Source organism: Sarcophilus harrisii, chromosome 3, assembly GCF_902635505.1.
Source record: "Sarcophilus harrisii chromosome 3, mSarHar1.11, whole genome shotgun sequence".
Classification (NCBI taxonomy): domain Eukaryota; kingdom Metazoa; phylum Chordata; class Mammalia; order Dasyuromorphia; family Dasyuridae; genus Sarcophilus; species Sarcophilus harrisii.
The window spans coordinates 524030357-524174535 of NC_045428.1; the positions used below are offsets into that span (position 1 = coordinate 524030357).

Sequence of the window (144179 nt, forward strand, 5' to 3'; positions counted from 1 at the left end):
AAGTAGCATTGTATTAAGTATTTATTTTTATTCACAGGTTCTGTCCTCTGTATTGGAAGAGTTACAAATCCCCTAGAATAATAGGTTTCTTCACTTTCCTCTGTGCATTCAGCTTTCTTCTCCTCAACGAAATTGTGACTACTTTTATTACATCTGAATTCTTCTGGGATAAAGGTGTGTGACTTGAATGAACTTGAAAACTCTTAAAAACTACTTAACATGTTATCATGCACTGATTTTTCTTTTACCCATCAACTTCTTATTTTCTTTTGGCTTATTAAATACATGTGGAGACCATTAGCAGTAAACCAGTTTTAGTGGCCACCAAATTTCATAAAGTATGTAGAAGAAGCAGTAAGACTGAGCCCAGATCAGTGCAAACAAAGTCATGCTAAGGCCTCAGGAATAGGATATATATTCAACCTCCAGTTAGCCTTGGCTAATTCACTAACTGGTGACTTCTACTTAACTAGTAGTCTCTAACTTTATGCAAGGTACTGAACTCAGCAGTGATTACGAGCCAAAACTACAATCCAGAAAAACAAGTTCCCTTCTTTACTTTATCAATAAGATCTTGAAACATGGAAGAATAATCTGAAAATATCTTGATTCCTCTCAAATTCAAGCTTAATATTTAATAGGCTACTAGAAGACTAGATCCTTTTCTTGATTACAGCAATCTTTGAAGCTCTTGCCTTAAACAACTGGAACCTTCAGTATTTAATTCAAAAGACTGACTAGATATCTGAACCAACATATTGTGTGAGATGTATCACAAATATCTGCCTTCCAGCCTTTCATAGTTAACAGCTATTTCTAAACAGAAGAAAAGGAGAGAAGAGGAAGTATAAGAGCTACTAATTAAAGCTCCAAGTTTTTATTCCTTGAATTCCTTCAGGCATTCTTTCCTGTGCCACATCTCTCTGGTCCTCATTATATGTTTGCCTGTGTGCCATAGGTATAGTTTTTCCCTGTAATCTGGAGATGGAGTAATAATGGAAATATGTTTAGGTCAATATTCTAATGAAACAATCAAATTATGTAAGTATGTTGCAAGGATCTTGATAAGACTATGTTGAACTCTAACAAACACAAACTTCAAAGAGTATAATATTTCTAATACTAAAAAGATGATGCCTTAAAAATTATGCTGATCAAGAATTTTCCTTAAAAGGATTATTTTAAATTTGACTACTTCCTAAAACACACAAGATTAAAATAGAGCATTTATTGATGGAATAACAAAAGTGCTTTTCTTAAATATTCTTCAAAATACATTTGTACAACTTACAATAATATATCCAAAATAACTGTATATACAAAACATTACCTTGTTTTTATGTATGTGCTTTTTCCCCAAAAAATTACAAAGTAACTTTTTTCTTTTTTTGTCTTTTTTTCTTTTCTTTTTTTCTTTTTTTTCCTTTTTTGGCAAAATTCAACCTTAACAGAGGTGACAATTTTGAAGGTTGGATTAAGAAAATAGAACCTGAGGGAAATTGACACGCAAGAGTCAATGACAAGCAAGAATTTCTATGGGATTTTTTTGTTTTAGTTTGTTAAATAAAAATGTTCTTGAGTGATACTTTTCACATTACAAAAATAAACCAAAATGAAGAAAGGTCACTGTAAAATGACGAAAACAGGATCTGTAGACTTGCTGCTTTTAGTATTTCAAATAGCCAACAGTGCTTGTCAAAAACGAATGCAAAGATCACAGCAGTGTACTCCTTCAGTCATAGTTTTACTTTGTGTTTGGGGGGGAGGGAGGGAAAAGAGGCGGCCACATTCTAGTTTCTTCTTAATTGCTATTAATATGATTTATCTGATTTGATCTGCGATGAATTTCTTCCAAGAAGCCCTCCAATTGCTCTATTAGCATTCGCTTTTTAAACCTGTGTGAGGAAAAACAAAACAAAACACCACTTAATTAAAAGAGGATAAAGAGTACGACACTACAAGTAGAAAAATATTTTTCAAAATGGCTTATCTTAGGGACTTCAGAGACATGAGTATAAAAACAAATGTGACAAACTACTATAAAGATATCATGCTTTGCAATGACCAAATAATCATTTAAACCTGGAGGCCAATTTTAATAAAAACCAAATAAATTTATATAAATATTATTTCTAAGAATATCACATAAAATAGGGGCCCAAAATAATGACTGAAACAACAATCTTCTTGGCATACGTCAATGATGCGAACATACACAAAGCATGGACATAAGGGTAAGAAAAAATGAAATGAGCATTAGTACAATTAAATACAGGGGGGGGAAAAAAACCGTTCTAAAACTGGCAAGGTTAACATAATTAGATCAAATTGCAATAAATTCAAATCTTCCAAACCATAAGGGACTCATTATCATCTTCATCTTAAATGATCTACAAGTCTGGGATCACAGCTGCTGTAAGGAATCATCTCATCTCATCTGTAGATGAGGAAAAATAAGGCCGAGTGAGATTCTATTAACTGCCAGATGCCTCAAAGGGAGTGCGGAGTATTAAGAATCAAAAAAGCAAATGGAAATACTTCAGCTCCAAGTCCAGCACAGATTCCAGGACCAGCTTCCTCATTTTCAGATGAAGAAAAAGTGAAGAAACTTGGCCAAGATCACAAAGAGAGAGCTGGGACCAGAGTCCAAGTCTCTTGGACTTCTGCTTCCAGTACTATGGCCCTCACTCTATAAATAAGCTATCTTCCAACAAAAAGATGCTCTTTTTTCACTTACATCATTATCTGAGTAGTACAGAGGTTGCCAAGATTCCTTTCAGATTGAAAATGCAACCATTTCAAAAATTAAAAGTCAACTTAATTCATATAACTATATCAATCGCAATAATCTGATCTAGATTCATCATAGTTTTTACACTTGTGGTACAGCTAAAATTCTGGCTGACCTACATTAGTCCACTTAATTGTGACAGGGAGTTCTCACCTATAAATACATCCCATTCAATGTCTTATTTCATCAGCAGCATTTATGCTTATTTAATTACAATAAATAAGAAAAATCAAAAGTTGAAGAAACAAAAGATAACAAAACACAGACTGGAAGAGATGAAATAGTCGAAATTCTTCAAAGTCTGCTTATATATAAAAGCATTTATTCCACGGTTTCTGGGGACTTTAAATATTTTCTTTTAACTGGTAAAATTTTATTAAACAAAAAAGATGCCCATATATGGGAGTATATGTAGAATGCATATGCAAATGTCAAAGACAATCCTCTATAGAATTATATAAGCTAGACCAGTCATTTTGTTTGACAGTTTTGTTGTTCCCAGATCACATACCTTGATGCTTCTTTAATAACATTCTGTAAAAATATTAGTCTTGTTTGCAAACTGCCTTGAACATGTTTCAGTAATGTGAAGATTCTTTCATATTCTTAAAAAAAAGAAAAAAGAAAAGCAGCATTTCACTAAGTGGGTTTCATGTAGGTAACCATTTGCTAAATTATCTTTTGTAGGTGCTTGTTTTACAAAGAAATGACATACTAAAATATGAAGATAAAAATGTTAACACTTTGATTTATAATTCATAATGCACACTATACATGTATTGCTAAGGAAAATAAATGTGCACAAGAAGAAAGTAATTTATATAATATTAATATTTTGAGATGGCTCCTACAGTAATGGGTCTAAAACCATCAATTTTGTAGACATCTGTATATGTCCAACTATAACAAGATACAAATAATTTCTTTACTCAAGTATTTCTCAACTGTTAAGAAAAAAAATTTTTAAGTAAACTTGAGTGTTTGTGAGAGAGGGTAGAGAATGGATTTTGAAGCTTTATGTGTAAAGATTTAAGGTATTTCAAATGATGGACTAGATTATAAGTTTCTTGAGGGCAAGAAATTGCATACATTTTTTGTTACCTCCCAACCTTTTACAAATAGCAGATATTCAATAAATGTTTATAGAATGAGTGAATAAGTTAACTATGGTGAATTTAAAGTTACAATAATTTCTATTAAATATCTACGTACTTTGATGTAGTGGATAAAGAACTGGGCATTGATTCAAAAAGACGCAAGTTCAAAACTGACATCTCAAATATCTACTGGACTGCGTGAACCTGAGTAAGGTCATTTAACCTCTTTGCCTCAATATCCTCAACTGTAAGTTAGGGACCATAATTTCAACTACCTCTCAGAGTTGTCAAGAGGATTAAATAAGATAATAATTGCAAAGCGCATAGCACAGTGCCTGGCATAAAGAAGGCATGCAATAAATACCACTTCCTCTCCCCACACAACTGTTTTTAAGCTAAAACACTGTTCACATCCCTATGGTTATGCTTAATCATGGTATTCAACTTCAAAAGACATTTATTAAATGTCTACAATATGTATATAGCACTATGAGATGGGAGAAAAAGATTTAAGTAATACAGGACCTTGGCCTTAATACAGCCAACAAGCACATAAAGCATTATCTTAGGTACAGGTAACCTTCAAATAAATGCTTGCTGCTCACTGACTGAAATAAAAAAATATACAATGCAAAAATCACAATTTTGCTATTATTACACCTGTAATTTGGGAGAAGAATTTCAATTCCTGGAGAGGTGACTCTGCATTCAAAATGAAACTGAAAATGCAATCAAAGTCATTTAAGCTCTAAAGTTGTTCAGTACTGAGATAGATTTAGATCTGTGTCACAATTAGATTATAGCCCTCTATGGTCATATAAAACTCCATCACATCTGAGGTATATCTGTACTAGCACATACTTCTTCCTGGCTTTCGAATTTCCTTCATTATTTGTGCTTTTAATTCAATGTTGACCTCCTCGTGGCTTCTGCAATGCATCAACTTTTTCCCCTTGTTAAGTGAAGATGCTGGTATGTTATCCTCAGCACATTGTTCTTTATCTCTTGGTTCCTCATGATTTTCTAAAAATCCACCCACAGTAAGGTCATTAGTTCCTAAATGATCATGGCCAAGAGCCTCTGTATGATTGGTTGGTCGCTCCAATAAACTGACTGGAGAAGAGGGTGGTGAAAACTCAGAATCCATTGCATTTGACGCAATGTCTGATGACAGTTGGTCTGCAACATGATTCTCAACCACATCATCCACTGCCATCTCATTAGTGGTTTCTGAAGCTAAAAACAAAGATGAGAAGAGAGGTCATGAGAGGTCATAAAGACAAGGCCAAATGAGAAGTATTTAGTCAGAGACTATAAGATCATCGCCTAAGCATGGCAAACTATCCTTACACAATGACAAAGCAGCCAACAGGTTGTGTGCCTACACACATGAGCAGGCACTGTACCTTTTAGATATGGTTGGTCAGTCACTTCATATGAAAGAGAAACAACCACATAATTTGTTTTTATACTTAGTTCTGTGCTCAGTGGAATGAATATATATTTACTGACGGCATCCCCCTTACGCAGGGGGCTATGCCATACCCTGTCTCTCTCATTCTGTCCCCGGGATCTACCTGGGGCATGCTAAGAAAGAACAATTAGACTTAACCAGATATTACAATTTGAAAACAAGAGGTGATATTAGAAGGCTTGGAAAGAAAGAAGGCGTAGCATCCCCAAATGGGAACCTGAGCTCTGCTCTTCTGCCTGACTCTGAGGCAAATTCCTTGAGTTGTCTCAACTTCAGATTCTTCCTCTATAAAACAAAGGGTTCGGAAGAAATGGACTCTGAGGTCACTGTCACCTCATAATTTGTAACTTGAATTCTGATTTAACAGACTCTATGCCACCACATACACCATCTGATTCCAGATAATATTGCTCTGTGAACTAATAAATAAAATGCTGGACCTGGAGTCAAGCAGATTTGATTTTAACTCTTGCCTCATGAACATATTAGTGACGATCTAGGTCTGTTAAATATGTCATTTCTTTGTTCAGATGTTCTCATCTCTAAAGCTCTTACCTCAAAGGTAAAGAAAGCTACAATGAGATAGTAAGTGCAAAATGCATTGCAAACCTTTAAGTGATACATTAATGTTAGATATCATTATTATTATTTTAAATCTATGATGATAATTTAGCAAATTGAAACTATACCACACTATCTTTTCCTACAAGAATCACTTTTTCTTCTGTATAAGCTTTAGAAATTGTCACATTTTTAATTTGATAAATTTACAAGTCACAAATGACATTTTGAAATTGTCAAAGTCCCAAAAACAATGGCATGAATATCCAAGTGCTTAGTAAATTTTACTCTGAGGAAATGAAAAAAGTGCACATTGAAACAAATAAAAATCATCTTTAGAAGTATCTGGCGCCTAATCAAAATGACTGTATCTGATTATATAATAAAAATAACTGAAGAAGAATCAAAAAGGGAAAAAAAAGTATAACAAACTTTTGTGAAGAGGAAGAGGCTTAATAAGATCTGGCTGTGCTTGTGCAGTAGGTACAGGAGGCCCTTTTCCTCCAATATGATTGTTTGCAATTGGAGGATTCTGCTGCCTTCCTCTTAGAAGTGGAGACATACAACGACGTCTTTTGGGGATCCCTTGCATATTTGGTTCTCCAGGTCGTTTGTGTTTATTCTGAGGTCCAGATACAAATTCATCTGCTTCATCTATCATCATACCCTGTGAGTAAAACCAATAACATATTCTTATTAAACAAGAATATTGCACAATTTTTAAAAGATCACACTTAGAAAAATCAAGGTTCCAATTAAAAACATACATTATGCACCTAAAAGACCACATACTACTGCATATTCAATAACCCAATGAGAAAAAAAAAAAAACTCTTATTTTAGTCCCCAGGTGAACAAACTGAGATATGTACAAGATGGAAAGCTGAATTCCTTTAAATTCACTTTTAGTTTAAGACAATGGATGCAAATAATTCTCAATATATTACTTAGAAATACTCAAATCTTCATAAGCTTTAGAGAACATTACTCCAGTATGGACAAAATGCTATAAAAGGAAATGAGAAATGCAAAAAAGTATTATATATATATATATATTTAAATTTATGTGGAAGTACTAAGAAGCAATCAAAGAAAACTGAAGAATACAAAACAAATAATGTCCTAAATGACTATTTAAAACAAATATCAGAGAAAATGTACCATAATGGTATTGAAGTTGATTTATTCCTGGAAAAACATAAAGAATTCCTATTTACTGAAAGAATTCATACAAAAAAAAAACATGGAATACACATGGCTTCTTAGTTTTTAAAGAAAAACTATTGGGGGATAGGAGGCAGAAGTGGGGTTTTCACTTCATGATGAAATGTAGTGATTAGTAGTGAGTACACTATATAGTGGTCTGTATGAGGTTTTTCTTCTTTTAAACAAAAAGATCTTCATTATCAGATTTTGCCTATGCTAAACCCTGGTTCCTTTTATTGAAAAGGAAGTGAATAAGGATAATCAAATCAAATTTTTATTCTGCCCGACTTTTAAGATATGCATTACTATCAAGTTTCATTACTATTGGCATTTTAATTTCTATAATAAAAAGTTAACATTTTGGTTCATGTTCCAGAAATTAGTTTTTTGAAATTATACTTAAATTTGCTTTTTAAAATGGCTCCCAATTATATTAAAAAAGAAAGACTTTTAAAAGTTACCTTTTTGTCTAGCTTAAAGGGGTTCCCAAATGTATGTAGCCTACGAGGCTGGTCAGGATCAAGTTCTCTAAGAGGAGAAGGTATCTGCTTGAGGTACTCTTGGTAATTCCCCATTTGTGCTATAGGAACACTGTGCACTTGATCTAAACAAAATAGAACCAAAAGAAAATTCTGCTAAATCAATTTCATCAGACTGCATATATAATCAGTTACCAAACTATCATCAGAATAAATTCCATGTGAAATTATTAGTGTGGAAATAGTCTTCAAAATGTAAAATATGTTGTGATAATGTCTATTATAGCAATATTACTCAGGGTTTTCAGAATACCTGAATATTCTGGTAAATATTCACTGGTACAGACCTAAGTCCAATTAGAAATCCTACTATGAAAATCCATGTTCACTACCTTACATTCACACAACTTTTTAGAAACAAGAAACAAACACACAACATTTTAGAAACAAATGTCATTTAGTAAAAAGTAGAGAATGCCCTGGGATCTATGGTTAGAACTTCCTATAAAAGGTTTTTATTATAACATCACATAAGCTTTATAGTAATGATATCATGTTTGTATGAACCACAAAGGAAAAACAAATAATTAATCAGCCATCTAACCTTCATCTTGACCTTTAAGATATTTTCGGGTTGTCTTCAAAAGATTAGATCTCATCCTTGTTAAGTGATCCAAAAGATTTCGCCTGGGTATATCATAAGCATTTCTAAAGGTCTGTGGCTTCAAATCCTAAGATTAAAATTGTAAGAGAGAAAATTTAAATCAATACTTCCATAAAGTTAATAGGAAATACAGTAAACTCTCTTATCTGGGAAATGGTTAGAGAACAGAACATTCTACTTAACCAGTTTAGCCTGAAAAAAAGGGGAACAGTGTTCTGATAAGAGCTACACAATAATGCAATGGGTTGTCTAAAGTAGTAAATTTCTACCACTGGAACCACTTAAGCTGATCCTGGGTGACTACTGATCAGAGGCCTTATTAATAGTATGTTTAAGGTCTTTTCAATTTCTACATTTTATGAAATAGTTAATGGAGCTCTATGGTATTTATGAATTAGCAATTTTCAAAGAATCAGAATAAATTATTTCAAAGACAAATGATATTAATCTTTGATAACTGAAAATATTTCAAAACTGTACAGTGCCTCAGGTCTGAATATGTATGAATATTGTATGAATAACAATAATTACTGTACTGTAAACATGTGGAAGTGCTGGTAACAAAGTTCTGATAGGCAGAACATCAGATAACAGAGTTTATTGTATTCAATAACAAAGGAGCATATTTGAGGTGGTACTGTTATGTACAACAATTACCTTATTCAGCAAAGCAACTTGGAACCCAGTGTATTCCTTCATGTTGAGGTCTAGAAGTCTGTGAGGAACTTCCTCATTAATTCCCTGTAGCAGATGTTGAAAATCTTTCCTATATGCCATTGACAGATTGTGTGATCGGCTTCGGACCTTAATTCCAGTTTCCTGCACTACTTTTTTGCCTACAGATCCGATGACTCTATCAGATTCTATTTTGGCCTTAATTCAAAATAAATAGAAATTGACATGATATATTCTACACATTTTAATCAGATTATAAAAATAAAAAAAATAAATTTTAAAGCTTAGTAAAAGACTCAATAAAAATGTGATATACTATGAAAACTCATATATAAGAAACAAAAATCTCATTCACATGGTTATGTATTAACACAATTCTAAGTCATCTGAGCAAGGTAAAATTTCACATAGAAGAGCTGAATTCACTACACAATTGTTTTATTTCTTAAGACTTCCATGAAAAACAGCTACTATACTATAGGATTTATAAAATGTCACTGAACTATACATAATACTTATGAGTGATGAGGAGGGACAAAAATTTCACCAACATTTACCCAACATGACTTCTTGTCCTACACAATGAAATTTTTAATCATTTGCCAAACATCAGAGTCATATAGTTATTATAAAGATTATTAGAGGGAGGGAAAAAAAGCATTAAACAAGGAACTTTGATTTTTCCTAGTAGTCCATCAGCATTTTATAGTCAAAAGCCAATTTCCAAAGGGAAATGTCTAGTTTCCAGCTGCATAAATCCTAAAGATGTACTATATTTCATAGCACACAATAATAATTTGGCAAAAATAAAACATTTGTTGACTTAACTGACACAGTATCTTCATTTACTTTGAATTATGGCCATTGTGATAGAATTTATTTTATTGTTACTTCAAAAAATGAAAAAGAAAATCAATACATTTTAATATATGCAAAAGAAAATGAGAACATTACTTCAAATAAAAAGAAACAAAAAATTCCAACAAAAACCTCAAATTAAACATGCAATGTTCACATCAAAGAAACTAGCATGAAATTGTTAGCTCAGAAATAATTATAAAACTTTAAAATAAGACTATAAATTCAGTGCAAATAGACCACATGTACATCATCTTATCTAATACTTATGAATGACAACTTCTCATTTTCTTATAGATTTTTAAATTACTTAAATATGAAAAATTTTTAATACAAATTGGGGATACTTAGATACTGGGGGGGTACTTGAGGATACTGAGTCACTCTAATGATAACTGAATTTATATGAAGCCGAGCTATCTGAAACCAGTAAGACTGGCTCTACTCTTATTCAGTTTTAATTCCTAGTCCAAAATAGTTTCCTATCTAATGATTCTTCTATTTAGTAACATTACCTGTTGACTCAATTTTTTGAGGTATGAAATGACACTATAACTAAGTCCATATTCCACACTGTCTGCTATAAGGTTAGGTGCTCCCATCATTCTAACAGCTTTCTTCAAGGGCTAAGAAGGAAAAAAAGAAAGAAAGAAATCGGTATTCAATATTCAAACCTAACTTGATTTATTAAAATATTAAAAAAAAAAAAAACTTTTGAGGAAAAAAATCATGTCTGAAAACATAAAGCAGTCACTTTTAATCTCTCACATATTACAATAATCAAGAAAATAAAACTATGGTAGCATTAATAAAAGGAGATAAAATAATCAGGTTTAACTATGTAAAAGGCTTAACTACTGAAGACAAAAGATACCATCACATTAAAGGCCACCCTTTCAAATTATTCTATATTTAGGGGAATAGAAACTCCTATCTTTATTCACTTATGAATAAATCCTACAGGAATCCTACAACAATCCTACAACAATATGCAGCCCAATCCCAGTTGTTGCTATAGAGATATGGTGGAAATGGAAGTGTCTGCCGGGTCTATGGCATTATCAGGATAGACTAAAATCTCCCACAGCTTCTTTCCAAGGTCAAAATTATGTTGGTTCAGGACACAGAGAACTTGGTTTCAAATACCAATTCTGTCACGTAATCCTACATTTGTGACTTTGATCAAGCCACAACTTCTCTACAACTCTAAACAATGGCCCAGATGCACTCTAAGGGCCCTGCCACTGCTGGACATTCTAAGTTACAAATTCTCATTTCATGAGCAGGACCAGGAGATCATTATATACTTCAACAACAATACTATATGATGACCAGTTCTGATGGACCAGGCCATCCTCAGCAACGAGATCAACTAAATCATTTCCAATGGAGCAGTAATGAACTGAACCAGCTACACCCAGAGAAAGAACTCTGAGAGATGACTAAAAACCATTACATTGAATTCCCAATCCCTATATTTATGCACACCTGCATTTTTGATTTCCTTCACAAGCTAATTGTACAATATTTCAAAGTCTGATTCTTTTTGTACAGCAAAATAACAGTTTGGTCACGTATACTTATTGCGTATCTAATTTATATTTTAATACATTTAACATCTATTGGTCATCCTGCCATCTGGGGGAGGGGGTGGGAGGTAAGAGGTGAAAAATTGGAACAAGAGGTTTGGCAATTGTTAATGCTGTAAAGTTATCCATGCATATAACTTGTAAATAAAAGGCTATTAAATTAAAAAAAAAAAAATTCTCATTTCACTAGGAAGTATTACCAGAAGAAAAGGCAAAGTGGCATCAGAATAGGTGAACTTCATAAAATCTTGGCATTACATAGCAGAATTCTGGTTATCGTTTTAAAATGATATTTAGCAATGTTTTTAATGTTAACAATTTTTGAGTTTGCTACATCAACTAAAGTTTTAGAGTGGAATTACCTTCATTTATGTTTCAAATAACCCAAATAAAACTTATTTGAACCACTCACTTGAAAAGTTACTCAAGGTTTTGTGAAATATATGTTCAATATAAATAAACGACTATATGCTATTCCAAAGAAGGATCAGTGGAATGCCCATATTTACTTTGAATATGACATGCTTAAATTTTCTAATTTTTATAGGCCACTGAGCAGCTCCAACACTCATTTTCAAAGCCCTGATAAAATTTTTAATATTTTATATTGGTGTTCATTTAAGTATAACTTCAACATATCTAAAATTATCAATAACAGAATTACAGCTAGGAAGAATTCAAGTTTATTCTACTCAGGTAACCAAATTCAACTTTTTGGCTTCCATTCTCATCTCACCAATCCTCGCATGAAATTTTCTAGGTAACCAAGGCAATTTTATGCAAATATAGTCTACTTTATGAAGACACACACATTCACCTCAGAAATGGTGGATTAGCCAACTAGCTTTTCTCACTAGAGAAAGTGGGCCAAATTCTGAGGCTCAGAGTTCAGCAACATATCCATGCATGGGAGCGTAGTTAATAAGCATAAGCTGAAATTGAACCCAGGCACCTTGACCCCAAATCTACTATATCAATTCACTATAAATTTCTAAATACTTTCCTTTGAAATTACTATACAATGGTCATCTAATCTTAAAATGCTAATCTTAAACATAAAACTTTTATTATAAAACAAATCATTTATTATGTAATTGGCTCTCCATTAAAATCTTAAAAAAAAACTTTATTATCTTACCCCAAGATAGTAGGGAGGCATGGTCTTCAAATAACTTTCAAATGACTGTCTCCATTTTATTGTTGGCTTTGCTTTATGCACCTTGAACAAGTCATCTAAAAATGTATAACAAAGAGATACCACTACCATTAAGTATTTAGAAATAAAAAATTCATTTCCAAATTTATTATTTTAAAAATATGTACCTTTAGATTTCTAAGAAGCTAAGCCAGACATAAGTCTGAACCCGTTATCAGTCAATAAAATTCTTGATTTCTAGTCTTTTATCTTAGAAAGACATTTTAAATGCAGATTGAAATATGGGAAAAAATTCTAAGCAACTATAAAGCTAAGTTTTATTAAATGAAATATTGCAAAAAGACAGGGTTACAAAAATGCAGTGAAAACCCATTAAAATACATCACCCAAATATTGAAGATCTAGATATAATGGATCCCAAAAGTTACCAATAAAAGGGAAAGGGTTCGCCACAGAATATATAGATAATAATGCTATAACCACCATTATTTCGTCTGAGATGACTAAGAAGGGGATCAGCTCTAATGGTTGTGCTGTTTAGCATCAATATTAGAGATAAGCCAACAATTCTAGATAAGCCAACAATTCTAAATATTTACTATCATTATTTGGGGTCAAATAAAACTTTGATTTTTAATATCTGTCAGAGAAAAATAAGGCAGTTAAAATCATGTAAAAGAAAACATTTTCAAATTAAAGCACACCTATACACACACACATATATATAAACCATTTCATTTTATAGAGATACAATCAATTGTTTTGAATTTCCTCTGATTAACTCATTTTCAGTGACTGTATACATTTCCAAAAGAATGATCAGATTGTTAATGTCAGAAGAAAAATCAATAAAAACTCTCAAAATTCGTTTTTCAAAAAGTACTTTTTCATATACTGAAGTACAGGAAGTTTTACAAATATTACTTACCTAAAAGAGGAAGGAGGACTGGATAATTATAAGGCATCACAAACAAATTGACACAATTCAATGCTGTACTAGCTTTCAAGTAACCAAAAGGATGACCAAGTTCACTATATTTTGCACTATTGCTCACATATACCTGTTAAAAAGAGTCATAAAAACTTGATAAAATTGATCAACATTGATTGAATTTATTGCTATTAATAATTCATCAGTTAATTTTTAAAATTTATTATGTATTTAATGTTTAGCTTACCTGCCAACAGGTTTGAGGAGATTTCCTTTCCAGGATAAACTGAGTCAGTGGTGAGGGTTCTAATTCATATTTGTCAAAAGGCAGTTTATCAATAACCATTGGTTCACAGTCAGTACAAGAAAACTTCACCACAGGGTGTGATGTCCGAGGTGGCTAAACAGAAAAATGTAATTATCATCATCAAAATACTTTAAACAACTCAAGCATTCTCAAGGAAATGTATCAAGAACAAAAATGCTATATTTTATAAATATATATTTATATATAAATTAATATATTATATTATATATAGCTATAAAATAATGGAGTTGAAACAAATAACCATTAAAGGTTCTTTCTAGCTCTAAATCTATAACCAATCTTATAATTTACTTATGACATTTAATAATGCAGCTAAATTGCATACCCAGAGGAATAAAGATAATATTCCTTTCTAGTATCAAACATTTTCTCCTTTCACTATTATCAATCTCTGTTCCTTAAAAATCCCAAAATAAGAAAAAACTTGCATTTCATAGAAAAATCTTTTTAAAAAGTTACATGGGGACAGAAAAGTTACATGGGGACAGAGGAGGAAGTAAACAATGAAGGACGCGTCCTTAAGGATACTTAAGACAGTTTTATTAAAGAAATCAAGATAATTTGTCTAGAATTAGTTATAAAGATGACTATAATAACTATGTTATTACATAAAACATATACTTCTTAATGACAGACTAAAATATAATTTGACAACAATGTGGTAAATAAAAATCAGCTGCTATTTTATAAGGAATAAATATCCTCCTGTTAATAATGAAAATCACAATCAAAATTCCTACTATTTATTATAATGGCAACACCAGTATCTAAGTGTCAGCTCTTCCAAAATTATTAGTTTATTAAATATTTGTTCCTAGTAAAAATCCAAAACATTGCCTTATGTAGAAAACAGGAGCTGTTTATAATCTTATTTTTTTTTTAAAGATTGTCTTCAAACCCATGAAATCTCTTTCAATTAAAAAACATGAAATGATCAAGAAAGCATTAACTTTACTATTTTTGAGGATCGATGGAAATTAAGATGGGGACTATTATTCTCAAAGGCAGTAAATACATCTAACTCCACAATTACTTTCACCAGCAGTCCTATTGCAACTTCTTTGATTCACTTCGTTTCCCCTTCAGTATAGCCACATGCACATTGACTGACTGACAGACAGACAGACACACACACACACATTTTCATTGCTTTAGTTTTCCTTAACAGCCTAAATTTTACCCTTCCTTTCACTTCATTTCTAGACTGTGATATTCAACCCAATCCAACTATCATTAATTAAGTTTCTACTATGTGCAGGGTCTGCTAGGTTCCAGGAATACAAAACCAAGACAAAAAGCTATCCTGAGATAACAGTTCCACACAACTAACTGCCTATGGACAACTCTAGCTGGATGCTGCATGTGAGAACACAGGAAGCATACACTCTAAAAGCAACCTGATTAGGCTCTCCCACTTCCATTAATGGAATCATCATTCTCCTAGTCCCTCAGCCTGGAACTCTTTATTCAAGATTTGATTCTTCCTAGATCGTTGGATTTAAGTATCAACTGCCATAAAACCTTTTGAAATACTGTTCTAACTTTCCATTCCTTCTTTCTGCCACACCTGCATTACTTTGTTTACAGACCACCATTAACAACTTGCCAACCTCCAGGCCCCTTCTCTTCCTCCCAATAATTAACATACAAAATCCTCCCAGCTAAAATAATAACAAAAATAGATATAGATATAGCTTCCCAATACCTACTGAATAAAGTCTAAACACGTTAGCCTTTCACATGCTGGGTCAATTCCTTTCACATGCTGGGTCAATATTAACTTTTCCATAAATCCACTATCTCCATCACACCAAAATGAACCTATGAACCCTACACCAAACTGGACTCATCATTTCTAGCAATTAACACTTCTCTTTCCATACCTGTGTGCCCACACTGTAATTCTTAAAGTTCTACCTGTGGAAATAGCAGTTCAAGACCCAGCTTAAAAATAACTTGATTTACAGTCAGCTCCAATGGAAGTCATCTGTGCTCCCCCTTCTAGTGTCCCATTATATACCATTTATGGTACTGACTCATAGATATCTGTGTTCATGTTTTATCTGCAAGAATATTGGTTCTAGGTCTGAGGTGTGCTACTAACTTTCTATGTGACCTTAGACACAGTGATTTATTTCTATGAATCAGTTTTCCTCATCTAAAAATGAGAGTATGATAGTTTTTAAGATTTCCTTCTCTCTTCCCTGTAATAGGCTGAGGCTTGAGTTGATGCACTGAGATCCCAAGCACGTGAGGCTAAATAGTAAGTGGACTATATTAATATACATGCATAATATATATTAACACATTTTATATATATACGTATAATTAATTTATACTTTATCTATTTTCTATTAATATACATATTAATATACAAGAATGGCCCCCACCCACTCTCTGTGCAAGTCCTGATGTGTTGTATAGGAAATGACGATTTTGGTGGGTAGAGGCAGGGAGAGAGGAAGAGAGCTACTAGGGGAGATTGGGGCTGGGTTCTGGTCTAGCTAGCTTCTTGACTCAGCTGCTGACATTGCTAATGCCGATTCCCTTCTACCTCCGACCTTTCATCTCTGCTAAAAATAAAGATTGACGATTTTCCCATAACCTGAACTCCTGACTCCGGCTGATTTTAAAATACGCGGCCATCACACCTCCCAACTTATGATTTTATTAAATTATTTGTTTCTTAAGCACAAAGACCTTGATTATCTACTCCCTAAACACAGATCTGCCTTTGATACCATTCAGGGAATCCTGTTGTTGTACTCTATATATGAACTCAACAAATATGCTAGTTATGAATAATTTTGTAAAACAGTGTAATGAACCAAAAATACAATAGTGCGTGTATTTCTGGTTATTATACCACAGGGGAAAAAATGCAATGGATTCATAAAAGTCCTAGAGGAAGCATAAAATTAGCATAAAATGATTAAGGGCAACTGAGGGACTTCCCTTTTAAAGACAAACTTGAAAGCTTAAATGTTAACAATGACGATGTAACACTCAAGAGAAAGAAGGAAACATTCTGAAGTCACCTGTTTTCTTATAATGATCAATGCAACCCACCCCAGGGAGACGACGAGCACAGAAGTGAGGACTAATCTCAAAATATTAGAAAGAATAAGTATTAAAGTCTGCTTCCCCCCCTCTTTTTTAAAGAGGGTGTTCAACTAAAGCTTTCTTCAGAGAGATATCCTCAATCTTATAGATACCGACTCCATAATCTTATGGCAACTCTTCTCACAATTTTTTTTTCCCTCAAGCTGCTTATTAATAACTATCACTAACATTTGCTAAATGACACTGTAATAATAAGTACAATGGATCAAGTAGATTTGGTTGGGTTAGATGAACTTTAACATCCTTTCCAACATTAAGAATGATTGTACAATGTTCCAAATGATGATTCTGTTCCTCCATATTCAAAGATTTAATTATTTAATTCACATATCAGAGTTATATGAAAAGAAAATGTTAAGATATAGGAGGGATGACCTAATCTTATGATTTTATAAATGAGAAAATTAAGCCCAGAAAAACCAGCAGAAAGGGAACTTGCTTAAAATTACAGAGTTAAGTGAGTAATGAAAAAACAGGGGAGAAACAGACTCCAATTCCCACTCCTGCAGTTATTTCACTATATCGATTCCACTAATACATTATTCCCTGATAAAGACACCTTGTTCTACTATGTTAAACAAACAATGGGTGGTAAAGAAAATGATGGCATCTTTCCACTAAGTATAACTTTTAAATCAGGGAATTTCTCACTTCCAATTATCTAATAGGTGACACCATGAAAAATAAGAGGAGCTTCTCATTCAAATATTCTTCGTTATTTACATACAATGATTAAAAAGGAGTCACTTTTGCTTAGCATGACATAATGGAATACAGTTAAGTGACTAGTCCGGGGTCACATAGCTACTAAGTGTCTGAGGCCAGATTTGGATTCAAGAAGATGAGTCTTCCTGACTCTAGGCCAGGCACTTATCCACTGTGCCATCTAGCTGCCCTGTATCTACATACATACATATGCATATAAATACAAGCAAGCAAAATTTTATTTATATAAACAACTATCTTATTGTCTAGAAACCTTCCTAAAAATGAGAGAACAAAAAATCACAATGTTCTCCCTCAGGAAGTCAAGGTCCCCCATTCCTGAATAAGTATTTTCTATGTGTTGCAGAGGGGAGGTTTGCATTAAGTACTTCTGAAATATATTCTAATGGAGATTTGGTGAAATTTTAGAAAATATTTATTTGCATTCATTGATATCATGAAGGAACTCAACTTACTTTTGAATGAAAATTTGCATTCAAAAGTAAGTTGAGTTCCTTCAGGTTATCAACACTATCTTCATTTTCATTACTTAATTGTGAACTCACACTCAGGTTTTGTATAAACTAAAGCTTGTAGTGGGGATAAAGGGAAATATAACCTGAAATACTGAAATCAAGTTTAAGATACAGATCTAAGGAGCATACATTTTTGCATTTGTGGTTATGTATTCAGATGTCAAAAATAAAAATTTTAAGCATAATTTTAGTTTATAAAGTAAAAAGATTATGCTTTTCTACCATTACTCCGTAATGAACAATTTGGTATACTAATTATCCTTAAAGAGCTTTGACCTCTAAAATACCCCTCTATTAGAATGCATTTCACCTCAAAAGAGAACACCTTTTTACTTGTCTTATTTACATGTATTTACCACCTATCCTTTAAAATGAATATGATGTAACAAGAAGAGAAGTATTTTCACATGCTCCTTCACTACATTATTTCTAACACTTACTAATGTTGGAGAATTTTGATCTGGCCAAAAGGATTCTGGAACAGGCCAGTGACCTATTGGAACCCCAGTTTTAGGGTTTGGTCTGACGTAAATAAGCTTATGACAGCTGTGCCAAGGTTGAGATCCAAAAGGTCTTGATAGTTCTGTCTGTCCATCTGTAGTTAAAAAGTATTAAAAAAAAAAAATGCATTTATGATTAAATTTTGACACATAAATTTACATAGGAAAATCAAACTATGAATCTCCAAACAATTTTTGTTACTGTGTAATAAAATACTCAAGACCAACTAAAACTAAACTGTGGAACACTACTTCTTATAGCTCAAATTCTATACTACAGCATTAAAATTCTGTGGTTATCAAACCTGCAAAACGTCTTATCACCTATTTTAAGAGATCACTTCTACTAACAACTTTCAGACTTGAGATAGATCCTTTAAAGCCTCAAAGAAAACAAAGGTAAAATTTTGCCTGTAGAGTTCTCTCTTCACCCACTCATGGCTTTTTTAAAAAGTCTAAAAAAATCTTTTTTGCTTATAATCTTAAGAGACTGAGTCCAGATGAAAGTTGCCAACAGGTAAAGAAATAGATCTAATAGTTCAAGGCTCATCTCTGACCTTTTGAATCCAAACAAATGAATGGATTTTTCCAGTCAATATAACAAGTAGGTTGTGGAGAAGTTGGTCCTTCTTATCTAGTTTATATAAACACTCTTTTGGTCATCATTAAAGTTTTAACATTTTCGCATTTTGCCATTCTAAAATAATTTCTCAGTTCTAATTTTACAATTGACAATGTCTACTTTAAAATTCTACAACGAAATTACAGTACCTTCTATGGGGGAAGGATCTGGTCCTGCTTTTTCAAAGTTTATCACAACCCCACTTTGCACCTTTTGCACCAAGGACTCCAGACACTGATTAAGCATTCGTGGAGAACATACAGAATATGAGCGGCCTAAAATACAAAAGCAAGGCAGAAATTAGTTAAGCACCCAAGTCCTTGCCTTTACCAGACAGATCAAGAGCTGTTAATTGAGAATTTTTCTAAATTACATCCTTCCCAGAGGCAAACATCCTACTCTGCACAGAGGGTATTTAATACTAACTGAATGAAATGACCACCCCTCTTCATATATTCCTAACAATCAATTTAAACTCATTTTACTTTATTCAAAAATTTAATAAATAATCATCATTATTCACACAATATGCATTTTAGAAATTTTTTCTAACTTAATTTTTGGACCAGGAACTGTGAATTCTCCCCACCACAATCCTATCATAAATTACATATTATTGGACATTACAAACATCATATATATTTCCTATAATGGCTACATGATAATTAGAATTATAAACAAACAAAAACTTGAAGTAAACCAAAGCTAAGAATATTCAATTCAATTTATCATTTATCATGTCAATCACACGTAAAGCACTGGGGAAAAATCAAAGCTATCAATTAAAAACAATTACATAACATCTTAAGGTACACAAAATGTATTCCTTACAAAAATCTGGAAAGATATAGGATGAAACCATTTATCTTCTTTTTCAAATAAGGAAACTATAACAGAAAAACTTCTGCCAATAAAAACTTGTCTACATAATGTTTTGGGATTTATAAAGTTCTCTCTATACATTATGTGTTAATTGATCCTCATAAGAACTCTGAGGAAAGTGCTACAAATATCAATCTCCAATTTAACAGATGAGGAAACCTAAGGATCAAAGAAGTTAGTTGACTCAGGAAGAGTCGCAGAATAAAGTCTGAGGCAGAATTTGAATCCTGGTCTGTCTCCAACTCCAGCACCAACAGGCTACCTGCCTCTCACAGCTACTGACTAGCTATAATATACTTAGTGTAAAAAAAAAAAATTAAAAAAAATCAGGATTTGAACCCAGGTATCTATATTTCAAGTCCACCATTTAGTTAAAGGGTCATAGATTTAGAGCAAGAAAGAACCCCAGAAATCATCTATCACATGCCTAGGAAACCCAAGGGAGCACATGACATGAATGGGATTCAAACCCAAGTGTTCTTTCCCTTATGCTGCTTCCTCTAAGTCCTTGCACATCCAGACCTCAGTCTTGTGGAGCACAAGGAACTACAATGATGAAACCATAATAGGAGCCAGATTGGGATGGGCAAAGGAAATAAACCTTTACAAAATATTTACAATGTACCAGGCACTGGCGAGTACTTCACCCCAACAAACCTGGGAAGTAGACTCATTTTACAGTTGAAGACACAGACAAGGTTAAGTGACTTGCCCAGAAGCATGCAGTAAGCGTACAAAGCATGGTGACTTCGTGACTCTAGGACCAGCACTCTGTCGACTATGCTCCCTGGCTAACTTTAAGCCTTTAACTTAAATGTAATGGAAGGAAAAATATTTAAGCCATTAAACAACTATTCCAAATCGCTCCCTCCAAAAATGCATTTTATCTTTATTGATGATTTTTCAGCCAAGACCAAATGACCACTTGTTAGAAATAAATTTCTTGTGCAGATATAAATTGGCATGGCACTTCAGAAGTCCTTTCCAGTTTTTAGACTGTATGTTAAATGGGCTTTTTAAAATTTAATTTTGTTTTTTTTAAGTTTATTTTCAAAACATATGCATAGATAATTTTCAACATTCACACTTGCAAAACTTTTGTGTTCCAAATTTTTTTCCCCTCTCCTAGATGGCAAGTAATCCAGTATATATTAAACCAGTACGATTTTTCTATACAGATTTCCACAATTATCATGCTGCACACATATATACACACATATACATACACACACATTTGGGGAACAGGGAGAGTGGACAGATTTTTGCCACAACTGAGATATTTAAACATAAGCCCCATCACAAACTCCTCTTTTTGCATTTTCAAGACGTTTTTGGATATAATTCCTAGTAGTTCAAGGAAAAACTTAAAATATCAGAGCAGATCATATAACAATCAAGAAATCCAATAAGGAACCATAATAACTTGATGTTATCCATTTCAAAACTGCATTGAAATGTGTTCTACAAGCACCCAGCAACAGAAGAGAGGGCTAACCCTCCAGAAAAGTCAGACCTCACTTAACCACCTTCCAGACTGGCCAGATACATGTAAGCCTGCAAATTTTTCCATCTACAGTCAGTGAGAACAGAGCATTTCCAAAAAAAAAAAAAAACTTCCAACAAGGTAGGAAGTTTGGGGAATCTCAGAAGGGACCAGTAGACAGAAACTATAAGAAGCCGAGGCCAGTCTGCTCATTGGAGGTACGAAGACTAAGACAGCCCAGACCCTTAGCACTCTGAAGCACATCTTACTGTGGGAGAGGGAAGGGTTAGCATAGGAACCTACTATAACAAGATTGAGGCTTACAATGAAAATAAAATAAAATAACATACCTTGTTAAAACTAAATATTAAAAAAACTCTGACTTTTAAAAGGAAGAGGTTTTCAAGTATTCTTGAGGAAAAGACCAGCATTTACAAAAAACTATGAGATAAATGGCAGCAGTAGTATAGCACTTTTAAACTTTGCAGCACTTTACAAATAGATCATTTCATCCCCACAACTCTTGAAAGTAGATATCATTATTATGATCCCTATTTTATAGATGAGGATACTGAAGCCAACAGCAGTTAAATGACTTGTCCACAGTCACACAGCTAATAAGTTTGAGGACAGATCAGAACTCATCCCCCTGATCCTAGGTCACTCCTCCACGAACTAGGCCATCTAGCTTCTTCACAAGATGGTGAAAGGCTAATATTCTAATATGGGGAGAAGAAAAGGTCCCTTCAGAAACTTAATGCTTTCAATGTCTAGAGAGTTAAATAAGCAAAGGGGGATATATAAAGGTGAACTGATTCAATTCTAAGGGTTTTAAAGGGGGAAGAGAAGGTGAAAAAAGGAAGCAAAAGAGTGTAATTTACAACCCATCACTGAGATTCATGAGAATTGTTCAGTCATCTCTCCTGTCCAATTCTTCATGACCCCATCTGGAGTTTTCTTGGCAAAGCTACTAGAATGTTTGCCATTTCCTTCTCCAGCTCATTTTACAGATGAGGAAACTGAGGCAAACAGGAAAAAGTGACTGGCCCAGGATCACACTGCTAGTAAGTGCCCAATTTGAACTTATCCTGCTGACTCCAGGCCCACCATACTGTGCCATCTAGCTATCCTCAATAATAAATATATAAATATGAAGAGATGGTGAAAAGGGGGAATTCAGATGAACCAGATATTTAAAATTAGGAACTCAATTAGGAATTAAAATAAATGTTTAAAAAAAATGAAATAGCTGAACAAATTATGGTAATTGAATAATGGAATATACTGTATTGTAAGAAATGATTTAAAAAAAAAAAAAAAGATAATTTCAATGACTCCTGAGAAGCAGGATGTGATATAAAATAAAATGAAGAAAGGAAAAATAACAATATTGTAAAGCAAAACAATTTTAAAAGACTGTAAGTACTCTGTGATCAAAGTAATGACTATCTACATCTCCAGAGGACTAGCATGCTACAACATGTTAGAGAAGTGATAAATTCCAAGTTTGTTCTTGGAGTAGGAAATAAAACATTTTTTCACTTGGCCATTATGTGATTTACTTTGACTGTGCTTATGATATTACAAAGTTTGTCTTTTTCTTCTCTACTGTGAAAGGGAAGAATTTAAAGGACAATAATAGTGATAAAAAAATTAAAAAAGAGGAAAAAAAGTTTAAAAAAAAAAAAAAAAAAAGAGCCACTAATAGACTTGTGATGGAAAGAGCCATCTGCATCCAGAGAGAGGACTATGGGAATTAAACATGGATCACCTTTTTGTTGTTTCCTTTTTTTTCTTTCTCATTTTTTTCCCTTCTGATCTGATTTTTCTTATACAGCATAATTGTGGAAATATGTATAAAAGAATTGTACATGTTAAACTTATTTATACTGGATTACTTGTTGTCTAGGAGAGTGGTGAGGGGTATAGGAAGGGAAAAAAGTTTGGAACACAAGGTTCTGCAAGGGTGAATGATGAAAACTATTCGCATGTTTTTTCATAAATAAAACAGTGTGTGTGTGTGTGTGTGTGTGTGTGTGTGTGAAGAACCATTGAAATTTTTTAGAAGTATCTGTTTAAGATAACAGGCAAGCAGGGCAGTTTTGGAAATAATGGATAAAATTTAATAAATTATTTTTAAAGTAATGTGAAATAAAAGAGTTTCCTATACAATCCTTTTTTTGTATTCCACTACATAGATGAAAAATCTCTTTATTTTGGAGTTTAGCTCAATATAAAAGTAAAATAATAAACACTAAAAGGAAGGTTTTAATATGCATTTCTTAAGTAGATATTTGCCGGGTAAAACTACTAGAACATAACCTGAAAAGCCTAAGAATCTGAAAATCTACCTAATAAGCAATAATTAAAAACCTTATCTTTTTGTTGTTATAAATTCAATAGAGCTTGGGTCCTTTTCACAAAGGCAGTCAATATTAGTTGAAAGACTTAATATTAAAGTTCTCAAAGTAGTCATAATCTATGCATTTAATATATATGACCTTTAGTAAAAAGTTATTTTGAAAAATAGCAACACTATAGTCAAAAATGAAACAGACACCTTTGCTTAGAGAACAAAATATAAATCAAGCACTAGTGTAGATTAGAAATGGTATCTGTACCTGTACCTTGTTCATTGAGTGTTCTGGTGAAAACAACCCAAATTAATAAAATTAATTTCATAAAACCAAACTTATTTGAAAATTGAGCTACAGTACTCAAAATGATGGAGTTGTTGTTACCTAACATAGGAGAATGTGAGTGGAGATATTGGCAACACTCACTTATGGTCAAGCTTACTATGGTGACATTAACAGTGTACTATGGTGACATTAAAAGATGTTGCCGAAATCTCAGAAGGCCTCTTTACTATTCCACTGTGACTTGTTTCATGATAGCTCTGTAGTATCCAAAGTAATGCCAGTCACAAGAGAAGGGCAGACACATAAATATAAATACATAGCGTAAAACAAGACCCACTAAGGTATATAAACTCTAGAGTAGTGTTGTAATTAAGACCAGGAAAGCAAAAGAACAAAAATTCTAGTTTTTAAAATGAGCTAACAATGAAGGGTTAAAAAATGAATTTATCTAACCTAGCTAAAGTTAGGGTTAGGCCTTCCTTCTCATACATAAAAAAGTGACAAAGAGCAGCATTCCTCTATTCCCATTACTGTCAGATTAACTAGAAAGATGTTAAATTTTACAAATAATTTTTAACATTCTATACTTCCTAAGAGACTAAAATACAAGACCAGAGAACGTTGTAGGTTCATCTGTTTGGGGGGAGTTAAAAAAGGGGGGGTGGGGGGGAAGGGTTTGCAAGCGATAGCTACTTAGCAAAAATTGTTTTAATACAGAATTGCCTGAAAAGGGGAAGGGAGTAGGGGTAGGAACAGGCATCTATTAAGAGTCTGTGTAATAATACTGTCCTAATAGCCATATAAATATTATCTCATTTGATGCTCACTATAAGATTGTGAGGTAGGTCTTATTATCATCTCCATTTCACAATTGAGAAAACTGAAGCAGAGATAAGTCATCTCCCCAAAACATAATAGTTACCAAGTGTTTGAGGCCCCATAGAATCTCATATATTTTCCTGACTTCAGGCCCAACACTCTACCCAGTATGCCAGCTAGCTGCCTAAGTGGAAGAGACATTTATTGAGTAGATACCCTTAATCTTCCTTCTGTCATTCTATAATTGTATCACTGAGATGTACAATCCTGAATTTATTAGAAACTAAAAGTCATCACTCTAAATATTCCTACAATATTTCTAATTCTGAGAGAGAGATGAGGGGAAGAAGAGTAGGGGAATAGGAGAGGAATGGGAAGGGGGGGGGGGCAAAAAAAGGTGAGAGAGATACAGAAAATTTCAAACTATATACATGGCATATTACAATCTTTGGATCTTTCAATCTAATAAATTAAAAAAAAACTAAAAAGTTAGTTGTGTATATCTTAGGTAATATTAGAAACACAATGAGCAGTTATCTAATTATCTTTAAAAAGAAGAGATTGAACTATAAAATCTCTAAGGTTTCTTCAAGCTTTAAATTCTATGACCTGAGGTTTCAATAACTGTCAGGCCTGCAAAAGGCTCAGCATAATACAAGATTAAAATAAAAAAATAAAATGCAATTCTTGAAAATATATGCACATACAACAATTGGGCAGGGAGGAACTAAGATGGCAGAGTGAAGGCAGGGACTCAGCTGAATACTTCCCTAAATTCTTCCAAATACCTTTAAATAATGACTCCAAATAAATTTTAGAGTATCAGAACACACACAAAAAAACAGAATGGCACAATTTTTCAGCCAAAGGGGACATTGGGGTGGGTCCAGAGTGCAAACAGGCACAGGAAACCAGGAACAGGCTGGGGGCCTTGATCTGGACTGCAGAAGCAACAGTCTCTAGACCTCCCAGCCCACAGAGGCCAAGGAAAGGTTTGGCATAGTAGAGGAGGGAAGCCCCAGTCCACCATTGAGGGGGAGTCACTGAATCCACAGCAGCAGTAGCTATGGGAACACCAGATACTGGGGTAGCTTCCAGAGATCACAGCACACAGGGGGGGGGGGGGGGGGGGGGGGGGGGGGGGGGGGGGGGGGGGGGGGGGGGGGGGGGGGGGGGGGGGGGGGGGGGGGGGGGGGGGGTGGCAAGAGGCGTGAAACAGCTGGTCAGAGGAGACCGAAAGGCCTCTTTGCTGGCAATGTGGCAGGACTCAAATCTAGCAGCAATGCTGGCTCACAGTACAGGTCCCTAGAAGGATCTCTGAGAACAGCTGCACAAGACCCCTGAAGCTGAGATCTTCTACCTTGGAAAAATCTCTACTTTAACCAAGAGTTAAAAGCCAAGTAATACTCAACAAGGCAGAAAGATTCTGACCACAGAAAGCTACTATGGTGACAAGGAAGATCAAAATACACACTCAAAAGATGATAAAGTCAAAGCTCCTACATCCAAAACTCCAAGATAAATATTGACTAAGAACTGATCTTTGGCCATGGAAGAACTCAAAAGGAAAAACTGAGGAGAAATGAGAGTTATGCAAAAGAAAATACAAAAAGGCTAAGGAAAGGTAATAATAATAGCTATAGCTACATAAATCCCATCAGCCCCATCCCACTTCCCTCCACCTTCTTCCCCAAACACTATTTCCGGAAACTTGTCACCAAAGTTCTTGGGATCATCAAATGTTCACCAACAGAAACTGAAATGGTTTTATGAAATATTAAAGATAATATAATACTATATGCTAAGGGTTACTGGGCCTTAAGGTCTAATTTATAAAGGAAGATTCCTGTGTTTTATCTTCTCTCATGGCAAAATGAGAACAGAGTAAAGTAAATTCTTCATAAATATTTTTTCATTCATTCAACATCCTCCCTCTTCCCCTACCACAAAGTTTAAGACTCCCATGGTTAGAAAAACAATGTAGGTGATACCAGTATACCTGACTTTACATCTGAATGTCTCAAAATGATTTTTGAAACCGTTTGCAAACATCTCCTGATTATTGTGACCTGAAATTAGTTATTAATATCCACTTAGCTTAGTAATTAGGTAGTCTCATTTTTAAGACTGAAAAAAATTTTTACCCACCTTTTTTATCTACACAGTTATGTCCTTGGATTTACTATTCTTAAAATATTTTCACAGAAGTATTCTGCAATCCTCCTTAATAATGGGTCCAATAAACAATCTTTACAAGAAGTTCTTCCTTACAACTCAATTTAACTTTAATGCTTTCAACTTTTGTGGAAAGAATGCCTCCCTTTACATAGAACTTCATTTTAGGGCTTCTAGGATTAGATCTGGAGAGAAACACTCAGAGGCATCTAATTCAAGCCCTTCATCTTATAAATGAAAACACTGAAACCAGAAAAACTACATGACTTGTCATGGTGCTCTGGACTTATCAAAGATAGTATGTGAATGCAGGGCCTCTCACCTCAATGCAAGGTTCTTTCCACCAGTCTAAAAACTTTACATTATAAATCTCATACTAGTTATTCTATACTTAACACACTTCAAACAGTTTAAAATACTTCCATGAAATTTTACTCTTTAAAATCAACTCTAGTAGGTATTCTAGCTTCAAAATGGGTGTCCATGAGAGACTGAGGCCCTCAGGAAATAGAGGCACTTTAAAATGCTCTGAGGTTAGCGCCAACTAAGGACTGTTTTTAAAATGTTTTAATCAAAAATCTTACCTCCTGTCACCTCACACATTGGTGTGATTGCAGAATCATCTAGAGGCACACCTGTCAACTGCTCTGATTCAACAGCCATGGTACCAGGCAACCGCAGCACTAATGCAAAGAGTCTCTGATCCCAACGGAAAGGTTCCTTGGTCAATTCACTTCCAGGCAAAGGTGAATTAAGAGGTAAATGAAGCTAAAAAGAAGAAAAAGAAAATTACAGTTTTACAGCTCAAACCATACATTAACTTAACATTAAGATTCTTATAATACAAAGAAAAATAGAAAATTAAATGTCAAGGGGCAAAATGCTTTGCAAGCCTAACTTTGAGGACCTCTACTGGGAACTCTGAATTATTACAAAGCTTTTGCCACCAAACAAATGTATCTCATACAATCAATCTCACACAATTATTTCTGCAAATTTTTTGTTTTTAAAGCCAATTGTGCAGTAAATACACTAAAGTAACTTATTAAAGGAAACACATGACAGATTTCAAAGGTCAAGAATTCTTTTGTTCTGTAGATATATATTCTAAAATTATCTGATTTAAATTTCTTTAAAGAAAAAAAAATTTTTTTAAATAATACGCATGTTTACTATCCCTTTGTAGAATAATCTTTGCTAAGCCAAATGTAAAGGATTTTTGAATTTACAAAATTGACCATTTACAGACAAAGTTATTTTACATTGCTATAAAATTCAAGTATCTGATAATTTATCAGTTCCTGGAGCCAAGGTTAAGCTGGAGAGAGAGAGAGAGACAAGAAGCCAGGCCCTCCCTTCCTAATAATATCAACACCTTTCAAAAACTCCTAATTTTAAGAAAATAGGTCTGGCTAAAAGTTATTTGTTGCTATCTTTCCCCAAATACCCATGATAGGGAGATAATGCCAACAAGACAGTAAGAGAGATGAAAAGGCTGGTACCTCATTATTGTCAGTTAGGGGCTATTGGATAGAATCAAACTTTTGCTTCTTACCATCTGGCTTAGTCAGATGGCAGTGGGGAACAACGTAGAGGAAGTATGATCCAGAGTATACAGGTTGGATCCCTGACTCCACAAGATCTTTGCTACTTCAAAAAGCAGTCAAAAATCAATATGCCACTTTGGTCACTGCCTTTTTCAGTTATCCATATATTGAAAATGCCAGTCTCCTTATCCCTCCTCTCCTAACCCCGCCCCCTCCCAAAACCATCACTTCTGTAGTTTGGAAGGAACTTGTGCTGCATTCATGGGTCCTTTTCCTTGTAGCAGCATAGTCTCCACAAATTGCACAGATAGGCAAGAATCACTGCATAAAGATAAGGCCTTTATTGATTAACATAGCTGCTCAGAGCACATGGTGTCTAGGATATGAAATAGTCCCCAAAGTTGATAGTGGGAGCATTCTTGGAAACTTCCATGTCAAAGGCAGGAAAAACACCAAAATGAGAAAGACCGCCAAAGTGATGCTGGCATATGGGTATGCAAAAGAAAAATGGAATCAAATCTACATAAGTATTATGAAATGAGGAAAAATCAAAGTATAAATAATCCATAATGCTGGTAATATAAATAAATAATTAGGTTGATATAATGCTAAGTTTCTACCAGTATTCACATAGACTATACATTCAAACAAATGAAAAGCCAAAAAAGGTCTAAAGAATACTACCAAATAATAAATACCCACATAGATAGTATATTTGAAAAGTTAAAAGATTTACTTATTCCAATAGTTGTCATTTCTTGGTTTTTCTGTCTTCTTCCTATTCACTAACCAGGATTCCCAGAAATATATAAGCAGACAATGGAAATAAGGTCAAGAAAAGAGTAAAATAAAGGTTATAACCACAAATCTCTGCTAATCAATCAGCAAGCATACACTAAGTATTTTTAACATGCCAAGGATTGTGTAGGGTGCTGAAGACAAAAAAAAAAAATCGCTTTTATCTTATGGAGCTTACATAATTTCGAAAGAGAAAACATAATACTTAATAACTAATACTTAAGTATATAAATCATAAATAGAAGGTATGGGAGGAAAGGAGAATCAGGAAAACCATTGTGCAGAGGATGGCATTGGGGGTGAATTCTGAAAGAAACTAGGGATCTAAAGATATGAGACTAAACAGTAAAAGGATAGGGGACAGTTCATATAAAGTAAAGGAACAAAGATGAGAAAGATGCATGAGGAACATCAAGAGGCCTAGTTTGGCAGGACTGCAGCAAAAAAACAAAGATGAGGACTATTGAATAAAATTGGAAAAGTACACTCAGGCTAGATCTTAAGAGGCTTTAAACACCCATCCAACACCCTATAGGCAAATAGATTTGGCCTTTAGGAAAACAAGTTTGACAGTCTTGTGGAAGATGGACTGAAGAGAGAAATTTGAAATAGGGAGATGAGTTAGAAAAGAGGCAACTAGGGTTTTGACTAGGATAATGGCTATGTGATTAGAGAGAGGGATGGACAAAAGAAATTTTGTGGCAGGAGAAACATCCAAGAAGTACTTAGGTGGTGGTTCACAGTACAGGGCTGGGCCTGGAGTCAGGATGCAATGCTCAGTTGTTTCAGTTGTGTCTAGCTTCCCATGACCCCAAATTGGGGTTTTCTTCGCCAAAGTGATTTACCATTCTTTCTCTGGCTCATTTTATACATGAAAAAACTGAGATTAAAAGATCATGTGACACAAGCAGCAAGTGTCTGAGGCTGGACTTATCTTAGGTCCTCCTGACTCCAAATTTAGCCTCAGACACTTCCTCGCTGGGTGACTCTAGGAAATTCATAGCCTCTTTCTGTCAGTTTTCTCATCTATAAAATAAGCTGAGGAAGGAAATGGCAAACTGCTCTAAGACCTTTGGGGGGAAAATTCCCAAATAAGGGCTCTGGAGAGTCAGACACAGCTGACAAGAAAAAGAAATGTGAAGACATCATAACTATGTTACAGGGCAAGAGGCAGGGAGGAGTTGTGGATGCATGGAGTCTGCCCACGTGGGTGACTGTCCTCAAGAGAAATAGAAAAAGGTAAAAACAAGGGTGCATCAAGGCACAAGAGATGAGCTATCTTTTGGACATCAAGTTCGAGATGCCTACAAAATATCAAGTTCAAGATGTTCAATAGACAGTTGGGAATGTGTAATTTAAGCTAAACAGCAGTATTATAGGGCTAGGTCAATATCTATGGGAGTCATATTTGTTAGGTCTGAACAAATTTATAGCAATGTTTTAGAAAACTTAAATTCCTGAAATCTTCATTTTAAGAACAAATATTCCTTGAGTCTTAAAAATCAAAAGAATCTATATGTCAACAATTAAGCATGTATAAAATACTGGACAGGCAATTAATTATTCAAACCAAATTTTGATGCCATTTAATCCCAAATCCAAGTAGTCTCTATCCCAGTATGGGACCATTTTTGAAAGCTATATGAAAACACAAAATTCAATAAAACCACTAAAAGTATGATACTTTTTTTTTAACAGTTGAGAGAATGTCTTCTTGGCTTACAGTTTTGCTCATAACTAACTGCTTTCTAACCAAGAGATCTAAAGATGATGGCTATTTTATAAACCAGAATACTTCAGAAAACTCACAACCACAACATTTTTAAGATTTAACATTTGGTGTAATTAAATGATTTCAATGTGAACTTGAGTCAGAGAATCATACCCAAAAAAACTCTCCAACTTACAAAGATCCCAGGAGTCATCTAGTCCAACCTGTATATAAAACAGGAATCCCCTTCACCCAAGCAGACAACCAGACTCCAAAATCTTCACCAAGGAGGCACTCATTGTCTCTAGATAGCAAGGGTCTTTTAGATAGATTTAAGTGTTAACTAAGGTTTTCCCTAGTGGTAAGCATAAATTTACCTCTATGCAACTTCTATCCACTGCCTTCTAAGAGCAAGAACAAGTTTAATTAGTAACTCTTCTTCCAAAAGAGCCTTTCAAATCATTTAAGCCCATTAAATCATGTTGCTCCTCTCCTATTCCCCACCACTCCCACAAAGTTTTTCCTTTCCCCAAGTTGAGCGTTACAACTCTTTCTGATGACTCCTAGGAGTCCTTAACTTAGCCTCCTCCTGACACTCACCAGTGTATCAAATGGCTTTCCCTGCCTGAAGCTAAACACTACTCCAGATTGTAGTATGACTACAACAGAAGCTAGGCCTGTCTTAAACCACGCCCAATGCTGCTATGGCATTTTTGGACACTCTCACTCTAGACTCAGACAAGAGCTTGCTCTTCACTTAAATCCCCAAATCATTTTCAGATGAACTACTATTTGGCCATGCTTTCCCCACTCTTGAGACATTTTTTGAAGTGAAGTATAAGATGTTAATATTTATTATCACATATTATCTTGATCTGCCCCAATGTTAAGTAAGATCTTTTTCGAATCCTCATTTATTATCCTATATGTTAATGAGTCCTTCTAGCTTCATGTCATCTGAAAATTTGTAAAGCATACCATGCCTAAGGCTTTAGTACAATTACAATATATCCAGATCCCCAAGGACCTCCTGTGAAGACTCCTCTAAGCCAACATGAAATATTTATAATTCTTCTTTGGACCACACTGGTCATTTATACAGTTCAAAACTCATTTAACTATACTATTAACTGAGCCACATTTCATTCTCCAGAATTTCTACAAGGAATAGTAAAAAATTCATACATAATATAAAAAAATGTTTTATAAGACCTAAGGTAAAGAGAAGACAAGAGGACCGGAGGTGGGAGCTCAAGCTCTCGGAGCCAAGGAGAAAGATTCATTCCACCTTCAGCCTCGTGGTGATTATTAAACTGAAAAGAAGGCTGCTCAAAGACCTCCAGAAAACTAACAAAGAACACTACAATTATTATCCCCCTTCTAAAGCTGAGGAAAAAAGGCAGCAAGCAGAGGTTCGGAGCCTTGTCCAGGACCACCCACCAGATGGCCTGACTCCAGACTAACCTCAGCAACCTTCAGCCAATGCACATTGACAACTCCTCTGTACCTACAATCAATCTGAACAAAGTGAACAAGTGATTAGTACTTCCCTGAAACCAGTCCTCTCTCATCTGTCTTTAGGCAAATTGAGTCAGCACTCTACTTGTTGATCTTTAGGTTAATGTATAATATCCTTAAGAATAAAACACTTTCTTAAAAACACTACCAAATTCAGGTTTCCTAATTCAGGCTAACTTTAATTCTAAATCAGAGTGATATACACTATATAATATATATTATATGTACTATATATATATTATTATTATTATTATATATAACATGTTATAATTATTAATATTATTGTGTAATATATATTTATATTATTTCTAAACTCTTCTGGTCTTATTCTAGTACTCACTCAAAGAAGATTGAAAATTAACAATTCAGGGGTAGCTAAGTGACACAGTAGATAGAAAAGCAGCTTTGGAATCAGGAAGACAAGTTCAGACACTTACCAGCTGTGTGACTCTAGGCAAGTCACTTGTACATACGTGCACTGGATTGTAGGACTAATTTGCACTTCACTGTTACAAGTTTTTAAATAAACAAAGTAAAGCAAAACCCCAACTCCCCAGAATCTACAGGCACTGTGCTATTCTTGCAAGCCAAGTTTTCCACATAACCCAAAGTTTATTCCTTCATATAACCAAGGTTTATTCTTCATAATCTAACCTTTTCTTAATAGTCATAAAAAAAATTGCAGATAGAAATAGATACACATTAAAAAAGTATGTATTTCCCCAAAGCTGTCTCCCCACCAGTAAAAGAGGAAGTAGACAATGAGAATTCAACCATTCAAAAAATTAGAAAAAAGATTATACTTAGTTATTTACTATATAAAAAATGAAGGGTGAGATTATAGAGCAATTCCACAAAGATAAGTAGGTTATGAAAGGCATCTATCCAAAGTGGTATAAGAAAATCTGAGATCCCTTAAAGCTCAAGTCTTTTGATCAAATTCAAATTATTCTACAAATAAAAGATTCAGAGAAGCTTAGATACTTGTCATTAATTGGAGACTAGGATAAAGGATCCTAACAATGCTTTAATTTGTAAGATCTAGAAAACAGATAATTAAGTTTATTATACCTCTATAAAGTAAGAGTAAAAGGGCTCTGAGTAAGAGTAAAAGGGCTCTGAGTGAGGGTCTGAAGATCTAAAATCCTACCTCTAATACTTAACAAGCTGTGTAATAATGGACAAGACATTTAATCTCTGAGCCTCCATTTTCTATAAAATGGAGATACAACAATTTTAATAAATACCTCATAGATAATAAAATTATCAACTACTATTAATGCTATGAATAAAGAGTTTTCGTATATGATCTTTTGTAAATCTCCTCTGCCCCCTTAATTCCTTAGTTATTTCAAATGTTTGGACCCCAGACAAGTGAGTTATTATCATACACTTAACATAAAACAAAGAATTTATACATTATATGTAAGAGTAATGCTCCATATGAAAAATTTAAGACAAGAATGAGTTGAGACTGAACATGCTTATGTAAAACTATTTTCTAAGTGAGACACAATCATTTTTAAATAAAATGGGATCTTGGGCATCACCAAGTACAAACTCAACATATTCTACAGGAAACTCGGATCTCTTGAGTTATAACTGAGAAGCCAAGGCTAACCTGCCTCTCAATATATTGCTCATTCACACTATACTTTCTACACAGCCTTTTTTACAAGGAAAAGACACCTTCAAAACAACATATTATTTTCTTATCAGTATAGATTATATAAATTTCTCCTTTCCAAACTAGGACAGAATAAATTACAAAATATTTATGCAATATTTGCAGCACCTAGTATTGTGCTATGTGCTAAAATATTCCCTTCCCTCAAAATAAAAAAAAATTACATCTTTGCACAAGGAATTTATAATCATTGGAAGAGACAGGAATGTATATTAAATAGAGTGGTCGTAATAGATAATAATATTCAAAGGTTAAATTATGTGACATATTAGAAATGCACAGAAAGAAAAGAGAAAGAGCACTAGAGTACTAAAGGTTAAGTTTCAACAGAAGGGCTTAAGTTTGAGCTAAGGCATTGAAAAGATAGGCAAGATCAGATAAATAAAAAGGAATGTAAAGGGCCTTCTAGCTTAAGAAACTGTTATAACCAAAGTCATGGAAACAAGGATTAGCTAAGGGTAGTGGGAGAAGAAGCAGAGAAACAGACACATTAAGTAGATATTAAGGCATAGTTAGGAGATAAGACTGCATCAGCAAGGCAAAAGCAACCTATGGACGGATGAATTAGATGTGAATTAATGTTTTATATGGCAGAGAATTATATATATTTGAGCACAGCAAGAGCAAGAAGGAAAAGAACACAGAATGGATGAGAGATTAAGCTAACAGGGAGAAAGGATAAAAGAAACCTATGAAGACTAATCCAATCCAATTTGCAGTTATCAAGCAAGTAGATGATTCTGGAATATAAGTACCAGGACAAGGTGGTAGCTCATGGTACACTGGACCCAAAGTTTGAGTTCAAATCCAAACAGAAACATTAATTTGCTCTGTGACCCTAGGCAAGTACGCCACTTCTTGTTTGCCTCTGTTTCTTCATCTGTAAAATGAAGATAATAATAATAGCACTTGCCTCTAAGAGTTGAGAGGCTCCGATTAGATATTACTTGTAAAAAGTGCTTAGCATAGTACTTGGCACATGAAGAATACTACATAAATGTTTATTCTCTTCCTTCTTATTCTCTCAAAATACAATAAGAGAAACCAAGACAACTCTAAGAGATATTTAAAAGGAAGAACTAGCAGCAAAGCAGGGCATCCAATCAGAGTATCAGGGGCCTATAAATGGGAAAAGCTTACATGATATCAATGTCTTGAGAAACACTGTTAGTATGGGAATAAATATAATAATAGTTTTAGACAACCTGAAGTTACAAAAGCATTTTGATGAAAATATCTCTTGAGTATTTAAAATAAGAGATCAGAAGACAAATGTGACTAAAAGTTAAAAGAATTTCTAAGTCATGGACAAAAACAAATGTCAGCAACCAACTTATCTCAAAGCCAAGTAGTGAAACCCACCAGATTTAGCTCTTGCTGTGAGTTATTAAAAGGTACAAATGCTGGAAAAAAACTCACTAAATTGGCCAAACACCCACAAAGAGTTTACTTAATGTGTCTGATATATTTCCTAATTCCAAGGTATAAGAACCATAAAAACAAGCCAAGTTTTCCACATTACCCAAGTTTATTCCTTCATATAACCAATTTCAGATTTAGATGTCATTTTAATAGCCACCTAATCACCCAATAACTGGAAAAAAATAATTCCCTACATAACATTTGAAAAGCTTTCATCACAGGCTCTGCTTGAGGATCTGTAATAATGAAGAACTTACCAATTCTAATTTTTAGAAAGTTTTTTCTTACTTCAAAACTATATGTTTCTTTGCAATGACCCCCCAATGCTCCTGGTTTTGCCATTTGAAGCCAAACAGAAACTAAGTTCCTCTCTCTCCCAGGTTGACAGCCCCGAATGTCTTAATATCTTTTCCTTTTCTTCTCTCCAGTTAAATATTCCTATCTCTTTCTTTTACAAAAACAGTATTTGAAATATGTCATGACAGAGCACAGCAGAACTATTATTTCTTTAGGTTAGGAAATGTGCTAAATTCAAATGAAACTGGCAATTCATTAATTGATTAGAATGTCTTCTCCAAGCAATCTGGAATTATGCCCGAAAAGTTATCAAACTGTGATGCAGCACTGCTACTACTGGGCTTATACCCCAAAGAGATACTAAAGAAGGGAAAGGGACCTGTATGTGCCAAAATGTTTTTGGCAGCCTTGTTTGTAGTGGCTAGAAACTGGAAAATGAATGGATGCCCATCAATTGGAGAATGGCTGAGTAACTTGTGGTATATGAATGTTATGGAATACTATTGTTCTGTAAGAAATGACCAGCAGGATGAATACAGAGAGGCTTGGAGAGAATGAACTGATGCTAAGTGAAATGAGCAGAACCAGGAGATCATTATATACATCAACAACCATACTGTATGAGAATGTATTCTGACAGAAGTGGATTTCCTCGACATAGAGATCTAATTCAGTTTCAATTGATCAATGATGGACAAAAACAGTTACACCCAAAGAAAAGACACTGGGAAATGAATGTAGACTGTTTGCATTTTTGTTTTTCTTCCTGGGCTATTTTTATCTTCTGAATCCAATTCTTCCTGTGCAACAAGAGAACTGTTCGGTTCTAAACAATATTGTATTTAGAATATACTGTGACATATTCAACATGTATAGGACTGTTTGCCATCTGGAGGAGGGGGTAGAGAGAGGAAGGGATAAAGTCAGAACAGAACAGAAGTGAATGCAAGGGATAATGTTGTAAAGAAAATTTAAAAAAAAAAAAAGAAAAGAAAAGAATGTTCTGTCCAATTGAAACAAAGTTATTGCCCAATTTGTGGAACTTTCGACCAGGATGCCACAGGGCATCCAACAAAAATATTGGAGGCCTTTCTTACTTTCTCTTGACACTGTATGAGGAGACTAAAGCATATGGGTAAGGGCAAGGAAGAAGAGAGACAGTGAATGCTCCACGTGACATACCCATCTTTTCTGGTCATACATTTCCCTGAATTCATTGTTTACTCTTCCACTTCTTTGAAATCTCTAATGTCATATGCTGATGCTGCCTGTTGATAACCTCCATAAGTACCTCCACTATCCTCTGTTATACTTATGTTCAACTTTTTGAAGACTTTCATGTTCCATGTCTCACAGCTCTATATAATATCATAGAATACTGGTATTTTTAAAAATAGGCTTTTGTTGGGAGGTTTGGGTTTATTAAACTAATTTTGCAATTCCTATAAGTAATCGTACTTGTTTTCCTACTGTCCTTTTTAATTATCGGTCTAATCCATATCATACTGCCTAACCCAAGAATCTAATAATAGTCAAACTCTAAATTATTCATGCAATCCACATGTCATAGAACAAGGAACCTTGAAAACTGTGTTCATCTACTTGGTTTAACTCCATAAACAGGCAAAATGATAAAAAAAAATCCCTTCCATGACTATCATGATAGCATACACAAAAGCTGCATCTTCCTTCAGCTTGAACTTGGCACTGCCTGTCTCATTACAGTGCTAAACATCTTTGCCAAAGGTTTGATGTCTCATCCAATGGTAACAATAATCATGTGAATGTGAGACTGATTGAACAAACTTATTTCTGTTAGTTTTCTAAAAGTCTCAAATAATTGTGATATAGAAATTAGAGATATTCTTCTGAATACATCCTGTAAACCAACATTTGGATCTACCAAACCACATGCTTTTTCAAAATCTAAAATATGCAAAGTACTATTCTGTACTCTTTTCTATCTTGTAGGCAATTTTAAAATGATGAAACAGGATCCAGCATAGATTATCACTTTAAAAACTTACCAGTTCCACATCAATATTTTCATCACTGGGACCAAATGAATTAAAAATCATTTATCAAGTGCATATGTGCCAAGTATTGTACTAGGACTTTGTAAATATTGATGATTATTGATTGGCATGTTACACACACACACATCTAGATGACTATTATAAATATCTCATAGAGATGAGAAAGTTGAGAAAGGTGGACAACTGCTCATTTCTTCTAGCCTTTCAAATACCTGGTGAATTGAAAACTGGAATGCTCTCATGACTGGGTCAATCCAGGACAGATTATCTCTATATCTTTTTCACATTTTCATTCTTCTAGTTTTGTGTTAGCTTAATAAGTCTATTATACATTTATTAGATTCTTTGCCATCTAGGAGAGGATATGCAAGAAGAGGAAAAAAATTTGAAGCACAAGGTTTTGCAAGGGTGAATGTTGAAAACTATGCATATATTTTGAAAACAAAAGGCTTTATAAAATTTCACTTTCTGCAGTAAAAAAAAAAAAAGTGTGTTCTAATATGTGAGTTCTGACTGTACAACTGACTCACAAATGACCACCATATAAGTTCACATATCATTTGTCTGTCAAAATAAGTTTCTTTTTTTGTGACTGTATTTGGTCCTTGAAATGAGATGTTATACATTCTTTTCTCAAAGAAAATCTTAATGCTATAGAAGCATAAGATTTTTGCATAACCTAAGTCTCTCAATCTTTATCCAAACATATTCCAATTTACTATCTTTGTGGAGGGTTTTATTGAGATCTTCATAAACTCCCTACACCTCTTAAACTTGCACAACAGATGTTGGTGCAAAAGTATTTAAATGTATTTTAATGGTGGTCTTTTTACAAATATTTATCAAAAGCATTACAAAGTGATAAAATGTCCTATGAAATTACGTTTCTTGTAGCCTCCAAGTATAAAATAAAAATTCTTTCAATAACTTTTCTTGCCTCTCCCAAGGATTTGGCAGCAACTTACTGCTTTTATCTGTTTTTGTTTATAGCAAAAATGGCAGGATCAATACATATAATGGACCTATAGGCAATGATGTCAAATTCACATTTTACCATCAAAAAACTTGAAGCCCTGAGAAGTTAGGTGATTGTTCAAAGTGATTCAGAGACTATAGTCACATAGTTACTTGTTGATTACTGATTAAGGATCTCAAATTCATAGTACAAAAAGCTATTAGAAATTTAGAGGTAGTATGAGAAATGTGCTTCTTAGCACACATTGCTTCCTTTTGCCTTCACTTTCACTTAGTACACATTGCTTTCATTGCAGAAAGTAGAGGAGACTTAAAAGGCTGAGCATCATCCTATATTTTTGTTTGATGGCTGCTATGATCAAAGAATTCATCAATAATCTGCCAACTTATTGATGATGAACTTTTCCCTACATAGCCTGGCCTTCAAGGCAAAATATTCATTGCCAGGCAAAGAGGAAAAGAATGGAATAAACATTTATTAGGCTATTAATGCCAGTGCTAGGCACTGTGCCAAGTGCTTTACAAATATCATCTCATCTGATCATCACAACAATCCTGTAAAGGTACATACTATTATTATATGATCTTTATTTAATACATAAAGAAACTGAGGGAAAGTAAACTATCCCAGAGGCTGGACTTGAACTCAAGTTTTTCTAACTTCAGGCCCCATGCTCTATCCACCTTGTGAGCAGCTGCACATCTTTCACTGGCATAACTATCCAAAGCCCAGTTTCACCTCCATACCAAGATGAGGTTTCTGAGTATGACTTTCTAGAAGAAAAGTAAGCCTGGAAGCGCTGCCTTAATATAATCTAAGAATCAACTATCTCTTTTTGGCTATGAATCTGACACCTCAGGCTGACATTGCAAGCCATTAAAAATCCAAGATCATTTTCAGCAAATTTCAAACAAATGACAATTATGTTTCTCCCATCTTGTGACTCTACACTTGATTTTTTTTTTTAGCAAAGTCTTTTTTACATTTATCCCATTTAAATGTCATTTTTATTTGATTCAGTCTAATGTTTGCTTCTCAAAATCTTCATTAATCCTACCTTCAAGAACAAAGTTGCTAGCCATCCCTCCCAGCCTTGTGTTAAATGCAATGCACTGCACATAGTGGATGGGCACTTAATAAATGTCTATTAGATCAATGGCTGAGTTTCCAGAGTACAGGGCAAAGTTTAGAGCATTATGGGGTAAGTATAGGGTGGAGGAGAGAAAATAGCCCCTATACATATCCATTTTAAACTGGCAGCATGCCACATAACTTTCAAAGCTATTTCACATATAGCTTCAGCTAATATTCACAAGCCTATGCTTAGACAGGACATACATCATCCCCATTTTATAACTTGATACTGACAGAAGTTACTTAATGCAAGTGATACAAGGAAGGGACATCATTTGAGCTAGAATGTAGGGCTTAATTTCCAATGTTTTTTGCAGCATACAAATAACCACCAACTTTACAGAATACTAAATCGACAATACAGTATAGTACAGTATGAAATAGGGGAAGAAAATGCACAGATCATTGTAGATAGTAGATCTGTAGGAAGTTTTACACTTTCTAAGTAGAAAAGTCACTAGGAGCTAAAATGAAAAAAAAGAAAAATTTTGGCAAATGTTTAAAGGAAGGGAAGGATGAGTTCTGTGAATGAAAAAGGGACGTTGAGCAAAATTTTTACCCAACAGAGGGTGGAATGCACAAGATCTTCCACAGCAAATTGTGTGCAGATATAAAGATGTGAGATGTAAATGGAACAAAGACTAGCTAAGAATTCAGAAAACATCAATACTAAGAAGATATTTGAGAAAATATAACAAGTAGTATGGAGCAGAAAAAACACATACACATAAAATTTGGACTCAAAGACTAGGATTCCAAATTCCAAATTCGGCCATTTAATAGTTACAAAGTTAACTTCACTTCTCTGAGACTTATCTTACACCAAGAAGGAACTTGGACTGGACATCATGCAGGATTCCTACAGCTCGAAATGTATTCCCTTCATATGATTAGGAGATCGTGATGATATTCACACATCAGGATTTAGAACTGACCAAAAAAGGAAGCAAGGTAAGAAGTGGGCCATTTAGAATCAAGTTAATATAACTCATGAAGGACATACCAAAACCTGTAAATGATTTTCAAGGATAGAGAAAGACAGAGTATAAAAAGATAGGGAAAACCTTGCATAATATTCACAGGGGAAATCATAAGATAGAACAAAACTAGAAATAACTCCAGAATTCTAGCCCTATTAAGATAGAAATGACTACAAAACAAGGAAGTTAAAACAAAAAAGAATATACAGTGGATAAAGCACCTGGCCCAGAGTCAAGAAGACCCGAGTACAAATCTGGCTTCCAATATTACCTGTGTGATTCTTGTAAAGTCACTTAACCCTGTTTGCCTCAATTTCTTCATCTGTAAAATGAGCCAGAAGGAAATAGCAAACCACTCTAGTAACTTTGCCAAGAAAAACCCAAAAGGTGTCACAAAGTCAGGTAACAACTAAAACAGCTGAACAACATTAATAACAGATTTAAAAATAAGGTAATTTTTGTGAAATTGTTTATTGCGGAAATCCAATTATTAGTATAATGAATTTGGACATGAGGGAAATCAAATAAATTTTGGCAACATACAACCCAGAATTTAAAGAACAATTTCCTCTATGTAGAATTGAGGTCCGAAAACATTCTTCCAATTAAACTCAAAGGTAGCAATTAGTAAGGACAGGAAGAAATCATGTGGAAAAGTAGCATGGCTAGGACCACAATGGTAGTAAAGCAGTAGAGGTGGGATTGGGTTGCAAGTCATCTAACTCCAAATCAGGGGTCTCTTAGAAAATACCCTACACAGAATCACAATGTATTTTCACTTTTTGTTGTTGTTTCTTCTGATTTTTCTTGTGCAACATGATAATTGTGAAAATATGTATAGACTAATTGCTAATGTTTAACATATATTAGATTACTTGCCTTCTAGAAGACAGTGTGGGGATGGAGAAAAAATTTGGAACACAAGGTTTTTGCAAGGGTGAATTTGAAAACGATCTATGCATGTATTTTGAAAATAAAAAGCTTAAAAAAATTACCTCACAGCACAAGAAGGTACCCTTTTTTGGTGAAGTGCTACAACAAAGCCTTATAACAGTTTTTACATATAAACAGTGGCCAAAACTAATGTGGTTCCCTTCTTCCCACCTGGACAAAGACTGCACTGTTCTCACTACTACCTGTTCTCACCTTAAGGCAGAACCCTATCATGGAACACAGGGAACTGAATCTGAATCTCAAAGCTGTGCCCCCCTCTTTTCTCACAGTCCTTCATAGCTTATTGCACCAAAGCTATACAAACTCCTTCCTGTTTCTCATTTGACTCTTACTGTATTATGTCAGGAAAATCATCTCTCTCAATTTCTGGGTACTTTAAAATAAAGGCTAATAATCTCAAATAGAAAATGCAGATGCTACAGTGAATAGTGCCAGATCTTTAGTTAGAAAGACCCGAGTTCAAATACAGCTTCAGACATTTACAAGTTATATAACCTTGGACCAGTCCCGTAAGCCTGTTTTCCCCAGTCCCTCATCTGTCAAATGAGCTAGAAAAGGAAATGGCAAACCTCTCCAGTATCTTTGCCAAGAAAACCCCTAATGGGGTCACAAAGAATCAAACACAACTGAAACTATTGAACAATAAACAATCTTTAACAAAGTACTCTTACAGATATACTTTTATTATAAGGAAAAGGAAAAGTTCTGGAGTGAAATTAGATGTGGGAAATGATATGGGAAACCTGAGACACTAATGCACTGTTAGTGGAATTGTGAAATGATCCAACCATTCTGGTGGGTGATTTGGAATTATGCTCCAAAGGCATCAAACTGCATACCCTTTGATCCAGCAGTCTCATTACTGGGTCTGTATCCCAAAGGGACAGTAAAAAAGAGGAAAGAATCCACATGTGCAAAATTGTTTGCAGCAGCCCTTTTTGTGATAGCAAAAAATTGGAAAATGAGTAGATACCCATCAATTGGGGAATGGCTGAATAAATTATGGTATGAAACAGGCTGATTTCAGAAAAACCTGGAAAGATTTGCATAAAATGATGCTAAGTGGAGTGAGCAGAACCAAGAAAAAAAAATATACACAGTAAAAACAAAATTATGTGATAATCAATTGTGATGCACTTCGTTTTTTTCAACACTACAGTGATCCAAGACAATTCCAATAGACTTGAAATGGAAAATGCCATTCACATCAGACAAATAACTTCAGAGACTAAATGTAGATCAAAGCATTCTATTTTCACCTCCTCCCCTATGGTTCCCCCCCCCTTTTTTTTTTCTTTCACAGCATGATTGATATAAAAATATGTTTAAAATGACTACATGTATATATACTATGTCAGATTGCTTCACTTGCTGTCTTAGGGAGGGAAAAATTTTTGAAATTCAAAACCTTACAGTTGGTTTTAGGAAAAAAACCAACAAAATAGAAAAACCTTAAGTATATTTGATTAGAAAAAGAAGAAAAGAAAACCAAATTGTTAGCCTCAAAAATGAAAAGGGAGAACTATCCACCACTGAAGAGGAAATTAGAATAATTAGGAGTTACTTTGTCCAACTTTATGCCAATAAATTTGATAACCTAAGTGAAATGAAGGAATACCAACAAAAATATAGATTGCCCAGATTAACAGAGGAGGAAGTAAATTGCCCAAATAGTCCTATTTGAAAAAAGAAATAGAACAAGCTATTAATCTACTCAATAAAAAATCCTCAGGACCAGATGGGTTTACATATGAATTCTACCAAACATTTAAATGACAATTAACTCCAATACCATATAAACTATTTGAAAAAGTAGGGAATAAAGAACTCCTACTCAATTCCTTTTGTGACACAGGCATGGTACTTACTGATACCGAAACCAGGTAGCAGACAACAAAAAAGTAGGTAGAAAACTTACTAAAACCAGATAGAATGAAAACTATAGACCAATCTCCCTAATAAATATTGATGCAAAAATCTTAAATAAAATATTAGCAAAGAGATTACAGAAAATCATCCCCAGGATAAGACACCATGACCAAGTAGGATTTATACCAGGAATATAGGACTGGTTCAATATTAGGAAAACTATTAGCATAATTGACTATATCAATAATCAAATTAACAAAAACCATATGAATATCTCAACAGATGCAGAAAAAGCATTTGATAAAATCCAACACCAATTCCTATTTAAAAAACACTAGAATATAGGAATAAATGGACTTTTCCTTAAAACAGTAAGTAGAGTAAGCATCATATATAATGAGGATAAACTGGAACCATTCCCAATAAGATCAGGAGTAAAACAAGGTAACCCACTGTCGCCATTACTATTCAATATTGTATTAGAAATGCTAGCTTCAGCAATAAGACATGAAAAAGAAATGAAAGGAATTAAGTAGGTAATGAGGAAACAAAATTATCACTCTTTGCAGATGATATGATGGTATATTTAGAAAACCATAGAGTCAACTAAAAAACTATTAGAAGTAATCCACAACTTTAGCAAAGCTGCAGGATGCAAAATAAATCCATATAAATCATCAGCATTTTTATACATCACTAACAAAATCCAACAGTAAGAGATAGAAAAATTCCATTTAAAATAACTGCTGTTAGTATAAAATATTTGGGAATTATTTGGGAATTTATTTGCCAAAGGAAAGTCAGGAACTATATGAGCAAAACTACAAAACACTTTCCACATAAAGCCAGATCTCAGCAATTAGAAAAATATCAAGTGCTCTTGGATAGGCTGAGCGAATATAATAAAGATGATAATACTCCCTAAACTAGTCTATTTTGATCCCTCATCATTAAGTGATATCCTAAGTAGTCCCGAGTTCAATACTATTGCGGAATATTCATAAATAAAATTATTCAAAGTAATCTTATTTTTTTTTTTACTTTTTATTACAGATGTTCAGTATTTCAGATCCATCATGGAATAAGGAGACTTGTATGCTAGCCTGAAAACTTGTACACTACTCCTAATGTTATAACTGATGTTTAAATGCATCACAAATTCCAACTAATTTAAAAATAAAATTTCTCTAACACAATTATGAAGTGGTATGTGGGAACTGGGAAGTTCTGTTATTCACTCTGTAACTGTTCACTCTAATTGACTAGTTCTCATAGGCCAAACATTTCACTTCATTACTAAAGAAACAGTCTATAATTAGTTGTTTGTATGAAAGCAAAGAGTACAACTCAAACAATTAGTTTTTAATTCAACTAACATTAAATGTTTCCTGTGCAAAAAGCTCTCTATTAGAAGGCAGGCAACATAAAGATGAAAAACAGCAGGCCTTTTCTTCTGGGAACTTCTGGTCTAAAAGAGGACATTATGTGGTTGGTTACAGTTGTTGTCCTTTGTGTTTGAAAAGGACCAAAATGACATCGCTATGTTAAGAGTTAAGGTACAGTACATCTGACTGTGGCTGATCAGATCAATATGAGCTCAGAATGCTCTGCCACAGGCCGGACACAAATAGTCTACATGAACATTTGGGGTAATTTGTCTAATATTGCACATTTTGCATTTCCTTTGGACGAATTCAATTCTGCTTTGCTTACAGAGCATAGCTGCCTTCTCTGATGAGGGCACGCCATGCTGGGCAGTGCTGGGATAGTGTTTCCCATGTCATACAATCAATCAATTCTAAAGTTTTTAAAAGAGACCTTGAGAACATTCTTGTATGGCTTTTTCTGACTACCATGTGACAGCTAGTTATGTCAGAGTTTTCCAAAAACTAATCTTTTTGGCAAGTGTATATTTGGCATAATATATATAAAAATAATTGGTATAATATGGCCAGTCCATTTTGGCAAGTGTATATTTGGCATAATATATATAAAAATAATTGGTATAATATGGCCAGTCCAATGGAGTTATGCTCTCTATATACCTGTACACACAATATGATTCTATATTATATATTTACATATATGTATACTTGTTTATATACACACATGTAAACACTGTGCATATGTATTCTTCATACATAAAGAATACATGTGTCTATAAGCATCTATGAAATAGATATAAACTCATCTGGGTTGGGGAACTAGCTATGGCAATCAGGAAAAGCTGTGGTTGTGGTTGTGCTGAATCTTTTAGGAAACTAGAGATTTTTAAAGATCTTTGAAAACACTGTATTCTCATGATTCTACTCTTGGCTCTCTTACTCTGGCTTTGTGAATTCCAGATCATTCTCCTTTCCCCTTAAATGAAACAACATAAAATATCACAGATTCCAGTAAGAGCCAGGCAAACAAAAAGAAATCCGAGAAGGAAGATATCACTTTTATTTGGGGCAGATGGAGGTAAAAGCATCCAAGTTGAAATTCCAAGTGTGAGATTTCAATAGTAAAAGGAATGAAGAGAATAATTTCTAATGAACATTGGAAAAAATGCTACATATCAAAGTACAGATATGGAAGATGGAAGGATAAAACAAGACTAGAGGACAGCTAAATTTCACAGGGAAAACAGAATATATGACATAGAGTACTAAAGAAGATGAATCTTATGTATAAAGATTTATTGGAAATCAATAAAGCAAAGCCCAGAATATTTTATTACATTACAAGATAACTAACAGATATGATTGTTAAACTACTGTCCAAGAGAAGGAAATATTTATTAAACACCTACAATGTACCAGGCACTGTGCTAAAACTTGATTCTCACACTAACCCTTGAAAGTTAAGCACTATCATAACCTCAATCTCAGTGGTTAAGGAAACTAGAGCAGAGGTCAATAACTTGGTTCAGGGTCAGATAGATTTCAATTTGGCCTGGTACTCTATTCACTGTTACCTAATTACTTCCATTATTGTGACCTAACTTATGTATTATCAGTAAAAATTTTTGGAAAACTAAAAAGTAATTGTTGAGAAGGGCCAGATAAATAAAAATTAATATCAAAACAACCTCTCCCCCATCATTTCATTTAATTTTCTGCTTTGTGATGCTTTTGGTAAAATTTCCCAGATTTACAATTTTAATTGAGGTTAGACCAAAAACTTATCAGATTGTTACAATTACAATAGTTTCAATTCTTAAATATCAGGACAGGGGTATTTAAGGTTTATTCATTTCATGTGAACATATATGAGATCAATGAAGACTCAGGAGCAGGAAAACCAAGTTTTTAAATACTTATTTTTTGTTATTTTCAAAACTCTGAATGCCATCTCAATCATTAAATTTAAAGAAAGATGATAAAGTAAAAATCACAGCTATTGACGTGGATTTGTTATTGGTTATAATCTTTATTTAACCATCCATTCTTCCAATAATTCTGTGTCCAGTAACAGCAGTTCAAAAACAAATTTTTTTTTTCTTTCCAATGTGTCCTTTAGGAACATAAATAAAATCATCAAATACAGATGTATTATTTTAAAAAGTCAGTAGTTACAGACAAAAAGGCAACTAATCCTAACTTCCTTTAAGCCAAAAATCTATTCAACCTATTTTATTCAAGTAGTATTTTCAAGTAGAAATACTATTTCCTTGCTCAATTAGTTGGTTCCAATTGGGGATAACAACTTATTTCCTGGCCCACTTAATACCGATGGACCTGACAAGACTTCAATACTCAACTGTGAAACTATTGGATGGTTTCTAGACATCACTATATGAAAGATCATAATTCTCTCTCCACAAGTGTTCCCTTTCATTGCTACTTTTACAAGCTGTAAGAGTATACAGATATACTTCAGAAAATGAAGTGTGAAGAAAGCACTTTAAGGAACCACTGCTTAGACATCTTCAAAAATGAATAGGTCAAATGAAGAACTATGAGACTACATGCCACTACAAGCAACATATTACTCATAAGTACATATGAAAAAAGGATTTAAGCAGATATAGTCCAGTTTGGCAAATCTCTTCCTACTCCACAAATACTAAGTTTGGTCCAAAGTGAACAATCACCTTAAAAATAACATCATTACCCTCCCAAAAATCTTAAAAGCAAAGCTATCTGCCCTTCAAGGATAGTCAGTAAGGAATCAGTATTTGAAGATACTATGCCTACCTCTAGAGAAAGGTAGGAATTAAAAAACCATCATTCATTCATTTAAGACTCAACTCTATCATTCAAGTTCTCACACCTTATCAGGATCAGAAAGTTCATTGTACAGATTCTGGAAAAGTCCATCCTAGCAATTATGTAGGTTAGACTAGTTATTATGAAGTAGTTGGGGACTGACACTTATTCTTTGTTTCTATTCCCAAAAGTTCATAATTCAGACCATGGATTCTATGAAATCTTAAAAATGAAAGAAAAAAGTTGACCCTTCTCTTCATTCAGAGCAATGGTCAGAAATTTAAGAGCTTGCTTCATCATAGGAACTGCTAGTGTCTAAAGCTCATTATTCTAACAATATAGGCATAAAGAGACAATATTCTTCAGGAAACTATTCTTTAAAAAAGTTGGATCCCTCAATATCTGCATGATGCCATTAAAAACTGCAACTGGTTCAAAGGAGGCTGATGAAAGGCAATCCTATCAAAACCAAACAACACTGCATTACAAAAGCTCTCCAACTGTTGAAACTTTAAAGTCAACAGCCTGAACAGAATTAGTAAATATATATCAAATTCAAGAGATAGATACTACTAAAAGTGTTATAATTTCTTAAAAGGCCATAACAAATAACTGAGTTAAATTACGTAACCAAAGCACTGATCAATCCTTGTTGGTCTGGACACATCTAATTAACCCAGAAAAATATGGCCTATTGCCCTTAAAGCCCTAGATTTGAAATCCTGGAGGCAGACCAAGAGCCCTTCCTTTAAATGGGTCTTGAATTTTAGGGGTGGTTCTAATACCTGAAAGTTGGAAATGAAACATCAGATTTGATTTTCTAATTCAACCCTGGTTCTGCTGGGTCAAGTTTGTGCTTAACATATATTCACAGCCCCCAGAGAGAACTACACTCTACTCTGCTCACCTTTAGGGCTTTTTCTGAGGCCTTCTGAGATGACTAGCATCAGACTTTTGAGAAGAACTGAGGAAGACTAGCCATTAGACAAGGCATCTCTCCCCCACGGATCTGAGTGCTTGAAGTGACATCCAGGATCAGGTCGATCCTGTATCCAGGAATCATGACCCTCCCTGAGGCACCAGTCATCATGAGACAGTTAGTGCACTTTGGCACTTCTTGAAACCACTGGACTGCTCCTTCAGCTGAAAGGAAAGAAAACATCAAAACCACAACAAACAAAACAAAGGGGAAAATCAGTGACTCAAACTGAGAAGACAAGAGGTGGGGTGGGTGGGAGAGTGGGTGGGAAATAAACCAAAAGAGCCTCCTCTAGAAGCAAATGTAGCCTTGCTTTGATGCAATGACCAAAACTCCAACATCCTGCTGAAGCTGCTCAACAAGATATTTCTTACCCCCCCCCCCCCCCCCCCGCCAAAAAAAAGTAGTCTAAAAAGTAAAGCTGCTACTTCAAATAAGAATGGAGTGAGAAAAATAGGAAGAAAAATAGCAAAACAAATAGCAAGAACCTAGAAAGCTAAACCATTCATACTAAGTACAATACTAGAAAAAGATTTCTAATGTTAAAAAAAAAAAAGCCACACCATCAAATCACAATAGCAGGTCATAGTAGCATAGTGCTTATCCCAGGTCAAGAGATGTAAGGAAGACCCAAGGCAGTTAGTGCTACAAAGAATGCTTATGAGAATATGTTCTTCCTGTTAGTAGAAATGTAATGTAATTCCAGAATTTTTCACAGATAGATAAAAATTTATATAATCTTAAGAAAAATTACTACCCAACCACCAAATCTGCATTATGAAGTTACTAAGTTACTAAGACTGTCACATGCCATTTTTTTTTTAACACCCTGATAACTAGCTCTGTTGCATTCCTAAATACTGTATACTAACCAACCTCAGATGAAATAGGACAAAATCTATCTTTAAAACTGTACAACACATTTCCATTGATTTATACTAATATACGTATAAAATTCATGCCCTATTATTCTGAATTTTTTAAAAATTGTGACTAAAAATAATTTAAAACAATTTAATTTTTTCTATAAAAAGAAAAGCTCCAAGATCAAATAAAAAAAAAAAAAAAATTCAGGATTTAATCCAACCGCTTCTTTAAAAAAAATCTACTGTGGCCAAAAGTTTTCTATTATTTCAAAAAACTCTCATAGATATAAAATGTTCTAAGGTATTATGTTATCAAGATGAAATTAAATCTATTTGAGCTGCAAGCTTTAGTTAGCCCAAGATTCCTTATCAGATAGTCTTAATAAGAGAAAAGCAAATAGGAATCTATTATCCTAATAATTTCCAAATTATTATTTTCCTTTCCGATTTCTGGAAATTTTTAAATACAATACAATTTACTACACACTACCCAAGAAAACTAGTGTTGTTAAAGATAACCTAAGATTTCCTATTATGAATTATAAGTCTAAGAAACTGATTCTTTATAAACACCTTTAATAAGTCCCTATAAAACAAGTACTCACCACTACCAGTTCATTCATTACAAGTGCATTAAAATGTATTTAAGAAAGTATTACTTTCAAATATCATGTTTAGCCAAGAAGTTGTTGCAAGTGTGGAATTACTATCCAGTAAGGATGTCAGGACATCATCTAGTCTTTTAAGGCAGGAACACCTAAAACCATATAGGACAGATGAGAATTTATCCCATTTTAAAACACTTCCTGAAAGAAAATTCCTCAATCTTACTTGAAAATCCATTTTAGTATTTAACAATTTGCAAAGTCAGGATAGTTTTCATTTTATCTAAATTCTTACCAGACTTAGTGAAAAACATTTCTCTTATTATTCAAAGTCATTATCTTGGGAAATCAAATGTTCTTATATTTAATATTACTCATTTTCACATTATTTTTTTGGTGTTGTCTTTGATTTGTAATTATATTGCATACACTGTTTTCAGTCTGTGTGAAAGAAATTGTGGATGGAAAATTATGGAACATTTCTATATGAAATTTTCCTTACATGTGCAATTGCTCATATTTATTACTTATTGGTTCTGACAAGGGAATAAATGCAAGGTAAAGATGTTTTTATCTTCTGAAAAAGAAATCTTTATTTTCCTACAAAATCACAAAAATGCTTGATTAATTCAATGACTGCATTTCTAATTTCTTCTTTGAGAAGACTAGCCAGTTATTCTATTCTATAAATAACATTTTCAAATATTTTTTAAATATATCAGTATTCTACTTCAAAATCTTTTTTCCCAAATGACTCAATAAAAAAAGTAAAATAATGGAGTGGCATTATGGGAAAATAAAGATATCCTAACAGAGAAACACTTTCCAAATAATTATAAGTTGTTGAGGATTTAACCAAGAAATTATAAGGTGTCACCTAAAAACAAAGAAAACTCTTTTAAAATCATATATTTCAAAAATAAAAAATTATTTTCACAATATGCTGATAATAATGTGTCAACTTGTACTCCACCCCAAATGGGACAAATACAACTAGAAAGTAAGCTGAATAAAAATGGGTAGTCTGGGGCTGAAGTCAAATTTGAACTCAGACACTTAAAACACTTTTAGACCCTGAGCAAGTCCCTTAACCCCAATTGCCTGGGGCTGAGGAGTGGGGGGTTGGGGGGAGGGGGTAGTCTGAACAGGGGAAGAAATTATCTGAACACAATAGACATTAATTAGCTAACAAATACTGTTGAAGTGTGGGGCAGCTACATGGTAGAGTGGATAGAACACCATCCCTGAAGACAGGAGACACTTAAAATGTCCTGGCTGTGTGACCCTGGGCAAGTCACTTAATTCCAATTGCCTCAGGGGGAGAAGGAAAAAAAATAGAATGAATATATGCTACAGGAACAGACAGGGCTATTTCTCCCAGTTCCTGAAAATACAGAAAAGCAGACAGACATAGAGTGAGCCTTGTTTAATATATAGGATAGCCCATTCTAATACTTATCAGGTGAAATGATTTTTAGGTTACTTTCCATTTACCTCTTTAAAAATAGGCACACACAAATAAGGTGCCTTCAATAATTTCAGTTAAGATTCATGCAAAGATGTTTTATTGGAGATATTACATGATGACATGACAGAATATGGACACGCTCTGGGCCAATTTTGGATTAGTGGTTACCCAATGAAATAAAAACTATTCTCATAAAGTCAGAAAAAAAGAAATGAAGTGTTATGTCTAATTTTGGATTTTAAAAAAAACATGCAGAATAATTTACCGATCTATAATCCCATCAGTATGGACCCTAAGAGAACACCTCATGAAGTATTAAAACAGTTTCCTGGCAATGCTTATAACCAGTGTGCCAAATAATGAGAATATAAACAAAGTCCAAAACAAACTTTGCCCTAAAAAAGCTCAAATTCCAATGTGGAGATAATATGAAAAAAAAATCTACATATTAAGTAGCACAATGTATAGTATAGAGTTTTAAGTCAGGAAAACTCATCTTCAAATCTGGTCAGTCTGCCTTATCTATAAAATGGGCTGGGGAAGGAAATGACAACTTCTTGATATCTTTGTTAATTAAGAAAACCCCAAATGGAGTCATGAAGAGTTGTACAGAATTGAAATAGAGTAGATAGGAGATACAGGAAAGGCCTCCTGCAAACAGGGGCATTGGAGATGAGTCTTGAAGGAAGCCGGGGGAATGAGTTAAAGAGAAGAAATTTTCAGACACGGAGAATAGCAAGTGCAAAGAAAGAGAGATGGCAAGATGGAGTATCCAAGGTGGTGAGAACTAGAAAAAAAGCCAGTGCAGACTGCTGAACCTGTATAGGGGAGTGAAGAAACCATAAAAGGGATGAAGAGGTCAAAAGGTCAAATGTCAGACAAGTGGTTTTACACATGACTGTGGCCGTCATGGCAGTCTCAGTCCTCCGGGGACCTGGGAGGTATAGGGAGACCAGGAGGAGAGGTAATGAGGGCCTCAACTCAGCTGGTGCCTGGCCGAGTAGGAACGAAGTCAGGCAGGAGAGACGTAAGAACTGGCTCAGAGAAGTTAGGGGACTGCCTATGGCTATAAAATTAGGTAGGGGCAGAAATTAGTAACTTCAGAAAATGAGAATAAAGACTTCAGTAGCATCAGTAATGACATCTGATATTTGTAGCTACAGAAATCATAAAAATGTGAAGTATAATCACAAATTTTTAACAGTTCTGTTTTTCTGAATTAAAACAAACATCCCAATAACTTCAAAATGGCCTAGGGAAATCAATCTCAATAACATAAAATTCTAAAGGATCTTAATCTATATCCTTTCTTTCAACTAAAACTCTTAAGAGCAACCAACCTGTCCATAATTATAGGATATAAGACCAACCTGTCCATAATTATAAGATATAAGACATCAATTTAGATCAATAGACATTTTATATAAAGCTGTATCACAAGTCAACATCTTCTATATAAATTAAAGCACCAAGCTCTGTGAGAAAGTTAGAAATAGATTTTGATAAAGGAGCTTTGAGACCAAAAACACTGGCTTGCCTGATGGACCTGTGAATTATTTACTGGGAAAATGAATGAGAACCTATAGTCTTTACTTAATGTCAACAGCAAGTACGATACAAACTTCAACAGAAAATTTTGGTATCCAAAGTAATCCTAACATTAATGAATATATATAGAGAGAATTATGAACATCTCTGCATTCCAGAGATAAACCATTATAGCCATCAACAAGATAAGAAAAAAAAACATTTTTAATATCAACTGACATGCCCATCATAGAATGTTACCACTATGTGCTAATGAAAATAGTCTGAAAGAATTTGTGTACTGACTATTGAACAATATCATCAACTACACCCTCCCAGATGCATGCTATGGTTGAATATTTTAGCTATAAAGCAGTACTGCAGCAATCAATTAGACAAAAGGACTTTCTATCAGTAGAACAGGTAATGAAAAGTTTTGTTTGCCTGCAAGGGAGTTCATCAAAATCTTAGTTGACTACCATATTATAATTTGACTGGTAATATGAGAGTTTTGCGAGCTATATATAATTTGACTGGTAATATGAGAGTTTTGCGAGCTATACTAATACTCTGTGCCAGGACTGAAAATGCAAAATATAAGTTTTACAAGATTCTGTCTGAAAATGTGCAAAACCTAGAGTTACATGCTAGGAAATTATTCTAGCAGATTTTGTATGTCACCAAAAGATCTTAACTAATTATATATAAATTGCTATACTAATGTTCTAGAGAAATATACACAACACACCAGCATCAAATGAAAACAAATAAAAAACAGATTAAACAAAACAACCATATACATCCCAAATTCTTAATCTGGGATACAAAATAAACTCTTACTTAGCTATGTCACCTTCAATGATTTTATCGGTTAATGTCAAAAAATATGCCTTTTTACAAACAAATATGGGCCTCATGTGGTCCATTATTCAGGTCAAGTATGTTATTTACAAAGACAATAAAAAAAGGTATCTTTTTTCTTTTTTTATCAGAGGCTTACTGTTTTGTAGTGAATAATTTAAAACTAGTTCATTTAGATCTCTTGCATGTTTAGATTGGCAAACAATACTATATTACTAAACTTCAATTCAAAGTAAAAGATAAATTATGGAGAATTAACTAGCAGTTACAACAGTCAGCTATAATTTTGTTTTTGGGTAATAAGCATTCCTCTCAAATCACACAAATGAACTATTAAAGTCTTTCATAAAACAGTTTACTTGCTAGAAAGCATACATTTCTCTTTATGATACAAGTTGTCTGCATAACATCTACATAAAGAATCAATACTTTTCCTTAATTTCTGAAATAAAAGGATCAACTGGCATTTATAAAAACACTATATAGGGGCAGCTAATTGATGTAGTGGACAGAGCACCAATCCTGAAGTCAGGAGGACTTGAGTTCAAATGTGACTTCAGACACTTAACTCTTCCTAGCTGTGTGACTCTGGGCAAGTCACTTAATCCCAATTGCCTCAGGAAAAAACACACACACACACACACACACACACACACACACACACACACACAATACCTTCCTATGAACTTTTAATTTAAGGTCATTCTTCCTCCAGATGCCCTGTCTTGAAGATAAACAAGAGCAGTGCCTCAGATAAATGGAGACTGTCAATTTAAAGCTTAGGTATACAAAGTGTGCCTTAGAGGTGAGTGGCCACAACACTAATTTGTCTAGGATCAATCAATCTAGTACTGACTGAGCACTGTTATGAATCCAGCACTCTGCTAGGTACTATGAAAAACAAGTCATGTTTAACTAAAAACAGTGCGGTGCAGATTCTAAAGGTACGATGGCTGGTGGAGTCTATGGGAAGAACATTTGCTTTTTTTTTTTTTTTAAACCTGATTTTCTAACTAAGAAGACTGAATTGGAGTTCAGAAGTACCAAATTCCTATCTCAGTTCTACCACACAACAATGAGACTCTGGGTATGTAATGTAACCCTGATGAGGTTTCATTGTTAAAATGGGTATAATTAAATTTAACTATATGGATAATAGGATTATTTTAAGAATCAAATAAGGTAACATAAATAAAGCATATTTTAAAACTTAAAATGTCATATTATTTCTTTTCGTTATTATTGTTCATCTTCAGATGAAACTACCTAAATATGTGTAAAATTTATATAGGAGAAGTGATTACTCCAGACCTGGAGCATAGCATACACAAAAGTGTAAGGCGAAGATTCATATGACATACTTTGGACACAGTAAAGGTACTCTGAGAGCAGATGAGTTGGGAAGGAGGCAGCAATATAGTTAGGATATGGTAAGATTATGACAGTCCTTGAAGAAGATGGTTAGATCCAGGCTGGCACATAAACAAAGGAGAAATACCCTAAGTTCCTGAACAAAGCACTGGCATGTGATTCAGGAGAATGATTCTGAAGAAGTGTGCTGGTTCCTTGGAGACAAAGAGATGAACCAGCAAATCATTCATTGAAGAAAGTAGTAGTATCATGAACAGATAGAAAACAACAAATATGAAAAATGAGACGAAAGAAAAATCAACCCAATGTACTGTAGCCAGTTAGTAGTTCAGTTATAAGAGGTTTAAGTGAATTCTTGTCTTTCCAGAAAACACTCAATAACACTTATAATATACACCTCTTCTGATTTTCAAATAGCTTCCTTTTAAAAAGTGATCTGAAAAAACTCCAGTTTTTCCTCTTTCATTACTCATCTAGAAATAATCAAGAAATAAATAATAGTTTTTTAGTATAATTAACTAAACCACATAAAGTAAAAAAGTTCCAAGGTAACTTCACAGCTACCTTAAGAGTTCTCTGGTGAACAGAACTAAGCTCTTCCTCTAATCAAAATTCTTCACACTGAATCTATTTTATCAGCTCCACAGGTTCCATAGTTTATAACACACACACAATGACCACAATATCAACAAAGTTGTAAGATCTAGTGAAGCCTCCCCAAAATAGAATCTCAATATCGATAAAGGGGGGAAAAACAAAACCACACCCAAATATTTCTATCAAAGCATAGCATAATAATAGAAATCTGACATGATAACCAGGTAAATCCCATTAAAAGAAAATACCAATTTTCTGATCTTGAGTCTCCAAAATCCCTCAGTTCAATGTTAGTAATAATGGTATTATTCCTTTATCTTCATCATCAAATTTATGAACCATCATTAATGAAGTTTAAGTAAAGCAAAAACATCAAATTTCTCTTAGCAGTCATTAAATTACAGAAAAGGCAAGAATAACAAAGATGAACTATGAAACAAGTTTTTGTGTCATGGCATATCAACCTAAGTGTGACCTACCAAATCCATGTTAGTATTTTAACAAATAACTCTGTAAAGTTTTAATTTTCACATTTGTCACATCATTATACCAAGAAAATTATGGCTCCTTCTACTAGGATCCACTATACTGAAATATCTCAATGTTACAAAATTATCAGTGATCACTTCTTGATTCTTTTGTTATTTTGGTAAATATCTCCTAATCGAAAGGAAGAAAAAAATCCATGTTGCCCTGAATAACTCGGAAAAATTGTAATATTTTAATATAACCACAGAACATCCTTAAACTCAGTATATTAGATATTGCCTGGAAAAAAAGTTGATAAAAGGTAACAGGAGTCAATTATATCAAGCAACAAAAAACCGTAACAGCCTCTTACAGCCAGATTAACAGAATTAAGAACAAACTGTACTTATATAAAAGAGTTCAGAAACAGCAAATTTATTCTCCCACACAAGTATAACATGAAACACACAGCAGTATATAACTCATCATATAATGTTAACAAAAGGAATCTTCCCTGCCTTTCTCCCAGGGGAATGGCTCTCAAACTTGAAAGTCAACAATTGGGACTTCTCCCCAATATTTCTTCCAGGGATATAATAAAAGATATCCTCAGGTCAGTCACAAATCAAAATATTGTAAAATATATAAATATATGAGCAAAGGGCTAGAGAGGACCAAAAGACAAAACAACTCAAAATAGACAGTGATTTGTCAAATAAAACCTAATCATATACCCAAAAGTAATGTTTAATGAAAGGCAAAAAACACATATACCCATATACATATATGTAGAAACAAATACACATATACATACATGTATGTTCATATATGTGCATATCTACTTATATACACATGTATAATTATAGAGTGAAAGGACTCCCAATTAGAAGTTAAAAGTAGAAAAGAAAACAATTTTTCAATGTGAAGGTCAACCAAACAAGGTCAAAAAACAAAATCAGTAAAGAACTATTAATTTACTAAAACCAAGGAATAATATTTAAAGAGTACTCATCACACCAAACCTATCTTCTGGTTATTTCATGCTTCATCAAATTTCCCAAAGAAGGTCCAATATAGAGAAAAAGAAACAAAACTTAACTCAAAACAACTGGCTACTTATTAACAGATATCAGAAAAGATTAGATGGAAAGAAGTTTAAAATATATAAGTAAAATGTGTTATCTATGAATTAAATTGACATAAGTAATTAGCTTATGTGAATTCCTGCTTGGGGAGGTAAGTCAAAATTTTAGCTAAGGAGCATTTTTAAACTAATATGCTATAAGGAAAAAAGGACATCTTAATTCTGAATTATGATCTGAACAAAATTTTAACTTTGTTTTAAATAACTATGGTCTATCCTGTAAATAAAAGGCTATTAAATAAAAATAAATAAATAAATAAATAAATAAATAACTATGGTCTCAGGTTCCTGTACTTACTGTAGATTGGTAAATTTTTCTTCTGAATTTACCAAATGTTTCTAATAAATCAATATCATATTTCCATAGGCTATGGTAATTTCATTAGTTAATAACATGTGAATATGAAGCTAGACATCTAACATTATTATGAATATGAAACTAGATATCTAAGAGTTTTTAATATGCTTAAAATACCTGATATTTCTTTTCTTATTCAAACCTTCAGACAATAAATGATGTGAAGGTTCTCAAGTAAATGCAATATATATAATTAAAAAGCTTATAGCTTAAAAAAATTTTTTTAGCTAACTTATTTCACAAAAATGTATGCACAATTTATTTTTGGAAGTTAAAAGAAAATCCAAGTATAAATATTTTATGCCAAGAAGAGATTCAAAACGCTCACCCTACTACTAAACTACATACAGACAACTTTCAATTTTCCATGCTAATGGAGATAAGAAGACATGAGGCCACAAACTGTTTATACTACATTTGGTCTTACAAAGCGTGTGTATGTGTGTGTACAATTCACTAGAAGATAACCAAGAATTGACTGAATACAAAAATTCTTTTTTTTTTTTTTTTTTTTTTTTTAAAGAACTGTTTCTGTATTACGAATGCCAAAGTAAACAAACCTTACCTCCTCCTGGACTCCACTAGTAGTAGTCAACTTGCTCCCATCAGTAATTGTTATAATTATTGCTGGCTCCAGGAAAAAAGGGTTTCTTCCCTAAGGGAGTAAAAAAAAAAAAAAAAAAAAAAGAAAAGAAAATTATCCATTATTATGACTTTAAATTTCTGGCTTAAAATCAAATATTTAAAAATTTTTCCCCTCCCAAATACTATCAATTAATTTTTACTAGGAAGATATATAGAAAGGCTAACAAGACACTATATAGCTAAGCCATAAAAGTAACCAATTCCATATTCAAAAATGGGAAAGAGGAAAAAAAAATAGTTATAGTAGCTAGCACCTTGCAGTGTTTTTCAGGTTTGCAAAGTGCTTTACAAAGATCATTTTATTTTATCCCAACCATCCTGGGAAAAAAGTGTTAATGTCTTTATTTTACAGATGAGGAAATAGATACTAGCAATTTGACTAGTTGCCTTTATTTATTTTTTTCTTAATATTTTATTTCTCCTATACATGTAAAGAGCTTTCAACATTCATTTTTCTAAGATTTTGAGTTCCAAATTTGTGCTCCCTCCCTTATTTTGTTACCTCTCTCCCTCCCCAAGATGGCAAGCATTCTGATAGTTACTTTAAACATATTTTCATATTTGTCATGATATATAAGAAAAATCATAAAGGGAAAGAAAAAGCAAACAAGCAAGCAAAAAGTGACAACAGTATGCTTCAATACATATTCAGTCTCCACAGTTCTCTCTCTGGATACTGACAGCATTTTCTATCCCAACCCTTGTGATAGAAATCGGAATTGCCTTAAATCACTGCATTGTTGAGAAGAGACAAGTCTATCACATTATCTTCTTGTTGCCGTATACAATGTTCTCTCAGTTCTGCTTAGCTTACTTCGCTTAGCATCAGTTCATGTAAGTCTCTCCAGGCCGAGACTTACACGAACTGATGCTGAGTGAAATGAGCAGGACCAGGAGATCATTATATACTTCAACAACAATACTATATGATGACCAGTTCTGATGGACCTGGCCATCCTCAGCAAGGAGATCAACCAAATCATTTCCAATGGAGCAGTAATGAACTGAACCAGCTACGCCCAGAGAAAGAACTCTGGGTGATGACTAAAAACCATTACATTGAATTCCCAATTCCTATATTTTTGCCCACCTGCATTTTTGATTTCCTTCACAAGCTAATTGTACAATATTTCAGAGTCTGATTCTTTTTGTACAGCAAAATAACATTTTGGTCATGTATACTTATTGTGTATCTAATTTGTATTTTAATGTATTTAACATCTACTGGTCATCCTGTCATCTGGGGGAGGGGGTGGGGGGTAAGAGGTGAAAAATTGGAACAAGAGGTTTGGCAATTGTTAATGCTGTAAAGTTACCCATGCATATATCCTGTAAATAAAAGGCTATTTAAAAAAAAAAAAAAAAAAAAAAAAGTCTCTCCAGGCTTCTCTATCATCCTGCTGATCATTTCTTACAGAACAATATTCTATAACATTCTATACCATAATTTATTCAGCCATTCTCCAATTGATGGGCATCCACTTAAGTTTCTAGTTTCTTGCCACTACAAAAAGGACTGCCACAAACATTTTTGCACATGTGGGTCCCTTCTTTTTCCCTCTTTTATGATCTCTTTGTTAGAGAGTAGTGTCTCTACTAAAGCCATTAAGTGGCTTAAATTTTTTCAACTGAAAAATTTTTGTTCATTTCTTTTGACCATTTACCAATTGGGGAATGACTTGGATTCTTATACATTTAATTCAGTTCTCTATTTTAAAAATGAGATTTTTATCAAAAACCCTGCATATAAAAATTGCTTCCCAGCTTTGTTTCCCTTCTAATCTTACTGCTTCTATTTATTCAAAAATACAAGTCGTTCCCTCCCCCCCCCCAAAAAAATTAACAAATGAACATTAAATAGAAAAGAAGGCTTAGATGCACTTCAGCCTCTCATACAAGCCTCTTGCCATTAAGAAAAAAATACACTGTGGATGCTAAAGAGCAAAGTAAATGAAAGTAAGTCAATCGCAATTCTTTTGTCAATTTTGTTCACTACTTCTTATGTTAAAAAACATCATCTAACACACGCTCCCTATTCACATAAATTCAACCCATCCTTGGAGCAAGGTCTGTGTTCAAGTTCCTCCCCTATTATTACAGGGTAAACCTGGGACACTCTAGGAAACTGTGAAATTACATTGTACCAGTTACTGATCTGCATTGGTAGAGAAGAATTCTCATTCTCTCTCAGGTCACACAGAGGATCTTACTATGTACAAGGAGCTCTGCTGAAGCTATGGGAAATACATGAAGTAAAACAAGTTATTGGCTGGACTGAACTCGGCACTTCTTATCTGAGAGACCATCCTATCAGCATTTACTAAGCACCTAAAGTGCCAGTTACTAACTATGAAAGACCAAGTAGAAAGACAAAAATGACCAAATCACTGCCCTCAGAGATATTACATTCTTTCAGGAGAAGCATTACATAAGTGAATACTAAATAAATACAAGGAAATGGGAAGTAGTGAGGAGAAATACACTGGAAGTTACTGAGTAGGGAGAAGAGTTTCAAGAGCATAGATACGATTATAAATACAAGGTAAAGAGTGGAAATGCAACAAAAGTAGTGCAAAATGTTATATTTTAAAGAAAGCAAAAAAATATTTCTGGCTGCGGAAAATCAATAAATCCTTCAATGAAAAAAATTATATTTGAGCTGAGTTTGGAAGAGTAGAAAACAAGCAGAAAATGGACAATAAGCACTTGCTGGCCTAGGTACTCAAACAGGTGATTAAGAAGGTAGAAAAGAGAAAAAGATGATCTGACTCACTGAAAAAAGATTGGGGCTGATGAATAAAAGTATAATCAAAAACTCATAGTATAATACTGAAAACTAAGCTTAAGACAAATTGATAGTCACAAGAATACACTATTCTACATCAACACATACAGCAAAATCAAGAAATTATGGAAATACTACTAAGTAGATTAAGGAGAACTTTTGGCAGAATGATTCTATGTTTCATTTTAGAATTCTACAAAATAAAAATCAAGATACAATTATTATATATCATTAATGCCTTATATTATTCACATAAAATTATCAATGAAACCTAGGTTCTCCTTCTAAAGCATTCTTGTTTATAGCTGGCTTCTTCTCCTCCCCAGAATTTGGGTCTTCATAAACACATAAAATAAACCATCATGCTGAACATAGATTTGTTGGTCTCTCTGGACCTGTATTCAAATATAACAGTATCTATCAGTATAGAGACCTATACTGTTTTACCTTTGCTCTAGCTAATAGCCATATCCAAGATGCTTTCTGCTATTTAATCTCTTGGAATCCCTAAATTCCTTCAATATTCAATTCAAGCACCACATTCCGACAGACTTGTACTCAGCATCTTTCCCACAAAGATTTCTAGTATCCATTCTGTACTTTTGTATATACACACACATATCTAAATACAAGAGGCTTGTATTGTTTTCCCAGGTATAATGTAAGCTCCTTGAGGGAAGGGACAGTTTCAACTGTCTCCATAATACATGGCAGATACAAGACTGCTCTTCTGAGTCAAATCCATTTTCATCTCTGAAACTTGTAGTCTTAACACAGTCACATAGGGCACAGAGATGACAGTTATCATCCAAAGTTACATAACAAATGTGGGAAACTAGTTCTCCATCTACTACTATATTATATTGCCTCTCATTACATTCTTTACATTACTGTAAACGTTATAAAAATGATCAATTCCTTTAAGGAAAAATAGTTTCATTTTTTCAATTTCAAGATTTTTTCCATTCAACTTTATTGCTTTTTAAGAAAAACTTCAAAGTAGATAATTATACTATATGTATGAAGAGGTATAGGGTAAAGGAACGTGTGTTTGTGTATGTGTTTATGCGTGCACATGAATATATTTGTCCTATATGCACTTTTGAATCAGGACTATGAATAGTCCCATAAGGATATAGAAATAAAATCCAACACTCTACATGTTAGGTCAAATAATAATTTTATAAATAGAATTTAACAAATCTCTCATAAAATGTCTAAGTCATTATGAGTTGATTAAAAATAATCAAATTAAAAGGTGTTAATGCATAATTATAGACACCAAATCTATTTATTCTTAGAATAAGATAATTTAAACATTACTACCTCACTAATTTCCAAAGTCTTGTCTTTCTCATCTCTATTTGACACTGTTACACTCTTAACTTCCACCTATTTCTAAACCAAATTCATCCTGTTCCCAAAACTAAACTATTCTCAAATTCCCTAAAAATTTTAACTCCAATCCCTTATACATTCTGTACCTTTGATTTATTCTATTCCCTTACTTTAATCTTTATACATTTATAGTAACCAAATCCCTATGACAAGGCTCATTTTGCATGCCTGCTACCATAATTCAAGGTCAAGTCCACTAGGCTGGGGTCTCTTAAATGTGTGGAAGTCATGAAATTATGATTTGTTTTTAACGTTTGGTTTGTATACCTATTTTACATACCCACATAGACAGTATCATATCAAAATTTCTTGGGCAGAAAGGGGTCACAAGTAGAAAAAGTTTAAGAAATCTTGCTCCAGATTACTTCAACAGTGTCAACAACATTCCTGAATCCATATGGATACTCATATTTTCATATCATTATGATTTCAAAAACTTATAATTCCTATCTTTCTATAGCCAGTGTACATATTTCTGTCAAAATAATGAAACCATAATTCATTTAGCCAACAATTTCCTAGTATACTACAGCCTAATTTTAAAGGAAAGTGAAAAAACAGACCTGAATTTGGATTCAGCAAGATCTAGAGGAGCATAAGCCCTACACTTCAGGCACACTGACCACAACCTTTTTAACACCTCCTAGACCTAAAAGTAACTCTCAATTTACTGAAGGGTTGCAAACTGCCTTGGTGTAGGGATTTCTTAGCATATTTATTTTCTCTGACTTTTTATCCTAATTTAGATTGGTCAGTTTCAAAGGCAGGGCATTCTGATTTTTGCTTCTTTGACTTTGCTCAAGATCCTCCCCCTCAAGGGGGATGTTCTCTCCATTCCCCCAAACTGCATGCTATGCTTACAAATTCAGGTCAAATACTATATAGTCCATGAAATTTTCACCGAGTACTGTAGCCTTCACCAACAATCTTCTGAAATTCTTCAACATTTAGAGTATGCAATAGAATGCAGATTTTTATTTTATGCCTTCTATCATGTTATTCTTTCATGCATTCATTCCATTTGTCCCAAAAGACTCAACCCATAAAATATACAAATGTATATTCAACAAACAGTCAGTTTCTTCTTTACTATAGATTTTAGTCAGGAAAAAAAAAATCACTTCTAAAAGAAATTATTTCTGCTGCCTTTCAAAATGATCTCAACAAAGTCACCTAAGTCTCTTATATAATATATGCCTTAAAATGTTGAATTTTCTATTTTTAAAAATCAACCTGCACTTTATTTTCTCTCACCCCAATTGGAGAAAAGAGAAAAAAACAAAACCCATGTAATAAAACAGTCAAGGAAAACAAATTCCCATATTAACTATATCCAAAAATGTCCCATTTAGTCCACTATCTTTGGCACATTGTGCATGTTGAATTTAAATGAATTAAAATAAAGATTAAAAACTGCTTAGGTTATATTGAGAAAGTTGCTAGTTAAAAACTGTCATCTTACTATAATGAATCTTCAGGGACATATACAAAAAAGAACCACCTAAAAAATTCTTCTGGTATTAACAGAACCTTTTCAGAAAGCATTCAAAACTGACTACCCCATTTAATCTACAATTATATTATAGGATTCTAGCATATATGCTACTTAATAAAATTATACTAATACCATATTACTTAATGCGTGTATCATGTCAGTTCTTAAACCCCATCTGTACTTGTTTTTTAAAATTGCTTACTCCTGGGGTTAATATCAAGTTACCAAGCAAAAAACATTAGGACTACTCCATTCACTTAAGAACAAATCCTCTAAGATAAAGTAAAAGTGAATGAACATAAATTTATAACTTATGTATATATGGGAATATAAAAGAGGTGTGTGAGTGTGTGTGTGTGTGTGTGTGTGTGTATGTGTGATATATATATATATGTATATGTATATATAAAAATCATCACACACCTATTAAATCATTTTTAAGGGCATACTTTAATGCAAGATAATATAACAAAGTTTCATTAGTTTCATTTAATGTCTGAGGATATATATATATAAGGAAAACAGATGTAGATCAATACCTTTCCAAAGATGATTTTGAATATAGCTATTTAACTGAAACTGTTATGAATCCAATTAATAATCTTGACTATAAAATCAGAAACCCATCTTAATCAGAAACCCACCTTCCTCACAAAAATAAGACTCCTGTTTCATGAAACCTAAACAAATGACCATGATCCTTCCAGACAGTACAATGACAATGGCAAAGTAGAAAGAGCACTCACTAGTAGGGATCAATTACTAACACAAATACTTAACTAGTAGCATGTAAAAACATCTCTGTATTGTTTTCCTTATTTATAAAATGAAAGGGCTGATCTTTATGGATTTTAAGAAACCCTTTGGAGATTTAAATCTATGAAAAAAAATTCAATCAGATTAACAAATTCTCTGTAAAATTAATTCACTTTAAAATGAAAGGTTCACTTATAAAAAGCTTATGCTTATGGGATAATTCAAGAAAATTAACTTTTCTTGCAATTTCAGAAATCTTAAATTTATGAAAAGCAATTCTGACTCTCTCCTACTCCTAAGTAGCAACTATGACTTAGTAATCAATACTTTTTTGCAAATTATATCTTCAAATAAGTATGTACCACAGGATCAGATTTTATGAAAAATGACAACATTCAGAAAATCTGTAAGCTACAATTTTAATAAATTTAATAAACCCAATCAATTTTGGAAAACAATGGTGTTAATCTTCAAAATAATAGAATGTTTTCTGAGAAGGTCTCAAAACCTCTCTATTTGAAACTAACAATATTTGTATTTTTAAAATAAAGGCTTTCTAACTTCAATTCATGTGGGATAATGGCAATGATATTTTCTAGTTAAAACATTGGACAAATTGCAAATAGTCAGGACCCAAATGGAATATAAGCTCCTAAGGAGCTTATCATTTTGGTTTTGAATTATTAATGTCTAATTAGCACAGTGACTGACATACACCAAGAGATTAATAACAATAAAAGAATCTCCAAAAATTTAAGCCCTGCTATTAAAGAGTTTGCCAGTAGAGGGACTAAAAGTTAACTCAACTAAATCTTGTTATCATTCAATAGGACAAACTCACATTACAATATTAGAAAAGGATTTCTTGATTAAAAAAAAAAAAAGGGCAGTCAAAGAAATTTTTAGTTATTATGTAGTTTAAATTACATTAACTTACCATTCTAACTATAACTAGTCCCACGAGCTTATATATTACATAGCATTCCTTGATATAGATTAGAACTATCATTTCATCATAAAATGTGAATAAATGCATGAAACTGAAAAAAAAAAACATGCAAAAAAAAATAAAACTCTTCATTCAAAGAGCTGCTAAGGTATTTCTTAAGAGTATAAGTGTTATCACACTGTTAAGTAATTAAAACATTTAAATTCTAAGTATATGAAAATTTTCACTGCATTCAATTAGCTGACAAATGTTCTGTTTTTTCACATATACAGCTATAGTTTAATTATGGAATATTATAAAATTGAATTGTATTCCATCATAGAAACAGATTGCCTACATAAATGTTTTAATTTTTAAAACAGATAAAACAGTTATTAAAAAAATGAAAAATTAAAGATGAGAAAACAATCAGGTACCAATAGCATTATGACTACAAGATGAAATTTCTAATTGGTCACAAAAGAGAATAAAAAGTAATAAAGTTAACTTAAGTATCCTTGCTGATAGTACAAATAAAATTAAATTCAAAGAGAAACCTCATACCTCAATTGAACCATAAAGTTTTGCTTCCTATGGTACCAAGCCTTTTCAATAACTGCCAAAAGATGACAATTCACTGTTACAGTTGATAACATTTTTCTTTTCCAAATTGAGTATACAAAGAGTTCATTTAATTTTGAGTTATTCTAATATTTTTTTAAAATGTGGGCCCAGAGACATAAACAAGAATTCTAACTCCACTAAAACCAGTGTCCCATAGTAAGTAAAAAGTTAATAAATTGAACTCTTGGTAATCAATTATATTTTTTGTCATTTGGTTAGTAAGTTCTGTATAAAAAAAAAAATCTTTTCAAATGCCCAACTGCCTCCTCCTTTATGCCTCCATAAAACTGACCCCAGAGAATGATCACAGTATTTTTTTTTTTACAATAACTTATTAAAGTAAAGCTTTAAATAAGGGCATAATCATGAAAAATCCTAACTAGTCCCTTAACTCCAGGAGGTCTATTTCACATAATCTTTGCCATTATGTATATATGAGGAAAACTGACAATTAGAATTTACAATGGAAATGTAGCACTTATAATATCTCCAAGGAATCAATCATTTCCATTGCTGGAAAATGATGAAAATACTTGTTCTACCTACCTTAGATAAGCTGTAAGTAGTTCTTTGTAAAGAGTAAAGTACTATATATATAGCGTCATCTGTTATCTATTTGCATTTCCAATTGTCCAACATGCTTACTAGCTTTTTAATTTAATTTAATAATGTCCATAACACCTAAGTGGCTCTCCATGTTCCATGAAACTGGTAAATGTGGTTTAGGGTAGCAAACGTGCCAGCTGCTTGCCATTAGGGCTAGCAACACTTCGAGTGTGGCCAGAACCAGTTTTTAACAAAACAAATAAAATACATTAAAGATTACATTATATTTGAAAATTAAGTCATTCTATGGTCTGCAGAGATCCTTATGTTTGGATTAGTGCCCCTCCCACCAGAGGTTTAAGGCACCACCACTACTAGGACTATTTACTGCCACAAAGATTCATGTGCTGGGATAAGTTGTATAAAAGGGACAGGATCCCCATCTCACATTGCCTCCCACATCAGACAAGACACATAGCACACCTTTCCTCTCTCCTTCCTTCTGGTTATCTTGCTTGGTCTTAGCAAACACAGGAAGGATTCTACCTAAAAAATAGCTACTAAGACAATTTAAATGCCTTCTTCAGGCCAAAGGTACAAATCAGAAAAACAAAGTCTCCAAAAAGAACCCCTTTCCAGCTTTCTAAACCCCTCAACTTATGAGATGCTCCCTACTACCTTTCATCTTACGGAGAAACTAAATCGGATGAAGCCTCAGTTTCATGCTTTGGGTCTTGGACAAATTTCTTAAGTCCTCTGATGAATGATGGACTCCATCAAAGAATGATAAAATACTAGTGTGTTCAGATAACTTTTACCTGTAATATGAAATAATTCTTTTAAAATTATTTAAAATGTTGCCAGGTTAATTAATAATTACTTGCCAGGTATTTTTTAAAATATTTACACAGGTGCTAAGTGGGAGGAAGAAGGATTAAAAACCCAGATCCTGACTCAATTCTGGCTCATTCTACTATGCCATACAATCAATGTTTCCATGACATTCAAATCACCAAATATTGTTATATTCTTATTCTCATATATATATATATATATATATATATATATATATATATATATATATATATATATATAAAATATGTCACGAGAAAAAAAAAATTCCAACTAACTAGAAAAGGATGTCCAACATCGTTTATCTAGACCCACAGTCAATGTCTAATACTGAACCTTTTTTTTTTCATACCATAATGTTGCTTTCTTTCAACCATAAGAGTATTATCATAGAGCACCTGAGCTCTTCTGTTAATGGTCCAGAATTTTTCATTCCCTCTCTAATGAAGCTGTCTCGTCTAGCAGGGACTGAAAGGAGATTTCTAGAGTCCCTCAATTCTGACTCTGCTACATATTATGTCATTTTGGGAAAGTTACAAGCTCTTTAGGTTTCAGTTTCCTCTTATGTAAAATAAAGGAGTTTGATTTTCTAAGGAAGATCTCTATAACTGCTATGTTTGGGAGAGGGGAAGGGTCCTTAGCCAAAATATTTAACTTCCCTGGATTCAAGAAAGATCACCCACACATGTACAAGCTTAGGAGAAATCTCCCCAAATTAGGTGCTATTTATCAATTTGAGAGAATGCTCTCTTAACCCCAATATGAGAAGGTAGTTGAGGGTGGGTAAGTAATTGAATAGACAGGTTTCCAACTCCTCCCCAGTGAAATCTTCAGCTTGGCTTCATTCTTCACTAACTTGTTGTACACAAAATCCTAAGTAATAGTGCAATTACAAAATGTAATGTAATAAATAAACCATGTAAATACAAAATACATGTGACTTGTACTATCCATGTACTACTTGCATTACCCTTGGCCTAAAATGGGTGTCGAATAAGAGTATGCATAGTGCTTTATATAATTACTAAACCTTGAGGTTTTAATTCCTTATACAATTTGGCAGAGCTCAAAATCCAGAAGCAGATGAAAATTAGGGAATAGTGTTAGATGACCTCCAAGACCATATTTATATAGGTATATTATACATAGGTATACTGTATATATATAGATATAAATATATATGTGTATATATATGTATATATATGCATGAATGTATACATACATATATACATACATGTTAATATTCTTCACTTCTAAGTTTTTATTTAGAAATTCTACCTACTTATTTACAATATTCAGTTTATTATAAGCTAACAAAAAAGTTTTAACTGAAAAGAAGTAGAAAGACAGAACGTTTTTACTATGCCAATTTAAAACAAAAGCAAACCCATAAATATAAGCAATCTAACCAGCAATTTCTTTATAGGACAACAGCCTCAAGAAAACAAATTTAAACTAAAATTCGTTTACATCAAAGGAAACTTCAGTATGTTTTTGATAGCAATCATAACAGAACTTTTAATATCAAAACTTTTACATATATTTTTGCTAGCAAACAAAAAAATTTCAACTAGCTGTTAAGTTAAAAAGTGGCCTAAAACTACAGGGGAGACTAATTGATTGAATGGACAGCAAGAGAGGGGTTAGAAAATATATAAGAATGCTAATGATAAGAATATATTCTATCTAAAACAATAGTTAATAGGCAAATCTGTTGGTGAAGCAAAAACATAAAAGAGATGGTTCTTCCCTTTAAACAGAGCATCTAAACTGTATGACTCAAGTTACTGCTTATGAAGTGGACCTACAAGTCTATGTACTTTAAACTCAGCAAATCATCTAATCTACATCCATGCTTCTGGGAGTGGGGACCCTTGGGCATTTCTGTTAGTCCCCAGAAATCATTTATAGACGTAGTAGTATAACTTTTTTTTCTATACTCCTTAGCTATCCAAATACCAAACACAGTTGACAGTCATAGATTTAGGCACAAGAATTCCTACTTCATAACTGCATTTTGAGGCTACAAGAATCAAAAGGAAAAAAAAGAACTCAATATTTACCTAAAACATATTCTATGTCTAAGTGAATTCCTTTATACAAGAAAATAAGAGGTAATATCCCACACTTCCTTTAAAGAAGTTAGCATTACATGTTTGATAGGTTAAAAAGGTTTTTTTTCAATCACAAAACATCTCTTTAAGACAAATTTCCACCTCAACAACAGATGTGCTACACATCTACCAAACATGCTTATAAAGCTATGTAAACATAAATTTAAGATGAGAATTACATAGCATGAAAACGTTTTATCTCATTTTTCTAACTACATGAGCTTTCCACATAGAATTCTAAATATCTACAATTATACAAGCTCTGGTATTTCACTTAGGTATTAGGAATTATTTCTATAATCTTTTTTAAATCGAAATAATGCCAATTTATTAAAATCATTAGGTAAACTCTATTTGGTCAAAAAGAATCAAAAGATGAGGATTCAAATCCCAGTTGTACCATTTTTTAATCTGCGTGACTCAACAAATTACTTTACATTCTTCCATGTCTATTTTCCAATCTGCAAAAGGAAGGTGGATGACTATCCCTTAAGACAAGGATTACAAATTTTCTAAGGTCCTTTCTATCTCTGTAAGTCTATAGTTCTCTGATTTTTGTATAAGGGCAAGACAATTTTAAAATGCCTCCAATTTAAATAAAATTACAAATTAGCCTACAAAATGCCAAAAAAGAAAAACACAAAAAACACAAAACTATCAAAAGGTCCATTTCCTCACATTTCTAGGATTCTAAATATACCTCATAAAAATAATTTTTCTTTTATTCTTACTAAAAGTATGATTTTGATGACTGGATCATGAAATACAGAAAAATACTTTAACAACATATGTACCATTAATATCTTTTAAAAAATATAAATTCAATATTGATACAAAACTTGAAAATGAATATTTGATTACTCTTCTGTTAATAATGTCGATGAACAAGCAGAAAAAAATGATTTTACTTTTATGTATGGATATCCATGGGAACAACATTCTTTTATCTATGTATATCCATGGGAACAACATTAGTAAACTTTTCTACCTAGTGGATTTACAATATACTTAAATTCACAAGCTGTTTAGGGTAAAAAAAAAAAAAAAAAAAAAAAAAAAAAAAAAAACAACCAAAAAAAAAAAACCCGCCATATTTTATCACTTTGTATATATTGTGGTTCCAGTGCTTTAGACAAATTTATATTGAAAACATTCTCTAACAATACTGAAATTTACGTACAAAGAAATCAAGCTGAAAAAATTAAAAAAAAAAAACAATATACAAATCTGATCTGACAATTCATATTTTAAAAATATAACTTGATTTGGATATGCTAAAAGACAAAGTTGATGACTAAATCTTAACCCTAACCATGGATAAGAGAAAAAAGATAAGAGAAAAAAATTCAAGGGTATCTATCCATAAATTGTTCATAGAATTCAGAGAAGTTCTTAACCTGGAATTTATGATCTTGTTTAATATTTTATTTTTGTGTATTTCAGCATAATTTCCTTCATAAAAAAAGGTCTATAGGCTTCATTAGATTTCCAAAGGGATCTATATTACATGCACAAAGATTAGAATTCCAGCTTAAGAGTTCCTTTAGTAGAAGGATCCTCAGAGGTCAATCATATAGTTTAATCCCTTAATTTTATATTTATAGATGAGGAAACTGAGGCTCAGGGCAGTTAAATGATTTTCCCAAGGTCACTTGCAGTTATCAGATGTGACATTCAAACAGGAACCTCTAGTCCAAAACCTCTAATTCAATGCTCCTTCTACTGTACCATGCTTGTCTGACAACTTTTTATTTAAAAAAATTTGAAAATGCAAACATAATATTTAGCATTTCTTTTAGAAGTATTTTTTAAGCAAGAAAAAATGTTTTTAAATGAGCTTTAGCTTAGAAACTTACATTGCATCATCTATCCTATTCCTATACTCCCTTGCAAAAGAGATCAGATACCATTAAATTGCCAAGTGTGTTAAATATTAAATATTAAATTACTCAATAAAATGTTCATTTTTAATTTCAGGAAAAACTAAAGCAATTTCCAAATGTATTTATCCTTCTAAATATTGTCCCATGGAAGTGCAACATAGAAAATTTTTTCTTAGCATCAGAAAAATAAGCTACACAGATTCAAACATATTGCAGGTCGATGTCATAGAACATAACAATTTACAATACACAGTATTAAAACTCATAGACACAATCATTGTATATGTATTCATTCTATCTTTTAAGACTAACACTCTTATTTATACAGACTGTTTTCCAATATTCAATAGTAAATTTTAGGGTTTTAGGTTATTGCTTTTGCCAAAAACTATTTTAAGACCTAAAATAACATTTTCATAGCATTTCAGTAACATTCTTAAAGGTAGTATGGTAAAGAGGCAAAAACTAACTTGAAGTGACTTAGTTTCAAATTCTGCCTCTGAAACATACTGGCTTAAGGGGCCCTCTGCCCAAGTCATTATCTCTCACTACCTCCAGCAACTCTTAAAAGAATAGAGTAGAGGGCTTCTAACCCAAATCTCTGAACTCCTCTCAGTTCCAAATCTTATCATCCTCTGAAATTTTATAAAGATTAAGTTTTAAGTTATTTGTGTGACTGCATTTTTGATTTCCTTCACAAGCTAATTGTACAATATTTCAGAGTCTGATTCTTTTTCTACAGCAAAATAACGTTTTGGTCAGGTATACTTATTGTGTATCTAATTTATATTTTAATATATTTAACATCTACTGGTCATCCTGCCATCTAGGGGAGGGGGTGGGGGGGGGGGTAAGAGGTGAAAAATTGGAACAAGAGGTTTGGCAATTGTTAATGCTGTAAAGTTACCCATGTATATATCCTGTAAATAAAAGGCTATTAAATAAAAAAAAAAAAAAAAAAAAAAAAGTTATTTGTGTGAATAAATCAAGACTTTTAAATTTTTTGATTTTTCACTCAAAATGGAGAGGGTAGAGAGAAATTAAATGTTTAGAAATCCAAGTAGTTGGAAGATATTTTAAATTTTAAATTATATATATTTATTACTTCAAGTTAATATTAAGTGAATTACAACATCCAACTTATATCGCATGAATTTTTTTTTAAATTAGCATTTTAAACAAGAGTGGGCTAAGAGGGAAGGAGGGGTGGGGTGGAGCAAGAGAAAATGTAGGATTGGGAGGCAAGGAAGAAGAAAGCAACATATTTAAGATAATGTCCTCCCAGTGACATTCAAGACTTTGTTTAAATAATGGATCAAATATTTAGCAATTTAGTATAAGAAGGATTAAAGAACCATTCAAGATTCTGTGGAAAAAAAAAATTAGGGGTAGGACACCCAATAATTTATAGTGTTAGTATTAATGCATCAAAGGAAAGAAATGGAAATGACTAATAATTTGAAATATCTTAAAATATTCACTTTTAAACTGAATTCTGATAGGTTTGGATACAATTATCATAGAATGAAGATTGCTAGATATGGCAGTAAATGGAAAAAGTAGTGGAAAGCAAACAGGTCTGACAACCAATCTGGAGTCAGACAGATTGACACTGGAAAAATGATAAATAAAATGTTATTTATGAAGTAATTAATAATCATAAGCACAACACATTTTTAAAATATATCAAATGTAAATAAAATAAGTGGATAGACAATCCTAATTGAAAGGAATCCAAATTATAAAAGCAATACAAAAGTCACACAAAATAGGCTTAAGAAACCAAAAGTGTGAAAGGGGGTAAAAATGAGAAAAATGCAATGAGCATGGGAAGTTAAACAAGTATCAAGAGACCAGATTCAATCTCTGCAAATCTCAACTCATATTAAGATATATATCAGTTTTTTAAAAAAAGTCATATCTTAACTATTTACAATGTGGAAGGTCCATATTGACAGAAAACAAAATACAATTGAACTGCATGCACCTTTAAACTCAATTACTAGTATTAAGATGGCAAGCAAAACTGGCTCAAATAAGCATGAAAAAAAAATATTAAAAGAAACTTCCTACTAAATGTATTCACTAAAAATCATCAAGCAACTTATGTAACAACAAAGATAGCATTATGTTTGAGATGGAAATCCTACACAATTTTTTTTTTAGTGTGTTAAAGAGGATTATATATGATTCACAGGAGACAGGAGAAATACTACTACTAGTGAAAACCTAGCTGGCTTTGGGAGTTAAGAGAAACATGGAGTTCAATGTTCCCCTGACACTTAATGACTGTATGAACAAGAGCCAAATCAATAAAACAATTTGATCCTCAATTCTGATTCTATGAAAATGGGAGAATACTTGTACTATCTACATAAGATTGTTTTTAATATATATATATATATATGTAGAAATATGTATATCTATGTATGTGTGTGTGTGTATATATATATATATATATATATATATATGCATGCATGAATCTAAAGGCTAACACAGTAATCAGCTTTTATTATTGTTTTAAGGCAGGTAGGTGACATAGTAGACAGAAGGCAGGGCCTGAAGTTAGAAAGCCTCAAGTTCAAATCCAGCTTTATGAGCTTGTGTGACCCTGTTTGCCTTGGTTTCCTCATTGGTAAAAGGAGCCAGACAAGGAAATGACAAACCACTTGAGTATCTTTGCTAAGAAAAACCCAAAATGAGATCAGAGTAGAATGCAATTCAAACAACTGAATAACATTACTATGAAGCACAAAAACAAGAGGAAGGAAAAATTCTAACAGTGGAGTTTCATAGGGAGAAATTCAAAACTGACATAAAATTCATTTTTAAAAATTGATGGTAATGAAATTTCTATTATTTTTAATTTTGGAAGAAATACCGATATTAGTTTTCCCCCAATTCATAACACAAGTGCATGGAATTTGGCAAATTTTATCAAAATAGATTGATGGATTATTATTTCAAACTAGGTCATGTTTTGAAAAGCATTCAAATTCAATTAAAATAATACCAAAATCTCCCCATCCACAACTCCTACAAAAGCAACATACTCAACAACTTTATCTTTTGAGATGTGCCAGGAGCATAAGTCAAATTCTTAAAACAATGTAGGTAATATTTTTTGGAATGATGAAAATCTAGTTTAACTTATATAAATGCCCTGATACTATAGCAAACACTAGCTTTACCATAAAATAGTAAAATAATTTCCCTTTTCGAAAGTTGCCCTCAAAAATCAAAGTTCTTTCTATTATATCTTATCTAAGTTCTGAAATACCATTTATATCTATTTATGTGTGTATGCACACATATGTATATGCATACCCACATTTATATTCATGTGCAAGGTCCAATGAAACATACATAAAATGGTTCTAAAATTGACAAAGTATTCTGTAGACAGAAAACTACTTCAGAATCAAGTTTAGTTAAGAGGCTTTAATCAAGATTTATAAATACACTTCACATGCTTAAGACATTTTGCAAACTAAACAATCTAAAGAGCACTCTTGAGGAATCAAATTTCAATTATACCTATAAGCTATTTTAACTATAGGTGTTATCTACTATTTCTAAGGAATCTCCATCATCTAGGAAAACATAAGCAAACTACATTGTTTATTTTTGATTTTAAAAAACTCTCACAACTGTAGTTTTCAATCTTAGATATGGTTTTGATTCCTAAATTCAAGATTCTTTTCACACAAAAAAAAATGTATTTCTTTTCCTCTCCCTCATTGATTAGTCAGGTATTGCTAATCATTCATTAGTTACATGGCTTATCAGACATGATAGTTCCACTAGTTCCACTAGTTCCAGACACTATTTCCAAAATAGTTGTTTCTCACGTACACAGACTTCTTTTGATTTCCAAATTTCTTAAAAGGAAGATCAGAAAAACTTTTTACATCTCATATGGACTTCCCCACTAAATTTAAAGAACCTTTAAGTTCATCTTTGAAATACTCTTAACTCAAGAAGTCTGGTACAGATCCACTCAACAAAAGCATCTTTCGATAATTTAAAATAATCAATTTAAATAATGTTAAAGTTTTTGAAATACATATAAATCTAATACACCTCTAGGGTGGTAAATTTATAATAAAGCAAATACTTTGTTTTACAGAAGCAACAGGAAAAGCAACTACTATATTCCTGCTGCACTAGACTTCTTTAACGTACATAATGTACATAATCACATCTGGAATGTCTTCATATTTGCTATAGGATTAAAAGGATTTTTACAGCTATAAAAGTATAACAACAAATCTTTGATGAACTCAAATTTTGAGGGAAAGTTCTTTCTAGCAATCAATCTATAACTACATCTTGGAACGTGAGGCTTAGCAAACAATCAAAATGGATCCCAACAATGATGCCTCAAGATGGAAATCTCTTGGAAACTTCATTTGTAACATTTCAGTATGTCATGAATTTTAAACTTGCAAAGAAGTTTAGAGTCATACAATTAAACACCCTTGCCTAAATTGTATCTAAGATCTGAATATATATATATATATATATATATATATATATATATATATATATATATATAATTAATGTGGCAAAAGAGCTAGACTTTTCTGAGACTATGCAACTTCCTAAAGAGGCTCATTTTCACATTTATGCTATCTTCTGTAGTCCTACTACAAAATTCATTAATATCCATAAAATCACTTCCAATTTGGTTTTTCAATGATAAAATCTAACATACTATGAAGGAAGCTATCATCTGAGGCCAAAACACAAAAAACATTATGTTCTAATACCATCGTAATCTAGAGTTATCACTTCTTAATATAGTAGGGATAAAGAGGCAATGGTTTGGCTTTTTTTTTTTTTTTTTTTAATCAAATTAAACCTCCTTGATCATTCAAATCCAGTTGTTATATTTAACACTGGGAAATACTGGGAAAGTTGTTAAGCTTGTCAATTTCAGCTTCAAGTGAAATACAGGGAATGTTAACTCCCAAACTTTGAAAAAAAAAAAATTTATTACATTATGCCTTCAAATGTGAAAGCTCTCTAAAAACTTAAAACATAACTCGAGCATCTATACATCTTAAAAACCAAATAGTAATAATCACCTCAACTAGACCCTCACTGAAAAAATTTAACCAAAATTGGGGGGGAAGAGGGGGAAATTCTGCTGAATGTTACTTTATTTTTTAAAAAAACTTAATTGCTAGTTCTACTATAGTTACATTGATTATAATTTGATAAATCGGACCGGATAGTTAATTAAAACAAAAAGATGAGTTCTTTTCCAATGAAAATGTCTTATACTACAATAGAAAGTGATGACAAATATAATGGGGTCTCATTATAATTTACCTAAAATCAACAAGTCAAACTAAGAAATTCACTACCTCTGGGCTAATTATCTCTAGTTACAAAAGGCTGAATGATCTCAAATTATAATTCTCAAATTCTAAGAATTCATAATTACAATAGAGAATTTCACTGTTTTTCAGTGATGTATGAAACTTTTAAATTTTGGTATTGTAGCTTCAATATTATCAATGGGCAATAATGACATTAGATGGCCTGAGCATTTGTTTCTTGTCCTCCTTCCCCCCTCCCCAAAACCAGGTCAGTATTTCAAAATCAAGGTGATTCAGTATCTTGAAAATTTTGAACTACAGAGAATGAATTTTAAACTATAGAGATCAAAATTACAAGGCATAGTGTACAAAAACTTTGATTAGCTCAAAAGATAAAATTTATACCAAGTGATTTTATCTACTTTTCATCACATCTTTTTTCCTCCAAAAATTGATTCAGAATTTTCCTTTTACTTTCATTCAAATTTAATATTTGATCTTCAAGCTTTAATTTTAAACACTTAAGTGTGTCTAATACATAACCTCTCACCCCTTGGAACTGTTCACAGTAGGAAATAGTAATCAAGAAGGAAATGGTAAACCATTTCAGTATTTTTACAAAGAAAACCCTACGGACAATATTGGCATGCTATGGTCCATACTGTCACCAAGAACTGGAAAGGAGTGAACTACTAAAGAACAAAGGAAATAAGTCTAGTATTATAGCCACAGTGGTTGTGTTTGTTACAGGTGTACTTCATTTTAAACAATGTGTTGTTAAAAAGTGCTTAAGGAGACCCTCCTAAACTAAGAAATCCATTAACAATCTATAAAACACAGGGGTTTACCTCAACATATGTACCTTAAAAAAGAAAAAGATACCATTTCTCTCTCTCTCTCTCTCTTATATATATATATATATATATATATATATATTTCTTTTATTCCATGCTTTAAAGTGACAAAGTTTCTTGTTCATGCTGTTTTTCATCTATTTTTTTCCCTTTTTTAGTCACTATTATGGCTACACTGCACAGAAATTTGGTGAAAATTTGTGCTTTCACACAATTCATATTTCCATTACATAAACCAGAAAATGTCTACCGTTTCTCTTTGTAAATTTAAACAGAAAATCAGACAACCAGTAGACACAATCACTTGTAAAAATAACCAACGGTTTCTACTTTTGATTAGCGATGGAACTAAATTTGGTAGCAATAAAGTTTGTACTGCCTGGTGATCTCCAGAATTCCTCTATCCTTTATCTTAATGACCCAAGTTATGTCAAGAAAGGAAAGGGGGGGAGGGGAGGAGGAAAAGGAGGGAGAGGGGGAAGGAGGAAGGGAGAATGTGGGATGTAAAGGGAAGGAAAGAGAGGGAGAAGAGGAAAAAGCAATTAGGAGGGAGGGAGAAAAAGGGGGGGAAAAGGAGGGAGAGACTGAGGGAATAAAAGGGAGAGAAAGGGATAGAGGGAAGGGGAAAGAGGGAGGAAGGAAAGGGAGATGGGGAAAGATGGGAGGGAGGGGAAGGGAAGGAAAGGAAGGTAGGAGGGAGAGAGATTTAAGAATTGGGAAAAATTCCAGCTCAGCTACTTGCCAAAGTATCTCTCCTCACTTCTGCTGGAGCTTTAGTTCCTTTTTACATATTTTTGTGTGTATGTGTATATGTGAGAGTGAGTGTGTGAGAGAGAGAGAGAGATAAAGGGGTTGGACTAATCCACCTCTAAATTCAGGACCCTGCCTTACATCTACTACTTTATACTCTGAAATAAATCCCAATTCTTCCTCGATTCTCATAACAATCACATGAGGTAAGTAGAGCAGGCAGCATCATCTCCATTTTATAGTGGATGAAGTTGAGGAATAGAAGGGTTAATTAAGTATCTTGGCTAAAGTCACATAAATCAATGAAAGTTGGGGCAAAAATCCAACCTCCAAAGCCCATAGAGACAGTGCGTTCTCATTATACTGAACTACTAGTAGCAAGAAAATCCACATTCTAGATCCAAAAATCACTTCTGGAGAAAATTCATTTGACTATATGAAGGAAGAAAAAGGCTGCAGCATAAACGCAGGGTTTCAGTACTTTAAAAGTGGAAGTTACAATGACAAGAATGGATACTTCCTCAAAGTTCAATTTCATGTTTAGAGATAAAATTATACATCATATAAATGGATTTTTAAACCAAACAGGAGAATAAAATATTCAATGAAGTAATTCTACCTAAAGATTCTTCTATTTCAGTATTCTAAATTCTACCATTTCATCAACAAATAAGACTTTTTAGACATTGAATACATCAGGTACATATACACTTTTTTTTTCTTTCAAATGGCTAACTTAGAAGATCCTGAATAATCTAGTTTCTCCTTAATTTAAATATCTAACAATTACAAGAAATAGGCAAAATTATCAATTTATATAAAAACAGGTCTATCAAAGCTCATTAATTTTTTTTAAACAATCCTGTGATTTCTACAGTGACAACTCCCTCCACCAATGATACTTTAATTTTTATTATGTGTGTATGTGTATATACACATGACAGAGACAGAGGGGCAGAGAGAATGGGAGAAAGGGAGATACAGAGATAGAGGTAGAGAGATTTAAGAGTTTCTTAGATGGATTAAAAGGTTAAAAGATTTGCCCAGTTTGCATTAGAGGCAAAATCTGAATCTCTGAGTCTTCCAAATTTCAAAGCTGACCAGTCTCCTATCCACTACATTAGCTTAATGAATAAGACAAGCATTAATAGTGAATTGAGCAGGCAAATAAACAGACTATTTTTTCTATTTAAAGGAATGAAAAAAGAAAGCAAATCAGGGATAGAAATGTCAAGTTTCTAATGAGAATAAGCTTCAAAATAAAAAATGAAAAGCTAATACAGCTTAGAAATTTTTAAAAATGTTTCACTAACAAATGACACTAGGAAAATTAAGGATTAAAGTACATTTTAATTTAGACCTTTAAGTTTTAAACATGTCAGCTTTTCATATTTTAAGGCAGACTCAGATCTTTAAAGGGAGTATAGAAAGTATATCTTTTGAAAGCATTTCTAAAAAAATATTTTTAGTTTAAAATTCATCTCAAAAAGATACTTTAAGTGCATGTGCAGTGTCATTACTTTTTCTGTGAGACAATCAGGGTCAAGCAACTTGCCCAAGGTCACACAAGCTAGGAAGTATTGAGACAGGATTTGAACTCGGATCCTCCCGACTTCAGGGCTGGTACTCTATCCATTGAATCACCTAGGTGCCCTCATTACACTTTCAATTAAGATGCTGCTATATAAGTAGCTAACAAAAATGTGATCATTGTAGTTTCACATTTGGAAAATCTTACCTGAACTGAGCGAGTACTTTTTTTCTTATAAAGTATGTTCAACTGTGGATGGTAGTGGTGCTTAGTACATATTATTTGTAGAGGGTTAGCCAGAAGTATTTCAGGGATTATCAGTAAGAAATATTCCACATTCCCTTAACAGTTTCAATTCCACAATAGGTGCCTATAGATTCAGTCAATGATCAACACCACAAAAGGTGTTCTAAGTTTTATAACTAATCAACCCTTCCAATAAGACAAAATGGGTAATGGTGGAAAAAAATATTTGCAACAGTTATTTGATTCAAATCACAAAAATACAGCATATTTTTGCTTATATATATATATATATATATATATATATATATATATATATGTGCATATATACAAACACTAGTTGTTATCCAAAGACATAAGAATTCTGGTATTGTCACTGCCTAAGGTCACAGGCAGCTTATTTTGGGGTTGTTTTGTTCATCTGTAAAATAAGCTTGAAAAAAGATCCCAAAAATTATCTAGCTCAAAATCTTATTAATTTATATAACCAGTTTTGGAGAAAAGTAAAAAATGTTTCATAGTAGATTTCATCTACCATGTAAAAAATTCTGTTTAATTATATTTTCCCATATTTAGCTAGTTAAGACTAATTACACACCTGCCTAATTTAAGGTTTTGCTAGAGTTCCAGAAATCTTAATTTCCCCACGGTTGACAAAGGTCCCTCAGAATTTTCATGGGCCTACTTGACTTGAGGTATAACAAAGGTACCCAGGCAAAAACAAAATCTAAAAACTTTACTTATCTAGCTTAGAAATTAAAGGTGTCTGAGGAAAATCTTTTGAGGAGGCAACTTATTTACTTCATTAGTCCCTAAAATTGGTAATTATGGAAGTTTTCATTTAAAAGTTTTTTCAGCTACTTGCATATATTCCAGTATAAAAGCATTTATATAAAATTCTTGAATCTACTCAAAACTCTAGAATCCATTTCAACAGGGAGACAAGATACTCTCCATAAATCAGTTTTATCTTTTGAGTTCACCAACTTAAAGTTGGCTTCTGAAAATTAAAAATCAAGTCCATAACTTGGCCAGTACTTAAAAGCCTTCTAAACCTGATAAGACCTACTAAAGCCATTGAGGCCAAGCTGACCACCACATCGAGAAAGTATCTCGAGTATGTAACACTTCAGTACTCTTGAATTCATGCTTATTCTTCAAAATAGGACTACAACTGTAAAATTTGACTACATCAATGCCCTATATCCCTACAAAATTCAGACATGCTAAAATGCACTTCACCTCAAGCTATCCTAGCTATACCAAATACAGAAATACCATCATACTCCAAAAACTGTTATCAAGTGAGTTTAAATGCTAATGTGTTCTATCCGGAAATAGCAAGATAGAAATTAGTCTATTTCTTACATCTAAGAAATTAAATATTCAAAGTGTATTCACTTGAATTTATGAAATGTGATGAATAAGGGATCTGATAGTTTTTCAAAAGCCAACAACTTCAAACATGTAATACAAGATATATTCAACTAAATGAATTTTGAGTCCTTGCCGTTATGTGATGTACTACCATATTAAGAGGGCACAAAAAAAAAATCATTGCCCTCTCACACCACCAATCAATGCCAAACTTACAAGTAACTTAGCTAAAAATTAGTTAACTGGGGTAGGGAGCAGAGACTAGTCTAAAACAGGTGTTTTAAAAGAGGACAGCCCCAATGCATCTAAAGAGAGGATTCTGAAAAGGCAGATTATGTTGAAGGTTGAAGGTTATGTTTCCAAACTTCATTTTGAGATTCATCTTTTCAATTAGCATAGCAGCCTTATGAGAAATGCCTATTATTTTTCCCTATTGGGTTACCAAAAAAACATACTTCAACTGAATTCAGCTATGTTCCTCCTATAAATCTCGTTTGTAAACAAAATGGGAGAGAACAGGCCTAACCAGCAGTCATAGTTCATGGAACCCGAGTAGAGCAAGGGCAGATGTTAACTATAACAGATCTCTGTGGTAGGAGTGGAATGCACTTCCAGGTAACAATTGAACCTCTTGGGTCTTAGGCACATCTTTTATTTCTCAGGCCAGCAGTCTCATGGAATGTTTTAATAGAGCAACTTGATCACTCCATATTGAACCATCGCTGATTAGAGAATGGTGTTGCCAGGCTCCAAAAGAGGTCTTGTCTGATCCTCAAATTGATAAGCAGCAGCTGTAATACAGGGACTTGGGGGTTAAGGGCTCTTCATAACTTTCAGAGAAACCCAAAGGGGTGAATTAAAAAAAAAAAAAATAGAAGCAGCAGCTCAGTTTTGCCTTTGTCCTCTGGACCTAACATTAAAATCAATGGAAGCCAATTCTGGATCCTTCTAAAGTTTAGAAATCCTAACGTAGTCAAGAAGTTGTTTGAAATGTCTGCACTTGGGCGAGAGTACTTTTCTTACCCTTCAGACAAGTAACATACAGGGGATGGATAAGCACCGGTGTAGGAGAGATCGATGTCCCTTTTTTTTATTGACTAACAGAATGTAGAAAGGCCTAAGCACCTAATAATACGCCCGCGGCTCAAAGTCAGTCCAACAGTTGTGCACATGATCGCAGTGGGCCACTACAGTAAGCGGGGGACATGAGGAGTAACACAGATGTTTTTCCTTCTCTTAATCACAAATGAATTTCAGCATTCTTAAACTACACCAGGGAAGTAAAATGTCGGCTCGTTATTTAAAGAAGTGAAGTTCAGAGAACAAATGCTTTTTCAAGAATACCACGAGGGGACAGAGCAGAATTCTCAGGATGCCCCTAACATGGGCATGTTTCCCCACGTTAAATCTGTTTTGAGAGTAGGCACATTTTAACATTTTATATTATGAAAAGTTTCGAACTGAACCGTTTGTCCAGAAATTCGGAAAATGAACTCGTTTCCCCACTTTAATATTGAACCTACCTGCCCATAGTTGTCTATGCCAGTTACTAATCTATTTAAATTTAATAAATCAAAAGCTGTCCTTAGGGATTGGCCAAGAGTCGTAAGTCCTTCAGCTTGAAGGTTTTTCAGTTCATTCATAAACGTGGCGTGGTTTTCTTTCCATCCAGCCTGAAAAGGAAAAGGCACAAGTGTTTACTTCCCACGAAAAGGCCGGGCAGGTCCACGCGGGCGCCCCGTCGGGGCCGCCGCCGAGCCGGGGGCCGCCGCCGAGCCGGGGACGCCGCCGAGCCGGGGACGCCGCCGCCGGGGGCCGCCGCCGAGCCGGGGACGGCCGAGCCGGGGGCCGCGCCGCGCCGCCCCGCACGCCGCCGGGGACGGGTCCCTCCCAGCTCCGCGGGCCTCCGGGGGCGCTCCCCGCCGGAAAGGCCTGCCCGAGCCCCGGGGCAGTCCCTGCGGGGCGCAGCGGCTCCGACACCCGAGCGCCCGAGGCGCTCGCCGCCTCTCCCCCCAGGCTTCCGCAGAAAGCGGCCCGCGCTCCTCTCCCGGGCCCCGCAGCGGCCCGGCGGGGAGCGAGCGGACCCGCAGGTCCCGGGAGCAGCTCGAGCCCCATTTCCCTTTAATGCAAAACTTGAGCTCGAGTTGCTGCTGCCGCCGCCGCCGCCGCTGTCACTTCTCTAACTTGAATAAATATCCCCCACAGTGCCTTGCTGCCGCTGCTGCTCACACCACACTGGGGGAAATGTCGGCCATGTTGCTAGCAGTGCCGCCGCCGCGCCGCCGCGGGCAGCCCGATCCGGGCGCCGTGCAGAAGGCCGCGGCCCGGCCGCTCCTCGTCTCTCGGCCCCAGGAGGACCGCGGGCAGGGGGAGCGGGGGCGGGGGCCGAGAGACGGCGAGAAAAAACGACGGGGAAAAGGGCCCGAAGCCGCGGCGGATGGGGGAGGGGAGCATAATGAAGGGTGAATGGGGAGGGGGGAGGGGAGCAGGGCGAGAGAGGAAGGAATAAGGAAGGAAAAGCAAGCAAGGGAAGGCAGCGCAAGGCTCGGGCGGGCGGGCGGGCGCTCTTACCTTGATAGCATAGGGAGGCTCTTCGAAAGTGACCAGCATATACCTGTCTCCTCGGCTGGCTGGATCCCGGGCACGGAGCTGCGAGGAAAGAGGGGGTGGGGGGAGAGGGAGAGAACAGGGCGGGCAGAGGGAAGCACATAGCCTGGGTTACAAGGCATCATCGCGGGCAAACCGAGCACCCCCGTTCCCCACCGTACAACACACACGTAGGGTCCACCCAGTCCTCCCCCCCCCCCATCTGCACCCGGAGCCCCTCGCCCGACCCCAGATCCCCAGCGCCCGCCCGCTCGCCCGCGGGGGTGGCGGGAGGGGGGTCCCCACGCCTGGCTGTTCCCGCAGCCGGGTCTCCCCCACACCCTCGCCACCCCCCCACCCCTTCCTCGTCCGCTCCCCGGGTCCGCCCCGGCCGTGTTTGCCACCGGGCTCGGTCAGTCGGTACCTTCATGAAGGTCTCTACCGCGCCTTTGGCCGTGTCCAGGTAGGTGGTGCCCAGATGGCTGCGCTGGTTCATAGAGGCGGACGTGTCTATCAGGAACAGTAAGATGGGCATAGTGCTGGCCGGGGACACCGGGGCCCGAGGTGGTGGAGGAAGAGGAGATGGTGGTGGTGGTGGAGCTGGTGGAGGAGGTGGAGGCGGCGGCAGCGGCGGCCGCTGCTACGTGGGGCGGGGGAGCGCGGCCCCCGGGAGGAAAACACGGTCGGGGTCTCTCCGGCTGAGGGGAGTTTCTACCCTTGATAGTTGAGAGGAAACTCCCCTCGCCCCTGGCCGCCCCACAGGACCCCCACCTCCTCCTCCTGCCTGCCTGCCCGCTGGGCCGGGCGCCCAGCCGTCTGTCTGTCCGCCTGCCTGCCTGTCCGTCCGTCCGTCCACCCGCCTCGGGGTCCCGTCCCCGCTCCCGGCCCCTGTGTGTGTCCCAGCGGGAGACGGGCCTGGCTCCCCACCCCACCCCCGGCGCTGGGAGTGGGGACTCGGGAGCTGGCGAAGAGGGGGTTGGGCTGAGGGGGGGAAATTGGCCCTGGGGCTGTTGGGAGAAGTTTCAGGGACTCCCCCCGCTCCCCGGCGGTGTCACCACTTTCTCGGCCCCTCTCGCTACTGAAGCGCTTTTCTCTCTCACACTCCGGTTTTAACTCGGGCAGGGGCTGCTCGGGCTCCGCCCCCCTGACACGTCCCCGTGCCATGTGACATGCCGCCCCGCTCGTCTATAGGCTGTAGAGTGTTCTCTCATTAGAATATTCAAACAGCGGAGAGGCGGGGGAAGTGGGACGGTCTGCTCGGGGGACAGTTATTGAGCACGCGCGGAGGCCAGGCGCCCGGGTGCGCGCGAGAGCTAGCGAGAGAGCAAGCGGGCTGGTGGGCAGGCGCGGAGGCGGGCTTCGGGCAGGCTCCGGGAAGGGGCGGAGAGGGGCAGCGGGGTGGGGGAGGGGCGGCGCGCTGGGGCTGGCCGGGCCTGTGAGCCTGCGCGGCGGGGCCAGGCGGCCTCTCTCCTTGGCTGGTGGAGGTGATGGGGGTCGGGAGAAAATGGAGGCTGGGTTGAACCTCTCTCGCCCCTTCCCCCTTCTCCGAGGTGACTGAGAGCAGCCCGGGGCCTGGGAGGCGAGTGACTGGGGGGAGGGGGAAAAGGGTGTGTGTGAAGCTGAGCGGGCAGGCACTTAGGGAAGGGGGCAGGGCCGCCGCGGCGGCCGCTGTCGCGGGAGGAGTCAGGCTCCCCAGGGCCGGGCCCCAACCGCTGGCGGATCCCGGGCCTGGGGGAGGGGATCGCGGGGCTTGTTTGTGACTAGCCTCAAGTCTCCGCCCCGAGCCCTGCTCTTTCTCTTCAGGCAGCCCGTGCCCGTCGAGGGTACCCGACACCCGGATGGAGCCGCAGCTCCCGTGGGGCGTCGGGGAGCTCTCCCGGCGAGGTGGGGCCTGGGCCGCATCGGGAAGGCCCTCGGGGTTTGTAGTCTCCCCCTATTGTGTGGGGTAAACGTCCCTGGGGGATCGGTGCCAAGGCCGAGCCTCGCCAGCCCCGTGCCTCCTTCCCCAGAGGGAAGCGGATAGGTGAGGCCGCACGCAGTGGCCGGGCTGCACCAGTGCGCTGCCTTGTTTGTCTAGCGAGGCGGGCCCTGGGCCCATACCTTGCTGAGAGCGCTTACGGACCAACTTGCCCCAGATACATACTGTACGCGAGGGACCCGGCCAGAGGTGCCCGTCTCTCCTCCCCCGTAGTAACAGCCGCCCTAATCAAAGTCCCGTGTAAGGAAATCTACCCTCGCGTTTAGTGACGGTGGCATGTTTAAAACTTGAAGGGGAAATTTTGTACGTGCAAGTCAAAATTCTTGCTATTGAGAAACGAAGTAGGGTTCCAGCAATATCTGAGAGGTGGATTCAAATGCCAGTCTAACCTTTGGAGCCCCCTTTTTTATATTTAGATAGAAGCTTTACTCTAACCTTTTAACCTAAGATTTGCCCTCAACTAGTTTGTTCATCACCATGGAGCTCCTTAACCAATTGTCGAGCACCTTCGTATGTATTTTACATTCTGAATGAGAATTGCTCAAAAATGAAATCGTTTCCCTCAAGGACCTTAGACTCTAACAGGGAAGATGAGACTATGCCAATAATTAACACAAATGAAGGTGACTATTAGCACAAAGGACGGGTTGAGTCTAGGAGACCATTTCTCAAAAGATGTATATCCGGGAAAGCTTCTTGGCAGAAGTGGTTCCTGACTTGAGGCCTGAAAAATTTCAGGATGGACCCAAGAGATAGAATTAGTCTCAGAAGTGAGATAGGATGTGAGCAAAGGCACAGCTAGGAAAGTATGGAATGAGATTAGGGAATGGCAAGAAATTCAGTTTTGTTGGAATAATAGCTCATTTATATAGAGAGAGTTTGAGATTAACAAGGCCCTTTCTTCATAACCCAGTGCAGAATATAGGCAGTGTGGAGAGCATTCTGAGAAATGGCTAAAAAATGATATGTAGATAAGGGCTTTTTCATTGTGAATTTGCATTATAATATACTATACGATGAGCCTACAATCCAGAATCCAAATTCTAGAGTTTGGAATCAAAGAAGCCACATGTCTTAATGTTAACCCATCCTCAAAAGAAGCTGTCCCTCCTCCTTTAAAACCTTCAATGTTAAGAACTACAGAACTGGAGATGCAAAAAGAAAATGTCAGTGCATTGGTAAAGGAGGTCAGAGTGAACAAGATGAGAACTGGTTCAAAAAACACATAGTATAAAGAGGAACCTACACAGAGATTGTTTTCAGTACTCTATCCCATTTCAGTCACTTTTCTTCCTCTTATTTATTCAGTGTTCCAAGCCTATCTGACCCATCCTTTATCCCATTCTTAATCCCAGTCTTGTGTCAATGAACCCTTGTTGGTAATATCTTAAAGGGAGTAGTGGGGAAGAAGTGGGGTGGGGGTGGAGAGGAGCTTGTGAGAAGAGGACATTTTGAAAAATTCCAGTGATAGAAGATTGTAATAGTGAAATAAGAGTGGGATTGATATTTTGAGATATCTCCTTTCCAGTCACAGTGACTATGGTTCTAGAGAAAAGCTAAGTAGTAGAATCTTAAGAGCCCTAAAACTGATGAGGACTTACTATGGATGATATGAATGGCAACTTGACATAGTACATCTCTAAAAATGAATCCTTGATTTAAATGGTACTATCAATTAGGGAAATAGCTAGTTATGACCGGATGAATTAAACTTATCTGCAAAGCCAACAAGAACCTTTATAAATTACCTTAAGGTTTAAATAATGAATTGAGATAAACATGTGATAAGAGCTTCGTTCATGGCTTTTGGACTTGACATCAGAATCAAAGAACCTCAAAATTTGAAAGAGACCCTGGTCATTTAATTCAACGCATATCTGATTAAGAAACCCTATCAAATTTTCAACCAGTCTTCTAGCTTTTGCTTGAAAATCTGAGAACTCACTACTACCTCCCCAGATAATCTGTTCTACTTTCAGATAGCTCTAATTGCTAGGAAATTTTTAAATGGACCCAAAATCTGCTTTATAGAAATCTCATTGGAGCTGGTTCATCCCTCTGAGACAAAGAACAAATCTAATCCTTTTTAATTAAAAAAAAAAAATTTCTGACCTTAACAAAATCATTTCCATACACAGCAGAACACAAAAGGGGGAATTTATATGAAACCACGAATCTTAGTGCTGTGCTGTGTGTGTGTGTGTGTGTGTGTGTGTGTAATCTTTAAATTTTCAAAATTTTCCTTATCTCTGCTCTTCAACTTTTTCTTTACATTTAAAAAGTTACAAAAGCCTTCTGGGTAGCATCACTATTACTAAGCCTCTATCCCCATGAGCTTACCACCACTACCACATTAGCCAGAGTAAAAGAGGAAAGGAAGAAAATATCTTGTAACCAATAGAGTTAAACAAAAATCTTTGCAATGTCATTTTTTTTAAAGTTTGTACTCAAATCCATCACCATACTTCTTTGTAGGTGTTCTAGAGACAGTTCTTAAGTCTTTCAAAGTTTTATTCCATTACAGTGTTCCTCGTTTAAATTGTTCTCCTGGCTCTTCTCACTTCACTCTGCACTTTGGAATTCACTGAAATTATTCCTTGTGTCATTTCTTACAAAACAATAGTCCATTGAATTCATATGCCACAATTTGTTCAGCCACTCTCCAAATGAATAAAAAGAAATATAAGACAGAGGTGTCAAACTTGTTGTGACCTATGGACTACAAATAACTATTAAACTCCCTAGCCAACTGAACCAGATTAACATGTAATTGGGAAATATTGAACAAAATATGTAATGCAACATAATTTGTGGAGGTTCTTTTTTTTTTTGTTTGCTTTTTTTAGTGGCTTAGTGGGGACATCTTTTTATTTTAGTTTTACTCTGATATAAGGCACCCTGCATCCCCTTTTGGTCCCATCATGAATCAGGAGTCTCTTTTGCTTTTGACCATTCCTTTCCCAATTTTAACCTCTATCCTGTATCTTGTTTCTCTGTTAAGTTCAATTAGTTCTGGAAAAATCAAGCTTTTTGAGTATGCAATCTTTTCTCAGAGATTCTACTGATACCCACTGCCCTCACCTCTTTACTATTCTTAATCCAATTTCTACTCCTTCCTCCTTGCTATACTAATGTGGTCCTTTTACCTTCCTTTCCTATTTTCTCCTTTTAGAACCCTTATAACAGAATCAATCCGTTACCAGGATGAGTTTTGGTCTTTTAACTCTTAATATCCTTTGATATGTTCTAAAGGGACATTTATTTCCATTCCAGATGTTAGAATGTTAACTGTCATTTAGATCCAATTGCTTAATTAAATACACTTTCTAGATTTCTTTGGACTTAAGCTTGTATCTCAACATTCTATTTGAGACTGGACTTTTTCATCAGAAATGCTTAAAAAGGCCTCTTCCATTTAAATTGCTCTGGATTATACTGGATTATATTTACAAAGTAAATTCTTGGTTTAAACCTATCTCTTGTATTTTTGGAATTCCAGATTCCAAGATTTCTCATCTTATGATAGAAGCTGCTTGGATTCTGTGTAATCCGGCTGTGGTTCCTTGATATTTCTTTCTGGATGCCTGTGATAGTTTTCCCCAGACTTTTTGTCTCCAGTAATCTGAAATCATATCATACACATGTGCAGTGTAATAGCACCACAGGACTTGCCTTCAGAGAACTATCTCACCTGCAATAGGTAGAAGAATTTAGAGCTCACCTGCAAATAAATTAAAGCAAACATGCAGCTTGAGCTTGAGACCTCTAAAGTAGACCTCTAGAACTCAAGGATCATATTTAACAGAGGCTAGAAGAGGTATCTTCTTCCATCTTTGCTTTTATAGATAAGGGAACAGGCCTAGAGAGATGAAATGTTCAAAGTCAACCATGTGGTAAGAAAAGATAAAAAGTTTTAATTCAGGTCCTCTAACTCCAAAGCTATTATTCTTTTCTTTCATCTATTTGTAGCTTGAAAATTTTATGACTCCAAAATGAGCTTCATGTTTCCAAACTGACAAGAGATTTCCTTTTGTTGTAACCAAGGCCTCTACTATACCCTTCCAAGGTGGATTTTGTGGATCACTTATAATGGTTTATATTTACATAGCACTCTATAATTTTAAAAGAGCCTTCCTCCCAATTGAGGGAGACTCAGAAAAGCAAAATGACTTTTCTATAGGCAGGCTAATGATAGAATCAGAATTCGAATCCAGGTCTTTTGATTGCCTTGTACAATGCTTTTTCACTACACTACTTTGTCTTTTATGGTAGAGGTAGTTTGAGAAGGAACCAAAAAAGACAAATGAGAAACTGAGGAACATATTTCATATTTATAGATCAATATTTAATATTGAAATCATTAGTGTAGTTACTCCTATCAGTACAGATTACCACTCATCTCCATTTTCATTGGGTGATTATTGCCCCCATATTCTTAAATCCTCCAAGTTGGAGACAGTGGATCTTGTATCATTAATAGGTAGCTAGATGGTGCATCTGAAAAAGTGCAGGGCCTGGAGTCCCAGGATCCAAGTTCAAATGTGTACTTTAAAACATAGACTAACTGACCCTGGGCAAATCACTGCACCCTATCTGCCTCAGTTTCCTCATGTGTAAAAGGAAATGGCCTCTCTGCCAACAAAACTCTCTATGGGGGCATGAAGGTCCGGCACGACAATATGTTGTGACTATAATGCAATGCTCAAGCTGTTATCCTTCCCTATCCTTTTACAACCAGAACAGTTGGGGCATGCTGGGCCTAAGTCCCTTCTGTAAAATGGGGATAAGAGCACCTACTTGCCAGGGTGCTTGTAGAGATCCAATGACACTTGTAAATAACTTCCTACGTTAACCTGACACAGAGTTGGCACTATGCAAATACTATTTTCCCACCAGACATGCCCCTGATGTCTTTATCATTCCTTGTTAGCAAGTCACTGGGAGACAAAAGTTGTCTCCTACAACTTAGACTGCTTGGTATTTAAACTAAGGTGTCACTACAAACTGACCACCTGGACAGGAGTAGTTAGCTCACAAGATTGTAGCGGGGAACTTCATTTTGGACTTTATATGAGCTGAGCCTGGAATCCATGCCCTTCTCCTGGTATACATGACTCAAGACCCTTCCCCTTGCAGAAGTGATCTGCTCAAGTTCTAGGGAAATGTCAATCAATGAGCGGCAATTCTGGGATTCTGGGGAGAGCAGGGCTACTGCTGTCTCTTTTGCTAAGGTTCTGCAGAAGTGGTTCAGTAGCCAGAATGGGCGTGAGGGGGTGCAGAGGAAAGGGAGGGAAATGAACCCATGATTCACTTTTAAACTGGCATAAATAACATTTTCTACATCAGGTAAGTCTAGACAAAATGATTCAATTCCTGATTTGTAGCATTTGCTAATTTCTGAGGTGTAAATGCTCATGCTGAAAATTTAGCAATCGGCTCTCACAAGCTGGGATGAGATGACTCCAGCTTGTTACTATGTGCCCTGCTAATTCTTCCCATATCTGCCCACTCAGAACTCCGACTCCAGCAGTGGGCACTAAGCTCTCTTCCTTACAGCTAGGACTCCCCTACTACTTGGACAGATCTCTCTTTCCTACAGCTTTGGTTCCATTGGTGGGGGTGGAACAGAAGGCTTGAGGGTGTGAAATACTGCTGTCTGGCAGTTGCCCCTAGGTGTTCCAGTGTCATTCCTTCATACAGCATTTTCTCTTGAATAATGAACATTTTTCATCGTGTAAAAGAAATTAGGCTATAAAAATATTTTTGTGCTTTTCTTTGGGGAGATTTAAGTTGCTTCATGCATATAATCAACTGAAAATGTACTAAATGCAAGGAGAATCATGTCCTACATGTCAAAAAAATCTTAAAGCTGAATGAGAGGAAGCAACTCTTCTACAGCAATCATAGAGCCCAAGAACTTGTGGAGAAAATGGAAACAAAAAAGATAAAACAACAAAGGCCAGATAACCCGGACTGCCTTTTTTTTTTTTTTTTTTTTTTTAAATTTGGAAAGAGATTCAGGATATATAATTTGTGTATGTTCATCTCACCCTTTCAGCAAACAGAGATGGAAGGATGGATCCTCATTTGTTTTTCTTACTACTAATCTTCTAAATCAGTTTCTGGAACTTTCTCATGATAATGTCATTATTTCTGCCCTAGGATGATAAGAAACAGACAAGAGACAAAACACATTATGAGACTTAAGTTTACGCAGACTTTTAACTCATTTTGAGATCTTTGCAACAGTTTTTTTTTTTTTTTAACCTTGTGTTATTAAAAAGAGGAGTCATTGTCATAGAATTTAGAGCTGGAAGAAACTTATAATAGCAATAGCTAGCATTTATATAGTACCTACAAAATTCCAGGCTCTAAGTACAAATATTCTCACTTGATCCTTAAAATAACCCTTAGGAGATAGATGCTATTATAATTCCCATTTTACAGATAGGGCAACTGAGGCAGGCAATGGTTCAGTGACGTGTCTAAAAGTCTAGATAATAAAATACTAAATGTCTAAAATTTCATTTGAATTCAGGTTTCCTGATTCCAGACCTGGAGCCCCCGGCCACTTAGCTATATTTTATAAATGAAACTAAAGTCTACAGTGATTAGGTAACTTGCCTTAGAATTCAGATTTGAACCTGTGCCTTCTGATCCCAGATCCAATGTTCTTTCCACTTCACTGTGCTGCCTGTGTTATTTCTGAATGTCCTTTAGATGGGTCTCAGGTAAGGTTTTACAACCTGCATTGTTACACTTCATTAACCAGTATACCACTAACAAGTGGTACTAGAATTTATTTTGCTAGAATTTTAAAATGATGTATTGTTAGGGTTTGCCCCTTTTCAAATTCATGCAGATTTTAAGAGCCTAGGACTTTTCCATAAAACAAAGCAGAAATTTTGAGATATACTACCAAAAATGAAAATGCTCAGACTGTGACAGAAAAGTAGCTACTGAGCTGCCCTTATGTGTTCTAAGAGGCAAGAATAATTTCATTTATATAGTGCTTGAAAATTTGCAAAACACTTTACAGATATTTCAGATATATTCATTTAAAGACCTTATGTGCGTGGTGGGGGGGATGGGTGGGTACTGGCATGGATTTGACTACATATATTATAAAGGACATTCAAAGAAGATGCTAGAATTAATGGGAATGCCTATTTTACAGATGAGGAAACTGAAATTGAGAGGTTAAATGATTTTCCTAGGGTCACACCACTTGTAAGTAGGACTGGGTCTAAACTCACATTTTCCGGACTCTAGCTCCTCCCCTGAAACCACACTATAATTTTTGCAGACCAGAAGTAGTTCAGCATGGAGAGTCTCTGATCAGGAGCAGAGATGGTGAGATAAAAATGTCACAAGGAACACACCTACTATTTCTGTAAAGATGAGGACACTAATATACTGCTGGTCTAACATTCTGAAATGAAATGTGCAATTATGCTCATTAAAAAGTGACTGAAAAATGTCCTCACTTTTTGAATCACTCTGCTAAGCATATAGCCCAAGATGATTATATAAAAAGCATTACAACAGTTTTTATGGTAACTGGGCTGGAAATTATGTAGATCTCTATCAGCTGGGAAAAGGATCAAATTTTGGCAAATAAGTTGAACATAATATTGCTGTTCCAAAAGAAAACTGAAAAGCATGGAAAGGTATATGATGTGATGTAGAGTTGAATATTACCAGGAAAATTGTATATACTACAACAATGTAAGCAGAAAAGCAGCAACAAAAACTGATTACAATATTATAATGACCATTTTACACAAAGCTTTATGTTCGAAGGAAAGGTGGAAAAACTCACATCTTTCTCTTCTTTGTAGAAGCAAGAGACCATAGATGTGTGACATTGCATATACTTGCAGATATATTAGTTAGTATTGCTGACCATTTTCCCCTAGCTTTTTATGTTTTTAAAATATATAAAATATGGTTCATTGGGAAAGAAGGGGGATAAATATATTCATAAATTAAGGTAATAGAAAAGATATCAATTAAAACTAAAATGTTTAAGAAGAAATTTTAAAAGATCCAGAGTATAGAAGACCATCAATTAAGAAGCTTATTCACCTAGGAATCAGGCGCTTGCAGTGAAAAATGAAAGATTTGTTATCTTTCCCATGTTTTGTTTTGTTTTTTTTCTTTTTGGCCTATGATCTTATGACTGGGAATAAATGTCTTCTACCCTTCTTCATTCCCTCTTCATGACAATGGGAGATTGTGAATATATTGCTCCCTTTCACACACAGGTAAATGGAAGGAGGGTTACTACATTGTTGGAATAAATGAATTTTAAAAAGCTCTTAAGTGGTGGATATGTATATGTACTGGGCTAGAACATGGGATAAAAGTATAACAATGAATTTATTCTCTCAAGGTGTTTATGGTACAATGGAGACTAGGACGTAGGACATATAAGGGAGTGGTGATCAGGGGAAGGGATTTGGCTCTATATAATAGTTCCAGGGAATAGAAGTAGAGTCTTAAGGCTGTCAATTGTCTTGCCTTTTCTCATACTAATGGTGATATTTGATTTAATTATTATTTTAGAACAGATAGACCAAAATTAGAGCAATGTGCACGTGGCTGCATGGCAATTAACTATCTCCATAGAAACTTTGGTATAGTTCATTTTCACTTTATTCTTTGTACAATGACCCCACAGAATGAATACAACCTGCAAATAGGCTTGTGAATCTCTAAATGCATTGAAAAGTGACCTGTGAAAGTAAAATCCACTTCAGGGGGTTCTAGGTTAAAAATAGATGGTAAATTTCATATTTTAATACTTTCAGCAGTATTTCATTATTTCCCTAATGAATGTCTGATCAAGGCTGTTTTGGTACTACAATATAGACTTGGCAAAGGAGGTGTAGTAGGCCTTTGTAGACTGTGTCCATTGCTGACCAGTAGGGTTACTGTAGACATCTAAGAAAGGGCCATCCTGTGCATGAACCAGAGGAAGTAATTTACCAATCCTAAACTGGTAGTTCAGGTAGAGCATCATCTGGTATGCAATTCAAATAGTGTTCCCTTTTAATTGAACTCCCTTGCTGGATCATGTAATAAAGCAACACATTGTGTTTCTATAGATTTGATGAAAGTATATTGGTTATATTTGTATTTTTCTGAAATTTCTGAAGCTAAAGTGCTAAGATTTCAAGGAAAAAAACATAAGGAGAAAAACACAAAAATCTGAGCGATAAAAAGAAAAGGGTCTGATTATGTTGATCATGGTTCTTTAAAAGAAAAAAAATTTTTTTCCTGAAGTAAATGGGGTTAAGTGATTTGCCCAGAGTCACACAACTAGGAAGCATTAAGTGTCTGAGGTCAAATTTGAACTCAGTCCTCCTGACTTTAAGGTTGGTGCTCTATATACTGCATCATCTAACTGCCCCCAAAACAATCTGGTTTTAAAAGAAAAATATCTAATTAAGTTATAAAATCCACCTAATATATCCACAGGAAGATGTGGACACCAAAAATGTGCTTACCAGTGTCATGGAGAATGATGCACAGAAAATTTACTGATCAATTTAGATTTCAAAAATGCATTAACAGACAACAGGATCAAGGACAGTTAATTGAGCATAAAAAGAGAAAAGTGACACAATTCAAAGAAACATCAGAAGGATTAAAGCTCAGAATGACCCAAAGCTATGATAAATGTTAAGTATGTCAAACAGCTTTCTTAGCTATCCCAAGAGCTAGAAGATTAAAAAAAAAAAAAGTTAAGACCATCACTTGGATAGATGGGACAATGATAATGGAAAGAGCTACTCATATCTATTTAACTCTTATTTTACTTTTATATTTATGGTTTAACAAATTGTGGTACATGGATATAATGGTATATTATTTCATTGTAAGGAATAATATGACAAATTCAGAAAAACTTAGTAAGATTTGTGAATTCATTCAGAGTACAATGAACGTAACCAAGAGAACAAATTACACAATAACCACAATATTGTAAAGGAAATCAAGAATGATTTGTACATTTTCAGATATGACCAAAATGTTGAATTATTTTGCTTGACGGACTGTTTGTCAGGAAGGTGAATTAGAAAGTAGCATTAGAGATAAAAAGAAGGGGGAAATGTGTCAAAATATTTTTAAAATACAGAAAAAACAAAGAGTATCATCAAAGATAAAACAGTTTTGATTATATAAATTTTAAAAAGTTTTGTACAAGAAATTTAATATATTTAAAATTAGAAAGGAAATAGTTAATTGGGGAAAATCTTTGTAGCCATTTCTTTAATGAAGGTCTTATTTTTAAATATGTATAAATAAGAGCCATTTCCCAGTAGCTAAATGGTCGAAGAATATGAACAGATAACTCTCAAAGAAAGAAATTCAAGCTATATCACTAATAATTAGGGGGGGAAGCTAAACATTAATTGTAATTAGGGAAATTAAAATTAAATCAATTAGGTTCCATTTTACATCCATCAGATTAGCAAAAATGACTCCAAAAGAGAAAATGACAGTTTTTGGAAATGATAATTCTAGAAAAATAAGCATATTAATGCATTGTTGATGGTGCTATGAATTGGACCAACTATTCTAAGAAGCAAAATGGAGAATTGTAAGCTAGGTGATGACACTGTTAACTGAATTTAGTATTGGTTTATTGACCAGATTTAAATAATCTGGTCACTAGTGAGGTGATATTGATTTGGAAAAAAAAATTACTACTGAAGTGGCCCAGAAACCTATTTTTGACTTTGTGCTGTTCAACACTTTTGTAAGTGATTTAGAGGAAGACATTGGTGGCCCACTTATCAGATTTGCAGACTGAATGAAAGTGGAAAGGATAACTAACCCAAAATGCATAAATGAAATCTAAGGAGGTTTCAGTAGGCTGAAATGATAGGCCAAGTCTAATAAAATGAAATTTAATGAGGGTAAGTATAATGTTTTACAATTTATAAAGTACATTTTATATATGTTATCTCATTTGAGCCTCACAACAATTCTATGTTTTATATATATGATGAATATTTTATTCCATTTCATAGATGAGGAAACAGGCCAAAAAAAGGTTAACACTACTTGTCCACAGTCTTATAATTAGTAAAGATCAGAATATTCCATGTCTAGTACTCTATCTGCTGTGCCAAATAGTACTAGACCATAGAGTTTATATGAAAGAGATCTGAAGTTTTGGGTGGCTATAAACTCAATATAAGTCAACAGTGTCACATGACATCATAAAAGCTGGTAGTCATATTAGTTGAATGAACTAAGCTAAGAAACTAAAGCATAAACAAAAGATTTAAGAGCTGAATTATTTTTGTGCATAGGCAAATAATTTTCATTTGAACAGTAGTGGATGAAAGGTGGAAGGGAAAGAAATTTCTTTTGCGCTTTTAAATTGGCCTTGACACTGGAATAAGACTGCTGCTGGGGAGGCTGTCACATGGGAGAGGAGAAAGTTCATCTCTGCCCACCATCTGTTGTGTCTTATTTCAATGAATTTTCTTCCTAAATAGGCACAAGTAAGAGAAAAGTGTAATAGATGAAGGGCTGGCCAGGTAGATGGTAGGTGGCCAGGAAGACCTGAGTTTCGGATCTGACATCTTTTTGCTGTATAACAGTATGTAAATTATAACTCAGTGCTTCAGGCAAGGATACAAGTGTAAAAGATAAAACATTCTGATAAACATTAGCAAGGATTTCCATATTAAGAATTCCCCCCACACTGATGAAAGCACAGGTTTAAATACTGAAGAAAAAAATTACATACTGAGTTCTGTTGTTTTTATTGCTGACTAATTTTGTGTTGTCAGTACTCTAAATTTAGTGGAAAAGTAGAAAAGTTTTAATCACCCCACCCTAGCGGGGGATCTTTCTTCTTAGGAAGAACATAGAAATGGTTTTAAAGTAGTGAAATGGATGTTGAAGAGAGATTGAGTTCTTTGGACAAGTTGGACAAGTTGGAGGAGCAGATTTTGGCTCAATATAAAGAAGAATTTCCTATAAAATTAGAACTGTTCAAAAACAGAAAGACTACTTTGGGAAAGAGCAGATTTCTCTTTACTGGAAATCTTTAAGTGGATACTGGATGATCACTTGTCAGAGATGTTTTAAAGGGGGTTCTTGTTTAGGTATGATGGAAACATCTAAAGTCTTTTTACCACTCTGGCCTGCCATAATTCTGTGATTCTAAATTCAAATAGCAGAAGGATTATGTGAAGACAGAAATTCTACTAATGCTACTCTGGCAGATTACCTTTTACTGAGTGAAGAAGCAGTATAGGACTGAGTTCCAGGGTACAATATGTCTGTTTCAGTGGATAGGTGGTACAGTGGATAGAGAAATAAGCCTGGAATCAGGAAGACCTAGAATTCAGATCCAGTCTCAGATACTTACAAGCTGTATGATCCTGGGCAAATCACTTAACCTGTGTTCCTCAATTTCCTCATTTATAAAATGATAATAATATATTATCCACCTGCCAGGGTTGTTGTGAAGATCAAATGAGAACAACTGTAAAACATCTGACATGCAGTAAGCACTGTATAAACATTTGATAGGTAAATGGATATAAACTATAGATTTCTGTGGTCTTTCAAAGGATATAAACCTAAGCATCCATACAAAAAGACCCAAAAAATGAAATGCAATTGCATATTGTGGCTCAGAATGGAGAGTGGTCACCATTTAATAAAAAGCTGGAGAGATCTCTAGGAGCAAAGCAAAAGTTTATTGTACATTCTCAGGAGAAGCAGGCATCCCTCCTGTCCAGCAAGCAATGGAAAGGAGGAGCCACCTTTTGGGACAGGTTTTACACTTTAAAAGTCCCTAATGCAAATACCCCTCTTACCACTGACCATCATCCTCATTGACTGAGGGTCTTACATTCTAAACTCAGGAACTACCCAAGAAATTGAACTTGGCCAATAAGTACATAGTTGCCCATATTTGATAGAAGTAGGGAGACAATGATGTCATGAGAGGATAGCAGGAAGGGAATTTAGGTATGTCTGCCCTTGAGTCAATCAGTGCTCAAGGACCTTCAGGCCTACTCCAGCTCTGGGGAGTTGGAGTAAGTTTTTGCCTTATTAGATTTTCACAACTGTCTTGAGAGATCTCACCTCATCTCATTCACATAGGCAATTCATTGAGTTATTACATCAATATTATTCCATTTGGTTCAAACTACAGATTGCCCTTGAACTGTACCCAGAAAATAAAAACAGAGATTAAGGCAGGTCACATTTTAGAAAATTCCAAAAAAAAAATTTTTTTTCGGAGCTGATAAGTTTTCCCAGGCTCTTGGAGATGTCCCTAGAACCCTGAGGGGGAGATATAGCTGGCCATGGACTGGAAGACAGAATCTAAATTTTGCTATAAGCACCTCTCCATGTAGTTTGTAGCATGTTACTAAGAAGTATCAGACATTGTCTCTGTAATTAATATTTAGAATTGTTTTTCTTTTTCACAAGGGAGAATTCAAATCTGAAAGGGGTTGAGAAATAATAGTGTAAAGGGGGGAGGGGGAAAGACATTAATTTTAAATGTGAGAGATGTGGATGAGCATGTACATTTCTATATTTTTGTTAAACATTTTTAACGGTGACAAAAAAATGCACACCTACCATTCAAACAAATAAACCAAGAAAGTACTTAAAAAGTTGAAATTGAGGATGATGAATATTATATCATTAATTCTAGTAAACAATTTAAGTTGAAACCAGTGATCTGCTTATTCTGTTTCCAGAGGATTTTTGTGATTCCTACAAATTCTTAAATTTAGGATAAATTTGATGAAGAAATTAAAGCTATACATAACTTCATGAAAAAATTCTTTGTCACTATTGACTGGAGACATCCAATTAAAACAACTCTGAGATAATACCTCACATCTATCAATTTGGCTAAGACTGGGGTGGAGAACCTTTTTTTTCTGCCAAGGGCCATTTGGTTATTTTATCATTCATGGGCCTTGCAAAATTATCAACTTCCAAGCAGTGGGAAGTTGTAGCTAGCTTTCAGTTCATCATTGCCTTTAGTTGTTTTAGCAAAAGATTTCATGCCTGCAGGCCAGACGTTCCACCCCCTGGGCTAAGATGACAAGAAAAGATTGGTAAACATTGGAAGGGTTGTGGGAAAACAGGAATCCAAATACACTGTTGGTGCATTTGTAAACCATTCTGGAGAGCAATTTGAAACTATGCCAAAAAGGCTATAAACCTGTGTACACTCTTTGATCCAGCAGTACCACTCCTGGGTCTGTATACCACCAACGAGATCATAAAAAGGGGGAAAGGACCCACATGTACAAAAATGTTTGTAGCAACTCTTTTGGTGGTATCCAGGAATTGGAAATTGAGGGGACGCCCATCAATTAGGGAATGGCTGAATAAGTTGTGGCATATGAACATAATGGAATACTATTATTCTATAAGAAATGATGAGCAGATGGATTTCAGAAAAACCTAGTCTGATGCTGAGTGATCAGAACCAGAACACAGTAACACACAATACAGTAATAGCAACATTGTCTGATGATCAACTATGACAGACCTAGCACTTCTCAGCAATACAGTGATCCACGACAATTCCAAAAACATGTAATGGAAAATGCCATTCACGTCCAGAGAAAGAACTATGGAGACTGAATGCAGATAGCATACTACATTCATTTTTTTTGTTTTTTTCTTTCATGTGGTTTTTCCCTTTTGTTCTGATTTTTCTTTCACAACATGGCTGATATGGAAATATGATTGTACATGTCTAACCTGTATCAGATTGCTGTCTGGGGAAGGGGGGGAGGTAAAGGAAAGGAGGGAGAAAAACTTGGAACTCAAAAGCTTACAAAAATGAATGTTGAAAATTATCTTTACATGTAAATGGGAAAAAAATACTACTAAGTAGGAAAAACATTTAGAATGACTTACATATTTTAACTTTGAATCATGCATATGTGAGTTCATCTACTATAAATAAGCTTATGAGGTACACTACCATTTTTAAGGCTCATTTTCATTACTTTAGACTGATGGTATAATGTGGATTCTTAAAATTATTGAATTAGAAGGGACCTTAAACATCTTTTGTTTGATGGTTCTTAACCTGGAATTCATGAATCCACAGATTTAAGGAGATCTGTTATCTTGGTTGGGAAAAATTACATCTTTATTTTCATTAATCTCTTAACTGAAATTTACTATTTCTTTCAGTTATTTATATAAGTAATAAATTATTATTGTGAGTAGAGTCCACATCTCCCCTTTCCTGGAAAAATCTTTACAAAATACTTTCATTCCCTACTAACTCTTGTCCTAAATCTCTTCTGCCCTTTGTAGCTTAATTCCTTGAAAAGGTTGTCTGTACTAAGAATTTCCACTTTCCTCTCACCCTTTTTTTTAAAGCCCTTTATGATCTGGCTTCCAACCTAATTTTTCTAACTAAACTGCTTTCTCCAAAGTTACTAAAGATCTCTTAGTTGCCAAATTCAATAGTCTTTTCTCTATCTTCATTCTCCTTGACCTCTCTGTAGCCTTTGGCTCTACTGAACACCGCCTCCAGCTTGTGGGGTTTTCTGTATACCATTCTCTCCTGGTTCTCTTCTGGTTTTCTCCTGTTATTTTTCTGTTTCCTTTGCTGATCCTCTTTCAGCTCATATCCACTAACTATAGGAGTCCCTCAAGATCCTGTCCCAGGTGCCCTTCTCTTCTCCCTCTATATTACTGCATTTGGTGATCTCATCAGTTCCCATGGATTTAATTACTATCTCTAAGTTAATGATTCTCAAAATTACCTTTCCTGTCCCAACCTCTCTGCTGATCTCCAATTTCACATCTTTAACTGCCTTTCAGACATCTCAAATTAGATGTTCAGCAGACATCTTAAACTTCATATGACCAAAACAAAACTCATTATTTTCTCCCCACTCTTCCCATTCCTTATTAATGTAGTGGATAACACTATCCTTCCAATTTCCTTAGACTCAAAACCTAAGGGTCATCCTTGGCTCCCCACTATCTCTCCCCTACCATCATTCAATCTTGTAACAAAGCCTGATGATTTAATCTTTGCAGCATCTCTTAAATAAATATACCACCTTCTCTCCTCTAGTACCGGCCCTCATCACTTCATGTCTGGATTATTGCAATAGTGAGTCTGCCTACTTCAAGTCTTCCCCTGCTTACTAAAATTGTAAGTTATTTTCATTGACAGAGGAAGTTTCCTTACCAGGCACTTCCTATACTAAAAAAATCTGAGGTGAGGGTCCCTTAAAAAAAAAATAACATCAGAATAATCACCAGTACCAGCACAGTAACTTCTTCATGGCATATACTAAATATATATTGTTGATTGATTAATATTATGCCAATAAGTGAAGAATCTCAAAACATTTTAATATCAATACTAATTAGTTAATATTTGAGATAGCTATATAAAAATACAGTAGTTGATATATACTATTTCAAATTTTGAAAAGTGAAAATCAAATGGCTAGAGTTATACAACGAATTACAATAAAACAGTGAAATAGGATACATATTAAAATGTGATTTTAAACTATAGCAAAATTATGTTCATCATCTTTCAAACACACCCTTCCCCAAAATACTCCCTTATTCTGAATTTTTCTATTTATGTAGAGAACACTAGGTATTCAAAACCTAGATATTTTCTTCAATTAATCATATTCTCTTATTTCCCAGAACTAATCTTTTGCCAAAACCTGTTTTGGTTTTGCCAAAACTTTTGCAACATTTCCCCTTTCTTTCCTCTGACACTGCTACCACTGGTGCAGACCTTCATCACCTCACATCTGGACTATAACAATAGCCTGCAGGTGGGCCTGTGGGTTTCAAATATCTCTCCATTTCTATCAGCTAATGAAGTGATTTTCCTAAAGTCCATGTCACCCTCTCCTACTCAACAAACGCCAGTGGCTGTCTGTGGCCTACAGGATCTTTTACAAAATGTGCTAGGCATTTAAATCCCTTTAGTATCGCAAATCCCATCACCATCTCCTCTGACCTTTTCATTTTCTTACACCTTATACCACCCCACTCCCTATCAAGTACTCTGATCCAGTGATCTTGTTATTCCTCAAACAAAACTTTCCATCTCTGACATTTTTATTGGCTATCTCCTATGCCTGTAATGTTCTTCGTCCTTGTCTCTGACTCCTGCCTCCTTCAAGTCTCAGCTAAAATATTAACTTCTACAGGAAGCCTTTCCCAATCTCTTTTCATTCTGCTACCTTCACTCTGTTGATTAATTCCCATTTATAGTCTATCTATTTTTGTTTGTACAAAGTTGTTTGTCTCTCTGTTAAATTGTTAACTCTCAAAAAGCAGGGACCATCTTTTGCCTTTCTTTCTATCTCTGGTGCTTTGCACAATGTCTGACACATGGTAGGTGATTAATAAATACTTATTGACTTACTAGCCTTTACTGATTCACTGATAAACTTAAGTGAATTTTTCATGGAAATAATGGAATAATTATAATATTAAAGGTTATATTTTCTACTTAGCCATTTAGCATTTAAAAAGTAGTGTGACTACTTCAAAAATAACATCAGGTTTATCAAGTTATATTTTTTCAACAATAGCTTATCAAAGCATACCATATTATCACAAATTCTTAAGTGAAGGTAACATTTAGATATGATTATTTTTTTAAGTACAATTTTAAAAAATATAACTCATGTCTTTATAGAAGATATCTCTGACCCTCCCCTCAAAAAAAAAAAAGCCTCCTTTAGAACCATCTTTCTTTCCTACAGAGAGATCATAATCTTCTGTTTATAATTCCTAGTTGCCATTAGAAATTATCTTGTCACAACTAAAGCATGTTCAAGTTGGAGTAGTGCTGAGAAAGTTACATTTTAGGTGATAAATTATTGAAAAGGGGCATTCTTCAAAAAGGGCAAAAACATCTGTATTATCCATATCTGACCCCCAAAAGTTATGCTGTCAGAAAACTTTGCATTCCTAATCATAATCTCAAGGATTTTTCATGTTAGCACTCATTTCTGGGGCTTATTCTCCAAATCTATACTAAGCATATGGGACCCCCAGAGCTTGGCTGTTTCTCCCCTCAGAATTCTAGGGGTAAGGGTTGGAGGATTTTTTTTATACCATTAAGTCTCTATCTGCTACATCTCTTCCAATATCAATCAGCCATTTATAATCTCCTCAATATCATCTAACTTAAATATAAATGTACCTATTGATCTCAATATAAATTAACCAATTAATACCAATTAGATTTTATAAAGGGATATTTACTAGGAAGATAGTAGCAAGACCCAAAGTACAAAACTTCAAAACTTGAAGAACATTTTTTTTTACCACCTACAAGCCCCTGGATTCAAACTTTAAATGGTTGCTACAAACATTGCTCCTATCAAGTTTATTAAATATGAACAAGTCCCTCCTTTGCTTGTAGGACATAGCATCTTGGTGATCAGGGCACTTTACTGCTGGGTTGGTCCAAGCAGGTTACTCCTTAAGAATAGCTGCCTCCTTGGGCTAACTACATTTACACTTTAATTGTTGGGGGCTGTTCTGACATTTGTTGACAATCACAAAGCCTCTCCTATAGATATTCACTAAGAACAAAAAACAAACACTAAAGTCACAAATGAAACAATGGTACCCTGTGTTGGAGGCTGTATGACAACCTGAGTCCTATTGACTTGGGTTTCCTTCCCTTTCCCTGCCCATCACACTCACATACTGTTGGATAAGAAATATATAAAGAGCAAAATTTGTGTAAAACAACAAGGAGATGAAGAATTTAGAAATTAAACTAAAAGTATTCCTTCTCATCATATGTATATATAGACACACCACTTCTATACTGAAATATTCTTCCCATTTGAAAAAGAATACATACACATTTGTATAGTAAAATATAAAGAAGTAATATTTAGTTTCATTACATGCCCTATCCTAATTCCATGCATTTCTACTAGATGTCTTTTATAACTTGGAATCCAAAGTTACCAAACACCTAGAAGTGGTATCTAGATCTCATTTTGCAACATTTAAATACTGTTTACGAATCTCTAATATGTCAGATAATGTTCATTATAGGTCAGCTCCTATTACAAAGAACTATAAAGTATTGACCCATGCATGTATTTTACATTCATGTATTGAGATAGATAGATACACATCACAAGTTGGGATTTGGAAATTCTTTGCTACACATCATCTTTCTATCTTTGGTTGCTATTTCACAAGCATTTTTTTCTTGTATTTTTTTTTCTTTTGATCTGATTTTTCTTGCGCAGAATGACGAACATGGAAATATGTTTAGAAGAATTGCACATGTTTAACCTATATTGGATTGCTTGCTGTCTTAGTAGAGGGAAGGAAGGAGAGAAGAAGAAAAATTTGAAATATTTCAAAAGTATGTTACAATCTATGGTAAAAGCCTTCATAAAGCATTTTTGTGGCTATAAAGATTAGGATCTGTAAAAATTTTCATTGTTGTGAAATACATATTTTTGGTCTTGAGCTTTATTTTTTAAAATGTACCCTGAGTCATGGTAGGTAAAGCAGCAAGGAACTTAACGGTTATCACAGAGAGCTCAATGAATTTTCTTCTACCAGTCTGACCATTCCTTAGCTTTTTTTTATTAGATCTTCATCCAGGCTATTCCCACTGGCAATGTCCCCCAAGGTTCTGTTCTGGTCCCCCCTTTTTTTCCTCCCTCTATATTATTTCTATTGGTTTTCATGGATTAAGTTACCATTTCTATTCAGAGCATTCTTAAATGTTAACTTCACCCATGGCTCCAGTCTCTCCAACTGCCTATTGGACATCTCAAAACAGAGGTCTTCTAGACATCTTAAAAGCCAACATAAGCAAAACTGCACTCATCTTTCCCCTTAACTCTCATCTCTTTCTAACTTTCCTATTATTGTTGAGGTTACAACCATCTTCCAGGTCACACAGGCTTGTGACCCAGTTGTCCCCCTCTCCCCACTGCCCTGACCTCCAGTCTGTTGTCATGCCCTTCCCAGACTCTCTTGTGTGTTCCTGACTTTTCTCTGACACTGTCAGCACTCTGGTCCAGACCCTCATCATCTCTCCTGCTTTCTGACTGGTCTCCCCTGCTCCAGTCTCTCTCTACTCCAGTCCATCAACTGCTCTCCTCTTAAGGTAATCTTCCTAAGGCACAAGTTTTCCCAAATCACTCCTTTATTCATCAAACTCCACTAGCTACCCACCAACCACCTCCAGATTCAAGTATAATATCCTTACTTTGTCTTTTAAAGCTCTTCCTAACTTGGTCCTCTCCTAACATTCCAGATTCCTTACACCTTATTCCCCTTCGTGTTCTCTGTGATCCAATGGCACTGGCCTCTGTGGTGGTCTTCACTTAATACACTCATATCCTAACTCCATGCATTTCTATCGATTGTTCCCTAGAGCTGGGATTGTCTCCTTCCTCGTGTCTGCCTCCTGGCTTCTTTCAAGTCTTAGCTAAAAACCACCCAGGGGTCCTCAAACTTTTTAAATAGGGGGGGGCAGTTCAGTCCCTCAGATTGTTGGAGGGCCGGACTATAGTAAAAACAAAAACTTTGTTTTGTGGGCTTTTAAATAAAGAAACTTCATAGCCCTGGGTGAGGGGGATAAATGTCCTTAGCTGCCATATCTGGCCTGTGGACCGTAGTTTGAGGACCCCTGAAGCCTTTTCAGTAAATAATGATGAATGTTGGAGGGGATGTGGGAAAACTGGGACACTGATACATTGTTGGTGGAGTTGTGAACTGATCCAACCATTCTGGAGAGCGATTTGGAACTATGCTCAAAAAGTTATCAAACTGTGCATACCCTTTGACCCAGCAGTGTTACTACTGGGCTTATACCCCAAAGAGATCTTAAAGGAGGAAAAAGGATCTCTAAGTGCAAAAATGTTTGTAGTAGCCAGAAACTGGAAGCTGAGGGGATGCCCATTGGTTATAAGTTATGGGATATGAATGTTACAGAATATTATTGTTTTGTAAGAAACAACCAACAGGAAGCTGAGTTTTTTTGACTCAGGCCTAGCACTATGCCCTGTGTTACTTAGCCTTTGATACATAAGAAGTGCCTAATAAATGCTTGCTCTTTTGACTCAACCAAAGAATACCTTTTCCTTAATATAAAGCTCCATTTATTCAAATAAGAGTCAGTTCTAAAATTCTCTTTTCCTGTGTATAATGCCTTATATTTTAAAATTTTCATCTGTCATAGTTCCATAAGACTTAGTAAGCTTTTTTTTTTTGAGGCTTTTTTCCTATATACATGCTCTGTCCTTCATTTTATATCACTATTTATAGTGAGATATAATTTTGATCAACTAGCCTCATTTTCTCCCTTCCTTGAAATATTTTGAATTAGTGCATCTATTTGAATTTTCCCCACTCCACTCCTCTCCACACTCTCTGCACAGGCTCCAACCTGTTGTAATTGTGTCAACATTATCATTTCAATAGCAACATACTGTGGACCCATAAACAGAGGATTACAATTTCACTGCAGGAAGGCAGACTCAGTTGTGAAAGCGAATTTATTCAGGCATAAATATCTTCAACTATCATTGTGAAATAAGATATATGCAAAAAAAAAAAAAGATAAATATGTTTAATTCTTTTAACTATTTACCTTTTAAATCACCCTTCTAATAGTCATGACCTTTCTGATTGATCTCCGAATTTCCATATTTTAGTTTAGATTCTTCTTTTTTTTACTTCTTAAACATTTCTTTGTCAGCATGTATTTTGCAAATACTTAGGAAACTGCATCATCTTGTTTGCCTTCTGTTTCTTTCATTTTGATAGGAATTGTATTAAGTTTCTAAGATGCTTTCCCCCATATTACTAAACATACCTCTCTTTTCAATACAGTTAAATGTGTGTTCCCTTTGCAGTGCTATTCTCCACTGAGGTATCCCTTTTAATGGGATTTAAATAACCTGTAACAAACACCCAATTTAATTCAGATACACTCATGTAAATGCAGTTTTTATCTTCCAGTAAAATAATATATTTATCTTGTTTCATTTCCATTTTACCTTTATCACTGAGTAACTTAATGTTTCATTCTATTCCTATTCATCTTTAACAGATTTCCCTTTTACCTCCTAGATTATGCCAATTATTTTTGCTTAAGCAAAAGCTTTCCCTTTAACTTACCCAAATAAAAATACTTGAAAATTTCATACATGGTGAACTTGAAGGAATATTATTTCTGCCTTCATGAAAACTGCTGAAACCAAATCTTTACCTTGTTGATCCTAACATCTTAAGCAACCATTTCACATCAGGCCTTTCCAACAGGAGTTCTTAAAGTCTTTTTTTGTATGTGTCAGAGTCCCTTTTTGGTAATCTGATGAAACCTCTAGACCTTTTCTGAGAATAATCCTTTCAATAAATAAAATAAAATATATTTATTAAAAAGAATCCAATTATATCAAAATACAGTTATCAAAGTATTTTTTAAAAACAAATTTGTAGACCCAGGAGTAAGAGCTCATTTCTAGGCCTCCAAGACGTCATTACTCCTGCTTTATCTTAGAAAAATGCAGGAAGTGCAAGTTATCTCACAAGTCCCCAGAGAGAGTTCTAATTGTCCTCTAAGGTGGGTCAGCTTTGACTCCAAGAAACCAAGACTATCCTTGGCAGTATAAGCAAAAATATTTGCATAATTTAGAAAACTATTAGAATTTTTAAAAATAGTCATTATGTGACTGTGTTTTTTTTCCGAAAAAGGAAAAATTTTTAAATAGTCATTATGGCTACATTTCTTTCTGAAATAGGAAACATGCCCAAGTTTTCTCCCATATAAAAATAATTTTTTAAAGACCCATTTTCAAAAATCATGCCAGCAGACTATTAAATTTTTTTTTTTGTGGGCTGCTTTCATTACGTCTGTATTGTATGATGTGCTTGCCAACATCCCACCATGCTACCTAGTGTGGAGGTTGGTTTCTCAGATTGCAGTTATCAAAGAGAAATTCTTATTTTAAAGCTTGACATCATTAAATTGCTCTAAGAATAAAAGGCCTAATTTTTATGCCCCCCAAGGGACCCCAAAGTATCTCATCTACTCTGTTGTTCAAGCTCTGCTTCTTGTAAAACAGCTATCTATGTAGGTGGGTGGCGCAGGAGAAGAACAAAGACCAAGTATTGCTACACTCTGGTGGAAGATATATAAGAAGTAGCACAAAATTACAAACTATTTCTGCCTGGGACTCAAATGCTGCTATCTTATTTAGTTTTTCATTTAATTAAATGAAAACTATCTCGAATCAAAGGAAATTTCAATTATATTCAAACCAGGGATTCTTAACCTTAGACCCCTTTGGCAATCTAATGAAGCCTATGGACCCCTTTTAACAACCAAAATCAACAATCAGAATTTAATATGGAACTTTGCAAATATTAATGAATTTAATTCTCACAACAATCCTGTGAAGTTATTCTCATAATTCTTTTAAATGCATGAAATAAAATACATACAAATACAAAGAAAACCAATATAGTAAAATGCAACTATCACAATATATTTTTCTAAAAAACTTAAGAGGCAGCTAGATGGTGCAATGGATATACTTAAGCCTTATGAGTTGTGTGACCCTGGGCAAGTCACTTAATCCCAATAGCCACACATACACACACACAAAAACAAATAAATAGAATTATAATTCTAATTTGTGATTCTAAATCCAAAACTTTAAAAAAAAATAAATTAATAAACTCCATGTTAAGAATCCATAATAAATCATTTTATGATAGACCTGAGAATCAATACATTTTCCTTTTTTATGTGGATTTCAACATATACCCTTAACACAAAGGGTGATGAAGCTCTGAACAACTATTGAGTGTAATAGTTCTGTGAATTAAAGTTCAGATGATGCAGGAAAGAATGAATGGCCATCTCTCCTTGCAAATATATCCAGGCTTTGACCCTACCCTGACATGTTTTGAGTGCTGCTCTGGTTATAGAAGAGATGACTTCGGATTGGCAGAGAGAATACTGATGCTATGTTGCAGACCTGGGTGAAGGATGGAGAGCTGAGGAGAGACATTCATGGTTTAAGTCACTCTTTCAGAGAGGAACTTGTGTACACTTTTCAGGAGAGTCACTCATCCAAAGCCTATGGAACTTGTAGATATATAGTGAAAGATGGATCCTTAACATCTCTGGGATCACCAGTTTGTTCTGAAGTCAAGAGACTTTCCCCCTATCTAAGTCTGGGGCTTCTGTGGTTTTTGATGTATTTTAATATGTTTGAAGTTTTCCAATTTCTGCTTACTAGTTTACTTTGGTAAATAGACTTACTCATTTCTTAATCATGATGGTCTTCTGTCTCAATTGCTTTTGGGTGGGAAGTGAGTAAATCTGTGGATGTAAACTTGGGGTTATCCATCTTTTCCCTTAAAAGGGACTATAGAAATATATCTATTTATATATCTTTTGCTTAAATTCATAAGAATAATCATACCCCAAGGCCAGAAATATTTAGGGTGGACAGATAAACGTAATTTTAGTCTTTTACTCCTCTGCAAGCCTGGAGAAAATAACATCCAACCTCAAGGTACTCCTGGGCCCTGCCAGCCTTCTCTCTCACCCTGCCTTTACCCTTAGGTCGCCTCTCTCTTTTATGGGTAGTCCAGACCTGAGATCTATTCATGGATTCTCTCATATGGGCACACACATCTTATATAAGTTTGTTTAATTGAAGTTTGGAGGCATTTATAGACAGCTCAGAGGACCCTAACACAATTAGGCCTTTAATTTTCTCTTTAACGGAATCTAACTCTGCTACATCAGATCCAGAACTAAGTTGTCGTAAAATTTGCTGGTCCTACCACATGGTCCTAACACTGAGGATGTTCAAAACCAAAACAGACATCCCAAAGTTGTGAATTCTTTAGCATCCTTCTAATCCAAGTTCACATTCTCTGTGACATACCACATTAAATTTCTGGGGTACTCTTTGTGTGTCATCACTCCATCTGCTTCTCTTAGCAGTTATAACATCCTTACTCTGTTCTTTGGTATAGGTCAAAGGGAATTTTTTCTCTATAAGTGTACATCACTATAAGAAAAATCCAAATGGAACAGAAATAGAACAAAAGAATAAAGTTACCTTCCCTTTCTAAAGCCCCATTCACTTAATTATTACATAATAGAGCTATAAGAGGGACATCAATCAGAATTTCAAGTTTGCTACCCCCCAAAAAAAAGATCTCATTCAGTTATGATTAGTTGAAGATTTAAGAATAATTAGATACAAATTTACTTATGAGCTATTAGACTGGGTTTACTGCTATAAATATTGGAGAGAGTTTAATTTATTTAAATTCAAATGTCAAACTTTTAGGCACTTTAAATAATAGTTTGGTCAGGCGAGATGGTACAACCTTGTAGTCTCTGTGGGTGGCTGCTGGTCTTCATTCTCCAAGAGGAAGGAAAGAAAGAAAGAAAGAAAGAAAGAAAGAAAGAAAGAAAGAAAGAAAGAAAGAAAGAAAGAAAGAAAGAAAGAGAGAGAGAGAGAGAGAGAGGGAAGGAAGGGAGGGAAAGGAAAAAAGAACAAGAAAGAAGGAAGGAAGGGAGAGAGAGAAAGGAAAAAAGGACAAGAAAGAAGGAAGGAAGGAAGGAAAGGAGAGAGGGAAAGGAAAAAAGGACAGAAAAGAGGGAGGCAGAGAGGGAAAGGGAGGAAAGTAAGAAAGAAAGAAGAGAGGGTGAGAAAAAGGAGAGAGGAAAGAAAAGGAAGGAAAAGGAGGGAGAAAGGGAAAGGAGGGAGAGAGGAAGGGGAAGAAGGAAGTAAGGAGATATAGGAGAGGGGAAGGAAGAAAACAAAGAAAATGACTTATTAACAGCATTTTTGTTTATTCATGACTTAAAAAAACAAAACAAAAAAAAAGAAACTAATGTGATTTCTTTAGTATATAGGGAGCTCCTGAGTACGAAACTCCTTCTCTCAATGACATTTTCTTTCAATGTATCCATAATCTTACCCTCATATATGATTTCTCCAGTGGTATCACTTGCATTCCCTCCTGGGTACTCTTTCTTTCTGCATATTCTCTCCTCTTCTTCCTACTTCATTTTATCTCCTTCTTGTCTTTTTCCCCCTGCTCCCCAGTCTCTCTCTTGCTGTCTCTGTCTGTCACTCCCCCCAACTTTCTTGACCCATCTACTGCATTTGACACTACTGATCAATCTTTCCTTCTATGTATTTTTTCTTCTCTGTGTTTTTATTCTATTGTTCTGCAATTACTGTCTTAGATTATTGCAGGGGAGATATTGAGAAGTTAAGTGACTTGCCCAAGGTCACACAGCTTGTATGTGTCAGATGTGAGATTTGATTATAGGTTTTCTTGATTCTTAGTCAAATAAATGTCTATCCACTATTCTATCTTGTCTACACATTATTTTTACTTTCATATTAAAGGGATTTTCTCTAGATTATATGACTTGTTTAGTTTCAAAATAATTATATATGCTTAAAATACAAAAATTACATTTTCATTTTTTAAAGATTTTGTAATCTAGGTTTTTTTAATTGTCAGACTGACTTTTAAAAATTATAATAAATTAGTGAGTTTTCATTGAATACAAATGCACAATTAAAAACAATAATTGTAATGGCAATTTTTTCATATTAACTTTCAGTGTATCCATGATCTCACCAGATGTGATTCCTCCAGTAATATCAGTTGTATTCCCTCTATATTTTCTTGTTCTTTGCCATTCTCCTTTGTGTTTTCCAATAATTCTTCTATCGATACTTTACCTAATAGGCACAGATGCTTAATTTAATTCTTTTGACTTTTTTTGTGAACACTAAAGTAGAATTTAGGTTATTGCTCTATTACTCTTCACTTTTTCTCCAAGATAAACCCACAATCCCTTCTAGTCATAAATATCCTCGATGGTGGTGCCTTTTATATAGTTTCATTTCCTGCCAAGTCATGAAATATGGTAATATTTGATAACATCCTGAAGTCTACACTCCTTTATTTGTAATTTGAGAGGTAGGTGATGTGGGATGGAGAGCTGAGCCTCTCATCACGAGCATCTCAGTTCAAATCCAGCCTCAGATGGTTACAAGCTGTGTGACTTTGGGCTGGCCATTTAATCTCTGTCTGCCACAGTTTCCTCAATAGTAACATGGGGGTAATAATAGCTCCTAAGGATCAGTGAGATAATATATGAAAAGCACTTAGCACAGTGCCAGACACTTATTAGGAGCAACCCATTTTCTTTACTACCTATATATTTACTTCATGATATTCCTTTCACCACTTAATGAGCATCCATCTGACCTTAAGATTGAAATAAAATTATTCTCTTCAAAGTGGCCATATCTGATAGTCTTTTCTCAGTCCTAATCTTGACCCATCTGCTGCTTTTGAACTGGCTGCTCTTTCCTTCTGGATATTTTCTCCTCCTCCTCCATTTTTTCTTCCCCTCCTCTCCCTCCTGCTCCCACTCCCTCATCTCTCTCTTACTGTCTCTGTCTGTTTCTCCCCCAACCTTCTTGATCCATCTGCTGCATTTGACACTATTGATTATTCTTTCCTCCTATATACTTTTTCTTCTCTGGATTTTCATGGCACCCACCACTTTTTCCAACTTCACTTCCTACATTTCTAATTACTTCTCAGTCACTTTTACTGGTTTTATCAACCACTTCATGCCCCCAACTGTAGATATCCCCCAAGACTCTTCCCTGGGTCCTCCTACTTTCTCCCTCTATTCCAGGGAATCTAATAAGGTTACCAAGAGATAGAGTACAGCAGGAGAAGAAAAGGGGCCTTAGAGAGCATCCATAGTTAGTTTCCTGTGTTTAAATATCACCTCTATGCAGATTTACATAGTTAGTCCTATTTTCTTCTTCTTCTTCTTCTTCTTCTTCTTCTTCTTCTTCTTCTTCTTCTTCTTCTTCTTCTTCTTCTTCTTCTTCTTCTTCTTCTTCTTCTTCTTCTTCTTCTTTTAATTGGGGTTAAGTGACTTGCCCAGGGTCACAAAGCTAGGAACTATTAAGTGTTTGAGGCCAAATTTGAACTCAGATCCTCATGACTTCGGGCCAGTGCTATATCTTGCTTCTTTTAGCACTTTGTTCCACATGAAACTTTTCCAATGTCCCCTCCAGTACTAATGCCTCCCTCCCAAGATACCTTTGAATATATTTGTATATAGCACACATCAGTTTGTATATATTTGTATTTATTGACATTATATTTATGTTACATGTATATAATATCTATTTGTTGCTTCCTCTCTTAGAATATAAACTCATTAAGTATAGGAATTCTTTCATTCTTTTTTTCTCTAGTACCTCATATAGTGCCTTGTACATAGTAGGTAATTAATAAATGCTAATAGACTGATTGATTGAACATACATGTTAAAAAGCTAAAAGACTGATTGATTGGCCCACTGTCTTGGGCCCAATATGTATGTCTCTGTTCATTTTAGATCACCTGCACCTTTGAGTTTTCAGAGATTTTTGTCTTTCAAGGTTCACAACCATGTGTCATTACTGGGAGAATGTGGGTATTAAAAAGGTAGATTTTCCAAAACTGAATACTTTCTCCTGAGGAAGAAATGAACAAATTTACCTTCCTATCTTCTTTGTAGAGGTGAAGGATTATGGGTATGGAATATTGCATACACCTGCAAACTTTATTGATGGATTAGTTAGTTTTACCAAATTGCTTTATTTTTCTCTTTCTTCATTTTATTGTTTGTTATAAGGGTTTGGGGCTTATCATACAAGAGAGGGACAAGAGATATATTCAGAAATAAAGGTAATGTATAAACAATAAGAATCATAGAAACATACTTATCTGATATTTTAAAGTTGGAAAATAAGTGATTCTTTCAGATTAGTGCTTGCTCTAACTCATAGATCACAGAGTTTAACTTCATGAGAATAGGCCTAAGTATTTATAGAGCTTGTATATTAAACTTGATAGATTAAAATTCCACAGATAAACAGGAGGGATATAGAAAAGAAAAAGGGACTTAAGAGAGGATATAGAGTGGGGGAAAGGATAGTTTTAAACAACAAACATCACCTTCAGAGAATAGAGAGTAATAGTAAAAGAGGATTTAAAAGGTAAGAAAGTCTAAGAATAGGAAACATAATTTTTTAGATAAAAAACTTTTTTCGCATTATTATTTTATTTTTCCAAATACATGTAAAGATAGTTTTCAACATTCATTTTAGTAAAACTTTGAGTTCTAAATTTTTCCCCTCCCTCTCTTACCTTATTCCTTCCAAAAACAGCAAGCAATCTGATATAAATTAAATATGTGCAGTCCTTTTAAACAAATTTTCACATTTGTCATTGTTGTGCAAGAAAAATTAGACCAAAAGGGAAAAAACTTCTAGAAAGAAAAAGGAAATAAATAAATAAATGAAAATACTATGCTTAGATTCATGTCAATTTTCATAGTTCTCTCTCTGGATGCAGATGGCATTTTCTATCCCAAGTCTATTAAAAATAATTTTAATAAAATAATTCTAATATAAACAGATATGCATAAGAAATTAGCTTTCAAAAACAGAATTTTGTTCTTTTTACCATTTCTTACTAATTTTGTTTTTTTTTCCCCTTTCCTGTTAATATTTTCAAAGAAAAACAGAGTAATTCTTTTTACTACATTGTTTTACATGTTTAACTCAATATTAAAACCCTGAGGTTTATGTGTAGTTCAACTCTGATTATGTATTATAGTTTATGGCTATGACCCAAATCTCTTTAAAACATTTTGAAACTTTTTTTTTTGTCTTTTTAAAATTAGAAGGGAAATAGATAACTGGCCTTAACTACCCTCCCCCCATATTCCCCAAATAAGCAAAAAAATAAAATCCTCAGTACATGTATGCATAGTCTAGCAAAAGAGACTCCCACACAGGACACATATGAAAATATATCTCTTCTGCAAAGTTTATAAATTCTCTAGCAGGAGGTGCATGGCATGTTTCCTTCATTCTTTTGGGTTCCTTTTTTGTTCTTTCAAATTTATAAGCTCTTTAACGCTTTCATTCCATAAATTGTTCTTCTAGCTTTGTTTTCCTATGCATCAGTTCATAAAGATCTTTCCATTTTCTTTTAAATCTATCCATTTCGTCATTTCTTCTGGCACCATAATATTTCATTATAGTCATATATTACTTGTTTTGCATTTACATTTTTTTTTAATTAATGGAAATCAGTCTTTCTCTCATATACCAAAATTTGTTTAGCTATTCTTTTAGTTTCCATTTGGGGGCTACCATGAAAAGAGTTGCTAAGAATATCTTTCTATATGGATTAAAAAAATGTCTTTAGGGTAAGTTTAATAGTGTTATAACTCAGTCAAAGGCATGAACAGTTTAGTAAGTTTCTGGGCAAAGTTCCAAATTGCTTTCTAGAATTACTAAAATTCAAGCTCCATCCAATAGTGTATTAATGTACCCTGTTTCCTCACAATTCCTCCAACATTTGTCATTTTCATCTGGTGAGTATAAGGTACAACTTCAAAATCACTTTAATTTGAATTTCTCTAATTATTCATAATTTGAAGAACTTTTTCAAATAGCTGCTGATAAAATAAAATTTCTTCTTTTGAAAACTAGCTCTTTGTATCCTTTTAATCATATATCTATTGGGAAATTGCTTTTAGTCTTATAAATTTAATCAGTTCCTTGTATGCATTGGTAATGAGACCTTTATTAGAAAAATTTATTACAAAGATCTTTTTTTTCTCAATTACCTGTTTCTCTTCTAATTTTAAATTGTATTAGATTTGTTTGTACAATAACTTTTTAATTTGTATGATCAAAATTGTCTTTTATTCTCCTATCACTTGTCTAAAAATTATTTTAAAAAAATAAAGCACATACTGACTATGATCAATCCAGACCTGGTCTGTTCTTTGTTAGTCTCCTTTTTGCCTTGCCAGCTACCATATCTCCTCTAAGTGTTTACTGTAAGGAAAAAAAAAAAAGAGAAGAGAAAAAAGCTAATGAAATAACTAACACATTGGATTACAGAGTAAAGATTTTGAAAAAAAAAAAAAAAAAAGCAAGATAGAATGGGCCAAATCTAACAATATCAGATGTGGGAGGGATAAATGTAAAATTTTACACTCAGGTTCAAAAAATCGACCTCAAAAGATGAGGAAGAGATGCTTCCTTGAAGTGGGAGTAATGGAGAGAATATGGCCTTCAATATTCAAATCTTTAGGAAGTTGTCATTAGAACAGAAAAGAGAGGTCTCCTGCAGAGTTCCGGGGGGCCTAGCGCTATATTGCCATGAGCAGGAGGTCCTTTTGACTAGGAAGGAAACACTTGCTAACAATGGTTACTGTAGGAGCAGCTGGGGAGGAGGCGGGGTGGTCTGGAGTCAGAGGACCTGAGTTCAAATTTGACTTCAGATACTTGCTGTGTGACCCTGGATAAATCACTTAATCCTTTTTTTTTTTCAGAGTTTTTTTTTATTTTATTTTTTTTATTAAATAACATTTTATTGACAGAACCCATGCCAGGGTAATTTTTTACAACATTATCCCTTGCACTCACTTCTGTTCCGAGTTTTCCCCTCCCTCCCTCCGCCCTCTCCCCAAGATGGCAAGCAGTCCTATACCTGTTAAATAGATTACAGTAGATCTTGGATACAATATATGTGTGCAGAACCAAACAGTTTTCTTGTTGCTCAGGGAGAATTGGATTTAGAAGGTATAAATAACCTGGGAAGAAGAACAAAAATGCAAGCAGTTTACATTCATTTCCTAGTGGTCTTTCTTTGGGTGTAGCTGCTTCTGTCCATCCTTGATCAATTGAAACTAAGTTAGATCTTGTCTTTGTTGAAGAAATCCACTTCCATCAGAATATATCCTCATACAGTATCGTTGTTGAAGTATATAATGATCTCCTGGTCCTGCTCATTTCACTCAGCATCAGTTCATGTAAGTCTCTCCAGGCCTTTCTGAAATCATCCTGCTGGTCATTTCTTACAGAACAGTAATATTCCATAACATTCATATACCACAATTTACTCAACCATTCTCCAGTTGATGGACATCCATTCATTTTCCAGCTTTTGGCCACTACAAACAGGGCTGCCACAAACATTCGTGCACATACAGGTCCCTTTCCCTTCTTTATAATCTCTTTGGGATGTAATCCCAGTAGTAACACTGCTGGATCAAAGGGTATGCACAGTTTGATAACTTTTTGAGCACAGTTCCAAATCGCTCTCCAGAATGGTTGGATGTATTCACAATTCCACCAACAATGTAACCGTGTTCCTGTTTTCTCACATCCCCTCCAATATTCCGCATTATCTTTCCCTGTCATTCTAGCCAGTCTGACAGGTGTGTAGATTATCTCAGAGTTGTCTTAATTTGCATTTCTCTGATTAATAATGCTTTGGAACACTCTTTCATATGAGTAGTAATAGTTTTAATTTCATCATCTGAAAATTGTCTGTTCATATCCTTTGACCATTTATCAATTGGAGAATGGCTTGAATTCTTATAAATTAGAGTCAATTCTCTATATATTTTGGAAATGAGTCCTTTATCACAACCTTTGATAAGTCACTTAATCCTGATTGCCTTCTCCTCCCATCCCCCAAAATAATGATCATGGTTACTGCCTAAAAGTGGAAGGATCCACCTCAGAAAGTAATTGTTTCCCAGTCACTAGAGGATTTCAAATAGACTAAATGGCTGGAAAGTTGGTAGAAGCACTTTCAGTTTGCATGTGGGTTAGGCTAGGGAAGCTCTTCTAAATCTAGAATTCTGGGCAGCAGAGGAGCCAGGAGCAGGAGACCTGCCCCAGTAATAAATTTAGTGCCAGCCCCAGCATGTGGGGGAGGTTTTTAGCTCAGCTCGGGTGGAGGAGGCAGGAGAGAAAGTCCCTTGCTACCTTCCTTCCCATGGCCCTGAAAGGCAGTGATCTAGCTAGTCAGATACAGCCAAGGCCGGATTTCTGACATTGTGACTGTTCTGCAATTGCCCAATTGACCCTGGGAGCCCATGGAGAGCCCGGATGTAACAATATAATCTCAAAAGTGTCTCCAGAAGAATGTCCAAAACAAAACAATGAAACTGAAGGTTGTTGGCCCCTAAACAGAGCTCTGAGAATGTACCTTCCTCCCTGCTCTGCAGAGGTGGGAGGTTAGACAGGGATCCCTGCATTTGACTGGGTTCATGTGTTGGTTAGTTTTGCTACATTCTCAGTCCCCCAACTCTAATCCCCTTTTATCCTCTTTGTTTTATAAAAGATGGTTCTCAGAGAAGGGAAGGAGGAAAAAAAAAAATTGAAAATATAGGTGACATAAAAATAAAACATTACAAAATTTTAAAATTATACTTAAAAAAATCATCTTCCAGAACTAAAATTCAGTGACCCTAGACAGAATTGTAGAAAGCACTTTTGTACTATCCTATCCCATCTTTAGGCAAGACTAGTTTTACATAGGCCCTATGGGAGATGTCTATAATTTTCAGGGGGTGGGAAAAATGTTTAGAAAGGAAAATACTTTGGAGGACCTCAAAATGCATGGGATCTTAATCCAGCTAGAGCCCTGTGAATAAGTTTACAATAGCATAATGCTGAAAGGCATGTCACTTAAGCACAGTGTAATTATTTTGAATTTTGAGACAGTTTTTGACTTCCGTTTTCCTTTTATGGCTACTCCCAGACTTCATAGGGCCCTCATGCCCGTAGTCCCTGCTGCCAGAGAGACTAAAGTGTCCAAGCTCACCAATAGGGTGAGCCCCTAAGAGAGATCTGTGGAGGAGTGAACTAGTCCAGGTGGGGAAAATGGAGAAGGCTAGAGCTTCTTTGCCAATAAAATGCTTAACAAATGCTTTGTTGACTGACTAACAAGCATTATAATTCAGTCCCTAGGAAAGGAGTTCGAAAAGTTAGTGAATTCACTTTCCTAGGGGTATGATATCTAGAGGTCCTGGTTAGAAGACTAAAATTAAATTTTGTTAAATGTAGAAGATTCTTGACAAAAGGATTGTTTAGAGGTTTTTATTTGTTTTGGGGTTTTTGCTTTTGGTATTTGTACTGTCAGTTCTAATTACTGATTTGAAGAAAGTTAAATTCTGTGTATTTCTTTGATCTGTCAATATAATATATCTGTCAAAAAAAAAAAAAAGAAAAGAAATTAAGCTAATTTTTATACCTGTAGATTCTCTATTAAACCTATATTGGCTGCTAGTAACCAATTCTTTCCTTCCTAAGTGTTCACAACCCTATAATAATTCATTCTTTTAAAAAAAGTTTTTAAATTTATTTTAAACTTAAGTGCAAAATAAGAAACGGAAAAAACACATTGTCATGTACACAGCAGAACATAAAAAGATTCAACATAAAACAATAAATTTCTATTTCAAGAAAATCTATATAATAAATACGATATATTATTTTCAAAATTGCGCAGCTTTTCTTTGCTTCCTTGTAGGTCTTCTTTTGTTCTCTGCTGTGCACTTTATTTTATTCCCTCCTTCCCTACTCCATAAAGAAAGCTATAATTAATCATGAAATAGATAGAGACATATATAAATACATAGATATATACAAATATACACTCATATGCATATATGTAAGACTGCATTATGCTTATTTCCATTTGTTATCTGTTTCTCTGAAAGTGAATAGCATCTATCTTTGTAAGTCCAAATCTTTACATGTTTTTTTCTAAATCAACTACCTCATCATTTTCTATACCATAGCAATATTCTAACCCAATCACATTATATCTAAGAGATTGTCTATAAAAGTTTTTTTTTTTCCAAATTTTCTGAATTCCCTTTATACTTGCTGCACAGGTTTTACTTATACAAGAAAATATTAATTTAAAATAATCAAAATTATCCATTTTACACTTCAATAATGCTCTCACCTTAAAATATGGTTTAAGGTTTGATACTACTGAACCAGCTTCCTTTACATCTTTTTTTCCTTCTGGTTTCCTTGAAGTTCCTGAACTTTTAATCTTCTAAATAAACTTTGTTTTTATTTTTCTAATTTAGTAAGATGATTTTTTAGCAATTTAATTGAAATGGCATTACATAAATAGATTTCTTAGGTAAATTTGCCTTTTTTTTTTAAATTATATTGGTTTTACCTATCCATGAACAATAAAATATTTCTATTATTTAGATCTAATTTTATTTGTATAAAAAAGTATTTTGTGTTTATATTCATATAGGCAGGTATACTCTCAAGTATTTTATACAGTATGGTTATTTTAAGTGGTCTAAAACAATATTGAATAATATGGCTCACATATAGTAAATCTATTTTAGCTTTAACTTTGTCTGAAATAGTGAGTACTACTCCTGCTTTTTCATATAATAAATTCCGCTTCTTAACTTTATTTTATATTTGTGTATATCTCTCATTTTATAGCATTTTTTGAGAACAATCTGATATCAGTTTTCATTTTATGAGGAAATTCCTTCTATTCACATTCTAAGCTATTGTATATTTTCCTCCTTTCTATTTTTCTTCCCTATCCTTCTCATCCTATTTCTATTCCTCCTCACTCTACTTCTGCTCACTACCTTGTCTTCCTATTCCTTTACCTATCTACCTCTCCAAGAATCTTTCCCTTATCCTCTCCCCTCATCCTTTCTGGCCCTCTTATTTCTTAACTGAATTTAGAAGACTTTTATACCCTTCTAGATATATGTGTTGTTCTTTCTTTCCCAATGACAGTGAGTTTTCAACACTACTCACCTTCCCTTTTACAAACTTCTTCTATATCATTTTTTACTTTTTTTGTCTTATCTATATGAGATAGTTTCTAAATTTTGATCTCCCCTAATTTTTTAGGGAATCAAGTTAATGCTCCTCTAATTTTAATCTCCCTTAAATCACCCCATCACACTTAGCTCAGCCCAAGCCTTCACTTTCAAACTACTCAAATAAAAATGACACCCTTACTCAATAGTCAATGACTACAGTAAGTAAGCAAGTGTTTCATAAACCCAAAGACTCCAGCTTCTGGAATAAGAATTCACTATTTGACAAAAATAAATGGAAAAATTGGAAAATATTATGGCAGGAATTAGGCATTAACCAACATCTAACATATAATAAAATAATATTGAGATAGGTTCATGATTTAGACATAAAGGGTGATACTATAGGCAAATTAGGAGGGCAAGGGAGAGTCTACCTGTCAGATCTGTGGAGAAGGGAGGAATTCATGGTCAAAGAACAAGAGAACATTATGAAATGCAAAATGGATAATTTTGATTACATTAAATTAACAGGGTTTTGCATAAACAAAATCAATGCAGCCAAGATTAGAAGGGAAGCAGAAAGCTCTGGGAAACATTTTTTATAGCAAATATTTCTGATATCTAAAATATAGAGAAAACAGAATCAAATTGATAAGAATACAAGTCATTCCTCAATTAATGAATGATCAAAGGATATGAACAGATCATTTTCAGATGAAGAAATTAAAGCAATTTTACTCAGAAGAAAAATATTCTGAATCACTATTGATTAGAGTAATGCAAATTAATTCAGTTCTGAGGTACCATTACATACCTCTTGGATTAGCTAAAATGATAGGGAAAGATAATGATAAATGTTAGAGGGGATGTGGGAAAACTGGGACACTAATACATTGTTGGTGGAGCTGTGAACTGATTCAGCCATTCTGGAGAGCTGCTTGGAACTATGCCCAAAGGGCTATCAAACTGTGCATATCAAACTGTGATCCATCATTGTCTGTACTGGGCCTGTATCCCAAAGAGATCATAAAGGACGGAAAGGGATCTACATGTGCAAAAATGTTTGTGGCAGCCCCTTTAGTAGTGGCAAGAAAGTGGAAACTGAGTGGATGCCCATCAAGTTGGGAAATGGCTGAATAAGTTATGGTGTGTGAATGTTATGGAATATTATTGTTCTGTAAGAAATGACCAGCAGGATGATTTTTCAGAGAGACCTGGAGAGACTTACATGCCCTGATGCTGAGTGAAATAAGCAGAACCAAGAGATCATTTTACCTGGCAACAGCAAGACTATACGAAGATCAATTCTGATGGATGTGGCTCTCTGCAACAATGAGACCAGTTCCAATAGTCTTGTGAGGGAGAGAGCCATCTATGCCCAGAGAGAGGCCTGTGGGGACTGAGTGTGAATAATAATATAGTGTTTTCACATTTTTTGTTATTTGCTTGCATTTTGTTTTCTTTCTCATTTTCTTTCTTTCTGATCTGATTTTTCTTGTACAACAAGATAATTGTGAAAATACGTTTATATGTTTAATATATATTGGATTACTTATTATTTAAGGGAGGGGGATAGGGAAAGAGAGGGAGAAAAATTTGGAACACAAGATTTTGCAAGGGTGAATGTTGAAAATTATCTTTGCATGAATTTTGAAAATAAAAAAAAAAACTTATATTTTTAAAGAAAGAAAGAAAGAAACAGTTTAAAAATTGTCCATACCCTTTGATCCAGCAGTCTTACTACTGGGTCTGTATCCCAATGACATCATAAAAGAGGAGAAAGGACCTGTATATGCAAAAATGTTTATAGTAGCTCTTTTTGTAGTGGAAAGAAACTGGAAAGTGAGGGAATGTCCATTTATTTAGTTGAGGAATGACTGGATAAGTTATGATATATGAATGTAATAGAATATTATTATTCTATAAGAAATGATGAGCAGGCTGATTTCAGAAAAAAAAACCTGATAAGATTTACTTGAACTTCACCTGAGTTAAGTGAGCAGAACCAGGAGAGCATTGTACATAATAACAACATTATTTGTTGGTCAACTCTTCTCAGTAATACAGTGAACCAAGACAATTCCAATAGACTTGGGATGGAAAATGCTATCCACATCCAGAGAGAGAACTATAGGGACTGAATGTGAACTGAAACGGTATTTTCACCATTTTTGTTTGCTTGGTTTTTTCTATTGGTCTGATTTTTCTTATACAATATGACAAATATGGAAATATCTTTAATAGGATTTAAATATTTATTTATATTTATTTAATTTTAATGGACATTTGTTAATTTATTTTTATATTTATTTACATGTATTTAATAGGACTTACTAGATTAAATCCTATCTTTAATAGGATAAAACATTTAACCTACATCAGGTAGCAAGTGAGGCAAAGAATGTTCTCTTTTACGTTGTTAAAAACAACAACAACATACTACTGGGATTATATCCCAAAGAGATTATAAAGAAGGGAAAGGGACCTGTATGTGCATGAATGTTTGTGGCAGCCCTTTTTGTAGTGGCTAGAAACTGGAAACTGAATGGATGTCCATCAGTTGGAGAATGGCTAAATAAATTGTGGTATATGAAAATTATGGAATATTACTGTTCTGTAAGAAATGACCAACAGGATGATTTCAGAAAGGCCTGGAAAGACTTACACGAACTGATGCTGAGTGAAATGAGCAGGACCAGGAGATCATTATATACTTCAACAACAATACTATATGATGATCAGTTCTGATGGATCAGGCCATCCTCAGCAACGAGATCAACCAAATCATTTCTAATGGAGCAGTAATGAACTGAACTAGCTATACCCAGAAAAAGAACTCTGGGAGATGACTAAAAACCATTACATTGAATTCCCAATCCCTATATTTATGCACACATGCATTTTTGATTTCCTTCACAAGCTAATTGTACAATAATTCAGAGTCTGATTCTTTTTGTACAGCAAAATAACGTTTTGGTCATGTATACTTATTGTGTATCTAAGTTATATTTTAATATATTTAACATCTACTGGTCATCCTGCCATTTAGGGGTGGGGGTGGGGGGGGTAAGAGGTGAAAAATTGGAACAAGAGGTTTGGCAATTGTTAATGCTGTAAAGTTACCCATGTATATATCCTGTAAATAAAAGGCTATTAAAAAAACAAACAAACAAAAAAAAACAACAACAACAACAACAAAAAAAAAATCCCAATAAATACATCTTGGAGGGGAAGCCGCTCAGGGTTTCTGGTCAGAGCAGAATTGACCGCTATTTACATTCAGCCTGAGTCAGTCAGGACCCAAAAAATGACCAAATATAGGGCTTGGCCTGGGACCTGAGGGTGAAAGTTTCTAGGATTTGAGGCAGCCTCCCCACCCCAGCTGCCCCGGGGGCTGCTTGTTTGTTAATTCTGGAGTTCATCTGCAGGTGTTTGCACTTCTCTCAGGCTCCTGGAAGTCCTGAGTTTTCTGGGAGAACAATTGCTTTTCCCCAACTTTGTGTATTTCTACTGTTCTGCATTCCCTCTGAGGCAAAACTGAAAGTTTTCTGACCTAATCTGCCTCTTCCCAATAATTCATTTATATCTTCGAGGGTAGGAGCAAATGGCCTGAAGACCAACAGACAGTAGAAGGAGCCAGGAACCACAGGAGGAGCATTCACCAGCAGAGAGCTTCCATCTGCGTGGCCAGGGAGCAAACATAACTGGGGCAGCCCATATTTTCAATTCTTTCAGAGCAGCAAATGTCCTCTGACAATTTCATCATGCAGCCCCCTGCTGGTCACTTAATTTCCCTTCTCTATTGCATTTTTCCTGGTTTTCATGCCCCTTCATTCATGGTCTCTGGTCACTGAAATTCTTTTCGTCAGACATGTTTCCTACTTGCATGTCTTCCATGAATCTTCCTATGTGTTCTTTGTTTAAGTGTCCACACCCCCCGCACTAGAGTATGATAACCTGTGGAAATATATACCCACGTGTGTATAAGAGAAACTCTTGTCACCTGTAATATCCAGGTAAAGATATCTCCCCCATAAGAGATAATGTCCTCAGTTTGGCTTTTATTTAGCTATGTTAAGGATGTTAGAGTAGAACCTAGGAGGAGGAGGAGGAAGGGAAAGAAGAGAAAGGGGATGTCCCCTTTAGTCCCTTGTTGCCTTATCTTATCACTAATCTTTCCCTATTAAGACCCACTTTTGGATTACTCCCATCTCTACTGTTTTTGCTCTTATTCAAGAGCTAGGAGAATCCTAAAACTATACTGACAGCCTGCTACCAATTATTGTTATGTATTCTCAACTAAGTCTTTATTACAGCAAAGCAATCCTTTTATACCTCCCTAATGAATTCCTTATCCCACTTATCACAACAGTTTTTCCAAACTTTTTTAATCCCTCCAAGAACCTCCCATAGCTCTCTCTCCCACCACCATCTCAGCTGAGAACCTTTCCTCCTATTTTATTTTAAAAATTGAGGCCATTTGTCAAGCATTTTGAATTCTTCCTTTCTCATCTCACTCCATTCAAATGACTTTCCAGCATCTCATCCTCTTCTGCCCCACATTAAGAGGTGAGCCTTCTCTTTGCTGAGGAATATTTCTCTACATGCACAAATGATTCATTTCCATCCCAACTTCTCCAGCAGATCATTCCCTCTGTTGTCCTGCTTCCTCTGCCTGGCTGCTTCCCTGATGTCTTCCCCATCCATCCAGCCTTAGTAACCATATACTCCCTTGTATCTACCTTCTTTTCCCTTCTGCACCCTGGTATAGATGCTCATCATCTCATACTGGGACTGCTGCAGTAGCCTGCTTGCTGACTGGGTTCCCTTCCTGGAGTTTCTTCCATTCCAGTCCATCATTCATTCTGCTGTCAGTGAGCTTCCAAAAGTGACTATGTAACTCCCCAATTCAATAAACTCAAATGGTTCCCAAATAGAAAATCCTATGGCTGTCCTTTGTAGCCTTTCATAATCTGACTTCCCTATTACTTCCTTTATATATTTTATTCTCCTCTACAATCCAGGGACATTGATATCTTTGCTATAACTTGACAGAGATACTTCATTTCTTTAGACATTTTTAGTGGCTGTTCCCCATCTTCCTCCTTATCTCTACTTCTTTGGCTTCCTTCATATCTTAGCTACAATTTAATCTGCAAGAAGACTCCCTTAATCTTATTGACTTCCCTCTAAGAGTATCTTCAATTTTTCCTGATATATCTTGTTTGCAAATAGTTGTTTACATGTATGTAAGCTCCTTGAAGGAAAGGACTATTTTCATCTTTTGTGGTATATCCAGCACTTAGCACAGTGCCTGGCACTTAGAAGGTCTTTAATAAATGCTTTATGCATTTTTTTAAAAATGCAATACACCCTATCACTACTAATTCTTCTCAAACTGAATTCAAGAAGAAATAAAGTCCAGAGACTAGCAGCTAAACATATACACTGAAGAAAACCATCAGAAATAATAAAAATTGGAGGAGACCTTTGGCCCCCAATTCAACATTCACTCGAAGGATAAAAGTGGGATTTCCTCTCCCTTCAAAAAGAGTTTATCAATTTCACCCTCAAATTTTACATTCAAAAGACATGTATACAAATCAAAGTAACAAACTAGAGTTTAATTGAAGATTTAATAACCAAAGTAAGAGATATTCCTAAACATTTAAAAGACTAGAATTCCAATTTCAGGCTGTTTTGACATCTCAGCAAGGAAAATGAGATTTCCTCTTTTTTTTTTTTTTTCTTTCCCTATCATTCATCTTTCTCCCATTCTCAGAGGGAAAGAATAAAAATAAAGTAGTCAGATGGGCAGCAGGGAACAGGCAGGGGTCTATCTATATAGACTAAGAAATCAGTAAGGGACAGGAAAAGCAGAGTAGACTTATGATTAGCCCTGGATACTTCACCCCAATAGACCTATTGCTTGCTTCCAATGGTATTCAAGTCTCTGTCTTGTATTTGATCCCTCCTTGTACTACCAGATTTTGGTAAAAATTCTCAAGGAGGATGGAAAATACCAATCACAGGCCAAGAGAGACCTAACGAAACTGAATGAAAATCACAGCATAGTATTTTCATTTTATTTTTTTGGTTTTTTTTCTTTCTCATGGTTTTTTTTTCCCCCTTTTGGTCTGATTTTTTTTTTGCACAACATGACAAATATGGAAAAATGTTCAAAAGGATTGTACATGTATGTCTTGGGGTGGGAGGTGGTAAGAGAAAGCAAAAAAATTTAGAACACAAAGTCTTACAAAAATAAAAGTTGAAAACTATCTTTACATGTATTTGGAAAAATAAAATACCATTGGGGAGAAAAAAGATTCCTAAGGGCACTCCCCTAAATCAGGTTGCTATAATTGTAATTCCCTTGGAGAAAATGGAAATCACATACAACTTGTCTATGCTAGATTCTTTTTAGTCTCCTTTTTGGAGACTCATTTCTCTGTGGAAGTTTGTTATTCTCCTAAACAACGTAGAACTGAATCACCTTGAGACAAGGATACCTATGTTTTCTTGTTCTTTTAGAGTCCTTCATTTTGGTTTACCTGTTCCTAATTGATAGTTACAATTTGTATCTCAATATGAAGAGTATGTTATTTTAATATCTGATATTTAATTTGCTTGATTAAATATCAACCAGACCTCTAAATATCAACCAGACCCCTTAACATACTTGACACATTATAAATACTCTATAAATTCTTTTTGGTGATAGGTAGCTTTAAACTTGGGATACCATTGAGGGAGAAGGGAGAAATACTACTACACAGGTATTATCTACATTTCAAAAGTGAAAAAAACTAAAGTTCAGAATACATCTACATCTCAAAGGCCAAATACTTATGTAGAGTGGCAGAGCCAGGAATCAAATTTGTGTCTTTTTATTCCAAATTCAATATTCTTTCAAAATGCCATGTGGTTTTTCTGCAGAATCTATTTTTTTTGTGTGTGGTTAAGTGCCCCAGTTTCCATCTTTTATAATCTTTTAAAAGTTCATTAGAGAACTCCCTATGAAGCCATATTGGGATCTTTAAATGCTTATTGTATAATATACTCTACAGGATCAAGAGGATCACTTGTGACTAGGATCAGAATTTTGAATCTCACATCTTTTGTCCCTCTCAAACCATCTTTCCTTTTAGAGCTTCAGACCAAGGGATCATTCATACCTACCTTTTCTCTGAACTTTTTAAAATTTGTCTTCCCAAAAAGTTTAGAGGGAGAGGAAATGCCCAGAAGAAAGCATAGTGAACAAAAAGCTCCTCAAGCTATCCCTCAAAATAACCATAGAAATGCTAAAAGGAAATATGATTTAGGGGAATTTTCAAAGGAAAATGAAAATTCATAGAAAGAATGTCAACAATGAACAAATTAAAGATGAATCTCATTAATAAAACAAAATAAAAAATATTATAGAGCAAGAGAACTAAGTTTAAAAAGCACCAAAAAAAAAAAAAAAAAAAAAAACAACTACATAATGAAACTATTAGAAAGAGGATAGGAAACACTAAGAAATCTCAAGAGATGTTCCAATGTATAACAGATCTACTCAAAGAATTAATGGGAGAATTAAAATTAGAAAAAAAATAATGAGAATAATTAAAAGAGGAAGTGAACACAGATAAGAAATCCTTGGGGGAATTAAAAGAACTCAGTGCAGCTTTTAAAAAGTCTTGGATGAAGATAATAGCAAATTTCAACAAAATTAAAAATAATGAATAAAGATTTAAAAATATCAATGGATACAACCAAAAGCAATAGTAATACAATGAAAAACAAATTAGCAGATGATGCAGTTGAAGTATATACAAGTTCAGAAAGTAACTCATCTAGAAAGAGATTTGGAAACAATACAGATGAAAGTGTTGAATTTGGAGAACAGATGAAGGAGAGGAATCTTCAGTTACTTATATTCTTCAAAATATTGAAAAGAATAATCTTTAAATTTTTTTATTACTGAAATCTTTTTTTTTATACATCACCATCATTTTCAAACACATCACTATTGTCTCTCCTTCCAGAGCCACCCTTTGTACCACAGAATTAAAAAAAAGAGGGGGTTGGGGGAATAGTTCAGCAAAACTAGCAAACATATCAACTGAGTCTGAATACATCCAATGTTCCATACCTATAGTCTCCCCTCACCTTTTTAAAGAAGAAAAGGAAAATAAAGTTGAAGAAAAGAATTTCCTAATCACATTTCAGTAAATTGTTTTTTAAAATTTCCTAGAATTCCAAGTCTAGAGGTCATAAAAATCAATATACCTCTTTAAAAAAGGGAACTTAAAATTCAATTCACTAAAGCCTTATCACCATCAAACTTCATAATTACAATAACCTCACCCCCCCCCCCAAAAAAAAAAGTCCTTAAAGGCAGGAGAAAAAAAGTATCAATAGACATCAATTTAGAATCTTAACAGATTTTTAATCTGAAATTCAAATATGACAAAATTTTAAAACCTGGGCTACACTTCCATAACTAGTCTCCCATAGTACTGAGAGGCAGAGAATAGATATATAAAAACCAAAATGATTTGGAGAAAAATGGAGAAAAGCCTCCACTTCAAAAACAGGCTGGGTGGATCCCAACCTAGATGGATAGAGGGATTGATGGATTTGGAATCGTGGGGAACAGCCTGATCATTTGTGTTTTAGGACTTTTTCAGGTTTTATCCCAACCAAAGAGTGAAGCCAGCAGCAGCAGTTAGCCAAAAGTAAGCAGCTAGTCAGCAGCAGCTAGTCAATAGCAGTAGCAGCTAGTCAGCAGCAGCAGCAGCTTGTCAGCAGCAGCTAGTCAGTAGCAGTAGCAGCTAGTCAGCAGCAGCAGCAGCAGCTTGTCAGCAGTAGCAACTTCAGCAGCAACAGCTAGTCAACAATAGCAGCTAGTCATCAATAGCAGCTAGTCAGTAGCAGCAGCAGCTAGTCAGTAGCAAGCAGCTCAGCAGCAGATTCAGCAGCAGCAATTAGTCAATAGCAGCAGTAGCAGCTACTCAGTAGCAGCAGCTAGTCAGCAGCAGCTAGTCAGTAGCAAGCAGCTCAGCAGCAGCTTTAGCAGCACCAGTTAATCAGTAGCAAGCAGCTCAGCAGCAGCAGATGCAGCAGCTGCAGTTAGTAGCAGCAGTAGCTAGTCAGTAGCAGCAGCTAATCAGCAGCAGCAGCAATTAGTCAGTAGGAGCAGCAGTTAGTAGTAGTAGTAGCTAGTCAGTAGCAGCAGCAATTAGTAGCAGCAGCAATTTCAGCAGCAGCAGCTAGTCAGTAGCAAGCAGCTCAGCAGCAGCAGCTTTAGCAGCACCAGTTAATCAGTAGCAAGCAGCTCAGCAGCAGCAGCAGTTAGTAACAATAGTAGCTAGTCAATAGTAGCAGCTAGTCAGCAGCAGCAACAATTAGCCAGCAGGAGCAGCAGTTAGTAGTAGCAGTAGCTAGTCAGTAGCAGCAGCAATTAGTAGCAGCAGCAATTTCAGCAGCAGCAGCTAGTCAGTAGCAAGCAGCTCAGCAGCAATTAGTCAATAGCAGCAGTAGCAGCTACTCAGTAGCAGCAGCTAGTCAGCAGCAGCGGCAGCTTCAGCAGCAGCAGCTAGTCAGTAGCAAGCAGCTCAGCAGCAGCTTTAGCAGCAGCAGTTAATCAGTAGCAAGCAGCTCAGCAGCAGCAGATGCAGCAGTAGCAGCTAGTAGCAGCAGTAGCTAGTCAGTAGCAGCAGCTAATCATCAGCAGCAGCAGGATAGTAGTTCTCTGTCCCCTGCTCTGGCCTTCTGTTTTCCAAACATGGGGGTGGGCTTCTTGTGAGGCTGGAAGAGTAGCAATGATATCTGGTGTCTTCTTCATCTCCTGGACCAATCCCTCTCTTCCTCTTTCCTCCTCTCTCTTCCCCTTCCTTCCTGCCTTGCCTTGGAAAGGAGAAAGGGTCATAATGAAATTTTTTGGATGAAGTAGACAGTGGTCTGCAGGCTCAAGCTTTCCTTCTCTCTTGAAGTCAGCCTGGACCCTGGGCCCTCCATAAGAGAGGGAGCAGGCTGCCAAGGGAGTGGGGGGGAGAGAGGGAAGGGGATTTGCAGGCATGGTGGACTGAAATCCTATCTGAGGACCCTCTTGCATTTCCTATGATCCCACGACAAGTGATGATCATGACTGGGGCAATAGGGGCAGGTTGGGGAGAGGAAATTTGGGGACCAGAGAAAAACACAATCAATTTTAAAAAGTTATCTTTTGCTATTTCTTTAAAATAAAAATATAAATGAGGGGAAGAGGCTTTGTAATAAAACTAGAGAGGAATCCCTGAATGTTACATAAAAATATTTCTTAAACCGTTAGCTAGTTTTTATTTTAATGTAAGAGGCTTTTTCATAGGATTATTTTTTAAAAATCACAGATTACATTGACTAAGTCATTGATAGGTGCTTATATACTGGGATGTGGGGGAAAAAAAGACCAATCTTTTTTTTTTTTTTTAATACATAAAGAATTAGATAAAAAAAGAAAAGGTCAGAACAAAAGGCTGAAGAAGGGAAAAGTTGGTGGTATTTATATTTTACACTTATATTTTAAGGCACTTATATTTTACAAAGAGAGTAAAGGTTGAATTTTAGAGTAATTTACAAATTTAACTTTAAAATATATGTACAAATACTTCTGGAGTGACAAAAGTTATATCTTTCCCTCAGAGTTCTCAGAAGTGTCAGGTTAAGTCTTTCTCTACTTCCACTAGCTCAGACACCCATTCTAAAGTCTTCTTCTCACTTTTAACTGCCAATGAGTAATACTCTAGATCCATTTAACCAATTAATATCCATTATCTTTTATTTACCAAATGGCCTTTACTTTGCCAAAAGTACAAAGGTGGAATATATTATTCCCTATACTACATCAATCTTTGGGGAAATTGGGCTTAGATTTTACACAATTTCTACGTAACATTCACCATCAAGTTCATATCCACATTCAGCATAGCTACTGAAGGTCTATTTCTCAGTTACACTGCTGGGTCCTAAAGGTCATTCCCCCAGGACCAAAGTGCTAGACTGCCTCCTCATAAATCCTGGTATGGACTCTACTCTTAGAATTCTTAGTGGCTAATTCTCTTCAACTTTTAAAGTTTATAAAGTCAAATCCCTATCCCTAAAACAAGAGAGAATAAGCACAAATAAACAAAAAACAGAGGCTCATATTTATAGGCCCCTGCTGTAAACCCACCTCAGACTGGGGCAGGCCCATGGGTCCTCCCTTTATAACATCATCTCTCATCAAAATGAAGCTAGGCAAGGGGAAAAAAACAAAAAACTGATGGAGAACCAGGTCCTGGATGACTTTGGAAGTACACCAATCCAACTTTGTGGCCATGTGGTTAATGAACTACAACCAGGTACATGCTCAATTCCATGTGGAGCTTGCATCAGTAGGGAACAGCACATGTTCATAATGACTGGGCTCATTGTCCCTTCCCTGGTTACATATACCTCTCTCCCTTCTTTCCTTCCTTCCTCCCTTCTTTCCTTCCTCCCTCTTTCCCTCTCTCTCTCCCTCCCTCCCTTCCTTCTTCCCTTCATCCTTTTTCTTTCTTTTGTTCTTTCTCTTTCTTTCTTTTTCTTTCCTTACTTTCTTTCCTTTTTTCCTTTCTTGTCTCATCTTCTCTTTCTTTCTCTCCTCCTTTCTTTCTTCCCTTTCTTCCTTTCCTCTCTTCTCTCTCTTTTTCTTTATTCCTTCCTTCCTCCCTTCTTTTATGTATAGTTCTGTCAAGGTAATCAATCAGTCCTGGCTCTTTTAAAATATGTTAGGAAAAATACCGAAAGAATTAACTCAGATTTACAAGAATTCAAGCCATTCTTCAATTGATAAATGGTCAAAGGATATGAAATATTTTCAGATGGAGGAATTGAAATTATTTCTAGTCATATGAAAAGGTGCTCTAGATCACTATTGATTAGAGAATTGCAAATTAAGGCAACTCTGAGATATCACTATACACTTCTCAGATTAGCTAAAATGACAGGAAAAGATAATGATGAATGTTGGAGGGGATGTGGGAAAACTGGAACACTAATACATTGTTGGTGGGATTGTGAAGGGATTCAGCCATTCTAGAGAGCAATTTGGAACTATGCTCAAAAAGTTATCAAACTGTGCATACCCTTTGACCCATCAGTGTTTCTACTGGGCCTATATCCTAAAGAGAACTTAAAGGGGGAAAGGGACCCACGTGCAAAAATGTTTGTGGAAGAAACTGGAAATTGAATGGATGCTCATCAATTGGAGAATGGCTGAATAAATTGTGGTATATGAATATTATGGAATATTATTGTTCTGTAAGAAATGACCAGCAGGATGAATACAGAGAGGCTTGGAGAGACATAAATGAAATGATGCTGAGTGAAATGAGCAGAACCAGGAGATCATTGTACACAGCAACAAGACTATATAAGGATCAATTCTGATGGACTTGGCTCTTTTCAACAATGAGATGATCTAGGCCAGTTCCACTTGTTCAGTGATGAAGAGAGCCATCTACACCCAGAGAGAGGCTGTGGGAACTGAATATGGACCACAATATAGCATTTGCATTCTTTCTATTTTTGTTTGCTTGCATTTTATTTTCTTTCTTAGGTTTTTTTTCTTTCTAGATCCGATTTTTCTTGTGCAGCAAGATAACTATATAAACATGTATACATATATTGTATTTAACATATACTTTAACATATTTAACATGTATTGAACTACCTACCATCTAGGGAAGGGAGTGAGGGAAAATTTGGAACAGAAAGTTTTGCAATGGTCAATGTTGAAAAATTACCTATGCATATGTTTTATAAATAAAAAACTATAATTTTTTTTAAAAGTTAGAAAAACACTGTGCTCCCCTTAGCATAGACATAGCGATATGCTCTCATATTTTATTGAATTAAAACATTCACATTTAAAATTAAAATTTTTTCTGTTTTCTTTCAGTTTTGTTTTGATTTTTTAATCCCTTTAGTTATAATTAATGTTTTGCCATTATAATTAGTTTTATTTCCACTATTTTGATGCTAGTGTAGTTCCACAGGCTCTGATTTCTTCCCCCACATCCTGTTTGCCAGCCTAGTCCCAAATTCCTTGAATTTATTTAAATTGTTAATTTATCTTTTTAAAAAATTATTCATTGAATTCTCCCCTTCTTTTATTCTTCTTTCCCCCACTGTTAAGGAAATGTTTCAAATCTTCTTCCCTGACTGCCAGTCTTTTAAGTAGCTTTCTTTTGCTGTATTCTTTTCCAAAAAGGCTTCCTTTTTCTTTTCCTCATTTTTTTCTCTTCTTTTCTGGACTATTTTAAATTTGATTTTTTTTAATTCATAGGGTATTCTCTTCATTATTCCTTCTTCATTTTCTCTGTCTTCCTCATGAGGATAAAGCTTCTGAAATACTAGGTTTGACCTTCTTTTATCCAATTTTTATTTTATAGCCATTATGGCTCTTACCCTATCTTTTTTTCCCCTACTGTTGTGTCTCATCTCTACAAATGTAAATTCATGAAGGAAATAGTGTTGGATGGAAACAACATAATGTAGACAGCATAATTATTTGTCCTAGATCCTAAGACAAAAATCTACCATTTATCCTTATCCTGATGAGAGGATGAGGCTATATTATTTTGTTTCTGGTTCTAAGTCCTCCCCTGCCGCTCCATTTGCATTAGTTGTCCTTGCATACTTACACATCTCTTCTCCTCAGCAGGCATGCAGTTCTGGTAGGTAAAATCTTTCTCTGAGAAGGGTGTGCTACAATGCAAATTTCCATCCCCAAGATAAATCCTCTCCTTTAGTATAAACTTTTACAACTCCTCTTAGAATACTTCTTAGTGGTGTCCATTCTTTCTATATTCCAGTCCCCATTTCTTTTGTCTGATTTGTCCACATCTCCTCTTTCTTGTAGAGGGATATGTAAAGATAGTTTTTCAACATTCATTTTTGTAAGTTTTTGTTCCAAATTTTTCTCCCTTCCTCCCTTACCTTCCCTCCTCTATGTGCAATTCTTTTTTTTTTCAAAACATATGCACGAATAATTTTTCAACATTGACCCTTCCATAACCTCGTGTTCCAAATTTTCCCCTTCTTTCCCCCCATCTCCCCTAGATGGCAAGCAATCCAATATATGTTATACATGTTAAAATATATGTTAAATCCAATATATGTAAACATATTTATACAATTCTCTTGCTGCACAAATCAGAAAAAAAGGAAAGAAAATGAGTAAGAAAACAAAATGCAAGAGAACAACAACAAAATGAGTGAGAATGCTATATTGGGGTCTATACTCAGTCCCCACACTCCCGCCTTTCCTGGAATGAATTCCCTCCTTACCTTTAAGGCTTCTTAAAATCCCTGTTTGTTTTTTCAAGATTCAGCTCAGGCTCTACCTTCTCCAAGAAACTTTTCCTCTTCCCTCCTCAGTCTACCCTGGACCTGTGACTCCTACCTGGGGAATGAATGACGAAAGTTGCCAATTGGCCCTTTCCCCCTGAAGTCTCCATGACATCATCCTGCATCTGGTATGAATCTGGGACTTGTGAAATAGATTATTGATGGAATTTCATTTCCTTGTCTCCGTTGCATGTTGTAGATGCAGAACAATCCTGTACTATTTGAGAAAATTATCTTGACTCCTCAAGCAGTGACAGACTGGGACCCCAGAGGGCAACAGCTATTCCTGTTCTCAGAGGAATAATGCTGAGGGCATAGAGCTCAGAAACCACCACAGGTGTGCTTTACCCCTTTATTATCAGCTGATAAACAATTAGCCGGACAGACTTAGCTTTAACTAACCCTCAGAAGCAAGTATTTTACAAAGACCTAGTAAAAATAGTTCAGGTATAAATGTCCCCCAAACCAGGGAACAGTCGCTTCCAAAAGTGGGTACAGAATACAGAGAAAAGTGGGTCCAAGTTCAGCAAAAATATGGGTTAATTTGTAGTTCCTGGATGTTCCTTTTGTGAGGTCCTCAATTAAGTCTCCATGGCTTTCTGCTGGCTCCTTGGAGATTGCTGACATTGTCTCTTCCCAAAATATCTAGTTGGTCTTTGGTTCCCAGACACCACCCACCAACCACTGGGGACATTAAGATACAGAGGAGACGATCAAAGCTGCTTCTTGCCATTCTCTAGTTAGTGGTGTGGGGGTGCGGATGCTAAGAGAAAAGTTGTTCTCTCTTAAAGTGATTTCCTCACAAGAGTTCCCCCTTCTGGGCAAGCCCACAACTCAAAGTCTTGGCCTTTGAAGTGACTTCCTATTTTATACTAGCCTTAATAGGAGATGAGCTTTTCCTCATCAATCAATCCCAATTTCCTGTGCTGTTATTTCATCCCATCCAATGGTTTTCCCTTCTCCAAAACTGATTAAGACTTTTTTATATCTCATTTAATGCCTTTAATTGATTGATTCAATAGAAGGGTTCTCCCTAACAAAGTTATAAAAAATTATTTTGGTCACTTTTAGTAAAGTGAGATGGTTGGTGTATTGATTCAGTTGACCCCACCATTATACTTTATTAGTTTAATTGTCATTCTTTCATATTTTAAAGTTTTTCTTCTGTCCTGATATAAAATGTGTTATTGAAACATTGAAATGGATTAACTACATACCTTAAAATTTGAAGAATTTTCCCTACCTACTTCAGAAGCAATCTGTGAGCTGTTTTAATGCATGCATTTGCTTTTTATATTTAAAAGTTCTGTGCAGTTTTCTTAATTTCTTATCAAAGAGCAATTTTTTTTTTTTTTTTGCCATGTTCCTCTGGGAGACCTGTGACCATCAATCCTATAATCTTAAATTATTTCTGTAATCCTGTCTTTATCTTTTAGACTAATCTAGACTAATCATTTTGGTTTCAGTTGAATTAAAGTGTTCTTTTAACATTATTGTGTTCTACTTTTCTTCTGCTTTGATATTTTTGTCTTTCATATCTGTTATTCTCTTTTTTGAAGCATCTACTTATTTGGAGACTTGTACCATTATGTATTAAAATTTTCCTGCTCCTTTTTATTATACATGTTGAAATTCTGTGCAACCATTGAGTTCTTAGAAATAAGGTCAGAATATATAATACATGAGAAAGAACAATAATGAGAAAAATATGTGCCATGTGATTAAAAAGATTTAGCTCTGAATTATTTAAACAAGCTATAGAAATCAAATAATGGAAAGTAGATAAGAGAAATGACATTAGCACTGACTATCCACAAATTAAATCATTATAAATTAGTTACTACAAAAAGATATCCAAAAGCCCAGAAAGTACCTTACTCAGAAAACATTAGACTGACTGACTTGCTGGAGAAAGATGTCTGCAAGAGCCATGATCAGATTAGAATATAAATTCATCTACAAAATTTTGAAAAAAGATGATGGACAGTTATGAGTGGTATCATCTCATAAAGTGGAGAGATGTAATGAATGCCAAGTTCAGTCTAAAGAAAGTTTGGCAAGCTATACAACTAAGCAAAATCATTCCAAGGATATTCAAGGATGATAATAACTCACATTTCTACAGTGCCTAGTATGTGCCAGGATATGTGCTAAGTGCTTTACAATTATTATTTTATTTGATCCTCACAACAACCCTGGGAGGGCTGTGATGTTATTATACCCATTTTACAGATGAGGAAACTGAGGCAAACAAAGATTTTTTTTTTTAAGTGTCTTGTCCATATACAAGTATGACTACAGACATAAGAAAAATTGAAAATATTTGCAGAAATTGCTACAAACTGTTTTCTCCATTTGGGATAGGATACATTTGAACCCTAACATCATAAAGGTAGTAAAGGAGCAGGAACAAACCAGCTTTGCAAATTTCATTCAACAATGGGCCTCATTTTTATGATGTCACATTTGATTAAAGAGAGTAAAGATGTTGAGAGTATATTATGCTTATTGTTTGTTGATTATGAAAAAGGATTTGATTCAGTAGAATAAAATGCTTCCTTGTAGGCTATTACAACAAGGTCTTCCATTCATATATCTTAAGATCATTCAAGATTTTTTTGGAAAATATAACCATGAAAAAATCTTGTTCAATGACCCTCTGATAATAAACATTAGTCTAGACATAAAACTGAAGGATCCATGTTCACAGAAAGTTTTGGTCATCATGATGGAGAAAGTCCAGGGCAAAATCCAAGTTAAAGAGGTAGTTCTTTGGGATGATAAAGTCCTCCAGAATCTTGTTTGCTAATGACATTATTTTGATTTCATAGTCCCAAGAAACAGCAAAGCCCTTTAGAGAAGACTTGTAATCTCTCAGAGGATTTTAGTCTTTCTATTTATATGGAAAAACCAAGTGGATGAGGAATGTTTCTTTCCCAGATTTCAACAATCATCTGGATGTACACATTGGAGTTTGTACAGTAATTAGTGTGAATGAGTGTATCTCAGACAAAATACAGGGAGAAAATGAGCTGGGTTGAAAAACAGGAGGAAAGTCATCTGGATTGCTTTCAGAAAAATTTAAAGCATTTTTAGTGACCTCAAGCTTCTTTTTTTAGTGACACAAAAGTATGGAAGTAGAAGAAACTATTCCAGAGAAAAACAAAAGGCAATATTGTTTTTTTTTTTTTTTAAGAACATTTTAATTCTATAGAGTACAAAGTAACTGGCCTAAAAGATTTTATTTTTCCTAAAAGGGAGATATGCAGAAATAACTTAAGATCCTTGGATTAAGAATCACAGGTCTTCCAAAAGATTTGAGCAAATAAAATGTCTTTTAAATCCAGAAATTTTACCAGTGATAACTGTTTTGCACTTATCCCTAAAATATCAATGCATTCAGAGAACTAAAGATGAGCATCATACAGATGACCATGGAAAGGACATTTTGTGGTATAAAAGCTTGCAGAATACAATTATCCTTCCAGTTATGTGACAATTTGTTCCCACAGGAAGAGCTGGAGCTGTTATCATTATAAATAGTGTTTTTTTCCTCTTTACTTTTTTTCTAATGCGATACTTATATTGGCCTTTGCTATGGAGGATGTGTATTACCCATGTAGGTAATATGTGGGACTGCTCTTTCTCAAATCACATTACTCACATCTCTTCTCCCCTTATCTCTTCGTTGGCCCCTGTCTCACATGATCAGGTGACTTTACTCACCAAGGCTAATCTCCACTTGCCCCACAGGTTGCCTCCTCTGTGATCCTCCCTATTGATTATTTTCCATCTCTCCCTGTCTGTGACTCCTCCCCAAGTGCCTGCAAATATTCCCAGGTCTTCCCTAAACTCTCACTTGATCCTCTGTCCCTGCTGACTCTCTTCTATGTCTCTTCTGAGGCTAAACTCAGTGCAAAGACCATCTACAATAGATGTCTCCACTTTCTCTCTTCTTAACCCCTTACAATCTGACTTTCGGCCTCTGAAACTGCTGGAATCCATGGAAACTAGTCTCTCCAACTTAGCAAAGATCTCCTAACTGCCAAACCCAATCGCCATTCTCCTTGAGCTCTCTGCAGCTTTTGACACTGTTAATCACACTCCTTCCTTAATTTTCTCTTTTTTCTAGTTTTTGGAACACTGCTCACTCCCTTCTGGTTCTCTTTTACTCATCTGACCAATTCTTGCTTGCTTGCTTGCTTTTCTCTCTCTCTCCCTTTCTCTCTCTCTCTCTCTCTCTCTCTCTCTCTTAATTAAAGCTTTTTATTTTTCAAAACATATGCGTGAACAATTCTTCAACATTAGCCCTTGCAAAACTATATATTCCAATCCCCTCCCTTCCCCCCATGTCCTCTCCTAGATGGCAAGTAGTCCAATACATGTTAAACATGGTAGAACTATGTTAAATCCATTATATGCATACATACTTATACAATTATTGTGACGCACAAGAAAAATCAAATCAAACCAGTGGGGGGAAAAAAAGAAAGAGAAGCAAAATAAAATGCAAGCAAACAACAACAAAGAGTGAAAATGCTCTGTTGTGATCCACACTCAGCTGACCATTCTTTCACTGTATCTTTTACGAATCCTTCTCCTGATCACAAAGGTGTTTCTCAGGGTTCTGTCCTAGGCTCTGTTCTTATCCCTCCGTACTGCTTAACTTGGCAACCTAATCAATTCTCATGGCTTCAATTATCTTCTCTCTGTACTAAATCTTTTTTTTCTCAAATCTACCCATCCTGCCCTGATCTCCTGGCTCACGTTTCCAGTTGCCTTTCAGACATTTCAAAATGGATATCCAGTAGACATCATAAACTCAATGTGTCCAAAACCAAATTTATTATCTTTCCTCCTAAATAAATCCCCCTCCACTCCCTTCTCTTCTACTGTAGAAGCGATACTAACCTCCTAGTCTCTCAGGTTTATAATCTAGATGTCATCCTCAGCTCCTCAGAATCTCTCCCCTCCTAGACCCAATCTGTTTGTTAAGGCCCCATGATTTCACCTTGTAACATCTCTCTAAATAACCCTGCTCTTCTCTGACACTGCCATCATTTTGGTACAGGCCCTCATCATCTCATACCTGGCTTATTACAATAGTCTGCTGGTAGATCTACTTGCTTCAAGCAATTATAGATAACTTTGATTTCTTTGTCTGAAAACTACCTGTTCATAACCTTTGATCATTTTTTAAATTGGGAGATGACTTGCATCCTTAAAAATTCGACTCAGTTCTAACTAAAATTGAGAAATGAGGCCTTTATCAGAAATATTTGCTGAAAATTTTTTCCGGTTTTTTGTTTTCCTTCTAAGTTTAAATGCATTAGTTTTGTCTGTGCAAAGATTTCTTAATTTTATATAATCAAAAATTATGTTTTATATTTTATAATGCTCTATCTTATTTGGATCTAAATTCTTCCCTTCTCCATAGCCCTGCCTTTCTAGTTTTCTTACACTTTACTCCCCACCAGGTACTCAATGATTCAATGACACTGTCTCATTGTTTTACAAAATAAGACTCCTTCTCAGTGGGAATGCTCTTCCTCCTTACTGCCTACTGCTTCTGTAAGTGCCAGTAAAAATTCCATCTTCTACAGGAATCCTTTCCCAATTCTTTTTAATTCTAGTGCCTTCCATTACTTAATTATTTCCTATTTATCCTCTAGCTTGTCTTTACATGTTTTTTATTGTCTCACCTATTCGATTATGGGCTCCTTGGGGCAGGTATTGCCTTTTTGCCTCTTTTGTATCCTGGGCCCCCTGCCACATAGCAGACCCTGAATACATGTTTATGGACTAGCCTTCACATATGGCTCCTAGGAATAATTTGATCTTCCTATGCTTCTGCAAGGGAGATCTTAATTCCTGCCTAGGGAAGAACAGGAGAAGGATTAGTCTGGCTGTTCTTCAGAGACTCTGCACTAGACTGGAAGGGGGAAGGGAGGAGGGGAGAACTTTGCAAATACTTAGTGAGGTGATAACAGATGGACTTTGGTGAATAGCTCCCCGTCCTTTCTGGCTGAAATATAATTGTATAAAACTAGTTATACAAACACAATGTAAGAGTAGTTACACATCATTTCAAAAGAAAAATGGAATAAAATAACTTGGCTAAAGAAACATATAAAAAGCAGTGAAAATTACATAAGGCAGTGTGGGGTAATAAATAGTTAGTTTGGGAGCCAGTAAGACTTAAAGCTCTGCCCCTGATACAGGCCCAGTGATCCTGGACCATCACTTAACTTCTCACTGCTGCAGGTCAGAGGTGTCAGACAGGGGCCCAGCAGGCCAAGTCATGTCACAAATTAGTTATCTCCCAATTCCTTTGAGTTCCATATCACTGAGATAAGTAATTCTATTAGGTTTTCAATGGTAGTGAAGAAACAGGCCTGCATTCATAAAAAGGTATTTCCTCCCCTTGGAGATCCCTATCCCAAAAAACTCACCCAGCTTCAGGTCCTGTCCTAAAAATGATTACTCTGATTAATTAAAAAGAATGTTCATTGACTTATGCCTTGAATGTTATCTTTTGTGGCTTTCAATAAGGTAGCTGAGAAAATTTCACATGCTTGTCTAACTACATAAATTGAATTAATTGAATAGTCAATTGCTAAGACAATTGTATTTGTAAGTCTTCCCTATCTGCCAGGATATTCACAGAGTTTTAAAAAATACTCA

General features: G+C 35.0%; 1 protein-coding gene across 3 annotated transcripts; it reads right to left on the reverse strand.

Annotated features, from left to right (window-relative positions):
• Positions 1–1213: 1213 nt before the first annotated feature.
• On the reverse strand, positions 1214–85929 carry INTS6 (integrator complex subunit 6). Of its 3 annotated transcripts, XM_031961961.1 has the most exons (18): positions 85781–85929; positions 85342–85419; positions 84294–84443; positions 59228–59317; positions 27881–28064; positions 19445–19570; positions 18614–18768; positions 13729–13881; positions 13479–13611; positions 12533–12627; positions 10321–10431; positions 8930–9145; positions 8213–8339; positions 7591–7733; positions 6356–6590; positions 4750–5124; positions 3303–3396; positions 1214–1895 (listed from the first exon to the last, which is right to left on the reverse strand). In XM_031961961.1, the coding sequence occupies exons 1-18, from the start codon at positions 85889–85891 to the stop codon at positions 1802–1804; spliced, it is 2670 nt and encodes an 889-aa protein (XP_031817821.1). In that variant the 5' UTR covers positions 85892–85929; the 3' UTR covers positions 1214–1801. The 3 variants fall into 3 exon arrangements, 2 of the variants coding, with proteins under 2 accessions (XP_031817821.1, XP_031817822.1); XM_031961962.1 differs by lacking the exons at positions 59228–59317; positions 84294–84443; positions 85342–85419; positions 85781–85929 and adding an exon at positions 49326–49498; XR_004233286.1 differs by lacking the exons at positions 1214–1895; positions 3303–3396; positions 4750–5124; ... (8 more) ...; positions 18614–18768; positions 19445–19570 and adding an exon at positions 49326–49561 and having other exon boundaries at positions 27980–28064.
• Between the last annotated feature and the right edge of the window lie 58250 nt (positions 85930–144179).

Coding starts and splice junctions, on each gene's coding strand:
- INTS6 (XM_031961961.1), bottom strand. CDS start 85,891: ATGCCCATCTTACTGTTCCTGATAGACACGTCCGCCTCTATGAACCAG. Junction 59,318..84,293: donor GCATAGACAACTATGGGCAG/GTAGGTTCAATA, acceptor TTACTCCCTTAG/GGAAGAAACCCTTTTTTCCT. Junction 6,591..7,590: donor CCTTTAAGCTAGACAAAAAG/GTAACTTTTAAA, acceptor TTTTACTCACAG/GGTATGATGATAGATGAAGC.